At 45.4% G+C, this 144,179-nt stretch overlaps 2 protein-coding genes and 2 non-coding genes across 5 annotated transcripts; 3 read left to right on the plus strand and 1 right to left on the minus strand.

The window, feature by feature from the left end:
• Nucleotides 1-10,968: 10,968 nt before the first annotated feature.
• Usp12 (ubiquitin specific peptidase 12) lies at nt 10,969-61,521 on the minus strand. Of its 2 annotated transcripts, XM_041677960.1 has the most exons (9): nt 61,163-61,517; nt 37,907-37,987; nt 32,150-32,363; nt 23,662-23,891; nt 21,129-21,205; nt 20,949-21,032; nt 16,910-17,107; nt 15,489-15,567; nt 10,969-13,837 (listed from the first exon to the last, which is right to left on the minus strand). In XM_041677960.1, exons 1-9 carry the CDS (start codon nt 61,208-61,210, stop codon nt 13,736-13,738), a joined length of 1,113 nt encoding a protein of 370 aa, XP_041533894.1. In that variant the 5' UTR covers nt 61,211-61,517; the 3' UTR covers nt 10,969-13,735. The 2 variants fall into 2 exon arrangements, with proteins under 2 accessions (XP_041533894.1, XP_041533895.1); XM_041677961.1 differs by lacking the exon at nt 15,489-15,567 and having other exon boundaries at nt 61,163-61,521.
• Nucleotides 61,522-101,773: 40,252 nt separating this feature from the next.
• LOC121465214 lies at nt 101,774-101,844 on the plus strand. Its single transcript, XR_005976639.1, has one exon. It is a non-coding gene; the product is annotated as a small nucleolar RNA SNORD102 (small nucleolar RNA).
• A 246-nt stretch (nt 101,845-102,090) lies between these two features.
• LOC121465217 lies at nt 102,091-102,219 on the plus strand. The gene has a single exon (XR_005976642.1). It is a non-coding gene; the product is annotated as a small nucleolar RNA SNORA27 (small nucleolar RNA).
• A 9,858-nt stretch (nt 102,220-112,077) lies between these two features.
• Nucleotides 112,078-114,799, plus strand: Rasl11a (RAS like family 11 member A). The gene is made up of 4 exons (XM_041678215.1): nt 112,078-112,309; nt 112,580-112,636; nt 112,756-112,835; nt 114,091-114,799. The coding sequence occupies exons 1-4, from the start codon at nt 112,186-112,188 to the stop codon at nt 114,556-114,558; spliced, it is 729 nt and encodes a 242-aa protein (XP_041534149.1). The 5' UTR covers nt 112,078-112,185; the 3' UTR covers nt 114,559-114,799.
• Nucleotides 114,800-144,179: the final 29,380 nt, after the last annotated feature.

Below are 144,179 nucleotides of genomic sequence, written 5' to 3' on the forward strand. Positions count from 1 at the left end.
AACTGAGGGATGCTGGGAGAACCTGGCTACCAGGTCCCCTTTGTGATGTTAAATAGGCATCTCAGCCATTTATCCCAGGATTTGAGACTTACCAATTCTCTCTCTCTTTCTCTCTCTCTCTCTCTCTCTCTCTCTCTCTCTCTCTCACACACACACACACACACACACACACACACACACACACACACGTCTTTCTCTCCCCCTTACAAACTTACACACACTGCATCACCATGGGAGCTGGGTCACAATGGAAGATTGCAGATTCCTCCCCAGGCCACAGAACCTCCCCTGCCTTCCCTCTGTCCTGCAGATCTTTTCTTTCTGGTCCTTCACATCACGCCTCTTGTCTGCCCATGGTCCATGCCCCAGCCTCCACTTCACCACTAAGTGACTACTTCCTAAAAGTGTGCCGAGTGTGGATAGACACTTCAGGAAGAAACAGTCTTAGCTGTCTTGAGGTAAAATGTAGGTGGCTCCCACTTTGATGTGGGTAAAGTCGGATAAAGATTTTCTTTTCTTTTCTTCTTTCTTTGACTATGTAGCCCAGGCTAGAACCCAGGCTGAAATGTCACTAGCTAAGTGGTCCATGTTAAGAGCTGGGAGTGCGGGTGCGCATCACCACATCCGGCTAAAGTAAGAACATTAGGAGAAGAAGTTGGACCGGGGTGTTAATATTATTCCTTCCCATTGGGCCTGGTGGCGCACGCCTTTAACCCCAGCACTCGGGAGGCAGAGGCAGGTGGATCTTTGAGTCTAAGGCCAGACTGATCTACAGAGTTCCAGGACAGCCAGGGCTACAAAGAGATACCCTGTCTCAAACAAACAAGCAAACGAAAATGCCTAAAAGGCAGCTTGTAAAACTAACACAGGAAAATAAGTAACCCTGGAGCCCACCAGCACTGTTATAAGAGAAAACAAAACAGAAAAAATTATACCACACACACAAAAAGCTTTTTAATAGCAATGTAAAAAAAAAAAAAGGAATAGCAATACTCACTAAGAGAATGCAGTCAACTATCAGCAAGATGGAACAATGGAAAACATCTACACACCAACAAAGCCCCAAATACTCAGTAAAAACTGATAAAATGTCCTTAAGGGGGAAAGCCAAACCAGCTATAAATTGGAAAATTCAATTCTCCTTTCTTAGCAACTGATAGAACAGAGAGACAGACTATCAGCAAAGATATAAAGACCCTTGAAAACAAACAACTACTTCCCAAGACAATAGAATCACAGTCAAGTGCACACATTCTCCAGGTTAGACCATATTTTAGTCCAGAAAAAAAAACACTCAAAACTTAAAGGAGATAGCGTGGACTCTGCACCCATTCCCTGTCAATCACAGGGAATTATATTAAAGACCAGCAATGGGAAGAAGACTGGGCAATAACCAACCATTTGAAAGTTCCCATACATTTTGTATTTGTTAGGGTTTCTACTGCTGTGATAAAACATCATGACCAGAAACAACCCGGGGAGAAAAAGGTTTCTTCCAAAATCTTACAGTTTTCAGTCTCTCGTGAGGCAAGTCAAGGTCAAGCAGGATCCTGGAGGCAGGAACTGGAGTGGACACCATGGAGGAACACTGCTCACTGGCTTGCTCCCCATGGCTTGCTCCCCATGGCTTGCTCCCCATGGCTTGCTCCCCATGGCTTGCTCAGGCTGAGAAAAAGCAATGTAATCAAAGTTGATTCTAGGAACGAATCAACTAGAGAAACTTCCGTTACACTGCTGGAGAGGAGAGAGGCTGGAAGTTACGTTATGAATGAGAGCAGAAGCTGGATACGCTGGGTCCAACCTAAGAGCCTCCCATCACACAGACAGACATGGTGTTGTGTACACATGGTGGAAGGCATTCAGCCCAAGACAAACAGGACATCCTGTCATTTTCGACAACATGGATAAATGTGGAGGACAGTCTATCGGTGAAGCAAAGAAAAGGCAGAAAGCATAAGTGTGTGATTCACGGAAGCCCATGTTTCCATTTGTCTTAAAAAGAAGGCGTCGCCGACACTTGGGGTCACACTCCAGGGAGACTATGCTGTCGCGAGCGTGGGTACCGTTCTCCAGACCTTCTCACGCACCTTGTTTCTGGAGAAGCACGGGATCCATGAAGTCACAGCTGCTTCTACAGCCCTGGGAAAAGCCGCACAGGGATGAGAAGAAACGCTCTGTTTCATTGGCCTATGAACTCTCGCAACCTGGTTTTTGTTTTTGTTTTTTTTTTTGTTTGTTTTTTTTTTTGTTTTTTGGGTTTTTTTTTTTTTTTTGGCTCTTTTTTGTTTAACAAGCATCTGGGAAAGCCATCACCCTCAGGCCTGGACATGTCTTATAGCTCTGTCATTTTTACAAGTCCCTATGGATGGCTCTCCGGTTCATCTCATCGTAAAAGGTGAAAATGGGTCGCTAGTCACTTGATGGTATCAACAGAGACAGGATGCTAACTGCCAAGTAAACGCTGGTGTAGAGGACTGTGGGGTCCCCCTTCAAGTGTCCCTCACTGACAGGAACGGGAAGGAGGCTAGGAGAATGACAGGAGACAACCTGAAGGAGAATGAAGGTTCTCGAACAGAGACGCAGCTTTGATGCAAGCTCAGGAGGACACCTAGGCTCTCTCTCCCAAAACACAGATATCTGGACACGAAAGTTTTATTGACGGCATCAGACTTGAGACCAAAGCATAGAAGTCCTGGAAGAGAAAGCGGGCTCTGTGTTCAACTTTCACATGGTGACCTAAAGCTGCCAGTACCAGTGACCGCGTCAGCTGACAGCACAGTAAATGGACTTATCACACAAAGGGGACAATGACTCAATAGCCTGTGGGTTTCTCATTTTTTTTTAAAAAAAGTGCCTGGACATGGTATCAGAACACGTTCCAGGAATGGAGCCATGAGAGAAGTCCAAGTGTTTGTGAGCACACTCTGAGAAAACAAGTCGTAGCTGGAGGTGGTAGCACACACCTTTAACCCCAGCTCTCGTGAGGCAGAGGCAGGCGGATCTCTATATTTCTTAATTATACATTACATTTTTAAATGAGCTGCACTAACACTATACCTTAATCAAGAGCAAAAATATACATATATCAAAATTGACCTTAAATTTGTATCAATAAACCAAGATCCATAGCAACACAAGTCTCCACAGCAAATAGGGACGTACGTGAACTAAACTATAGATCAACCAACCGCATCCAACTGACAGGGAGCAGCGCCTAGGGGAACAGCAGCTAATGCTTATTTTCAGCGCCATGAAACATCCAGATAGACTACACGTGGGCCATAAAAAAAAAATCACACTTAACAAAAATTTTAAAAACTGAAATTATACAAAAGGCAACGGAATTTAAACTATAAATAACAGAATAGCTGTCCGTGGGAGCAGATGGCTGGTTTTCGTAGTGGAGGACTGAAGTGGTGGCATGGGCTGGCAGGGTGTGAAGCTGAACAGAGCTGGGAGCCATCGCTCCAAAACACCCAAGTGCCGGTGACTCTTCGCCTGTGCAGCCATAAGGCAGCGGGAGGAAGGGGCGCACAGGGGTGAGTCCCAGTCCCACGAATGCTTGGAGCTCAGCATTCCACATGGAACGACATGACAGCAGGCTGTGCCAGCCCCACCCCAGCCTTGCAGAAAATCCTCACTCCGTTTTCTCCTCCTTTCTGCCCTGACTACAAGCAGGCATCTCACTGAAGGGCTCCCAGTCTCTGTCCACTTCACAGTCCAGCCTGGGTCCCTCTGCCATCCACACACTCTGTAGTGTGTCTTTTGTGATCTTGTGCCCATCCCTAAGATACCAAACACGGAGAGGCATAGCCAATGAGCCAATCCAGGTCCATAAAGACCTCCTCTCTTTGTTTTTTCCTGTACGTTTTATTTTTATTTTATGTGTGTAGGTGTTTTCCTATATCACATGCATGCAGTTCTCTCAGAGGCCAGAAGAGGACATTGAAACTTCTGGAACTTGAGTTTATAGGTGGTTGTAAGTTACCATGTGGGTGCTGGGAACCGAACCCAGGTCCTATGGAAAAGCAGCCCATTGCTCTTTTTGCTTCTTAAATTATGTGTATGGGGGGGGGGCATGCTCCACCATCGTCCAGCTTGACCTTCCCATTTCAATGTCTGCACCACAGCATGGGAGTAGACTGAAGATCTGACCTCTAGGCTTGGGCATGCTCCCTTAGATCACATTTTAGCAGAACATCTGCAAAGCTCGATAGGTTCTTGACCTTGGAGGAAACGATCTGTACAGAGAGGCCCCCACAGCACGGAATTGCTTCTTCCTCTTGCAGATCTTTGCAGGACAGGACCCCTCACGGTCAGTTTTGCTACTTTTTACCAGAAGTTAGTGTAACTGTTCAGCATTCTCTGCCCTTAAGGACCAGGGTGGCTTTAGAAAGTGTCCCGAGACCAATGACTCTTGGGGTGCCCTGCAGGGTGCTTTTGGAGAAAGGCAGGTGGTTGGGACACACTCCCACCAGGATGAGGGCTGGGCTGTAACAGGAAGTGGTGGTGAACCTGGCTTTTCATTACAAAGGTTTCTGAAACATTCTGATATATTCTGGGGTGCTCTATGTGTCCCTCTTTACCCAAGACAGCCTGGCTTACAGCTGATCTTCCAGCAGACAGCTCACCAATACATCTATGACTCTCAAAAGCACCCCACTGTGGCACTGAGATTCCATGATGGCAGCCATCCCAGGTCTTTGTCCCTGTGAACACATATCTAGTGTTCACATCCCTCTGTGACTCCAGCACCGGAGGCTCTGACCTCTGCAGGGACTGCATTCACGTGCACACTCCCCACACATACATGGGATTTTGTTTATTTATTTTTACTTTTATATTTTATTTATTTATTGAGGTAGGGTTTCTCTGCGTTAACAGTCCTAGCTGTCCTGGAACTCACTTTGTTTTTGACCTCAAACTCCCAGAGGTCCACCTGCCTCTGCCTCCCGAGTGCTGGGATTAAAGGCGTGCGCCACCACCGCCCAGCATCACATACACTAAAATTAAGAAACAAACAGAGCTAAGTAGTCAAGAGCTCTGGCTGCTCTTGCAGAAGACCCAGGTTCAGTTCCCAGCACCCACATTGGAGCTCACAACCATCCACGTGTAACGAGACCTTGGCGAGGCAACATCTCCTTGAGGACCACTCAGACATTGGCCGGTAAGCACCTGCTGAGGGACCGGTGCAGTCCTCTTCAGCCCCTGCCCCCTGCATTGAATACCATCAGTGACTTAAGACAAGGATACCCATCCTCAAAGCAGGTGAGCTAAAGTCAGAGCTTGCAAGCAGGTAGGGATACTGGCTTTTTCTAAAGCCCCCCCAAAAGATTCTCTCAAGTCGGGCGGTGGTGGCGCATGCCTTTAATCCCAGCACTTAGGAGGCAGAGGCAGGCAGATCTCTGTGAGTTTGAGGCCAGCCTGGTCTACAAGAGCTAGTTTCAGCACAGGAACCAAAAAGCTACGGAGAAACCCTGTCTCGAAAATAAAAAAATAAAATAATAATAATAATAAAAAGATTCTCTCACGTGTTTGGGATTGAGAACCACTGACTCTACGTGCTTCCCTTCCCAGGGTGCAGAAGTGACCTCCTACTCTGGAATGAGTCCCGACTGTCTCCTGACCTGTGTTACACCAAGTGCTTCCACTGTCGGCTACCCATATACGGAGGCTGAAGATGTGTTCAGCATGTATGAATGTCTCAGTGTTTCATTCTGAGACAGGGGCTCACTTTGTAGCCCAGCCTGGCCTCGTACTCAAGGCAATGCTCCTGCCTCAGTCACTCAAGCACTGGGATTACAGGCATTGGTCACCACACCTTTTATGCACAGTGTCTCAACAATCTAAAATCGACCTGGCCGAGCAGCTACCGTTATGTCTCGTTCAGGTTTATTTGAAACACACTTGACAAGGTTAAGTAATTTGGTCAACTTTACACAGCTGTTTAGACAGAGAAGTCAGCATCTGATTCCAAAACTCCAGGCTTTGTGCTCATGCCGTATTGCCTTCAGACGACCTTCAGTGGGCATAGGAGCTACGACTCAGCCTTAGAATTATCAGTACTTTCCCCTAATATTTCACGAACACACAGTCCTTGTCAGACGTGCACTCGCCCAGGGACCCGCGGTGTCACGGTAGCTGCTTGTGTTCTGAAGGCTTTGCTCCCTTGTTACTGTAATCCCATTTTGGAGAACAGCAAACCAGAGGATAATTCCGGGCTAAATCGCATTTGTGTTTTTAATCAAGTAGCCGATGTAATTGATTATGTAATAATTCCATTCTCTGCTTAGTTTAATCCTCGGGAAAATAGTAGCTCCCCCTATTAAACTCTTTCTGACCATGATTTTGAAGACTCGTTGCAATGCCCACAGCTGACAAGACTCGCATCCAAGACATGGAAATTAGGCGCATAAAGTATCAAATGAGCAGACCCCCTTTAACTGCGGAGGTGACTTCATCCCCAGAGGGCTTCTGGGGAGACTTTCTCTATCTTATTTTCAGACTGAGACACTTGTCAGTAACAGCCAAACTGTTTCAATTCTGTAACTTCTGCTGGAAAACCGAAGAGCTTGGCTGAGTTAGCTAATCGTGGCACTACCCAGTACTCTGAGTCACACGGTTTATGAGGTTAAATACCTGTGATGGCTCTCCTTGCTTGTCAACTTGATGACATCTGGAAGCAACGAACCCAAGTGGCTGGACACACCTGTGGAGGATTTTGTTTTGTTTTAATTAAATCATTTGAAGTGGGAAAACTCACTTCTAATCCGGATCTTTGAGGTGGGAAGATCCACCTTTAACTGGGCCACACCTTCTACTGGCAGCCTAAAGGACATGGAAGAAAGAAGCCAGCTCTCGCGTTGCCTGCCTGTTCTTGCTTTCACTAGCACACGCATTCCTTCTCTGGCATTAGAGCCTACTTCTTTGGGATTCGAGTGTATACTGAAGACCAGCAAAGACATCCAGCCCTTGTAGACTGAACTTCTGGATTCTTGGGACCTTCTACTGGTAGACGGCCATTATTAGATAAGCTGGGCCAAAGCCTGCATGTCATTCTAATAAATATGATTCATTAGAACACACACACATACACACACACACACACACACACGAATGTGTGTGTATATGTATGTGTATGCATGCACTGTAGGTACTCCAACCCCTAAAAACACATAACTAAAAAAATAAGTAGGGTTCAACAGTGCTCCTACAGAGGACCCAGGTTCAATGAATACATATATTCATTCTTTAAATTCTGCCCCCTAGAAAACCCTGAATAACACAGTATCTTTCTGCAAACCGAAGAATTATAGCCTTCAGTAGTCAAGGCTGATGATCAGCAGTGCAGGGGACGTGGTCATCCACAGGACAGGTCAATCCAAGTCTGAGACAGTCTGCTGTTTTCAGGCAGTTCTGGAGGGACAGCAACAATGAGCGTGACAACTCTGCGCTTTGGTCTTCGTAGGAGGCTCATAAATATTTGGTGAGAAAATGACGGGGATGGAGAAAGTGTGATACATGTCCAAAATGGAGGCGGAGCTTTTATACATTTACTGAAATCTTACAATGTCCACACAGACAGGCTGGGCTATAAAGAGCCCATAGGTAATGTGGCCAGTTTTTTTTTTGGGGGGGGGTAGGGTGGGAAGTTGTTTTGTTAAGATTTTACTTATTTGCATTGGTGTTTTTCCTGCATGTATGTCTTTGAGACGGTGCCAGATCCCTTGGAACTGGAGATAGCTATAAGCTGCCACGTGGGAGCTGGGAATTGAACCTGGGTCCTCTGGAAGAGGAGCCAGTGCTTTTACCCTCTGAACCATGTCTCCGGCTCCCATGAATCCATAGGAAACAGGCCAGTTTTCAAACCAGTTTAACCGCCAACTTTTTCAACTGTAGTGTTTATCAAGAGTATTGGAAAGCCAGAGTGTGCTCGTTAGGTTTTTGTCAACTCGACACAAACCAGAATCAGTAGTCTTCGTGACACCCTGCAAGGGAGGACACCAAACCGTCTTCTTATGGAGCATACCAGCCCATTTCAACTCTACCGCACCTCAAGTCCCAACGGGACAGCTCTGCTCTTGTGACATGGGGGAGGGGTGCAGCACAGGCTCCGTGGGTCTAGCTGACGACAAGCCATCACGAACTCCAGGCTGCTGGAAATGCCAGGCAAGGGCAGTTTCTTAGAAGCAAATACTTGTAACCTCTCCCTGCGTTCAGCCTTTCCCATCACCCCATTGGGAACCTGGAGAAATAGGAACTGTCCCTGGCACTCCTGTCCCTGTCCTTCAGCCCAGTCTCATCTCGGGAGTCCCAGCACAGCCGCTCCATGCCGTCTCCTGACTGCAGCCCAAGAGTGGCTTTCCACCCATCCACTTTGGCACAGGTCATAAACCATCTCACCCTGCATAATGTCAAGTTAAACGAATGTAATATGCAATTAGCTCTGATAGTTTAGCATGGAGAATACAAAGTCTATCGTGCATACAAATCAACACCACAATGTTCATACTGCATTTAAAACGGGCCTTTCTCTTTGGTGGGTATAGTGGTTTGAAAGAGAATGGTCCCCATAGACTCCTATGTTTGACTACTTGGTCCCCAGTTGGTAAAACTGTTTGGGAAGGGTTAGAGAGTACATCACTGGTTGGTAGGCTTTGAGTTTCCTCAAGTTCAGTGTGCTGTCTCCACCACCATGCCTTTACTCCACCCTCCAGGACACCAACCCTCTAGAAACCAATTTCTAAGTTCAATTCAGTATTTTCTTTCTTAAGTTGCCTTGGTCATGGTGTTTTCACAGTAATAGAATAGGAACTAACACAACAAGAGTAGTGTAAGTTTTTAGGAACATAGTAAGATGGTTTTATTTTTCTTCAACACTGTTTACAAGTGACCCAATATGCTTTCAGGACTTTATGGGGAGTATTACAAATAACACTATCACATAGCAGGGCATGCTTCTGATCCTTCATTTTGGAGAGAGGGTCTCATGTGGCTCAGAATGGCCTCAAATTTCAAATTACCTGTGTAGCTGATGATGGCTTTGAACCCTCCACCCTCTGGCATCCACTTCCAGAGTGCTGGGATTGCAGGTGTTTTAAATGGAAGTCTTTCATCACAGAGGCTGTAACGTTTCTTCAACCCTCCAAACCTAAACATCCTTTGAGTGAAGTGTTCTGTGGATGTGGAGTGGATGTGCCCAATGCCACTGATTTGATTTTGAGACCAGCCTGCCTGCTCAAACAGAAAATCTCGTTGGAATTTCAGCCCTGGTGTATTCAGCTCACCCTCCTCTCTTCTTAGGAAGAGGAAGAAGCAGAGGCAATTTTCCAATGGTAAACTTCAGCAACCTACCCTCATCTAGTGTGAAGAGCAAAGAACAGAATAAGGAAATGTGGACACGGGAACAGAAAGTATGGGGCCAATTACCTACAACCTTCAGTGTGCTTCTAGTGGGCTGCCACATCTGGGAAGGCGCGTGAGACTCTAGCACAGCACTGTAGCTGGCTCTAAGAATCCCACTTAAAAAGCTTCTAATGGAAGGAGGCAGAGACGGGTGGATCTCTGTGAGTTCGAGGCCAGTCTGGTTACAGAGTGAGTTCCAGGACAGCCAGGCTACATAGAGAAACCCTGTCTCAAAAGTTCCAATGGTGTTGGCTTGACATTTCATTTCCCACTGTCGGCTCCTCCCACTGCAGAAACAGCAGTGCCAGAAATGCAGGCCCATGCTCTCTCCGCTTCCCAGTGTGGTCCCAGTTCAACTCCGGCACAACCCATTGGCAACTTTGAGGTGTTATGTATGTTCCACTCTGTAAGCTTCCTCTGTCCAGGCTGAGAAAGTAGTGGAAAACTCTCACATCAGGTCAACGCTGGACTGGCAGTGGCTCACAGACACGAGATGCAGAGCCCCACATATGCTCAAGTCAGGAAGCCCAGCATCTGCTTAGCTCCACTGGGGGTGGGGTTCTTTACCTCTGTGAAGGAAAATCTCTCAGAACTTATTTCTGAAACCAGAACATTCTACAATTACTCAGATTTAGGAATGGCTCGTCTGGTCAGAGTGGATTCTTTTCTTAACATTAAGACAATTCTTTTGTTGTTTTTTGAGACAAGGTTTCTCTGTGTAGCCCTGGCTGTCCTGGAACTCACTTTATAGAAGAGACCCGCCTGCCTCTGCCTCCCGAGTGCGAGGATTAAAACCGTGCACGGTCACCGGCTGGCTCCTCAGTGAGTGCTTTAATGACAAGACTGTGTATGCCTCCAACTCCTCAAGGATGACTTACAAGTATTAGTTACTGGTTAAAAGCCAACAAACAGAAAATCACTTTTGCTATTTGGAACTCAACCAAACAGTCTAATGGGGACAACTTCCTGACCTGTTCTGAGGACAGCATCACTCTAGCATGGTCAGAGAGCATGAGCAGATGTTACAGAAGCTAAGTCTGTGCTGCCAAAAGAGACAGACAGACAGAGACCTCTGCAACGTCCCTCTAACAGCCTGATTCTGAGTAAAAACTAGGGATTTCTCTTAAAAGGCACATCTTTGCACAAGGGCAGCTCTGGACCCAGAGTTCCCTGAGGTTCATGGGGAAGGCTTGGTGGGGCTGTTCAGAGACAGGGCCAACAGTGGGGAGTGAGGGCCGGATATGGCTTTCAGGTGCGGCCCCAGCTCTGTGGGCCAGGTAGTCCGTCTGCCACAGCTCCAACTCATGGAGCCAACTGACCATGAACCGAGTCCCCGGAACCACAAGTCTTAGTACGTCGTAAGGTGCTGGAAAACACAGCAGACGGCTGTTCAGAACTGAGAGCCCACAAACCACTGTTCATACACATGTGGGCTTCTAGGAACTTTGAGTAACAAAAGCTCTAAATGACACAAAAGGACTAACACAAGTCCTAAAGTGTATGCTTCTAATTCCAAATACATTTTGGGCAAAAAGAAAAAAATATATACGTAAAAGCCAACAATCACAAATAAGCCAATTTTAATAGATATTATTTTGTATTTATATAGCGCCTTCTTCAAGAACCTTAAATGCTTTACAGACATTATCTCTAATTAATCCCCACAACAACCCTGTGAGGTAGGTATTACTCCCATTTACAGGAGGGAGACTGAAGCACAGAGAGGTTAGTGACTTGCCCACGGTCACACAGTTAAGTTCACTGGAGAGCCAGGACTCCAGCACCTTGCCTCCCAGCTCCCAGCCACATCCCTCACGAAGAGAATTTTTAATGAAAAGAATCTTTACAGAAAGTATCAGGCGTATATGAAAGTGAGGTCTTCCTACGGCCATCAAGGAAAGAAAAACCCTACACTGATGGCTGAGGCCGTGAGGCCACTACAGCACATTTCCTTGCCTCCTTCCTAAGCCGTGTGGCTCCTGTCGTAAGTGACCTTCTAAAGGTAAAATTCCTATGGCAGAAGTCACATGACTCAGAAGTGGGGCTTAACTTAGAATATTTACTTTTAGTTACGATAATTCATAGAAACTTTTGTTCTAATATACAAAATTTGGGACAGCTGCCCCAGCAAACATGTACATAATTACACAGCAACTAGGCTTGTTCGCAACTTGCACCTGGCCTCATCAGAATCACAGGCAAAGAACAATCACCTGGAAACACGTGCTGGCCGGGTCACCTTTTCCACCTACTACACCTAATATTCCCAGTCCCCAACCCAAACCCTGGATTTTTTTTTTTTAAGTTTATTGAGTATCTGATAAAATCAAAATGTTTTACTTAGCTCCATCTCACTAAGAATGAAAAGGAGCAGAGGCAACAGTCAGCAGTCCTTCCCCTGCAGACTGTCCAGAGCGGACCTGAGCGGGAAGTGGCTGACTGCCAGCTCAGCACCCTTGCTAGGACTTGCTGCCATGCGGAACTAGGCTTTCTTCTGCGTACGTTTTAAATTCAAGAAAACTGTGTACAACCAACAGCACAGTACTTCAGTGCTGCAAGGGGCAGCCTTGGGGACCCAGCCATACTTTATGCCTTTTCTTTGAACACGAAGCTGCAAAAAACGCAGTTCTGAATTCCCACACAATTTGTTCGAAGCCCTCGATGTGCACCTGCTCTCACGGCTCTGACTCCCCCACGCTCCTGGCTGTGCTCTCTGTGCGGTGCTGGCAGATCACAAACCTCAGCCAGGTAAGGCTTCAGAAACTATAAAATGAGTTTGTCAAAAGATCATCTTTTTCTCCCAACACATCTGTCTATGAAGCCCAATTAGCTAAGTGACCCTGTTATACATCGGCGTATGGGATGACTAGATGAGGTCATTTCCTGAGCTAAAAGGTACAGAAAATAAATGTTAATAGCAGCACAAAAACATTTCTTTTTGCTGTTTGCTTCTCAGTCAACAGTTTTAGTAAAATAACTTTAGAAAATTAGGGGCTTATCAACGGGCCACCAGCACGGCATGCAGAGTGCAGTGTGATGGACCACCCAGTGCTGGGCTGCTGGGACTTGGACCATAATCTTCCACTGCTTTCTGCAAGTTACACTGAGCCCTGCCATACCACTTGATGCTCAGCCGTCCACGGAGACTCCCTGCACTGTGTCACAAGCTCCTGAACACCATTCTAATGGCTGCGGCAGGTCAGGAGGGGGAGGAGCTTCTCCTCTAGATTACTGGTCTGTCACCAAAGTGTAATCTTCCAAAGGGCTCTAGCTGCTCCCTGGCTGCTGAGGTTCTAATGGGCCCATCAGTCCTTCCCAAGGCTAAAGAGACTAACAGCTGCTAGCATTTTGGGGGTTCTGGCCGACAGTGTGCTGACATCACACTAGGGTTTCCTTTATCACTCTAGCAACAGGGTTTCTACTTCACTGAAAAAAAAAAACATTAAAAAAGCAAGTGACAACTATGACAAAGAGAAACTATTCAGCCAGGGAGAGCCCTCCTGACAGTATCTACCCACCACTGCGATCATGTCATGATTATCTTAGTGATTACTAGACTCTTCAGTTCACCTTACAGAGACAGACAACAGAACTACCTCCTCACACACTGGGAAAATGTGCTAGGATTTGCTGACAGAATCACCGGCACTTCATATAATGCTCGGACTCCACCAGTTTAATAAAATAAATAAGGAAAATGATCATTACAAAGCCAGTCTTTCCCCTGGGGGAACCAAGAAGCCACTTCTGACCCACTGTCCCTCTGTGTACACACACTGTACATTATCACACGCTTCTCCAGAGAAGCAGAGTATCCTTGACTTCCTGACACTGGGCTCCATGTTGCTAGTTCTGGGTGTCAGGAAGGCAACTGCGAGTGTTGGGCCCAAAGGTACTTTCCAAAAGGTACGTCTGAAAAGACCACTCAGCTGCTCCCATCCACAGTGTAAGCATCCCGTGCGCACACAGTGAGGCGCGCTCCAGCAACCGAGCACATTCTAATTCTTCCACTGCCCTCCCGAGGAACTCAATCATCATTGGTGCGGTTACAGAGAAAATGTGTGTCGGCAGCTGGCAGCTGCTTTACAAGAGGAGCTGGTATCTCTGATTTCACTTGCTTGTGTGGAACTGCACAGACAGCATGATTCCTGAGCAAAAAATTCAACTACTGTGATCGGAAGGGCATGTTAATCCACAGTCTTTGCTTTATTGTATGCAAAGTGTGCTACTGCCCTGAGCGTCCTGCATCTCTCTCTTCTTGAACATCAGCTTGATCCTTTCCGAAACCACCAGAGAAGCATGCAGCTGCTTCTCTCCACCTTGGCTCCCTTCAGTCTCGAGACTGATAGAAAAGGATGTACCCAGACTCCGAGTTCTTGGAGATATCAGACGTCAACCCGTAGAATTCTTCAATAGCTTGTGCATCTATTTTCTGTGAGGCAGAACAAAAACATTAGCACATTCAGTTATGACGACCATGCTTTAAACTACAACAACAGTATCCAAGGTCGCTAAGGACAGGGGAAACAGTGTTCAGCCACATGCTGAGAAGTGTTACAGTCATGCTGGAAACACCTTTCGCAATAGCTCCAACTCCAATGCTGAGTACAACAGCTACCCTTGAGCCAGCACCTCACCTTCCCAGTGTCAGTTGAACCATATGAAGCACATTAATTGTCAACTATTTTGGATGTGTACAAATGGCACGCTCCAGCAGTCTAGCCTAACATAGAGTCAAGAGCAATGAGAGTGTCTGTCAATAAAGGACCAGGACAAGGATGATCTAAGCACTTCTGCTCATAACAGTCCATAACCTACAAAAGGCCATGTCTCGGCTACTATACCCACCAGCAGAAAATCACAAAGCAGTGAACAGGCGCCACGTGGCGCAGTGGGCACTGTGCACTGTGGGGATGAATCTCACACTAGAGTAAGGACAAAGGCCAGGCCTAGAGTCACTGTGAAGCAGAACAAAAATTAATCATCACAGCAAAAGTCTAACAAGTGCCAAGGGATGGAAAACAGAAAGATGGAGTGCTGTTGAGCCTGCCGGGGTACTGAAAACCCACCACACTGTACCCGGCTGGTGTGCAAGCACACATCTGAGTGTGTACACCTTCACAAAGAAAAGCTTATAATGGGTGTGGTGGGTTGAATGAGAAGGGCCCCCATGAACTCGCATGCACGTTTGAATGCTTGGTCTCTGGTGGAACAGTCTGGGAAGGATTAGGAGGCGTGTCCTTGTTGGAGGAGGTGTGTCACTGGGGGGTGGGCTTTGCAATTTTATTTATCTGTTTGTTTGTTTTGTTTTGTAAGACAGGATTTCTCTGTAGCTTTGGAGCCTGTCCTGGAACTAGCTCTTGTAGACCAGGCTGGCCTGGAACTCAAGAGATCTGCCTGCCTCTGCCTCTTGAGGCATGTGGCACCACCGCCCGACAGGGCTTTGCCATTTTAAAAGACTCTCCTCATTCCCATTGTACTCTCTCTGCATGCAGATCAAGATGTGAACTCTTACTGCCTCCATCATGGACTCTAACCATCTGAAACCATGAGCTCAATTAAACTCTTTCTTTTGCTAAGTGGTGGCAGCACACGCCCTTAATCCCAGCACTCAAAAGAGGGAGAGGCAAGCAGCACACTGTGAGATCAAGGGCAGCCTGGTCTACAGAGTGAGTTTCAGGACAGTCAAGGCTACAAATAAAAACCCTGTCTCAAGAAACCAATACCCGCCGGGTGGTGGTGGCGCACGCCTTTAATCCCAGCACTTGGGAGGCAGAGGCAGGCAGAAACCAATACCCAAACCAAACCTCTTTCTTCTATAAAATGCCTTGGTCTTGGTGTTTTATCATAGTAACAAAATCTAATACAAGTGTTAACTTCTGCACTCAATATCTTTTAAGAAAAAGAAACATTTTTACAAAACTACACAACTGTTAAATCTTCCTTTGTTATTCTGGGCCTTATAAGGCTGGTTGGTAATCTAAAGCCCTGAACAACTGTCTAATACCTACCATCCGTCACACAAGAGCGAGCAGCTGTGAAGGAAAAATGTACAACTCCAAAGAAGCAAAGAAGCTACTTACTTCTACAATGTCGTCATCAAACAACAACCAAAAATCATGACTCTTAACTATTGCAATATAATGGCCTCGATTGGGACCACTAAAACAAAAGAAAAAAGAAGAAAAGTTAACTTTTTAAAAATGTTATATTCATATTACCATCTTGTCCTAAATTTCAAAGTTAAAAAAAATGTGTGTGCACGTGTGTGTTGGTGCACGTGAGTACAGATGCCCTCAATAGGCCTGAAGAGTGCTTCAGTCCCTGGAGCTGGTTAGAGGCCCTTGTGAGCCTCTGGAGATGGGTGCTGGGGATTAACTCCCGTACTCTGGAGAGGAATGCTATGCACATTTAAAGATCTGGGCATGTAGCTCAGGGTACAGCATATACTCGGCATATGTAAGACTCTGGGTCCAGTCCCCAAATCACAACACTGTCCCGTGACCCGCAAGAAAGGGTCCAAGCATGTATCCACACAGAGTGCAGGAAAAGAGGACCAGAGTGGGACTGGGTGTGATCTGGCTGGTTGGAAATGATAAGTGTGCCCGGAGGTAAAATCAGAACTTCTGAAGGCAATTCCCAAAGCCGCAGACGCGAAACACACCTAAGCACAGGCAGGGACAGTTTATATTAAAAATCTCCTCAGGCATCATTTCAAGACCCAAACCAAACAGGTAAAGGAAGCCAACAGACTGTCAAGCTCTAGAGGCTGTGGCATAGGGCCCTTAGACTAATAGGTAAACAAGAATAAAAACGAGCCGGACAGTGGTAGCGCACGCCTTTAATCCCAACACTCAGGAGGCAGAGACAGGCGGATCTTTGTGAGTTCGAGGCCAGCCTGGTCTACAGAGCTAGTTCCAGGACAGGCTCCAAAGCCACAGAGAAACCCTGTCTCGAAAAACCAAAAAAAGAAAAAAAAAAAGAATAAAAATGAAGGCATAAATTTAAAATACATAAAGGTTCTAAAGAAGAGTGATAAAATACCTATGTCAGAAACTGATTTTTAAAGCAAACTGATCTTAAAAAAGATGAAGGATGCTAGCGTCCAGCCAGGTGTGGTAGCAGAGAGTGTAATTCCAGAGTCGGGAGACTGAGGCAGAAGGATGGAAATTTCAGGCCATCCTGGGCTGTGCAGCAGACTCTGTCTAAAAGAGTCAGGCAGGGCTGGGACACTGCTCGTGGTAAAGAGCACTGGCTGGTCTTGCAGAGGACCGGGGTTCAGTTCCCAGCACCCAGATATAACTCTACGTCTAGTGGATCTGACGTCTTCAGGCCTCCAAGAGCACCAGGCACACACACGGTACACAAATGGACATGCAGGGAAAACACTGACATAAAATTAATAAAAAAAAAAGTCTCAAGTGTCATCCTCAGCCCTGCCCAGTCATTGTCAACACTCTGAGCATGCTCTGTTCTACTAGGACTGTGCCCTAGTCACAATTACCTTCCGCAGTGAACCACAACAGCAACAAGGTCGTACATTCTGTCAGGGTTGGTTGCATCTCCTGAAGTGTTAAATAGACGAAGTTCTAAAGGAAAAACTACCCGGTAAGAAAGCTTTGTATATCGATGAAGCTGGTCCATATACTTAAATCTTTTCAGGTGTAGAGCCAGAATCATGGGTAGTTTCTTAACTTTCATCCTAAAAAATAAATATGAAGACAGGATTTCAGAAAACACTCACTGTGAATTAAAAGAATTAAGTTGGTGCAAAAGGAATTACAGTTTTAGCCCTGTTGAAATATGACGTTGATACTGAAATAAATACATTTTTAATAAATATGCTTCCGCACACAACATTTCAAGCACACTTCTCACTTCATGCTTTTTTGCTAATAGATTACTTTACTTTACACTTATTTTCTACTATAGAACTGCTGTTAAACAAAGGCAAATGTGAGGTTTTCTTATTTGGGTACAAACCAGGAAATAAGGCAGCAGAGACCACTGACAACATGAGCAGCTCATCTGCCCAGGAACTGCTAAGGAATGCACAGTGCAGTGCTGGGTGAAGAGCTTCACAGGGGGTGGAGGGCCTTGAAGGTGACCAGCTGACAGTGCCTGGTCCTCTTACAGCTACAGGACAGGCACTGTCCTCTCTCCTTCTATGCAACAATGCCCACTTCTTGTTCTGACTGTGGCCTGAGTGGAGTGTGGCCACTGGCAACTTCAGAGCAAAGCCCAAGGTCAACTGTCCAAGGTCTGTCACTGATGGTCTGTGGCGCCGCGAGCCACTGCAACTTTCTGGATCCAGCAAAACCACTGTGACTGAGGCAATGCTCCGCAAAGGGCACTGCTGCAGCTGGCAATCAACAGACAGGGCTCAGTTCTCTTCCACCACAAAGCAGAACAACACACCACACTTTTCCAGTCATCTTGACAACACTGTGCAGGGAAGACATTTCCACAAGGAGCAGGGTACAGAAATAGATGTCAAACACAGATTTTTACACTATAGGAATAAACAAACCTATTTGTCATTGGCAAAAATGTGTTGTTTTGAGTCCTACTCTGAGTGGCAAATATGGTCTACAGTGCTATGCCCACTTAGCTGAGTGGTAAGGGTAGGATTTTCCTAGGCCATGGCCTAGACTGAGGTTCTTGGGCTCACTGACAGTGTCAGATATAGCGTCCAACAAGCAGTAAACCTTAAATCTAATCAAATCTCTTACCATTAATCCCACTGGTACCTTCCCCTGAGAACTGTAATTATACAGGCAAAGAGAAGACTCTTCATGGGGGCTGCCTGCATGCTGAGCAGGGGGATTGGGGACTTAGTTTTCCTATATTGTCAGACACGCCCCACAGAGTCACCCCAACAAACTCAGGGCTACACCAAGTTAGATGGTGAAATTTCTTTGGTATGTCTTCAGGACCTGAGTTGGATACGAATGTTATCTCCCTATGGAAACTCCCACAACAGTATTAAAGACTAATTCAGGGTGTTTGCACTGTATAAAAAAAAAAATCACCAGGTTTAACAATGACATATTCTAGAAGGGGATAAAATAATCTGGGATTAAGGAGTTTGGCTTTTAATTGTGAAACATTATAATATTTGTTTTCTTATTCAATGCTATTTCTCCCAAGGTTGCCTCAATCCTTGTTCATTAATCAATTCTTATAAAAGCAAAGTTCACACTTATTCTCTTCAATCATTACATGTTGGCTTTGACTCCTAGTACTGCTCCATGCCCCAATCTTGGCTTATTTTTCTTCTTTTTATGAGCAATCAGCTGGACTATTATATAGGGTCAAAAAAAAAAAAAGCAGTGTGTGTAAGCACAGGAGGAGGGAAGGCACTGTAGACTGAGGGCATCAGCATGAGGATGGGAAAGAGACTGGTTACTTACAGGGCTGCCAATCAAAAAAAAAAAAAAAATGACCGAGCCAATCTTCACTATCAGGGAGAATTACAAATGTTAACAAAGAGACACAGCAATGAAGCCCATGCTGCCAGCTGCAATGGAAGCCACCAGCAGATTCAGTTTTCAGTATGGACAGGCGCAGGTGCAGACTTCTGCATGTCCACACATCCTCTGCTCAGTTCAGGAAGGGCTCAGGAATAGTGACATCTCAACAGCAAGGCACACGTCCACAGAGCCCCTCAACAGGAACACAGCCCTTCACAGAAATGCCTAGTTTCCAGGTAAGTGCAAGAAGTTCAGTCGAACTCAGAATGTAATGAAGCAATGGGCACAGGAGCCACCAAGGAACCGCTTGCCACCGGCTGAGCTACAAATAACAGGAACAAGAAAGCAGAACAGTGGTAGACTATAACCCACTCAAACAGGGAGGTCTGAGTGCACCTGGAGCTTTTCAAATGGCAGGTTAATGAAGAATGAAGTATTTGCAATCTTACATAGCTCTACACTAAGTACTTAAAAATTACAACAGGAAAATGTAGCTTCCATGGAGAATTCTAGGAACCATCTTAACGGAGAGTTCGGGGGCAGGGGCAACGGCAGTGTTGTGTGCAGAGCCCCAGCATGGCCAGCCCACCCTCAGGAAGCCTGGCTCTAGGAGCAGTACAGTGAGCAGCACTTGGGAATTTAGGTCTAAGGAACACCTCCAATCCCACACATGTCAGTTACCCCTGCGCCCAACTGCTTGCTCAGGATCATTTATTCTGAACACCTGCTTCCCTTCTGAGAGCCTGGAATCTGGAGCAGGCAGCAGAGAATGCCTATGTGACAAGCACACAACAGGAATCCTGGGCATGGAGCCCACAAAGAGCTTCCCATGATGTCATCAGACGGGAAATTCAGTGTCCTGTGTCACTGGAACAGGGCCTCTTGGAAGCCTGCCTGGCTTTGCCCTTTGCTCTATATCTTTTCCATGATAATCTTAGCTGTGAGCGTGACTATATACCAAGTACCAAGCCCTAGGAAATCACCGAGCACAGGAACACTCAAACACCTAGGACACAGGACAGTTGTGTAACCCTTAACAAGACACATAACTGCAGGACTCTTTTCCAAGACATCTAAGCCAAAAACCTGGAGACATGAATCATAGAAGTAATATATGGTTGCAGACTGAGCACCGCTCAGCTAGCAATTCTCACTGAGCCTTAATTGCTAACACTAACACTAAGAATATGGGACCAGAGAGACGACTCAGCAGATAAAAATGCTTGCTATGCAAGCATGAGAACCTGGGTTTGGATTCCCAGTACCCACATGTTTAAAAAACATGTTAACAAAACCCAAAGCCAGGTATGGTGGTGCACGCCTTTAATCCCAGCACTCAGGAGGCAGAGACAGGCGGATCTCTGAGTTTCAGACAAGCATGATCTACACAGGGAGTTTAACACAGCCAAGCCTACACAGTGAGACCCTGCAACACACATGGGGTGGGGGTGGGGGTGTGAGCACAGAGATGTGAGTATCACCTGGGCTTGCTAGCTGGATGGCTAGTCACAAAACAGTAAACTCAACCTGAACTCAGGTTCAGTAGCAGACCCAGCCAGAGGGAAAATAAGGCAGAGAGCTGTTGAGGGAATTTATTTAGCCTATAGACTATTACGGCATGGTCTGAGGTACAAAGCAACACATATACAGAAGGACATCCCACATCGAAACATTGGAGCAGAAAATCCAATGTCCAGTGTCCTCCTCTGCCTCTGCATACACACATATCCATACATGCTAAGAGCACACAAACACAACTAAGAATGAGCAGTCAATGGACACTTCTACAGGTCATTTCAGAGAGAAAAGGCTACCCCCAACATCTATGGCCAAAGAATCACTAAAATAATTTCAAAAGAGGCTGGCAAATAGTTCAGTGGGTAAAAGTGCTTGCTATGCAAGCCTGAAACCTAAGTTCAGTCCCTAGATGGTGGACAATCCCTGAACACACTCTTCTGATGTCCATGCTTGGTGCCATTGCACACATATGGACACACATGCACACGCACTCTAATAACAATACCATCTAATGCTTTGGTTTCTGTTTTAACTCAGAAGACACAACATTACCGTTTGTGTGCTTCCTGCTTGCTCCGGCACTCTTCACAGTAGTATTTATATTCACTGCACAGAGTCTCTGTGTTACTAAAACCTCTGCGAAAAGTGCAAAATGAACTTACGTTAGGGATGCTTGAAAAAATTCACTTCATAGTAAATAGTAAACTGCCAAAGAAATAATTCTACACAAACCTTAAGCAGTGAGTAATTGATGTGTTTTGTTCCACGTCAACAGAAAGGTCTAAAAAATCTTCATCTTTGCTGCTTATCTGTAAATATAGGAGTTATTTCAATTGCCAAGAACCAGGGTTTTCAGCTGCCAGCTTAAACTTATCTACCAACAGACTAAGCAATTCTTCCTCCTTACGCTCAACAGACAACACTTGAAGAGGAGTACTTAAAAGGCACTGAACCAATGACCACCTGTTACATCTCCTGTATGGAAAGACATCAAAGGCCCCTGAGGAGCTCACTGGCTGAGGCCAGGAAGAAGAGAATTTCACAGCTTCCCAGAGCGGTGATGTGGGTATACTGTATCACACATTCTGAGAAGCACAGGCTGTCTCCCAGTGAGGCGGAATTTCACTTCTGAACATGCCCAGCTGCATTATATAGATGCTCCAGTCAGGCGATACATCCAGAGGGGACTCACTGGGACATGTGATAATGAAAACGGAACACAATGTCCCTGATGCACAATGACAACCAACATGCAATGAAACTCAGGAAACATCCACATCTAAGGAGAAAAACGGAAAAAGACAAGGCAAGGAATACGACCAAGAGTAACCTTCAGAGAACAGAGGTAAAGCTCCTGTGTCTGCTGACTCCCCTCCGACACCTGCCACTGGATCCACTGCATACGTACTCATGATAGGACCCGTGGAAGCCATCCTTGCCTCCACTCTAACACTGTCTGGATATTACTGGGCAGGCTTTGTTCCTGCTAGGCATCTGAGGGTCAGACTTCCAGCTTCGTCTACCACCCTCTACTCACCTTTTCTCTGGCAGAGCAGGTTCTTAATGTGTGTGATACCAAAAGAAACAATGGATATTTACACACTCTGGAAGGAACCCAGATTTCACCCCACTAGATTATTTTGACAAAGGCAGGAACATGATTACTTGCTGTGAATATGCATACTGATGGTTTAGGCTTAAGGAAATTCTCTGCAATACATACTTCAGGCCACAGAAGAACTTATTGGTGGAAAAAGAGTTACATGAATAACAGTCAAACACTGAACAGGATGGCTGTTACTACTTTCTCCTTAAACTGTTTTTTCTCTATCCTCCCTCTTCTGATAGAAACCTGGCTTCAAAGACCTGGCAGAGCACTACACAAGTCTCCCAGGATGAATCTCACCTCTTACTACATTTCTCAACAAGTAACTATTTTGTTTCATTGAAGACTGAAATGTGTGTGTATATACATATATGTGCCACATACATATGCATATATATGTTGATGTCTAACAAATCAAAGTCTATTATAATAAATATAAAAAATCTGTCCAATTCCCTGACCATATCGACTATTCCAATGGAAATGCTGCTGTAATACCTGGAATCAAACACTGTCCTACAAGGAACTGCTGCTTCAGGCAATGAAGAGGCTCTCACCACGGCGGCCTTTCTCTAGGCGGCCTTTCTCTAGGTGCAAAGCATCTGAACAGACTGCTGTCCCAGAAACTCTTTCGTGACCCAGGAAGATCCACCACTAAGAGTTACTCATGAAAAGAATTTATTTATTTCCTAATGTAGATCTATTTGATTCTTGGCAGCCAACTGAAGCTTCATCTTTACCAAGTGTCCACCCAAAGGTACGCCTCTCCTTGAGGGTACACAGTACTGTTCTATTCCAACAACACTGTGTACGACTGTAGAAAAGGGGAAATAAATTAACTCAGTCACGTGCCACACTGCTGTAGTTAACAGCCCATGAGGAAGACAGTGGCCCTGTAAGATTATTAGGTGACTGAAAAGTAAGTCCCCATCACCCAGCGAGCCTGTAGCCATCTCACCGTGTGAGCAATGCATTAACTCAGGCACTGGAGACAATGGCATCAGCAAGCTTACTGTGCTGCTAGTCACACAGAAGCACGGCACATCACCGCTAAACAGCTGTCAGCTTTCCATGTTCACTCACTCCACTGGACGTTCTGGGTTGTGATTTCCTTTTACATTCCTTTAGTGCTCTTCAGCAAGTATTCCCTAGAGAAGACCACTGTTATGTGCAGCACCTCGCACTCTCGTGTTGAGCATGTCTTCTGATGCTATTCAGACTCAACACGGAGGGTCCCACAGACCGACTAGACTATGTAAGGTTTGTGTGAGTATACCCTGGAATGTTCCACGGCGATGAAATTATCTAACCAAGCTTGACTCAGAGCAGGTCCCTGTGGTTGAGACTCATCACTATGTGTCCATGACCCGTACGTCCCCTATGATCTTACTTAACGGAAAGTTTCAATAACATGATTCTAAAAACAAAATCAAGATATTCGAACTACAGTGAGCACCCTTGCACTATGAAAGCACCCACCACCGGACACAGCAACATAAAGTATAGGTGGATGCCTTTAGATTGACAGGTGCCTGGAACATGCATTTCTCGCCTCAGATTTCCAATTTCAAGTTCATCTCCCACACCCTTGTTCTCAAAGAAAAACTTGAATGTAACAAATCACACCATTTTCCATTCCAAGCATTCTGATGGACTTACAGTTTCACAAGTAAGACACCTGGTTTCATTAGTTAATGTTCCCTGAAAAATCTCATGGACCCATGTCGGGTCTGGTGTGCTGTTGTTATCCTCAGTGTCCACATCACCGTTGCGTATGCGGCCATTTTGCTTTTCCTGTTTTCTCTCTTCTTGTAGAATATCAGCAATTGTATTGAGTAGGTAATTTAGGAATTCATGGGCATCTTGTTGCATGTAGTTATCAAACAGCTCTGAAAATAAAGTAAGAAATGAGTGCATCTGACATTTTATCAGAACTAGAAGTACACACTAATTATTTATACTTTACAAGAAAATATGCAACTTCCACATCTAAAACGTATGACTGAATTAGAGGAAAATAAAGATGAAGGCTTTTTAAAAGCAGCACTAACAGATCCATGAGAGCAGAAGACGAGAAGCAGCTGAGCGTCATCATCTCTGTTCCCCACAAACACTTCACCAAAGGCAAGCTTGTCCTCAGGAGCGCTGCACACTTACTACCAGGCTGAACCTACGCTGACAGCCCAGTTTATTAAAGGGAATTACCAGGCCCTGAGAGTCTAATTCAGTAGAAGAGGGTTGAGGCTTTTCAAAACTCCTGCAGGGAAGTGACTACACGGATGTGGCATGAGGAATTACCCACCTAGGCCACATGATCACTAAAGTCCACTCTGAGAGATGCTAGAGCTCCATGAATGCAGTCACAAACACTGACAGTGTTAACATCAGGGCTGGGCTTGGCGCCTGCTCCTTGAATCCTCTGAGCACACAAGAGTTCTTTGCGGTCAACAGCCTCAGGCCTTGCTTTGCATATTGCTGGGGGCCTTATTTTACAAGGACTGGAGAAGGTAAAGTCTTCCTGCCAGGAAAAAAAGAGTCCCCCCCCCCCCCATCAAACTAAACACATACCCCCAGGCAATATACAAAGTAGGCCCTACTAATGGAAAAGAACTCTACTTAGGGGACTTTTATTTTTACATCCTCAATGCTCTTTAAGAAAGACCACAATTGGGCAGTGGTGGCACACATCCTTAATCCCAGCACTCCTGAGGCAGAGGCAGGCGGATCACTGTGAGATCAAGTCCAGCCTGGTCTATAGAGCTAGTTCCAGGACAAGATCCATAGCTACAGAGAAACCCTGTCTTGAAAAAGCCAAAATAAGAACAAAAAGACCACAAATGTTTCTTTTAAAGCTAACAGGGCTGAGAATATAGTTCAATGGTACAGAACTTGTCATGAGACCCTCGGCTGCTTCCTAGCAGCTCAATACACATACATACACATGCTCGCACACACACACAAACCCACAAGTACACACACATACAAGCACACACAAAGGAAAAACAATAATACATATTTGGGGAAAAACGTAGGGAATGTCTAAGAACCCATCTAAATGATGTTTTTGAAGAGCCACTGATGATCGCAGTCATGCATTAGGATCATTCCCAAAGCCCAGGTCTTACAAAGCACCAGTGGCAAGTACAGCTGTTGGAGTGAGACTCTCTGACAGCACCACGGCACCACCCCAAATACGTGATGGTCGAAGGCACCCGTCCTGTAACTCTGTGCAACGGCCCTCACTTAACTCCAGGGTTGGTTTGAACGGAAAGAGGCATTCTCTGGCAATGATGCCGGGGCTGTGGAATGGCACAGCGTGTTCTGAAGAGCAGTTTGGGTGGTGGTCATAACAGAACACAGTCCAGCTCTCGCAACCATGCGAATCCACACCATACAGTGGAGCAAGGCCAGAGACATGGCTGCTCATTTATAACAGCAGAAGTCTAAAAATATGCTAAATGTTTATGAAAAGAATTGGTGGCTTATTTAAATCATGGTATGGCTTTGCTATGGTCATGGGGAAACAGGTCCTCGTCAACGAGCATGGCTACATTTCTGAGACACTCAGTAAGAAAGAAGCTAGACGTATAATGAATCCCATTTAGGTGCCATCAAACCCAATCTGATCTTTCTATTTGGACATGATTAAGCGCACACAGAAAGCTCTGCTATGACCTAATTGTTTCTAGATGGGTGTGGAGGCACTCAGGAGGCAGAGGCAGGTGAGTCTCTGAGTTCAAGGCTAGCGCCTGGTCTACAAAGCGAGTTCTAGGACAGCCAAAGTTACACCGAGAAACCATGTTTCAAAAACAAAACAAAAACAAAAACAAAAAAAAAAAAACCTGCCCAAGTCCCAATGTGCCACATGCCTGAGCCCAAACTGACCACACTTGATCCTTAGCTATACTTGCAAGCTGGAATTTGCCCATCGGGGACAGGAGATCCAAAGCACTGTGGTCCATGTCCCACTCCTACCCAGCAGGGCACTGCAGCCTGCCCCTACAGAGTGCAGCTGCCATTCACACTACAACCCCACTAGAGCTCAGGACAACTCCATCCCGGCAAGCTCAAAAGTGAAGCTGAGATAGTGAAAGTCAATCATCTTTAACCTTTCCTCCCAGTGCAGGTCAATCCTCCATCCCAGAAAGCACCAATGGCTTCGCCCTCTCTCTCCGAGTCCCCTATCTCTACTGATGCACTACATCCTAATGCCAGAGCTCCCTTCACTGTCCACCCTCCCTGCCGCTTAAAGGAGCTGCATCTCATCTACCCGTGACACTTGCCAGCCTGCAGCTGCCATATCTAACTTACTACTCTTGCTTGAATATCAGAATCCACCAACAAAGGAAAAGCATCAAGATCTAGTCAGTCATACGGAGACCCCTGACCCTTTTACTGACACTATATTCCAACTTCTCCCAGCCCAAGGATGGTCTGATTCATGGACCACCCCAACATCCACAGGAACTTAATATCTCATTGTCTATGGGTGAAACTGGTTTTCTTTTTAAAAAAATGGCAAAACAAAACAAGAAACTTTTCACTTACTCACTAGTTTAGGAACCAGAGAACTGAAAAGAATGTAGGAAAGTCAGAAAGGACTGTGAGGGCCATGTACTCAAGAGGCTGAAGCACAGCAAGTCTGACGCCAACAGGAGCTACAGAGTTCAAGGCCAGTCTAGGCGTCAAAGGAGACACCACAGAGAGGAGTAACAAAGCAGGGGCTGAGGGGAAAGGAAGAGAGTTGGGAAGGTTTTCTAAGAATAGCGGGGAACCTAGTTACGAGCTAGGGATGATTAATTCACTGCAGTGGGCAGCACATGCTGGATCAATGCCACCTCTATAACGGTAATTTCCCCCCATATATACATGTTCTTTCAAAATAACTGCTATTTATTGTAAAAAAGGCAAATGAGTTTTTAATTAAAATCTTTTGGGGGAGGAGGAAAGGGGTAATCCACATAACAGTGACTTCAGATCCACTGAAATACCGTAAATATCTTTAACCTTTAAGAATGACACGCATCAACCTCTCTAGACTCTGCTGTAATGTGTTTTTAGTAATGCTACGTGCAGTATGCCAGAATCTGGCAAAGCCTGAAAGACAACTACTTACAGTGCTAAAGGTACCCGTAGAATTACACAATAACAGCACATGAGCAGGCAGGGAGGGCTGGGGAGGGCTGCAGGGCTAGACTATGTTTCATATTGAAACACGGGGTTTTTTGTTTTTGTTTTCCGAGACAGGGTTTCTCTGTAGTTTTGGTGCCTGTCCTAGAACTAGCACTTGTAGACCAGGCTGGCCTCAAACTCACGGAGATCCGCCTGCCTCTGCCTCCCGAGTTCTGGAATTAAAGGTGTGCGCCACCAACACCCGGCTGAAACACTGGTTTTCTTACGGGTGGTGTTCCACTCTACTAATCTCACAATGACAAAAATGGACTTCAAAATTGCCTCAGTAAGTTAAACAAGTTTATTCATTCATTTGCTCATTCAACAAGTATTTAGTAAGCACCTACTATGTGCCAGGAACTGGATTATGTGCTGGGAGGACAATGGTGAGGAAAAACAAATGGGTCCCCTCCATCATGGAACTGACAGTCTAGGGGGAGAGACAGACAATTTCAGTATTAAATAATGTATGAAAAGAAGCTACTCCAGTCCCCAGGGAGCTGCAACATTAACTCAGGCTGTCTTCTTCTGAATACTGAAGCAGCTAGAGCGTTCATAAACACTCTGTGGTGGTCTTGGTGTGAACAAACTGGATGAAGTAAATATTGGGAAACTTCCTCAGTCTTTCTAACCGGTGTCATTTGTACACAACTGCCATCTGCTCCTTCAAGCACACCCAGGCTTGAATCCATGGATTTATGCTTTTATAGTCTCACACCACTTGAGATCAGCCCACAGCACCTGAGAAAGAGCCCTTCACATGCAGTTCCCTAAGAACAAGACCCTCAGCTCCGTCACAGCTGCATTGCTAGCACACTGGGCTGCAGCATCCTAGATGCGCTTAACATTTTTTGAATGAATGAATGAATGAACAATGAACAAAAAGTAGGTGCTCCATCAGATACGAGGATATGTAAAAAGGAGATACGGCTCATAACAACTTGAAATACATTTTACATACACACATACATAAACATGTTATTCACAGCATATATTGCTAAAGTTCATGAAACTACTGCTAAAGCCTCAATGCCCACAAATTGTTCAGCTGACAGTAAGCACCAGCTAACCCAGTCCTATCACTACAGACCTGTGCTGCACTTCCTCCACAGAAATAATGGTGAGCCTACAGGAAGTAGCAACGGCCAGGGGAGCTCATCTTCCTCGAGGAATGTAGCAGCCTCCGACTCCTCCCAACCCTCACCCTGTCTTTCATATGCTGCCCATGCCAGCCCATGCCCACCCATAGGGATTTTCCCTAATAAAAATCATAGCTTCTGATAGCTTCCCAAGCTCTGGGTCCTGTCCTGTATCTAATAGTCATCATGGTACCATATACTCTTGCCAAGTGAACTTTCCGGCCATCCTCTAGTGTATCTGTAACTTGTGTGGCTTTCTGCTTGTTTGTCTTCTTCTTCTATCACATTTACCCTAGGCTTCTACAAGTTAAGTCTCTAATTGCCCTTGCTCAGGGGTCTTCCCAACACCTACAGCTATACCGACAAGGCCACTCAGGCTTCCTTTCTCCTCTTAGCAAAGACACAATGCATAAACAGTTGCTGGTACCTGTCCTCCCCTGTGAATGGTCAAACCCCCAGAGGCTCATTTCTAGATTCCCAGGACCTCCACAGACTAGTGAACACCAGGAAATCAGTATGTAATAATAACCAATGCCAACAATGACCTAGTGTCCAATCTGTCATCAAAGGCAGCACAACTGTGGTGCTGAAGTCGTCACACTACATTTGGGGAGCCCTTATGCTTGTGTAGGTATCAGGAGTTAAAATTTTTTTTTTTTTTTTTTTTTTTTTGGTTTTTCGAGACAGGGTTTCTCTGTGGCTTTGGAGCCTGTCCTGGAACTAGCTCTGTAGACCAGGCTGGTCTCGAACTCGCAGAGATCCGCCTGCCTCTGCCTCCCGAGTGCTGGGATTAAAGGCATGCGCCACCATCGCCGGCTCAGGAGTTAAAATTTTAAAAACCAGACTTACTAATGAATAGAAGTAACGTATGCTCTCTCCCCAAATACCAAACCAATTAGCAATGTAAAGCAGTAGGTGTGGACAGATCTGAATGAGTGCATACTGAAAATGCAGATGCTGCTAACAGAGCATGAGGAGGCTGAGTCAGGTAGGATGGCCCAGAGCGTTGCCAGTTGCCAGCAATATTGAGATGAGCAACATGTTTTCCAAAGATTTCCATAAACCATCAGAAGGAACACATGCAATGGATAGTGCAGTCAACTCGCTTTGATCTGTGTGCTCCCACATGCAAATCTCAAGGAGAAACACAAGCCTGAGGCAAACACTAATGGATTCTAAAACATATTTACAGATGTCACCAATATCAAGCAATGAGAACTCTTTTCTACTAAATTTATCTCTAAAGTTGAAAAACAAAGAAACTTAGAAGAAATCACATTTATTGTAAATATTTATTCTGTGCCCCTCTCGTTGAAACAAGCACTTTGTGGGTCTGCTGCTTTATGAATTTACTCTGCCTAAATACAAAAAACTTTAGAAAATGTCCAACTATTAAAAAAACACTATAAACATGCCGCAGGTTTTGGCAAATAAACATTAAGAAAGCCTTCAAGTATATAACTGCATAGGATGTTCGAAACACTAACTTCAGCACCTGGGCCACAGCTGAGTGGCTGGATAAACTCTGCAGAAGGAAAGAGTGTGTGTGCACTGAGCTTGACCTGTGTCAATCAACATTTAAGAAAAACAAGTCATCATGCACTTAAAAAGTGTAGGCAATCAACTTTAAATGCCAATAAAAGCATAGTACTCTATACATGGAAAATAACATGGGCTCTGTGTAAACACAGAAGCATGGTAGGCATCTCTAAAACAGTTACCAAGAAAACATGGTTCATTACCATGCACAAAAGCTTCCCACCAGCCGGGCGATGGTGGCGCACGCCTTTAATCCCAGCACTCGGGAGGCAGAGGCAGGTGGATCTCTGTGAGTTCGAGACCAGCCTGGTCTACAGAGCTAGTTCCAGGACAGGCTCCAAAGCCATAGAGAAACCCTGTCTCGAAAAAGCAAAAAAAAAAAAAAAAAAAAAAAAAAAAAAAGCTTCCCACCAGATACACTTCCAAAGGTGACCATCAATACAGACACAAGGACTAAAAATTTTTAAAATCCCACTAACTTAATCCATATTCCAAAAGATTGATGGGAGTCTTCTGGGTTTTTTTTTTTTCTTTTCCTTTTCTTTTTTTGGAGACAAGGTTTGACTGTGTAGCCCTATTGTCCTGGAACTCACTCTGTAGACCAGGCTGGCCTCAAGCTCACAGAGATCCACCTGTATCTGCCTCCCAAGTGCTGGGATTAAAAGTGCACCAGCACCGCCTGGCCTGAGTTTCTTAAAAACAGAAAACTCCAAGCACATCTGGAATCTAAACAAGTAAACAGCTCTCACGACAGGAAAATGTGGTCTGTGCCCAGGACTCAAATGTTTGTATTTGTGAGGAAAATGTATACTTCTTCAGAATGCCTACCAGCTTTATGAAGCAGCTTCAGCTGTGCCACTCAGCGTGGGGGTCCCCTCATGACAGAGGATGGCTTTTACTAGGCTCACTTCAGCTCACTCAATCAACAGTGTAAAGGTTCGATTACACATTAGTATGTTCAACCATCAATCTCAAAGACCTCTTCAATCATACTTCTGAGAGTATCGATTTGATAGATCAAACTCAACAACAATTCAATCACTTCTATACGGATTGAAATATCCACAGTGAACAGAAGCCTGAACCCCACAGGTTTTCCAACTGTCACTTATGCCTCTGAGGCAGCAGCACCTCGAGACAGAGCTTGCTTATGGGTCAAGGAAGCCAAATACACCAGCTCAGCACCTCCCAGGAACTCTGTAACCTCAGGCGAACTGCAGCACGTCTCGTGGCAATGTCTTGTAAAATTAAATAAAAAGTATCTCAAATAAGAAAGAGGTGGGGCTTCCCAGTAGTTATTTTTAGAAATGAGACTAAATTAACATTTGCCAATTCTAAAGCCAAATGGTCTCAACTTCTGTGATTTCTGTTTTATGGCCAAAGTAAGAAAAGTGATAGAATCAATCTTTTTTAAAAAATGGTGTGGGTTATACAAACAGAATCTTTCCCCAAAGAGCAATGTACTCTCTAAGATGTTTTTAAAAGATAAATGAATTAAGATTGGAAAGTTATGTGCAACCAAAGAATCACATTCCATGGAAAATATGTGTTTTCTTTTGCTTTGTTTTGGGAGGGGTGAGAGTGGGGAACAGGATCTTATGCTGTTCAGGCTGGCCACAGACTAGCTGTGTCTATGGCTCAGCCTCCTGAGTGCTGGGATTCCAGGCATATACTACCACACAAGGCAAAAAACAAAAACAAAAAACAAACACCTGAGGGTACAAGAAAGGGTTTCTCACTCCATGGCACATGGATTTTACCTGAGTAGCCTACTCTAAAAATGATCTTACCCCCATCCATCACTAGAGCTGGAGCCACACCCCCTTGAACACAGGAGCCCACATCTCTGCCTCCCCACAGGCTCATGTGTTTGAATACTTAGGTATCACTGCTGAATCTACACAGAAGGTTATGGAACCTTCAGGAAGTGGAGCCTTCCTATAGGAAGTAGACACTGGGGAAGATGTAAACTTTTACAACCTGGCCCCACTTCCTGTGCTCTCTCTGCTTCCTGTGTAGGGCTGAACTAGGATCTCCCTGCTGGGCAGCCCCTCCTGCTCCTGCTGCCATGCTTTCCCAAAGGCATGGACTACACTGCCCTCTGGGACTACATGTAAATCCTAACAAGTCCTTTCTCTCCTAGCTTGTGCCCATCACAGTCACTAACAAAACAGCTAACCCGGTGCGAGGCACGAAGTGACCATGTTCAAAAACACCTGAGTTACAGCATGCTGTACTTTACCTACTCTCCCTTCCGAGGACACAGGAGCAATAGCACAGGGAAACAGAAGAATTACCATTTTCCTTTCGCAACCGTGTGATGAATTTCTTGGGCGGGATCACGCCAACCTTCTTCTTCTGGGTGGCTATGCTGTGGAAGAGGTCTGCCAGGCACGTGAGAAGATTCTCCTTTTTTCTGGGCTGGCTCTTGTATGCCAGGACTTTTTCCCGAAACGGACGACAGAAATAAAGTGCTTGCAGGACTGAGTTGCAGTAGCAGGTATTCCCAAACTACAAGAGGAAAAAGCGGCACTGTTAAATGAAGAGTGCAGCTGCGGGGAGTGCCTGGTGAGGCGAAGGACTACATAATCTTCTCTTCCAAATTCCCACCATTACTAACAAGAGTTGTTACACAGCACGCTTTTAAGTAATTCACAAGCTGGGAATGGTGCCACACACCTTTAATCCCAGCATTCCGAAAGGAAGAAGCTGGAGAATTTCTGTGAATTCAAGGACAGCCTGGTCTACAGAGCCAAGTCCCAGGACAACCAGGGCTACATAGAGAAACTCTGTCTCAAATCCAACAACAACAACAACAGCAAAAACCTTCACCAAAATATGCTAAGGTAAGATTTTTCTATCAAGATCTCTCAAGTGCTATGTACTAAGCACAAACGCTGAACAAAAGCGAAAAATCAGCCGGGCAGTGGTGGCGCACGCCTTTAATCCCAGCACTCGGGAGGCAGAGGCAGGCGGATCTCTGTGAATTCGAGACCAGCCTGGTCTACAAGAGCTAGTTCCAGGACAGGCTCCAAAGCCACAGAGAAACCCTGTCTAGAAAAACCAAAAAAAAAAAAAAAAAAAAAAAAAAAAAGGCGAAAAATCAAGCTGCTGGGAATGTTGGTTTGGAGAGATTGTCGAACAACCAAGGCTGAGTGCCCACAGAGAAGGCTGAAGTCGGTCCTCAGCAGTGGACTCATGGGCATATGCTGCTGTGTGTTACTCAACTTCTATTTCCTCCCGTCAAAGAGCACCCAGAAGACACTATCTTACAGAGTGAATAGGTGGTCTGATAATCCTCCCTCTCTCTTCTCTGAGGTAAATGGGATCATCCCGTGTCAAACTGAAAGCAAATACAGAATCTGTGTAGAGTAATGGCCGTGAGGCAGAACCAGGCAAAGCCTGCAGTTCCAGAATTAGAAAGCTTAAGCCTGGCCACAGGAAACCTCCTGTTTGCATGCTCTTCTTCCAAGAAACTAAGCAAACAGAAACCTGAAGATCCACTAAGATACACAGCACAATTAGAATCTTTTTTGAAGAAATCTGAGAAAAAGATATGAAGGCCTTTGAGAACATGTGGCTGCCCATCTTCATGCCTGCTTGGCACTGTTTCAAAAAGGTGCTGTGAATGAAGACTTCCCAGGATGGCTGCTGGCGTCTAGGCTGTGGTCACTCAACAGCCCGCCTATCCAGAGAAAGAGCACCTGCAGAACGCACAACACTAAGATCCATTATTAATCATCCAGCATCACCTCATCTGGAAAGCGGAATCTATACCACAACTATAGAAATCTAGCCATCAGCACAGTCTGGTGCTGGCAACTAAAGACACAACATCCATGATTTGGACAATACCCAGCATTTGGACGTCCTTCTCAAAGGACATGCAGCAGGAATTTAACAACTTCCACAGAAATGCGAGAAAAGCAAAACACAGTTCCATCAGAAAAGTGAAGACAAAGAGGACTTACTGCCTGTAAAACTCAAAGCCGCAAACAGCACAGGCTGAGAAACCAGAGGGTATCTGTAACATGTACATGAAAACTGTGAGATAGCTCTTAGTCAGGGTTACTGTTACTTAATGAAACACCACGACCAAAAACAACTTGGGGAGGAAAGGCTTTATTTGTCTTATGCTTCCCTATCGTAGTTCATCACTGATGGAAGTTGGGGCAGGAACCCAAACAAGGCAGGAACCTGGAGGCAGGAGCTGATGCAGAAGCCATGTAGGAATTCTGGTTACTGGCTGCTTGCTCCTCATGGCTTGTTCAGCCTGCTTTCTATAGAACCCAGAACCACCAGCCCAGGACCCCACCCATAATGGGCTGAGCCCTCCCCCATTAATCACTAATTAAAAAATATCCTACAGACTTGCTTACAGCCCAATCTTACAACAATTCCTTAACTAAGGCTCCTTCCTCTCAGATGACTTTAGCTGGTGTCAAACATAAAACTATCTAGTGCAGATTCCCACTGGGACCAAGGCAGTCTGGCCCTCTTCTGAGAACACAGCAGCAGGTAACATGCACCCAGTCCTAAGTCCGGCCACTGGATGGCTTTCTTCTGTTTAACTTTAATCAGTTCCATTAAAGAAAACTCAAGAGTCAGAATTCTTTCCCAATAATCAGTTAATAGTCAATCTTCATAATTAATAACCCCCCTGCTTGGGGGGCAGGGGAGAGAGTCTCGCTATGCAGCTCTGGCTGTCCTGGAACTCTTTCTGTAGACCAGGTCGGCCTGAAATTCAGAGAGATCCGCCTGCCTCTGCCTCCCAAGTGCTGGGATTAAAGGTGTGTGACACCACTCCTGGCTTAGAAGTTTTTTTTTTTTAAGAAGAAATACAAGTTTTTGAAAAGTTTTATTTTTATGTCTGTGTGATATCTATTAGAACAGGAAGTCAGATCCTTTGAAACTGGAGCTACAGGCGGCTGAGAGTCAACTGACATGGGTGTCAAAAGCCAAACTCTCCAGCCCCAAAAATACTTTTTAAAATTTATAATATGGCCAGGCAGTTGTGGCATATGCCTTTAATCCCAGCACTCAGGAGGCAGAGGTAGGTGGATCTCTGTGAGTTCGAGGCCAGCCTGGTCTACAAGAGCTCCAAAGCTACAGAGAAACCCTGTCTTGAAAAACTAAAAACTAAAATAAAATTTATAATACTGTTTATGTGTGTGCAGGCCTGTGCATGTATGGCAAGCTAGCATTATCCCTGGCCACTAAGGAAATTACTTTCTTTAACCAGCCAGCTCTGGTTAAACTCCCCCAAGGGGTCCCAAGGCTGTTACTGAATCTTGTGAACCTGTTGCTCACTCCCACTCTTACGCTACTGGCCCATGCTTCCTTCCTTGTGCAAGCCAACACCCCTTATCCACACACTGTCCAGTGCTGAGCACACCAGTCTCTTCGCATCTGTGGGTAGACAGGACACCTCACCAATCCAGCCAGGGTCTCTGGGCCATGTTTCTTTGACCAGAAAACCTCTAGCATCTCTGAAGTATAACCTTCAAGTAGGCTGTTGCTGCCAGGTGGAGAGAAGCAGGACAAGAATGAAATCAAATCAATCCCAGGCAGATCTAAGTGAGTTTGAGGCCAGTCTGGTCTACAGAGTGAGGCCCAGGATAACCAAAGATACACAGAAAAACCCTGTCTCAAAAAACTACAAAACAAACAAACAAACAAAAAAACAGACAGGACACACCTTCACCTAATCAAGTTCATTTTATTCTCTCTTCTTCACACCAGGCCTTGTTCCAAACAACTCAGTTTAAAGAGCCTGATATAAGATCTAGGAAGAAAATAATAATCTTTAAAAACATTTTGAGATTTTATTTATTTTTATTTTACATGTATGGATGCTTTGCCTGCACCTGACTAGGCATCACATCCATGCAGTACCCAGGGAGGCCAGAAGAGGAAGTACAATCTCCTGGGACTGGAGTTACACGTGGTTGTGAGCAACCATGTGAATGCTGGGAACCAAACCCAGCTCCTCTGCAAGAGCAGCCAGTGCTCTTAACCTCATAGCTGTCTCTCCAGCCCCAGCAAGCACAATTTTGCTAATAATGATTCACAGGAGCTTCCCAATGGAGTCCTTGTGCCTACTTGTGTGTACTGAAGAGTGATGTGAGAACTACACGGCCAAGCATTCAAAGGTGGGCGGGCTCACGCAAAGCAGTGAAGAAACAGCCCTCTACGGTCAGCTCTACTCAGCGCATCCTTCACCACGAAGACACTCTCCTGCAAATTCCTCACCTGCCAACACCACTGATGCACCTATACAACCTCACGATCAAAGCCCAAAACAAGGTTTTAAAAGAATTTAGTTAGGAAAAATTTTAAAACAGATTAAAAGAAAAACAAAACCTGTAACCAGGTGATCATTAACAACGCTAGGCTAATTAAACTGTGGTTATCTCATTGATTTGTAAACAAAGTGCTTAACTCCCACAGACAAGTGCTTGTTGGTGACCTTAACGTTCATAGCCCAAAAGGGACCCCCCCATAAGGCAGGTCTGGTAGCAATTCTTCTAGTATATACTCTTTGTAAAAGCAATTAAGCCTGGAAATGCAGCTACTTAAAGGCTGACGGAAAAAATACACATGCCTCTTCTTTAAACAAAACCCTGAAGTGTCCTCCTCCCCGCCCCCTACCCCCTTGCAATTCGGGAGCATAGAATTTAGGGTCTTGAGCTGCACAGTGCTCTGCCACCCAGCTACATCCCACCCCATTCCTAAAGTTCTAAAACAGCTCCAAGAATGCAGTATTGTTTACAGTACTACCTACTTGACACATAGTTACAGGGACAGGGGAAATAACTTAAAATACTGACCTCTGAGTTAACCAAGCCATCCTCCACATCACCACCCCCAAGGTCAATGCTGGTTTGTTTTGCTGTTTTTAAGCAAAGTTGGAGTTTTCATACAGACTTAATCACATACATTAAGACAGAACAGACAGAAATTCATGCTTTAGGAAAGGGTGTACATCTCAAGAGAGTTGAGCCAATCTTGATATTTAAGGGACACCCATGAGTAAGTAGTGTGATGATTCTAAAAATGAAACAGCGGCAAGCTAACAAGACAGAAGCAGAGCGAGCTGCAAACTAAGAGCTGGGAGTGTGTGGAAGTGTAAACCACAGGGAAGAGCCACGACTCTGCGATTCCGAGACCACGGCACCACAACCCTTGGGTCCCAACGCCCCTCAGAAGTGGCACGGTTTGTAAAAATGAGGCATGAATATCACAAGCTCTATTTCCATCCATCCAATTAATTCAATGGGCTCTCCTTAGCTTATTCTCTGTTCACCCTGACCTGACTGTCAAGGAGCTTCAAGAGAAGCATAAACACTGTTGGAAATTACACTGGTCCGCAGGTTCCAGATATCCTTTGAAAAAGGGGTGAAGTCACAACTCAAATCAACCAGACCTGAAGACAATACAACCCCATGAACTTCTCGAGACAGAGCAGCCGGCTATTCCAGGCGGGGCTGTGGAGCGCCACGGTGGATTTCACGCTTCTCCTAGCAAATGTATTTTTATGCACTTATCCACCACCATGACTGAAATATCCATGACAGTTAGAACTAGGAAAATAGTAGCATGTTTTTTTTTTTAATTTTATTTTGTTGAGTTTTAGTTGTATAAAAAAAAAAAACAAACCACATTTGGTTAAACTCCAAAGCTCTTGCTGGGATTTAAGGATGGATGCACAACGGCAGCCCGACAGAGGGATGCATATGCATGACTGTACTGATGCAGGCACATGCGGGCTATGACTCGCACGGGATCAAGCAATCACGTCTAGTTTAAGTCAAACTTTCACTATGAAAAATTTTTGACAGAATTGGGAAAATGAAGCCGACAATTTTGAAATGACCCTGAGAATCTTCAGATCTCAGGCAGCTACAGAGAAATTTAAATTCCTAAATACAGTCTCAGCATGGCATTCTAATGGCACAAACGAATGGGTTTTCTTTAATGAATGAAGAAGAGCACGCAACCAGTGTCTCAAAGTGTCACGTGACTCTCTAAGGCTGGGTGTCTTTGATACTTACATTGACTAATCCAAAATAGTGCTCATTGACCGGAAACTGTTCTGGACCAATCTCTTTCTCTAATGCCGAGGCATTGGCGCCCTGTAAAATGAAAACCACAAATCTCAGGATTTACAATATTTCTACAACGTCCAATCACATAAGCAGAGACATGCTTTAAAAGATCAAACTCATATCACAGCAATAAAGAACAAAGAATGATATTTGAAGATGAACAGCTTTTACTCACGTAACTAAATCCCAGTTTACAGAAACCAGTTAGGAAGCATGCCCCTTCCTCCTAAGCAACCAAAGAGAACTGCTGACTTCTCACAGGGCAGAATCTGATGGCAATCACCCTGGAGCTGAAATCGTATGGAAGGCAGGCTCTCACAGTACAGGGCCAGCCCGCATGTGCAAAGGGACTCCTAAAGGATGGGGGAACCATCTGTGAAAGGCTGCCCAGGACTGGACGGGTATCTATAACCCATTGTCTCAGAGGAAGACCCAGAAGTAACAGCCAGATATGCAAGGAGTAAGCAGCAGTGACCCTGCAGGCAAAGGAACTCCAACAGGAGACACTTCCAGGATCAGAATACTAAACAGAGCCAGACTCCAACAGAGCATCCACTGCCTCCCATTCTCATCTTTCTCCCTTTGCTCAACACCCAATGTCACATGGTGTGCAGCTGCCCTGCTCTGTCCTTGTCCTGCCCACCACCTCACTCACCAACACTGTGTTTACTGCTACTCTTTCATTTTCTTCTTCAGAGAACACAGGCCAGCCTGATTGCTGGGCCCCAGTGTTCCAGCCTCCTGAGAGCTAGGACTTATCTGATGATATTTATTACTTTCTTAAAAATTTCTTTTTACTACTTTTAAGTGTGTGTGTGTGTGTGTGTGTGTGTGTGTGTGTGTGTGTGTTGAGTTTGGGTATTTATGCACGTGAAGCCAGATCCCCAGGAGCTGGAGTTACAGGTGTGTGTGAGCTGTCCGATATGCTGAAGTAGCCTCAGGTCCTCTACAAGAACAGCATGCACCCTGAACTGCTGAGCAAACTCCCAGTCCCTGATCCTCTTCCTTTTCAGTCTACTTTTGGCCAAGACATAATCCAGTTCTACAGGAAGACAACAAGGGAATGTACACGACTTGTGCTTGCCATTGGCATAACAGGAAGAAGAAACAAATCCCTTCCAACAATTCATAACCGCAAGCTAACCCTCATGAAAACCCATGGCTCTGTGTGTCTGTGCAATGTAACAGCAGCAGCAGCAAACCCACACAGGACATGAAGTTCAATGACGCCCTAAATGAGCAGTGCTCCCGTACCCCACAAACAGCAAATCTGCCAACACACTCATGGAAAGTGAATTCAATTCACCACAAAGAAGTTCAAACAAACAAAATGCTAAGAAATTGAAGTTCAGGGTCAAAAATTACCAACACAGGCTAGAAAGTATAAAGAGTAAGAAAGGCAACAAAGCCCCAAGCTCAAGAGATCACAAAGCTGCAAGGGGCAGAAGTGCCCGGAGTGGCACAGAGAGAAAGCCGCCAACAATGCGCAGCCCCTTGGCATGAGCCCAAGACCCTAAATGTCAACCGGGTTCTTAGAAAGGACTCTGGGAACACTCCTAGCAGTTACAGTAACACCCGTGATGCCTAAGAACTAAGCAAGGTTGGTACTGTGTCACAGCTTTAATCCATTTCCTGTCGCCATGCGACCAACTAAAACAAGTTTCATTAAAATTAGAAATGTTTTACAAAAAAGATCCCGTGAAAGGATGACTCCACTGTGTAAGGGCTATAGAGACCAGGCTTCCTAGGTACCACCGAGCTCTGTAAAGCTATGGGCCAGAGTCTGGCCTGGGCCACAACATCAAGTGATGAAGGGATACTTCTCCACCTGGGAGATGTATCAAATACATATACCTCCACAGGGAGGTATATCAGATTGTGACACTTCGTTAACACATGGATGGTACAATGTAAGACAGTCCACCGTCAACCAAAGTCCAGAACAAAAGACAGGGAGGAGCCAGCATCACAAGCTGATGTAGTTATTTTAAATATTAAGGTACTAAAGTATATTAGATATAAATAATTAAGATACATAGACATTAAGAATTTGTAGGCCACAAGTGCCAGGTATGCCTCTCGACTAACCAGGATAAATTCTTGCAAAGGTGAGGACTTTCCCATATGGACAGATCACCAAAGGATAACAGTAAAACTGCAGAGACACCTGGGGCCTGTCACTCTGACAATAAGAAATTAGTAATAGGTTAAACATTGCTGGCAAAGCAGGGATACCATTTTACGGTTTCCCTCACTGACATAGGGAAGGAAACACACAGTCAATAAGCCTTCCTCTACTTTTATGAGAAATACAAAATCACACGAAAACAGGCTGATACACTGAAATGTTTTCATAAAAATAATTAACTTACTTTAGTATAAATATTATATTCTTTGAAATTAAAATCTTAGCTGGGCAGTGGTGGTGCACACCTTTAATCCCAGCACTTGGCTGGCAGAGGCAGGCCGATCTATGTGATTTTTGAGGCCAGCCTGGTCTACAGAGCGAGTTCCAGGACAGGCTCCAAAGCCACACACACAAAAAACCCTGTCTCAAAAAACAAAAACCAAAAGTGCTGCATGTAGTGGCACACACCTTTAATCTCAGCACTCAGGAGGCAGAGGTGGGGAGATCTCCATGAATCTGGCCTACGTAATGAGATACATGTCAGCCACAGCTAAATACTGAGACCCTGTCTCAGGGAAAAATAAATAAAATAAAGAGAAAAAGAAAACAAAACAGGGGGCCGGAAAGATGACTTAGTGGTTAAGAGCACTGGTTGCTCATTCCAGAAGACCTAAGTTCAATTCCCAACACCCACAAGGCCTCTTAAAACTGTCTGTAATTCCAGCTCCAGGGGATTCAACACCCTCACACAGATATACATACAGGCGAAACAGTAATGCACATATGATTAAAAACAATTATGAAAAAAGGGAGGGAGGGAGGGAGGGAGGGAGGGAGGGAAAGAAAAGCCTGTGCTCTAACACTGACTATTCCAGTCTGTGAAGACAGTAGACTGCGCTCTGGTGCATCTGGGGAGTACATAAGCCAGGCCAGGGTCTTCCCTTTGGGGAACTTTACTACAGCTTCTTGGTTGGAAAATGAAGGCTCTGCCATATAGCCCTCAGGCAGGCTGGCAGTGGACTGGCAGAACGACAGCTGCCCATCCTGAGGCTGCACTCCTGACCTAGTTCTCACATGAACCACAGCATCGCCGGGAACAGCCATGTGGTCTCTGTTTCCTCCCCGGTAAGAAAGAGACTAGATCTATGAATGCACTACAAGCCCACAGCACACCACACACAAATGGTGTTGTAGCATAGACACAGCTCAAGTAGGAACGTTGAGCTCCATATTTACAGAGCCACAAAGCAGAGTAAAGAACTCTAATCATCACTTCTCTGGAAACATGGAAAGGAAGAAGAGAGCACGTGCCCAGTGTCCCAGTAGGCATCGTGGAGAATATAAACAATCCCAGGATGAAGACTCACTTAGCACAAAGCAATCCTGGGTAAAGCATACACATGGAGCAAAGCCTACATCGGCAAACGTGCTGTCTCTGGGGGAGATCAAACACTATACAAGCCATCACCGAGCTCTATCATGACAATCACTGCATCTGCTGCTACCTAGGCCTTCTGAATAGTGGTTGCATGCAGGAAGAAGCCACCTAATTGTTTCCCATAGGGTGTATACACATTTATCGCACCTTCCTGCCTACTGTCCATCACACCCCAAAACCTCCAACCCCATAGGGAAGCTTTCCTGCAAGTCTTCCAAGTTTTTAAGAATGGCTATCTTGTGGGCTGGAGAGATGGCTCAGTGGTTAAGAACATTGCCTGCTCTTCCAAAGGTCCTGAGTTCAATTCCCAGCAACCACATGGTGGCTCACAACCATCTGTAGTGAAGTCTGATACCCTCTTCTGGCCTGCAGGCATACATACACAGATAGAATATTGTATGCATAATAAATAAATAAATATTTTTAAGAAAAGAATGGCTATCTTCTCAAAGGACACTTGAAGTGGTTTGCTTTCTCTTCTATCACATCAGAGCAGTACATGGGAATACTGAGCATGTAAATCCCATCAGTAAACTCAGAAAACCTTAATCTGTGACTAAATTCATGGTTAAATGATTGTAAATTTAAATTCCTAGCTCTCCATGTTTTCATTCTCATCCAACAGTAGAATACATACCACCACATGGTGTGACAAAGAAGCAACAAGTGACATTTGGGTCCTTTTATAGTTCATTAATGAAATGAACAACAAAACAATAGGTATACAATATTAACTCCCAAACCTAAAGAGCTACTACAAATTCAAAGTTCCCATCAAATGCATACTGAAGGTGCATCCTTCCAACTAATGACTCAGAAGCTCAGATCAAAGTCTGCCTATACAACTCACTGCTAGGAGAACTAAGATTCACCTTCAACCTTCTATGACAGCAAAAAATGGAATCATGAGGGGCTGACCACATGCTACCTAACCCTGCCCCCTCCTGCTCTCTCAAACTCATGGCCACACATATGCATAAATACATAAATATAACTCACTTAGTCCATACAATGTTACTTGTGTGTATACCATTCCAGGGCTGATCAACTGGTACTGGATAACCAATTAGGGGCTCATCCCCGAGAAGACAACTTCTCCTCTCAGTAGTCATTAGTTTTCTGTCCCTTTACCTAGGGGTGAACCCCGTGAGATGTGTCATTCCATGTTGGAAAATCTTTTGATTAGTGCTGTGCTTGTTTTGGTATTGTTTAGGCAGCTGTAATGTTGAAGCTTCCATGTCATTTCGGAGACACAACCTCAAGAATTCCTGGTCCTCTGGCTCTTACGGTCTTTCCACACCTGCTTTAGTGATGATCCTTAAGCTTTAGTGGCAAGAATTGTGTTGCAGATGGGGCTTATCCCTTGATAAGTTTTCTCTGCATTTTGATCAGTTGTGGGTTTTGTAATGTAAAGATTATCTGATGAGGTGTAAGAGCTACATGTATCTGTGGTTTAGTAAGGTAGAGGTGGGTTCACTATGTCACTAGCCACAAGGAGTTGGCTACATTTAGTAAGGTAGAGGTGGGTTCACTATGTCACTAGCCACAAGGAGTTGGCTACATTTAGTAAGGTAGAGGTGGGTTCACTATGTCACTAGCCACAGGGAGTTGGCTACATTTAGTTCCCCCAAGATGTGCATTCCACTGTTGCACCCTGCCGTGCTGGACGTTGTTGTGGTTCCCAGGCATTACACTGGGTAGCACTACTGGACGGTGTTGTGGTTCACAGGCATTACAGTTGGGTAGCACTACTGGACGGTGTTGTGGTTCACAGGCATTACAGTTGGGTAGCACTACTGGCTGCTTCCTTCCCTTGGAAGCCCACAGAGCGCTTCCAGTACTAAGAAAGCTTGTCCTCAAGGAGGAGGAGTCTTTCAGGTCAGACCCAGATCACATCCTCCAAGTCCTATGTCTGAAGTGAGGAGACTTAGTCACACAGGTCTATTTAGTCTCAAACTCACTGAGGTATATGTTTATGTGAAGTTTTCATTGTCAAGTAGTATGATTATTAGGTTTTAGACTATGAGATCTTAAATCTACATATCACTGTCTTAGTTTGGGTTTCTATTGCTGTGAAGAGACACCATGACCTCAGCAACTCTTATAAATGAAACATTTAATTGGGGTGGCTCACTTACATCTTCAGAGGTTCAGCCCATTATCATCATGACAAGGAGCATGGTGGTACACAGGCAGGCAGACATCTTGATCTGAAGACCACTGAGACACTGGGCAGTATCCTAAGCATAAGAAACCTCAAACCCTGACCCTATATGACACATTTTTTCCAAAAAGGCCATACCCACTTCAACAAAGTCACACCTAATAGTGTCACTTCCTATGAGATTATGGGGTCCAATTACATTCAAACTATCATAATCACCAAGTACATTACACGTGTATTTTATGCTTATTATGCCTATAAGCATAATAATCATCTATAATGGAAAAACTATCATATATTAGAAATATAAGGGGGATGGTGCAGATATGACAGAATGCTTACTGCTCTGTTGGGAGGTGGTGGCACACGCCTTTAATCCCAACACTCAGGAGGCAGAGGCAGGCGGATCTCAGTGAGTTCGATGCCAGTCTAGTCTACAGCGCGAGTTCCAGGACAGCTAGGACTGTTAAACAGAGGAAATCCTGTCTCAGAAGAAAACAAAAAACAAAGCAAACAACAACAACAAAGAGGGCTTACTGCTCTGGCAGAGTACCCAGGTTCAGTTCCCAGAACTCAGGTGGCTACTGCCTAAAACTGCACCTCCAGGGATGTGAGGTCCTCTTTTGTTCTCACGAGCACTGCACAAGCCCACATGAAAGCCAGCTGGCAGGCAGACAGACACACATTTGAAACACAAACAAACTTTATATACATCACCTTAAAATTTTGAAAATGAATCCTCAAAACAACTTCTTTAAAGATCCTAATTTTATATATAACAAAATCAGTATTCTATGTTAGTTAAGTTCTAACAAATTTTTATTACATTCTTTTTTTCACTTTGTAATAAAAATTATTTTGATATAATGAATCCTGACATTTTTACTTGAAACACAGCTTTTCAAATTTCAAAATGTTCATCTGCTCTAAGAAAGGAGGCGGTGACTATCCAGCCAAAACAACAGGGTATTGCTGACTTTCAGAAGACCACAGCAAGTCTTCTAAAACAGTCACTAACGCTAATGTGACTTGAAATTATGAAGAACTCACAGGGACGGAGGGAGGGAGGGAGGGAGGGAAAGAAGGAGGAGGGAGGAGCACACCCCCAGGAAGCATCTCAGTTTCTAAGCACTTAACGGGGCTGCAGAGTGCAAGGCCTGGGGTGGGGGGTGGGCAGTTACAAGAGAAATACAGAACAGGACGATGGCAAAGCGCCCTTTGAGGCCTGCTGCCTATAAGGGACAATCTGAGCCTTTATCATCAATGCTGACATGGATCACAGTCTGTACAGGCAAAGTCCGAACTGCTTTGAATGAATGAATGAATGAATGAATGAATGGAATGAATCCTATTTCCTAAAATGAACTGCTAACTAAACACGGAAAGCCCTAAATCTAGTAAGTAAAATTTGATGAGGAACAATATATTTACCTTCATCTCAAAAGTATCTCCCTAGAAATTAATTACAAAGTAAAACACAGTAATAACTTTGCAGTGGAAAAACCTGACGAACCAGTATTCCTACTTGGAAAAAGAGTATAATCCAAATCTAATCATGACAAAACATCAGCCAAAGCCAACTGAGGAACAACACACAGAATGGCTGGCTTGTTCTGCTCATAATGTCAAGGTCAACTGAGACCAAAACTGCTGGGAATGGCTATGAAAAAGACATTACCAAATGGTCCAAGAAACTGGGTATATGCACAAACATAATATTTGCAAAACAGATTTAGCAAAATGTAAAAACAGTAACCTAAGTAGAGGATGTCCAGGAAGTTCTCATACAACACTTGCAACATTCCTGAAACCTTAGATTAGATTAACACAGCTGCCACCTTGAAGGAGGCTCCATTCCCAACCTGGAAGAAACTGCATGAAAAATCAATGTGACTAGCATGCATAAGACCCTGCATTGCTTCTTAGCACATGGCCAGGGCAGATTCAGTCTTTCACTGATTTTGTGGAATGGCCCAGGCCCAATTCCACTCTCCTCCTTCCATACTGACTGGTGGACATCTTCCATGAGGAGCTTCGCCGCAAGTCCCCAGTTTCCAGTCTTACTGTGGGCAACTGGTGGGCACTTCCGGCTCACAGATACTGTGGCTAAGTTCCCTTTACCAGTCTGCCTATTCATTTTTTAATATCATGCTGGAGCACTTATTCAGGTTCGTAGCTGGCTGCTGACTCAATAACCAATTACTGTGTTTCTTCTTTCTGTGCCCTGTGGAACAAAGCCAAGGGGCAAGTCCCTTGACGGCTGGCTATCTGAAAGAGAAGACGCTTATGGTTTCCACCTGGTTGGCAGTAGTGACACTCACATTCTGTCCCACAATGAGTCACCAAGCATTCTTCCCAGAATGTGCTGAACCTCTGCACCTACTTCCACTTTACAGTAAATCAAAGAGCAGAGAAGAAAATTAAAAGACCACAGGAAACACTCAAACCCAGAGAGTCCCCAGTCTGACCACCAGTCCAACTTCTTAACAGCCATGTTAAACATGGAAAAAGAAGAGGTCGCACTAGGTTACAGGAGGTAAGAAGTGGAGATGTGGGCTGTGGAGATAGCTCAGTCAGTGGTTACTAAACAATCGTGAGGACCAGAGCTAAAAGTTACAGAGAGCATGTGTAAAAATAAAATTAAAGTCTGGCATGGTGGTGTGGTGTAAACCTTTAACACAGCAAGGGGGAGGGGAAGGCAGGGGGTCTGCAGAGGCAGATGAATCTGTAAGCTTGAGGCCAGTCTCAACATAGCAAGTTCCAGGACAGTCAGGACTAGAAAGAGACTGTCTCAAAAAAGACAAATAAATAAAATAAAGACGCAGCGTGGTAGAATGTGCTGTGTGTTTATGCCAGATTGGGTAATGGGGAGGTGGACACCGAGAGCCTACTTCTTGTAGTTCCAAATCAGTAAAGCCCCCCCCCCCCAAAAAAAAAGAAACAGTGGATGGTGCCTGATGAATTACCATAGAGGCTGTCCTCTGGCCTCCACACAAGAAGCACTTGCATACCAGCCCTCACGTGCGCGAGGGAGCTCCCTTCCTTCCCTCCCTCCCTCCCTCCCTCCCTCCCTCCCTCCCTCCCTCCCTCCGTGTGTGTGTGTGTGTGTGTGTGTGTGTGTGTGTGTGTGTGTCACACACAATGGAGTTATTAAGCAGGAGATGGGGGAACTCGGACAGTTGAGCACTGGCCCCTGGCAGGCCCTGACCATGGGTCAAAGTCCCTCTGCTTGAGGACTTCTATATGTAACTGCACTAGTTTATGGTGTAGGTGGCGTGGAGACGGTCCAGCCATCTTGTGTACCAGAAAACAACTCACCCTAGAATCCAACGGTTGTGTACATTGCTCTGTAGCCGTTTAAAAGCACATAGTCCCTGCTGCCTGCAGCTTCACCTCTCTGGCCTCCCTGTTTTGGCTTCATGCCTTACTCTCTGCCGGACCAATCCCGGAGTCCATGGTAATTATAGTAAATAGATCCTGCAACTTCCCTCCCTTCGTTCGGAGTGGCTGTCAAAGCTCCCAGGGAGTTTCCTTCGAGACAACAGCAGGTTAGCTGCCGCACTGCCCCCTTCTGACAGAGGTAGCCCTCAATGGATCTTTCCATCAAACTCAAGCAACAACGCAGATAAAAGCCTCTGGGCCAAGGAACTGAATTTACACACTTTCTACAGAAAAGAATCTTTGGTAATCAACTGGTTAGCTGATGGCCTCCTGCATGCCCATTTTCTTCCAGTCTGCTGTTCCTGATGGGTAGCTTTTCAGAAGGAAAGGCAAATTAATAACCTAGCACAGACCAGCTCCCACAGAACTTACTCTAAATTACGAGGCTGGGTTCTCTTAGAAACTGCTCATCACTGTGAAGCATGATCAATACTTATTTGTCACAAAGGGCTAGCTGCCCCAAAGTCCTTTCTAACAACTGTTTTATAACACTAGATGTTTGTTATAATAGACAGAGAAGCAATAAAAGAGGTTGTCAGAGGACTACAAAAAAAAGTGACCTGTACTCTCCAAACTCTCAAAGTTACTCAAAGCAATGAAAGACTTTTGAGGGGAACAGCAGAAAACTACCCCACTTACTGCCTGGAAGACCCTGTTAAAATGACAGTACTCTACAAACTAACAGATTCCATATAATTCTTACCAGAATTCCAGCTCTTTAGACACTAATGAGCTGGTTCTAAAACTCATGCAGAATTATGAGACCCAGAATAGTTAAAATGATCATGGAAAGAACCAAGTTTGAGAACTCTTACTTCCTGATTTCAAACTCACTACTAAGCACCCATAATCCAAACAGTGTGGTACTAGAGGAAGGTCAGGACAGTTCAACGCATGAGAGCCGAGATTTCGGCTGGAGTGGAGGTGCATACCTGGCACCCAGCATTTGTAAGGTCATCCTCTGCATAACAAGTTTGAGGACAGCCTTGACACTGCCTCAAAAACACAAATCAAGCACTAGGAAGGCAGAGGCAGGCAGATCTCTATGAGTTCGAGGCCAGCCTGGTCTACAAGCGCTAGTTCCAGGACAGCCAGGGTTACACAGAGAAACCCTGTCTCGAAAAACAAAAACAAAAAAACACCCTAAACAAAAGCCAAGGTCCCAGAAATAAACCCACATATTCATACATCTCTGGTTAACTTGTTTTCAGCAAGAGTGCTAAAGCTATTAGGTAGGAAATAGCTTGCCTTCTCCATCCCACTGTGTGTGTGTGTGTGTGTGTGTGTGTGTGTGTACGTGCGTGCACGTGTGCTGAACCTTCTCATGATCCCTGACCCAGCAATTTTAAGCAGAAGCCCAAGAGAAGGGAAAATGCTTAGCCACACAAAAACTTGCTGTCCTGACTTCATAGCAGCATTTATCCACCAAAAGGCACAAACAACTCAAACCCATCAATGTCCATCAATGAGCAACAGATAAGAGACAAAACTGGGGTTGCAGAAATGGCTTGGCGGTTAAGAACATTGGCTGTTCTCTCAGAGGACCTGGGTTCAATTCCCAGCACTCCCATCGCAGCTTATAATTGTTCATCTTTCTTGCTTCAGGGGATCTAACACCCTCATACCCTCATATGCATGCCAAACACTAATGCACATAAAAATAAATAAATTTATATTAATGGTTGTGAGCCTAGCCGTTAACGGCTGAGCCATTGGCGCACGCCTTTAATCCCAGCACTTGGGAGGCAGAGGCAGGCGGATCTCTGAGAGTTCGAGACCAGTCTGGTCTACAAGAGCTAGTGCCAGGACAGGCTCCAAAACCACAGAGAAACCCTGTCTCAAAAAAAGCAAAATAAATAAATAAATAAATAAATTAACTAATTAATTTTAAAAAGTGATAAAATATTGGTACACTTTATAACATAGATGAATCCTGAAAATTATATAAGTGCAAAGAGCCAGTCACAGCATACAATAAAAAAATATGCAAAGGATAATTGCCTGAGGCTGGAAGGGAAGAGAGTGGGGAAGGGCGGTGTGGAAGGACTGCTGCTCAAGGGTAGGAAATGTCTTCTGAGATGAAGAAATGCTTTACAGCTGACAATAACTGCATGACTGTCACTATGCTAAGTCCTTGGACTGTATCTCATAAGACAACTACATGGTGTGTAAATGTACTTGAATGTTTTCAAGGTTGAGCCTGGTGACACAGGCTTGTAACCACAGCTAGTGGAGGCTGAGGGAGAAGAATGGCAAATTCAAGGCCAGCCTTGCCAACTCAGTCAGACCCTTCTCAAAATAAACCAGGGGGAAGAGGGCTGGAGCGGGCCTTGGCATCTATGCTCATGATCCTAACTTGAGAGGCGACACAGAAGTATCAGGAGTTCAAGGCCCCTCCTCAGCAGCATATACACTTCTACGCCAACATGGGCTACATACAAGATCCTGTCCTTAATATTAAATAAATAAATCCCTGCCCCAAAAGAAGGTAGGAGGTGTAACGCGGTGGGAGAGCACCTGTACGGTGAAGGAGGAAGGTCCTGGGTTTATAGGGTTCAACACCCCATTAGCAGAGAGGAGCTGTTTTAAGAAAGAATATGGTCACCAACTATCCAATGTTCCCCAAGGTCCTACATCCAATGTGTTTAAAGCTTATTGTGTACAAACTCAAATCCAGTTTTAGTCTTCAATATATATTAATTGTACACACAACAAGTACAGATGCACACAAGCACACAATTATAAATAAAGAAAAGTTCCATAGATTCTAAAAGTGGGGCTGACAAGAGTGGACACCCTGCTTGGAACAGTGAAAGGCGCCTACCGCCCACTAGTTTGTCCAGCTACAGATCTTATAACTTGTCCCCTCCCAACTCTCAAAAAGCAGCCGCTCGGTGACACTGTTTTCTGCTGGACGAGAATCCACTGCCTCTCATCTCGCAGCATGCTTGTCCTCATCCACTTCAGACACAGCCATTTACTAGTTTTTCTCTCGCCCCTTAATAGTTTTTCCTTAGTCTCTCCTACTTTGTTGAATTTCTTCTAGACTTACAAGGAAAATGAGAAAAATTAAGTTGCTAATTGTTCATATTTTTGCCTCATGCTGTAGAAAAAATTCTCTACAATATGAATATGTATTACTCTCATTGGATAATAAAAAGCTGACAGGCCTGTAGCTGGGCAGGAAGTTAGGCAGGAAAGCCAAACAGACTGATGGGAAAGAGGGCGGAATCAGGAGACATGCCAGTCAACCAGCCAGTCACAGGTAAAGACAGGAGTCAAGTAGCAATACACAGATAATGGGTTAATTTAAATGTAAGTGTTAGCTAGTAACAAGCCAGAGCTATTGGCTGGGCATTTACAATTAATATAAGCCTCTGTTGGTAATTAGGGAAGCAACTGCTGGGTATGGTCCGGACAGGAAAACTCCGCCTACAGCTTCATCCTAGCCTAGGAGCTTTACTGAGATTCCAAATCTAATCCTGACAGTCCTAACAGCTGACAACTATTGGAACTCACCTCCTTCCCCATGGCAATCTTGGAACCTTTCACCCTGAGACCTCAAGCACCTCTTCCTGCCCTGCTGTCCACACAGGAACGGTTTTTGTTCAGTCTTCCCACTAATCTCAGGGTAGGTTTTAATGAAACCCACCCATCATTTGATCAATATGAAGTTTTAAAACTGGCCAGAAAAATGAAGAAAATTAGGAGGCATGAGAAGGAGCACCTTACTCCCACTGGCTGAAGGTATCACAAGATTGAGAGCCATGCTTACAGTAAGGACTCTCTTGACCTTTCTGACCTGCATCAGTCTTACTAACTTCTGGTCTACAATCTCAAAACCTTTCAAGATGAACCTCCAGCCACCTTACAGTCCCATTCACTAAAGAAGCGTTCCTTGGGTCAAAAACAAGCATATCAAAACACTGTTCTAGATTTACTTTTAGTTTTTGTATGAGTGTTTTGTGGCATGCACCATGTGCGCACCTAGTGCCCATGGAGGCCACACTGGATCCTCTGGAAATGGAGTTATGGGCAGTTACGAAATGCCATGGGAGTGCTAGGAACCAAATCCAGTCCTCTGCAAGGGCAGCCAGTGCTCTCAACTACTGAGCCATCTCTCCAGTTCTGATGAATCTTTCAAATCTTTTGGGTAGTGTAACTTCAAAAGCCGCCAACTTCATATATACACCAATGGCTAAAACATTTAAATGCGATTTTCTCTTCCCTTAACACATGTGTTCGGTCTGTATCGAAACATTTTCTTAATAATTTCCAACTCTCTGTTCACACTGATTTGTCCTATAATTCTTTTATTCAGTGTAAATCAATAATCCCAGCTTCAGGGCTAGAAGATGGCTCAGTGGTTCATCACCCACACAGGATACCTCCAATCCCAGGGAACGTAACACCCTCTTCGGCTCTCTGTGGGTATCTGCACACATTCAAATACATACACACAAATAAAAATAAAATCTTTAATTAAAAAAAAACAAATCCCAACTTCAGCTGGGCGGTGCTGACACACACCTTTAATTCCTGGACTCAGGAGGCAGAGATAGGTGATCTCTGAGTTCCAGGACAGCCAGGGCTGCAGAGGGAAAACCCTATTTCAAAGAAGAAGAAGGAAAAAAGAAAATCCGAGCTTCTGATTTCCTGACGGCTCCCCTCAGTAAAGACTGCTCTGCTGTGACTAAGTGTGTTATCAGAACTCAAGTAATCTCCTCTGCTCTGCTTGTAAAGGAGAGCAGGCGCTAGGCCGTTCTACAGTCCTCAGTACACAGACTATGGTAGCAGAAAAGACTCCCCCACCCGTGTTCATGCTCTAATCCCCTCTAACATGCAAACAAGATACGTTACAGGGCAAGGGGAAATTAAGGTTACATAAGGGCTTAAGGTTGCTAAAATCAAATGGCCTTAGTTTGGAGATTATCCTGGATAGTCCAGATGAACACCATCCCCAGTGCTCCCCCCCCCCCCAAAGTGTAGTACAGGGCCTCGTAAAGTCTAAGTGAGTGACACGAAGTTGGTATCTGAGGGATGTAAAAGCAACCAAACACTGCTGACCTTGAGACACAGAGGAGGCTGAGGCCAAGGAACAAGGGCAGCCTATGAGAACAGAAGGCAGAGAAAACATGCAATCCCCAGACCCTCACAAAGAACCTGGATACTGACCCACTTGAAACGTGTGGTCTCCACATCAGAGGCAGAAATGGGCTGCAGTGAGCACACGGGTGAACATACTATTCCTGGGCTGGAGATGCAGTTCAATTAATAAAATGCTTGCCTCACAGTCACGAAGTCTTGGGTTCAATTCCTAGTACCACATAAAGCCAGCAAGCAAGGTGTCCGATCCTATAGTTCTGGCACTCAAGATATATTAAGAGGACCAGAAGTTCAGAAAAACACCAGCAACATGACTCAATGAGTTAAGACACTCGCCACCGAGCCTGACAACCTAACTTCAACCCCCAGATCCGATGAGAACCAAATCTGAAAGGCTGTCCTCGGACCTGCACTGAGACATGTGTGTGTCTATGCACACAAAAGCACAAACTTTTTTAATTAAAAAAGAAGAAGTCCAAAGACCATCCTCAGCTACCATACTAAATTCTAGGTCAGCCAGGAACATTTGAGAAAAAAAAAAAGAGGTTGCTAGGCAGTGATGGCACATGCCTTTAATCCCAGCATTCGGGAGGCAGGCAGAGGCTAGTGGATCTCTGTTGAGTTCAAGGCCAGCCTGGTATACAGAGTGAGTTCCAGGAAAGGCTCCAAAGAAAAGGGGGGGGGGGGGGGTTAACTGCTTGTTGTATCAACCAAAGAACCAAGTCAAAGTGCCAACTCCACATTTAAAATAAAAGTGTTTTGCACCTCCTCAGACACACGGCTCTCTGTGTCACACTGCACCATTGAGACCAGGGTCTCAAAACATGACCCAAGTTGGCCTCCTGGTAAAGCTCGTGATCCTCCTGCCTCAGTCTCAGGCCTAAGGCACCACATCCCATTTCGTTCTTCTCGACAGGGTTCTATGGGAAGCCACGCCTTGATGATTTTCTTTCAAAACAAACACTTTACATCACTCCTACCTCCATTTACACAAATTCTATATATGTTAAGGGCTGGAGAGATGGCTCAGCAATTAAGAGCACTGCTTACTCTTTCAAAGATCCTGAGTTCAATTCCCAGCAACCATATGGTGACTCACAACCATCTGTAATGAGATCTGGTGCCCTCTCGAGGTCAGTCATTCTCATCAACTTAGACCATGAAACCCAATACAGACAAGTTCAACAGAACACACACACACATACACACACACACACACACACGGGCTGATGATGCTTCAGCATGGCCAAGGCATAAATTTCATTTTCATTTCTATGCATATTAAACAATCAGATCTTTCAAGGATTTCCCACAACACTGATTCTGAGTGCTCAAATGAGTGGCCCATATTCATATCTAGTACTTAACTATGTTTCTCCCAATACCAAGGTAACATATAGGTATTTAAATACTCTTCAACCCAAGACGTGCCTAAAAACAGGTGCAACACAAACTAGCAGAACAGGGCTCGAGGAAGACAAGGATGGGCAATGAGGCAGCTCAGTATAAGCCATGGCCTGCGTCTAGTAACAGAACACGCCGGAGGAAGTCCAAGGATGACTGCAGCACTCAGGCCTCTTCTGATAATGACAAGGGTGGTGTTCAGTAAGTAGGGCTGGCTGTTGCTGGGAGGCAGAGCATATGCTTAGCATGAGCTTAGCATATACAAAACACTGGGTTCAACCCTCAACATGGTGAGAAGCAAGCATCGGTCTGTCTCCTCACAAATTGGATAGTCACCGCTGTGGCCAGATGAGACAGAGTAGTTGCTATAAACTATTCAAAGCAGAAGATGATCAATTTCATTCTTAGCTTTAATGTTACGATTTAATTTAGATATAAGTAAGTGCTTCCTCAAAGGCACCTGCTGCTAATAAACAAATGATGGACTGATTAATTCCGACTCTGGCCGAGTGCTCGCTGGGCTACAGGGCTCACCAGGGCAACGGAAGAAAGTGGCAGGAGACAGTATAAGCAGCGCACCAGGTACTGTGCAGAGCCCTCTCAGCGGCAGCTTGTCTTAGTCCAAGAAGTCACTGTCTAAAGACACGTTCACAATTAGGAAATAGATGCAGACCCTCAACTAAGGGAACCAATTCAAATGCAAGCTTTTCTTTCCAATAGTACAGGCAAAGGGTGTCCAAATTGAGTGAACCAAGTGTGAGGGTACACAACTGTGCACCCCTACTTCCAGCTCTCAGGAGCCGACACAGTGATCACAAGCTAGAAGCCACCCTGGGCTACACACCAAGACCCTATCTCAAACCAAAACCAGAACAAAGCAACAAGAATGTAATTTAGTGGTAGAGTGCATGCCTATCACATACAAGGAAGGTCCTGAGTTCAAATCCTATGATGGGGGGGCAGTAAGCAGCTATGTGGGTTTGTCTGTGGGTGACTGAAGTACTGTGATCACCAACCTACAGTGAAGACTTTGAAAGGAAGAAAAAAACATGTTTATTTTGGACTGCGATTTTGCATAAATTTTGCAACACTAGGAAGTAAAAAAAATAAATAAATAAAAATGGTTATGAGCTTCCAAAGTGAGCATCACCAGCCTTTTACAAATTCCCAAGGGACCAGAGCCCTCAATTTCAGATCTAAAAGGAACAATGAAACACTTACCAAAAATTGTCTAATCTGGGTAGCAAGATGGCCCCCTAAGTAAAGGTGCCTGTCACCGGGCCTGACAATCTTAACTTCAATCTCCAGAGCCCATCTATGTATGGGAGGGAGAATCAACTCCACAATGCTGTCCTTTGACACCCACGTGCTCACCAGGGCACACATGCTTACACACTCATCATGTACACACACTAACAGTCATTTTCTTTAATTAAAAGAAATGTCTGAGTTGGGTGGTGGTGGCGCACGCCTTTAATCCCAACACTAAGAAGGCAGAGGCAGGCAGATCTCAGTGAGTTCGAGGCCAGCTTGGTCTACAGAGTGAGTTCCAGGACAGCCCGGACACAGAGAAACCCTGTCTCAAAAAACAAAACCTAAATAAACAAACAAATAATAAACAAATAAATAAATAAATAAATAAATGTCTGACTCAATCCTTACATCCACAGATGACAAATACAAAAACAAACAACCAAAAAAAAAAAAAAGCAGCTCAGAGTTGTAAGAACACTCTCTCACAAACATCTAAATGTCAAAATCTAGAATTTACCTTCTGGCTCAACAGGTCTCTTTTACTAGAGCATGCTGCAGAATACATAATAAAACAGTCTATTAAGTTTCTGGAAGTGGCCTGGGTGGTGGCACACACCATTAATCCCAGCCCTCCAGAGGCAGAGGCAGACAGATCTCTATGAGTCCGAGAACAGCCTGGTCTACAGGGTGAGTTTAGGACGGTCAGTGGTACACAGAGAAACCCTGCCTGGAAAAACAAAAAAGAAGTTTCTGAAGTGACTACTGAAAGACACTCCCCACCCTCAAAACAAGTGTTTAAATCTGGGTGGGGGGGGGGAGTCAAGGTTTCTGGAATTACATGACGTGCAGTCTTTCCTGAGGCGGTAAGGTGCAGAAGAGGGAGGTTAACATGACTTTACAGGAAGGGAAAAAGGAATGTGGTCAGGGACCAGGATCTGCAGTAGCTTGGTTGAAAGCCTAGAAGAAAGAAAGAAAGAAAGAAAGAAAGAAAGAAAGAAAGAAAGAAGGAAGGAAGGAAGGAGGGAGGGAGAAGCCTAGAGTAAAAGTTGACATGCAGAGTAAAAGTTGACATGCAGTGATTGAGTAGCAGAAGGAAGGAAGGAAGGAAGGAAGGAAGGGAGGGAGGGAGGGAAGCCTAGAGTAAAAGTTGACATGCCGTGATTGAGTAGCAGAAGTTAGCCCGTGGATCAGGACAGGGCAGTGATCAACCAACTCAGGATCTCCTACAAAAGTGTTAGCGAGAGGTGGGTGAAAGGAGCCCACCAGAAGGCCACAGGGTGTGTGGCCGGGCCACCTTATGTACCCCACACTGCACTGTTGTACTGCACGTTCACATGGAACCTCTATCTACGTAAGTGTGCAAGATTAACAAAAAAGCTGGTATCTTATACTCAACTTCATGTCTAGTAACTGTATCACTTTACCCTCTAATACAGCAGTTCTCAACCTGAGTGGTGACCACACAGGGCTGACTATCAGATACTTACATTAGGATTCATAACAGCAGCAAAATTACAGTTATGAAGTAGCAACGAGATCATTTTATGGTTGGGGTCATCACACGAGGAACTGTATTAAAGGGTCACAGCCTTAGGAAGGCTGAGAACCACGGCTCTATCATAAACACATAGTTATCTGCCACCTAATTATCTGCCCCCATAGCTCAGTTGACCTCGCCGAATTATTATATCAGAGCATTTAACTCTCCATGCTTATTGAGCGAATTCTGAAACCAACATGATGGCCACTGATGGGACAACCTGAACTGCTACCTAGAGCCTGGCTTGGGGAAGAGGGCAGACAACCGGTTTACTGAGACTACAGCAAGGGGCAGCAGGCTCGGCTTCTTCACCTGGGTCTCCAGGCTACAGTCTTACAACTGAATCTGGGACAGCTGTGACAAACTGGGCAAGAGTCAAGGGTTTATGAATAAACAATCACCCAAAATTAATTCCAAAATCAAACACCTACTTCATTAGAAAGCTCCCGGCTAATGAAGACACACTCTCAAAAACAAGTAGATGTAGCACCCAAGTTCTATCCTCTGCTCCACATGCCAAGACACACACAGACACACCATTAAAGTGAATTTTGACTTGGGATCAGGGCAGAGCGTCTAAGAGTTTCTTACATGGCCCTAAACATACTTCTGCGATTTCACACTACATGTTTATGTGATCCACTTCTCACTATACTTATAAAATCAAAGCATCAATCCTGCTGACCTCAAGCAGGAATTAAAGCCGAGAATGGCGGTGCACCCCTATAATCTCAGCGATGGGGGTGGAGAGGCAGAAAAACAGAGTTCAAGGTTACCCTCTGCTGTGTAGCAAACAAGAGGTTGGTCGGAGCCATGTGAAAATCTGTCTCCAAACACAAAAGGGAGGGGAGACTGAGGGAGAGGGAAAGCAGAGGATGGGAAGGCAAAGGAAGGATCCCTTTCTCTCTCCACACTCCTTTAAAAAAAAAAAAAAACATAGGCTTTGAGCTCCATGCCTCCTCCTTTTCTGAAAGGGTGGTAAGGTGCAGACCCACACACTCACACACTTACCTGGCAGTCCAAAGGCAGCAAATTAGTAAGCTTTACCTGAGACTGCGTCAGGAAGGGGCTTAAAGTTTTCACTTCAGAATTTAGTTCTAGGCACGAGTATTTTCAGAAGCACAACCTAACAGACTGACCTAGCACCTACCTTGTGGCTTTGACTTCCTTCACACCATGTTCTAATGGTCTAACACACAGACACACAGAGACACACACACAGACACACACACACACACCTCCCTGGTGACTGAGCTAGGCAAGCAGCCAAACCAGTGCCATCTCATGAGAAACCATTCACCTCCTCACTTCTGCTATAACCAATTCCCCTCCCCAGTCTTTCCCAACTGGGACTCACAACCAGACTGTGGCCAGCGGCAGCGTGCTCTCTATCAACTCCCGGTAGGCAGCACGAGTCTCCAGCAGACATGCCCAAACAACAGGATTAGCCACAAGATGCTGCTGACTTCCACCCAGAGCCCCTCTGCGTATGTCCAGCCACTTTCCCTGTTGTTTGCCAATTAGTAAGTATAGAACTAAAGCCATCTCGTGAGCTACACCAGGCAGTGAAAACAGAAATTGCATTAAGAGCACCACATGCACCTGCAGGAGCACTAACAGTGGACAGATAAGCGGGTCTCTCCAGAGCACCTTCAGTGTGTCTAAAGACACTCTCTGAGCCAGGCTACAGCACCAAGAGAAACCCATTTTCACATGAAGGCAGAAATGCAGGGATCTAAACTGTGACATAGCTGAAGAGACTTATTTTTAATTTACTTCACCCAATTAAGCTACTGCAGTTTTATTCTGCACCTTATTTTGACAAGTGAATAAATTATGTAAACTTCCATATTTACAGAATAAAATTTCAATTCACCCTAAGTGTTTCTCTAAATGTTTTCGCAGTTGCTGACTCTCTGCGGCATCCAATCCTAAATCCAGGCCCCTTCTCTCCACTGTTCCTCACCCAGCCTTACCTCTATTTCAAACTCTTCCTGTGACTAAATGAAGGACGCTTTCCATTATACGCAGAAGCTAATGCTCCTGATCAAAATGGCAGGTAAGGTCTTAACTTTCAAGCCCTCACAGTCTAAACCTGGTGTGGTGGTGTACACCTGAAATCCCAGGGGCTGGGATGTAGAGGAAGGAGAATCGGGAGTTCAAGGCCAGATATCACTAAGCACCAAATTCAAACACAGTATGACCTATGGAAGACCCTGTTTCAAAACACCAGCAAAGGAAGGAAAAAAATAAACAAACAAATTCATAATCTAATAAAAGATTGAGGTGTGGGGGACATATAAAGCACAGTACTTCCGAGATCACAAAAACGCTGTGCAACTGTATGAAGCAATTGGGCAGAGTGGTGCTCAGGTCAGACAAACTCCGTAAGAGACAGTTAACATACTCGATGGATTGACAGACAGTTCTCACTCCAAGCAAAACAGAACCTACAGGGCCTTTGCCATTCCTGAATTTCACTTTCATAATTGTCAGAAGATGGACAGCAACCCCCCCCCCCACACACACACTCAAGAGTGCAAATCACTCTGACACACCCAGGACCTACTCTCGGGGAGAGAAGTAGAATTGGTTCAAATACGAACAAGACACGCCCTATCTTAATAGCACCTTCGGAACAATCTCACTCAGGCTAGAAATGGATGTCTATATATTTGCCAAAACACATACACACACCACGTGCAATTAGTGCCCCTGGGCAGCAGCCCTAAGTGAGCTTGGAGTGGACATCCTTGACATCGATGTCTCACTCGCTACAGAACCCTGGCAGGTCTGTCCTTTGTTGCTCTTATTTGATTACACTATGTTTATTTATTTACTTATTTATTGGGTTTTTTTTTTTCAAGACAAGATTTCTTTGGCTGTCCTGGAACTCCCTCTGTAGACCAGGCTGGCCTTGAACTCATCACCTGCCTCTGCCTCCCCAGTGCTGGGATTAAAGGTGTGTGCCACCACTGCCCAGCTACACTATATTATTATATAAACGAGAATTGTCTCCCTCAAATAGAATGTAAACACCGTGAAACTAGGGGCTGTCTTGTGTTGTGTTTTCTTTCGAGACCGGGTCTCGCTGTGTATAACTCCACCTGCCTGGAACCTGTGATCTTTCTGCATCCAGAGTCCTGGACGTAGAAGCATGTCTATGAAGTCCTGCCGGGGACTGTCAGGATTGTATCTATACCACAGTGCTAGTCAGCAGAGGCTAGATGTATACCTGACACAACTAAGTGAATGAGCAGTCTACCGGAATCACACCACTCCTGAAGCCCTAGACTCTGACAATGAACTATGACCCCAAAAGGTGTGTCGTAGCTCAGCAATCTGGTAAAATTATCACTGTAAAGATTCGATCATCCCATGTGGCAGGTCGAAAAGTAATTAGTACAACCAATCCCAGAAACTGTTGATATAGTCCCCTTCTGAAGACCAGGAAAGAACAATTACCCATGTGGGAAAATGGATTCTTCAATGAGTCCATCTTGCTATGACTTATTTGATGCTGTGGATTTTTAAGCCCACGGATTCCATCCATTTTTTAATACTCTTCCACAAAATACAGTAGAGAATCCACTTTTCCTATCTGATTCTCCACTCCTTAAAGAAAAACACAGATCACTTTCAAGTGGAAAGTCTGGGGATCTCCTAGATGAAATCCAGGACATAAAAACGGAACTGAATGGTTCAAATCTTTGGTAATGTAACTCCGGGTCCACATTACAAATAACTTTTTCGGTGATTAATATATAAACCGCAACTTCTACGTAGAAGTTCAGAAAGAAGCTAATGAATTTGTCACGTCATGTGGGAAACCGTGGTGCTTTTGGCAATGCACAAAAACGTTTGGACCCCACCCACGTTTCGTTTTATTCGGGGGGGTCTGTATACTTCAACCCCACACAGCGGCGTCTGCTCTATTAAAGTAAACAAATAACAGGAAAGTTAATGCAGCTTTTCAAGATGAACGCGGAATCTCAGCGACAAGGCTGCCATCTGGACGGACACAGGTTGGAAACCGCAAGAGTTCGTTTTTCCCCGACGAGTAGAAAATAGAGAACATTTCAACAGCACTCTTTAAAAGTTTCCACCGTCACACGCCCCCTTCCCGAGCCGAGGCCCCGGGGCTCCTCCTAGCCGGAGGAGTAACTCTGCCAGGACTTCCGTCCTCCCGCAGGACCGAGACCCTTCCTTCCTGCCGCAGACCCCCGCCCTACCCCGCGCTCGGCCCCACGGAAACGCAGCGGCTGCAGCGTCCCGTCTCCTGGCCAAGTCCCCTGGCTTCCCGGTACCAGATCCCAGTACTCAGTTCCCGACCCTATCCACAGTTTGCAGTCCTCCGACCCAGTACCCAGCCCTCGGTCCCCATCTCCAGTCCCCAGTTTAAAATCCCCGGTTTCAGCCCCCATCCCCAGTCCCCACCCCTAATCCCCAAATCCCTAGAGCCAGTCCGCAGCCCTTATCCCAACCCCCGTCCCTAAGTCCCCAGGCCCTAGCACCCAGCCACAGTTCCCAAATCCCCGGTACCCAGACCCCGAGTTCCCCGTCCCCAGCTCCGAGTCCCGGTCAGTCCCGGCCCCGCCTGCTGCGTCCAGCTCGCCTTTCCCGCGGCCGCTCGGCCCCGCGGCCCTCGGCTCGCTCAGGAGCAGGCCCGCGGGCGGCGCCTCGAAGGCGGGGACCCGCCGCCCGGGCCGCGCTGCCGCCGCACCTACCATGGTACAGATGGAGGCGAATTTGGAGACTGTCATTAGGATTTCCATCCGCCCGGCGCCATCTTCCAGACAGTAGCGGCGGGCGGGGGACGCGGGGAGCCGGGCCACCCGCTCGCTCCGCAGCCCGCGGCCGCACCCGGAGCCGCCGTGGACCCACGCTTCTAGCCTGCTGGGCCGCCGCTGCCGTCGTCGCCGCGGGCGCTCGGGCTTCCTCCGGCCCAGCCCCCGCCCGCCGGCCCGCCCGCCCCCGGCTCCGCCCCGGCGCACGGCGCAGCCGCCGCCTCGGGGCCCCGCCTGCCCGGGAAGCCGCTCGCCGCACACCCCGCCCAGTGCGCTAGGGAGCTAGCACCGCGCAAGGCCCTTCCGCCCGGCCGACCTGCCGGCGTCGTGCAGCCCCGCCCACTCCGGCGCCGTCACGCCCCCCGCCGCTTGCCACGCCCATGCTGCCCCGCCCTCCCTCGAGGGACCGGGCTTCGAGGCCGACGGCTCCACCCAGTGCGCGTCGGGGGCGGGGCGAGACGGGCGCCGCGTCCCGCCTGCTGCTGGGTCCTAGCGCGGGCACGCAGCCACTGCCCTAGCTGAGCGTGTCTTGAGTGAAAAGCGCGATGCTTTTGCCCTGCGGCGTCAGTGACCTCAAGCATCCTTCCGAGCGACTGACCCACAGCTCTAAAGGACAACCAGCCCCACTGCTGAAACAGAAAACGGAGCCTACGTCTGGGAAACTCTGCATGGATGGGTTGGAAGGCAAACCGCCAAAGCGTCCCAAGCAACTTGATGGTTTTATGGGGTGAAATCTTCTGGGCCAAACTCCCTAAGAAAAGACTAGATAAAAAGATACGAATTTCTTAACTCTTTGAATTAATAGTAGTTGGGGGGGGGGGTTCGATGAGAGGAAGGAAGGGGAGCCAATCCTGCTTGACAGTGGGATAGCAACAGTGGGAAGTTTTAAAAGGGGTGGGTGGGTGATGTCCGAAGAGAAGCAGCACCAGCATGTGAGGAGCACATGCGTAGTGTTAGCAGTGGACGACCCCTTCCTGTTTTCTACCGGCAGAAAATTCATAACTTTAAAAACTGCTGCATTAGAAAGCCTGTAATTTGTTTTGATTGGCGGTCTAAGGCTAGGAACCTTCTCTGTCTCCCGCCCCACCCCACCCCACCCCCACCCCATCTGTGGAACTTCGGGCAAAGCTCTAAAATCGGGTAAGCCTTACTTCATACAAAGCATTCAAGAACCAAAGAATTCGAACAAAATTTAGTCAAGAAACAGATTCCTGGTACGTGAATGCTGTTTCCATAGCAATTCCATTGTAAGTGTCGGGGGAGGGAGAACACCACTGAGTACAGCTAAATTTCTCTGGCTGCTGCCTCTTCTCCAGGTGCCTACCTGTATAGAGCCCGGGTCTCCCTCTTTACTGTAGATACCATGCCAGGATCTTGGACTCCGGTTTACGCCAGTCAAGTCTATGCAGTGTTTGTCTGCTTACTTGGCTCTCTGGTCTCCCTGGAGTATAGAGCACAGGCCTACACCGTCTATGTTTTAAAGGTCAGGGTGGGGGCTGGACATATGGCTTAGTTGGCAATGAGTTTGTGTAGTGTGTAGGCGGTCCTGGGTTCCATCCCAGCGCTTCATAAACCCTGATATGGTAAGGTCATCCTCAGCTATGTAGTGAGTTCAAGCAAGGCCTTCCTGGACCACTTGAGTCCTTGTCTCAAAAAATAAATGATCAGTTGCTGATAGTGGCACACACCTGTAATAGCCGCCCCCACCCCCACCCCCAGCGCGAAAGACAGAGAAAAGTGGATCTCTGTGAGTTCAAGGCCAGCCTGGTCTACATAGCAAGTCTACAGACCAACCAGAACTACATAGGGAGACCCAGCGTCAAAAATATAAAGAAGAATAAATAATACACGTATGAAATTGTCAAAAACGAATTAGTAAAACATCAACAATTAATTAAAAGGGTAAGCAAATGAAATCCTCAAGCTTAGTTTGCCACTTCAGAATCCCCGGCATATGCCAGGTGGTCTGTTGGATGCATTTTCTTTTTTTAAGACTTAATTTATTTCTATTTGATATGTATGAGCGGCTTGTGTGCCCATATGCATGCAATACCCATGGAGGCTAGAAGAAGGCGTCAGATCCCATAGAACTGGAGTTACAGGTGGTTGTGAGTCACCACGTGGGTGCTGGGTACAGAAACTGCTCTTACACAGGCTCGGTCTCTGCAGCCTGTGGTCCCCCCATCTCTACCTCTAGACAGTCGAATGAATCAACCTCCTTAGTTGCATTTATTAATATGGTCTGAGTGTACAGCTGCTAGTAGGTATCAATCAAAATAGTGGTAGTCTTAAATCAGTGTGGGGAATGGGACCCAAGACCTTCTTTAAGGCTAGACAGACGTTATACCACTGAGTTACACCTCCGGTGCAACTCAAGTGCCTTTTCAAGGCTTCCTTCTAATCCAGCAAATAACGTTATCTATACTATGGGCGTAGGTCTTACATAGGCTCAAAATGACATAAAACCTGTAGGTCTGAAATCATGTCAGTATTTAAATTCAGATTTAAAGAAAGGGGCAGGGAGAGTAAGGTGTGGGTCAGTGGTAGAGCATATACTTAGCAAGGTCAAGACTGACACAGGTCAGTCCCCAGTGTCAAAATTAGAGATTAACTTAACTAAAAGAAGAGGGTTATCAGCCTCTACTTAAAACTGAAACATGGTTTTGTTCATTGTATATATATTAAGATTATATCAGGTGTCTGTCACAGACACTAGGGTAATGGCACCTTGGCTGAGTTCCGGTGTTTGGCAGGCATTGCTTTCTCATCCCTGAAGGTCCTTCCCTGCCCTCAGAAACAATCCACACCCCACACCCCACCACCCTCACCACACGCACATCTCACCCCGCACCCCTCCTTACACCTCACTTCCACTCCAGTCATGCTGAGCAAAATACAGAAGCATCTGGCTGCAAAGTGCTATCCGGATGAGAGCAGTGACTTCACAACAGGGTCCAGGATGCATCGTCTAGATACTTCCATGGGTGACACTACATCTTAGGCCAGATGTTTCTGATGGCTGAGTTCACCACCACGGTGAGTAGTGAAGATGTCCCAGTCAACAAGGTGGTGCTAGAGCTGTGTGCCTGTATCATGGTGGTCACCCTGGGAGCTTGCCTGCTTCTGCTGTTCCCCGCTTCTCCATCCACAGCAATCTGCTGTGGCCACCCCGCTGCGGAGTTGTCACATCCAGCGGCTGCCTGACGGGGAATTCTAGAACCGTGTTTCCCTATTCTCCAACCTGTCCCTCATCTTCCTCATGCCCTCTGGATATTTCTCCATGGAGTCTGAGGGCTTTGCTGGCTCCAGAAAGATGTCCCGGGCCAGGTCTGATGGCAGTGGTGTTGGTGCTCCTCGTTGCTCTTTATCAACCACAGTGGACAACAACAAGGCCAGCAGCAAATCACCCCGTGACTTCTGGGGGGACACGTCCTCCGCTACCTCTACTCCCACATCTCCTTCCTTGAGGTCCTGCTGCTCATGGTGTATACCCCATAGGTCTCACCTGCACACTCAGGAGCACTGGGAAAGTGCTGGTCAGGCCTCAGCTGTTAGGACAGCTGCACTGCTCTGCCTTTAAAAAGGCGGTTCTGACCCTGAAGATCTACAGTCCTTCCTGCTGCCAACTGCCTTCAACACAGGGCTGCTGCCTCACAGACAGGCCATGGTTCTGCAGACGTAGAGGGTCCTGCTGGAGACCCAGCAGAAGGCCCAGCAACAGAACCTGAGCTACCCCTCCAGTCATGCTATGCTTGCTGGCACTCTCTGCGGCTGTGGTCATCCATACCAGGAGCTGCTCATCAGTGAGTGTATGTAGGTGCCTCCTCAGGTGAGGTATCTTCCGGTTGGTCTCCCCCCCCACACACACACACACCAGGTTTCTCCTACAGATCTCCACTCTTGTGGAGCCAGATAGCATGATTCAGACCATTAGGAAGTGAGTCTATTTCCTGATCCGAGGAACTCAGCCATTCTGTCCTCTCTGGAACCGAACAGGAGGCCTCTGCTTAGTTTAATCTGCTGGATGACCTGGAAGTTGTGTAAGTTGTGTGTGTGTGTGTGTGTGTGTGTGTGTGTATGTATGTATGTGTGCGCACATGCGCAATAGTTTCTTCTTTTTCTACCATATGGATTCGGGGTCGGGGGTTGAACTCTAAACTCCAGTCATTAATCTTGGAAGTAAGTGTCCTTACCTGCTAAAGCCATCTCACTGCCCCTGCCAGGTGGCTTAGGATGTTTCAACTAGGTAGGTTTCTCTAACTGGGCAGCCTTCCATGACCTCACCACACAGACTGGTGAAGACCCTCATGATTGTCAGGAAGACAGAGCTGATCCAAGCCTTTGGACTGGACAGACTGCTACAGTCTACCTGCATACCTCCAAGCATGTGTTCATGCATACACACACACACACACACACACACACACACACACACACCTCCATTCATCTCCCAACCCTAGCAGCTAGAAAGAACTAGTAAACAGTGAGCTCCATCAGAGGAGTCTGGAGAGAGGACTGGACCCTGCCATTTGCCACGTAGGCCTAACTGTGAGCCAAGGGTGGCTGGAGCTCAGGATCTGGAATTTTTGATAACGTGTGGCAAAGGTCAGCCCATTTTGCTTATCAGACTTACCTAAGCTTGGGAAGGAGCTGGGTGATTGGATCTGGCTCCTGATTTGCAGGTCTGTCACTGCTGTCCTGGGCCATGCCTGAAGCCATATTTACTGATTTGGTGTGCAAGAAGGTAGAGCGTGAATGAGAGAGATTGGCTAGCAGCAAGCTCAAGAGTCAGGTTGTGTCCCTGCCTCTGGGCCAGCAGATCCTCAGCACTGGAGGGGCTTTGGGCCACTGAAGACACTTGATGCATGGAGAAAGAGAAGGTAAGGGAGGAACCAGGTTTTACCTATTAGTAATAAAGTGGTTCCGAGTTATGCTTTGGGGTGTGTGTGTGTGTGTGTGTGTGTGTATACACACACACATATATAACATATATATGATTATGTATATAATTGATACATACACATACATATATTAATAAGAAGAAAAATCGTCATCCCACAGAAAGGTCAGGCTTTGTTGAAAGAGACATTGGTTTATGAAAAATGAACTCAGAGGATGAAGAACAATGCTGTCAGCTCCACGTGGGTATGTGTAGCTCTTCCGCAGGAGGCACGAGCTGAGGCGGCTTCTCCATCTGGAACATGGAATGGTGAGGGGAAGCTTGAGGTGTCCCAGCAAAGGGGAAACTGCATGCTGGGATGCTGGACGAAGTCATGGGGACTGTCGGCTGTTGCGGGAGGTCCTCCCACTCCTCCAGCCTATCACCGCTGAGGTACCAGCCCACTGGGGCGTGGTTTCTCTCCCTTTAAAAAAGCGGCCACTTCCCTCTCCGCTGGGGGCAGGGTTCTGTTCTTATCTCCACAGGAAAACACTCATCTTTGAGAAATTCAAGGGACCCTGGATGTTTGGATACTGACAGATGGAAAAATACCTGCCCAATAGGAAATATCAAGACAACTGAATGGATTGTGTAAGTAATATTAAGATCCTTATGGAGTTGGATAGCCATTTGGGCAAGAAACTGCTCTTGCCTGGACTGTTGCATAAAATGGACACAGAGAACCCGCAGAGAGAGGACTGCTGAACTTGCCTAAAGGTGAGATGGTCTTTCGGGGTTCATGACTCATGAAAGAATCTGCGAGACATTCTACAGGACACAGCAGATAGTGACTGAACTGTCTTTGGAATTTCCTGCTTCATGGAAATGTCTGCTGGATACTATGGGCCTGAAGGCTGAAGATGGATGCCCCAACCATACAAAAGAACTTTGGGTGACTGTCCAGGCAGCAAGATGTCTCTGTCATTTCTAGAGTTTTCTTATTTCTTTTACTTAGGTAGTATTATATCCTTCTGGAGTCTTTGATGGAGTTGAAGAATGAATAGATAGTTATAGTTTTCCTTAGTTATGATAAAAGATAAAATAGATATAAATATTGTAACTGTAATTCTTGCTTGATAACTGTTTTGCTATATGTAATTTTACTATGTTAAAGTTAAAGCCTTTCTTTTTTGTTTAAACAGAAAAAGGGGAAATGATGTGGGAGTGATTTCTTATTAATAAAGAAACTGCCTAGACCCATTTGATAGGCTAACCCTTAGGTAGGCGGAGTAAACAGAACGGAATGCTGGGAGAAAGAAGCTGAGTCAGGGAGTCGCCATGGTTCTCCCACTCCAGACAGTTGCAGGTTAAGATCTTTCCTGGTAAGCCAGCTCGTGGGCTACACAGATTAATAGAAATGGGTTAGATCAATATGTAAAAGCTAGCCAATAAGAAACTGAAACTAATGTGTCAGACAGTGTTTAAAAGATACAGTTTCCGTGTAATTATTTCGGGTAAAGCTAGCCGGGTGGCGGGACACAGCCCGCTGCTCCGTATTTCAACAGTCGGCAGCTGTCACAGGGTATGCTGCCGAGTAACTTGCGGACGATACAAATATCAAAGGGACAGTCTGGCCCTCGGTGATGCCAGCTCAAACAACAGTTTCTGGGACCGCCACTGTCATTATCCACCAGGGGTAAGTGGAGGCACTTGCCTATGCTAAAACCTGCAGCAAGTTCCAGGCCAACCATGCTACCTAGTGAGGTGATGTCTTAAAAAAAAAAAAAAGCCGGGCGGTGGTGGCGCACGCCTTTAATCCCAGCACTTGGGAGGCAGAGGCAGGCGGATCTCTGTGAGTTAGAGACCAGCCTGGTCTACAAGAGCTAGTTCCAGGACAGGCTCCAAAACCACAGAGAAACCCTGTCTCAAAAAACAAAATACAAAAAACAAACAAAACAAACAAACAAACAAAACAAATTGCTCTTTGTTTTTCATGATATCATTGGAATCTTAGTGTTGCAGTTCATCAAACATGGCAAAGAATTTAGAGAAGAAATCAAACTAACAGGCCTGTCACAGCACAGAAAATGGTGTCAAAAGCCAAGCAGGCAGCTACAGCATCAATTGTTGGGGTGATCTGGGGGCAGCAGTGCTTGGATTTCTCTCATCTACAGCCTCTCCCAACCCCCCTGAGAAATATCTGTGACCTGGGCAATATCAGTATATAAAACAGCCTCCACACATTAGCCAGAGTGGGCGGGGTTTAAAAAACTGCACAGCTGTGGGAGCCATTGGGAGGCAGAAGCAGGAAGGTCTGTGAGTTTGGCAACATAGTAAGGACCTATCTCAAAAAGAAACAAAAAATCATTCAGCCAGGAGGTGATGGCACTTGCCTTTACTCCCAGCACTCAGGAGGAGAGGCAGGTGGATGTCTATGAGTTCAAGATGAGTCTAGTCTACAGAGTGCAGAGAGAGAGAGAGAGAGAGAGAGAGAGAGAGAGAGAGAGAAAGAGAGAGAATATATGACTTCTTCAAAACTGTGCCATCCAGTTGAAGAGACATGTTTCAGGGGCAGTATAGAATGCTGAGAGTTTTCTGAAAAATTCAGGCAACATCCTCATTTGAGACAGATTAGACAAGTGCCAATCGTGGTTTCTAGCATGATGGGGCTCACTGAAAACATAACTCTCCTTTGTAAGTCATCCACTGAGCACACATAGGCAGCAGCATCCCCCTTGCTTTTTTCTTCCCCCCATTCTTTTGCTTTGTTTTACAATAATTTATTTGTATTTTATGTACACTGGTGTTTTGCCTGTATATCTGTCTGTCAGATCACCTGGAACAGGAGTTACAGACGCTTGTGAGCTGCCATGTAGGCCCTGGGAATTGAACCTGGGTCCTCCGGAAGAGCAGTCAGTGCTCTAACCACTGAGTCATCTCTCCAATGCTCCCCCTTCTTCTTCAATGTCTTTCCACTTCCCCCACTGTGATCCTTCCCTTTCCTATCTTCCCACCCTTTCCTCATAGGGCCCTTGTCTCACCCACTGGTCTCACCATTTTTTTCCCCTTAGATCCCAACAAGTTTCAGAGAGCCTCTGAGTGTCTGCACTCACCATTCCTCCTCTCTAGAACTCTCCGCCTCCCCTGCTTTGTAGCATGGGAGACTTTCCTCATCAGATCTCAACCTACATGTCAAATTTGTCGATTGGTATTTTTATTCGCAGCAACTAAGAGAGAATAGTACATGTTCAGTAAATAGTTGTTACCGAGTGAATCAAAACTGATATAAATGCATGTCCAACTCCACAGCAGATCAAGATTAAATTCTGAGGCCGGGCAGTGATGGTGCACGCCTCTAATCCCAGCACTCAGGAGGCAGAGGCAGGCGAATCTCTCTGAGTTCAAGACCAGCTGGTCTACAGAGCCAGTTCCAGGACGGCCAGAACTGTTATACAGAGAAACCCTAAACTCTGGACTCAAGATGTTGCCTAATGTATCCCAGTTGCCTAGCATGAAGGAGGCCCTGGGTTCAATCCCCACTACTGAGGGGGAATAAGATAATTTGGATATATAAAGGCATTTGCTTCTCCAGCCAGCACAATAAACGTGAAACTTCCTCTGGCCCTGGTGATATCCTGCTGACCTCTCTGTGTTCTTCGGGCTTCTGTTTCTCCATTTCTTCCTCATTTTGCTCAACTCAAATAACTCTGGAAATACAAAATCCCCCGAGTGGGAGGAAGCCTCAAGCACAGCTGTTTAGCTTCCGGAACCCAAACTCTCCCTCGGTGCAGCTCACCTCTCCTCCTCCACAGGCTGATTTTCTTCTATCTGCTGAGACGCAGTTGAACTGCATCTTAGGATGCCATGCAGACTTTGGGCTCTGACTTGTCACGTTGCTACTGTCCCATCCACATCCAGATTTTTACATCGACACCCACCAGCCTTCCTTCCCCCTGACCTTCAGCAGCCCATGCAAGATGCCTGCTGAGTGGCAGTGTTCCCCTGGGAGAATTCCAAAAATGTTCAAGCAGGGTCCTCAGGGGTAACGGACAGCTGTCCCTTCCACTTCTTTCTATGAAAAAAAAAGAGTCCATGATTATAATAGCAAGACACAGCAATGTCAAAAAAAAAAGCCAGAAATATTTTTAGAATAAAGAAATTTCTGGTGCTCCAATGATATAGATGTGAATAATTTGCATTGATATGAATCTTGGTTTACTGATATTAATTTAAGGTCAATTTTGTTATATGTATATGTATTTCTGATATTGATTAAGGTATTGTGATTGTGTAGTTCATGTAAAAATGTAATGTATATAGGTTGTTAATGGATAATCAATAATAGTCAAGTTTGCAGTCATGTTAGTTAAGATTTTCTAGATGTACATAGATATATTTTAGATAGGCATTCTTCATATCTTTCAAAGATTATAGAATATGGCATTTTAAATGTTTTAATAACTTAGGGCTTTTCATGACAATGAGACATGTCTGCTCCTGGCAGTACCAATCTACTTCAAGAGGAATATGGGCATCGAAGAGGATCCTTATGGAGTTTGATAGCCATTTGGGCAAGAAACTCCTCTTGCCTGGACTGTTGCATAAACTGGACACAGAGAACCCACAGAGAGAGGACTACTGAACTTACCTAAAGGTGAGATGATCTTTCGGGGTTCCTGATTCATGAAAGAGTCTGCGAGACATTCTGCAGGACGCAGCAGATAGTGACTGAACTGCCTTTGAAATTTCCTGCTTCATTGAAATGTCTGCTGGAAACTATGGGCCTGTAGGCTGAAGATGGATGCCCCAACGGTACAGAGGAACTTTGGGTGACTGTCCAGGCAGCAAAATGTCTCTGTCATTTCTAGAGTTTTGAAAGTTGCTTATTTCTTGTTTACTTAGGTAATATTATATCCTTCTGGAGTCTTTGATGGAGTTGAAGAATAGATAGATAGTTATAGTTGTTTTCCTTTGTTATGATAAAAGATAAAATAGATGTAAATATTGTAACTGTAATTCTTGCTTGATAACTGTTTTGTTATATGTAATTTTGCTATGTTAAAGTGAAAGCCTTTCCTTTTTGTTTAAACAGAAAAAGGGGAAATGATGTGGGAAGGTCTTTGGTTAATCAATAAAGTGCTTAGCCTCATAGGTTAGAACATAGGTGGGTGGAGTAAACAGAATAGAATACTGGGAGGAAGAGGAATTGAGGTAAGGCGCCATTTCCTCTCCTCTCTGGGGCAGATGCGATGAAACTCCGACCCAGGATGGACATAGGCTAGAATCTTCCTGGTAAGCGCACCTCAGTGCTACACACATTAATAGAAATAGGCCAGGCAGTGTTTAAATGAATACAGTTTGTGTGTTGTTATTTTGGGGTATAAGCTAGCCAGGCAGCCGGAAGCTGGGCGGCAGGAACGCAGCCCGCAGCTCCCTCAACACTCCAAAGATGGCCAAATTGATAAAGGTATTTGCTGTGCAAGCACAAGGACCTGAGTTCGATCCTAGCGCTTGCACAAGAGCAAGGCACAAGCATGTATAACTGCAACCCCAGAAGTGAGAAGGTGGGAACAGGAAGGTCCCTGGGGCTTGCTTGTCATCCAAACCAGTGAGCTCCAAGCTCAGTGAGAGACCCTACCTCAAAAGATAAGGTGTAGCGCTGTGTCCAGCAGAGCTCCCGGGATGGACCTAACAGGGGCGGTGAGGGAATGAAGAAAAGACAGACACACACGCAAACAGAAAACGGGGATTGGGAGGCCCAGACTCGGCTAGAGAAACCTTGGCCTCCAGGAAGCTCAGTTTAGAGTTGAACACAGAGGCGGGATTATGCATTCAGCTGAAAAAGGAGGCAGCTTGTTACATGCAGGTAACAAGGAGGCAGGTTTACAGGTTACAGGTGGGTCAAGTGGACAAGTTTAGCTAGTCTAGATAGGAGCAGTCTCTAGAGGAAAGCGGTCTCTAGAGAGGAGCAGTCTTCAGGCTGTAAACTTCTGTGACGTAGAAAGTAACTATGGACTTTTCTTCTTTCTTCCTTCCTTTCTTTCTTTCTTTCTTTCTTTTCTTTTTGAGCACACTGTCAATATCTCAGGACAAGAGGGAAGACTTTGCCAGTGTTTCTCTGGGTCTCCTGGATAGGACTGTACCCATCTCAACAACACCCGTTTACTCAGGACCTCACACTCAGGGCCTCCTCAGCTGCCCGCAGTGTAGACTGATGGAGATAGCAGACATCAGCCTCTGGCCTACACATGCACACACGCACACGCACACACACACACACACACACACACACACATTGTATTCTCACACAAAAGTGTCTAGGGGAGAGAGAGAGAGAGAGAGAGAGAGAGAGAGAGGGAGGGAGGGAGGGAGAGAGAGCACTGTTAGATAGTCAGTTGTGCAATGATTTTCTGAATGGAGGAACTGGAAGTGAGAGAACTGGAAGACAATACTGAAATCATTTTTACCACATACTTTTCTAAACTTTCTTAAAAAAATGTGTATTAGTGTTTTGCTATGGGTTTCGTAGCTAACCCTCTTTAGAGAGGCAAATGAATGCTTGCTCTTTAATTCATGTGTAGACGGTGTGATATTTCTCTTATAGAGCAGTCGGAGCCCATAAAAGGGGAGGTGGAACCCTTAAAGAGTCCTAAAAAGGCAATGTCAGAGTTCAAGTGTACCCAGGCAGAGGCAACAGGTTCTCACTGCCTGCCATAAGGAAGACATTATCATGGAAATGAACCCAGAAATTTCTCTGTGATTATGTTTTGTTTTGTTTGTTTTGGGTTTTTGCTTTTTGGTTTGGTTTGTTTTGGTTTTTTTTTGTTGTTGTTGTTTTTTTTTTTTTTTTGAGATAGGGTTTCCTTGGGTAGCCCTAGCTGTCCTGGAACTCAGTCTATAGACCAGGCTGGCTCTGAACTCGTAGATCTGCCTGCTTCCTACCTCACAAGTGCTGGGATTAAAGGTGTGCTCCACCACCACCCAGCTGCAGTTGTTTTTAGTGTCCTAGCCTCAAGGCACAGACAGAAATGAGACATACTGGATCAGTCCACCATATGACTTCAGTCACATGAGCACATCCCGGAGGAAGAGCAAGTGACCTCTGAAGCACTTAGACTTTTCCAGGTTTTGTTTTGTAATTTTCAAGGAATTGACTTTAGTCTTCTCCAATTCCTTGGAAATTTCTACTCTGTTCTGCTTTGGACACCCACGTTTACTTGTTTTTAACCAGAATTACATACAGGGGCAACTTGTATGTATCTGCTTTATGATACAAGTCTGAATAGTACAAGTGGAATATTAAACTGTATTTGTTTTTAAAAGTCTTGTTTATTTTTATTTACCTATGTGTGTTGTGCATATATGTGTGTTTATGTGCACCATGTGCATGCAGTTCCTGAAGAGGCCAGAAGATGGCATCAGAGACCCTAGTATTGGAGTTACAGACAGTTGTGAGGTACCTGATATGAATGGGTGCTAGGAACGAAACCCAGGCCCTCTGCAAGAGCATCAAGTATTCCTAACTTCTAAGACATCTCCTTGGCCTCTATACCAGACATTCTAAAATTGATCTTTCAGGTCAACCCTCCACAGCTCAAGTCTAGTGCTGTGTCTCCAGCCTGCATACTACCTGGTGCAAACTGTCCCCGAAGACACTTCTAGCTTCTACAACGTTCATCATAGCATTGACGGTAAAAGATGCAAACTTGGATCTAGATAGAATGTTGAACTGTATGGAGTCAGATGTGAACGATTGGCTGTCTGGGGAGCAGAGTAAAGGAAGTTTTCCTTTAGCACTTCATATTGAAAATGTATTCATTTAGCTAGTCATAAAGCGCTTAAAGGTTACGACTTGTGCGAGTGTTCCTTCACTATGACATAAATACATGAGCTAGTTCTCTTATAAAGAAGAAAGGTTTCTTTTGCGTCACAGTTCCAGAGATTTCATCAGCTGATCCCTCATTGCTTTGGACCTGTGGTGGCACATGGTAGACCATGGCAACATGTGGCAGAGGAGATCAAGACACTTCATTGCTGTGGAGAATCAAAGAGAAACATCCAATACTCCCTTGAAGGACCCGGCCCCAGAAAGATAACTCTATTTCACTGTCACTTCTTCAAGTTTCCATCACCTCCCAAGAGCGCCAAAGGATGGGGACCCAGCCTTCAGCATCTGCCCTGGGGGAGGCATTCTAAATGAAAACATTCCAAGTGACTACCGAGGTGACAGTTACAAAACACAGTGGATACGTGTAAAACCACTGAATCATAAATATTTTCTCTTGCTTTGTTTGTTTGTTGTTGTTGTTTTGAGACAGGTTTTCTCTGCATAGCCCTGCCTAACTGTCCTGGAACTCACTCTGTAGATCAGTCTGGTCTCCGGCCCACAGAGATCCGCCTGCCACTGCCTCCCAAATGCTGGGATTAAAGGCATGGGTGACCATACCCAGGCAAAACCAATGAGGAATCATGTATCTGCAAATAGCCAAAATGGTAACTATTACATGATGTATATGTGCTTCCACAACAAAAAGCAACAGTCAGAAAACGGTAGAGAACACCCTCCCCCTTATGGATAAGACAGAATGCCAAGTAGTGGATTTGAGTTTGCTCATCCTCTGCACACCCAAAGAACCCATCACTGTCACTGCTTTGGCTTTCTTACAGAATCTCCTGTTCTGCTCCTGTCTTTCACGTCCTTCCCGTTTTTTCCCAGATCACCTGTTGCCCTCAGGGTCGTGACTCAAAGCTACAGAAGAAGCAATGCATGAGGTTGCCTGTGTGTAGCATAAACCAGGCTCTGGGAGCCTGATGCCCAACCTTTCTGCCTCCTTACTTCATGATACTGGACCTTCCGGCTTCCAGAGAGGTACCTTCACCCCTTCTTCACCAATAGCTCCTTGGGTTTTGTGGTTCAGCCGCTGAGCTGGCCACTTGCTACTTTTAAGAGTCTTCCTCACTGTGGACTCTCTAAGTCAGCCGAGCGGCTGAGGTCATTCTTTACTTAGAGCACCTTGGGGGGAAGTTAGGCAGAAGCCACCAGGCACCCAAGCTGGAAATAGGCACCATCTGTTTCTCCTTTGACCTCCCAGCCCTGTCTCCCCTGGCTGTCCGTGATTCCCGATTCCCATCTCTGGAGTCTCTCATGATGGAGACGTTGCCTTCGGAACCCCCACCTTCACACTGCTTGAGATCAGGACCTCGTGGCTCTCCAGCACCTCACTGCACCAGCCTCTGCCCCACTTCTCCTCCAGGCTGCGCTCCTCTTGTCCTTTCTCTACATGCTTGCCCCGCCATTGTCCCCCGATGCAGATCTGGTCATGGCGTTCCCTGCAGAAGAAACACAGTTCTCATTGCAGCCCCACCCCCCACTCCTGCACCATCTCTCTCCCCGTTCACTCCAGTCCTGAAGTTGATTGCCTTCCAGGGTGCTTCCATTAGCTTCCACCTCTGCCCACAGTTGCTCTTTCGGCCAGGAGAGATCACGTGACTTTGTAGTGCCTTGAATGGTCTGTTTACAACTGTTGTTCCTGTCCTTACAGCAGCTCCTGTTATCATTCAGGGGAGCCCTAGTTTTGGCAAGGGATTAGGAGTCAGGCTACAGTTGCTCTTCATTCTTCTCCTGGCATGTCTTTCTCCCTCCCTCACGATCTGCAGGAGTGTTAGATGTCCTGAGAAAGACATATCTTGCAAGGAAAATGAGTTGTACCTTCTATGTCGCCTCTGCCTTTTATGTGTCACTATATATCTGTATGTACCAGAGTGAATCGTCATTCCTTTTATACTGTGCATTTATTTAATTTTTATGTGTACATGTGTGCACCTTAGCGTATATATGTGTATCACGTGCATGCAGGAACCCATGGGCACAAGAGGCATCAGGTGCCCTAAAATTGGAGATACAGTTACAAGCCGGCCACGTGGGTTCAGGGAATTAAACCTGGTTCCTCTGCAAGAGCAGCGAGCGCTCCTAACTACTGAGCATCATGCTTCCAGGTTCTCCTGTCTGTGTTCTCAGTTAGAATTTTTTTCCAATCATTTATTTATTTACTTTTTGTGTGTGCATATGTGGAGACACACATGTGGAGGTCAGAAGATGACCTAAGTCCTGGGGATTGAACTCAGGGCATCAGAAGATGACCTAAGTCCTGGGGATTGAACTCAGGGCATCAGAAGATGACCTAAGTCCTGGGGATTGAACTCAGGGCATCAGAAGATGACCTAAGTCCTGGGGATTGAACTCAGGGCATCAGAAGATAACCTAAGTCCTGGGGATTGAACTCAGGGCATCAGGCTTGGCAGCAAGCACCTTTACCCACTGAGCCAGTCTCTCATGAGTGTAACATATCTTCGTAACATGTTCAGAAGCGTCCTTGGCATATGGCAAGTTGATGCTTAATTCTTTCTGAATTTTCTGTCATAGGGGACAAAGTCATAAATGGGTGCAGAGTAACATACCTCCATTCAGGTCAGAGCTGCCTCAGGAAGGGTTTTCTTTCTTTCTAATTTATTTATTTAGGTCAGGATCTTCTATAACCTGAGAGGGGCTCAAACTTGTTACATAATCAAGGGTTACTTTGAACTCTTTTTTGATGTTGTTTTGTTGTGTTAGAACAGGTTCTCTCTACATATCTACATAGCCCTGGCTGTCCTGGACCTCACTATGAAGAGCAGGGCATTGAGTTCACAGAAATCCTCCTGCTTCTGCCTCCCAAGGGCTGGTATTAAAAACATATACCATCACAATTCTGAAAGTTCAAGGCAACCTGGTCTACACATTAAGTTCCAGAGCAGTCAGGCTACACAGTAAAGATCCTGGCTCAAAACAAACAACTTTAATGTCAACTCTAGCCTTCCAACCATTGCCTCACGCTCGTGATGACAGTCCGAACGTGTCCCCTCTCTTCAGTAGAAGGCAAGGGCTCATAGCATCTGGAAAAAACCTGGACATTCTCCCCCAGACAGGAGCAGAGGTCCTCTTCTTCCCTCACTTCTCTTTAACAGGGTATTGTTGTCAAATATTTGTTAGCAGGAGACTTTTAAAACCATCTCCCGTTTCACCTTGTTTTTCTTTGTTTGCTCAGGATAGCAACTTTACATATTCCTTAACAATTCTGCACTTTCTGGTTTTGTAATTTACATGTCTGTAATTTTGCTGGCTCCCCTACTGTCCTTGAACATTAGCTTCCTAATGTTCTTTTTGAAAGTTTTCTATTTTTAGCTTAAATTTTTCTATAAATTTATAGTTTGCCTTTTCTTTTTTATCTAACATGTGTTGGCCATAGCAAAGTTCATTTTTATGCTTGTAATAAAAATATAAAATTTGTCTCTTTTTAGTTCATCATGGTCTATTAGTTGGGTAACTGATTTTTCTTAATTTCTTTTGGTTTTCCAAGGCAGGCTTTCTCTGTGTAACCTTGGCTATCCTAGAACTCACTCTGTAGACCAGGCTGGCCTCAAACTCACAGTAATCTGCCTGCCTCTTCCAGGATTAAAGGCATGTGCCACAAATGAATAGCCGGTTTTTCTACTGAAAAAAAAATAGTTCTTATATGGTCATAACTGGTGTTATGGTCATAAGGTATCAATAAAACATGACTCAGAATTTGCAAAGGTGACTGGAGGTCATGATATGTAGGATTTTCACTGGGCACTGGCCAATAGTGCCCTCTGCAAGATTCAGTTGAAAGGATAGTAGGGTTGCCCTCTGAGTATCTCACAGAGGCAGGAGGCTTGCGTGGTCTGATTGGGGCTTATTGCCACCATACCAGCTTCTTGAAATGGGCATGGATGTTGCTGTCTCCTGCTTAGAAATAACAGAATAATAAAAAGGACTAATAAGAGTTGTTTATGGGGCTGGAGAGATGGCTCAGCAGTTAAGAGCATTGCCTGCTCTTCCAAAGGTCCTGAGTTCAATTCCCAGCAACCACATGATGGCTCACAACCATCTGTAATACAGTCTGGTGCCCTCTTCTGACCTTCAGGCATACACGCAGAAAGAATATTGTATACATAATAAATAAATAGATAAATAAATAAAAAAAAGAGTTGTTTATGCCAGGTGTTTATAGCACATGCCTGGAATCCCAGGACTCAGTAGCTGAGGCAGGGAGATCATGAGTCAAGGCCAGCGTAGGCTAGGTGGTCAGACCTAAGGTGAGAGAGAGAGGTTTCATAATCAACGCGTCCAACTTTTGGCCAAGTGATAGTGCATGTCTTTGATCCCAGTACTCAGGAGACACAGTCAGGCGGATCTCTGTGAGTTCCAGAACAGCCAGGGCTACATAGAGAAACACTGTCTTGAAAAAACAACAACAAAAAAAATGTTCAATTTTCTAAAATGACATTTTATTTATTTATTTTTAGGATTTTCAAGCTGGGGGTCTCAAATATCCCAGGTTGTGTTTAAATCTCTGTTCCTCTTACTTCTTCCTCCCAAGCACTGTGATTGCATGTGTGCTCAACCATGCCTGACAAGGATTTTGTTTTAATGCTCATCTTTTAGTTTATAAAAAGGAACTTTTGCCGGGTGGTGGTGGCGCACGCCTTTAATCCCAGCACTTGGGAGGCAGAGGCAGGCAGATCTCTGTGAGTTCGAGACCAGCCTGGTCTACAAGAGCTAGTTCCAGGACAGGCTCCAAAACCACAGAGAAACCCTGTATCGAAAAACAACAACAACAAAAAAAAGGAACTTTTAAAAAAAGAACTTTCATTCAACCTCATTTGTAACTTAATTCATACATAACATTCCCCAAGTATTACATTGAAGTTGATGAATTCCTCTCATTTTATATCTCCTTCTCTTCCATCCCGAGTCCAGATGTGAGTCGCTGCATAACTACTTTCCAGAATTCATATACGTCTACGAAGAAAACATTTTTATGATTCCAAAAATGCTTGGCATGAAATAGGAAAGCTCACTGTGGCAACTTGAGAGAATAATTTTGACAGAGTACAGAAGAGAGTACTGGATTATGGAATTTCAAAAAGAATTCGATTATCAGTCAGTTGCAAACACATCAATGGAAAGAGAGAACATCGCACTGGCCAGCACCGAGAGGAGCATGAACACAGAAAGGCCTACACCCACCCCGCCACCTGTGGCTCTTGTCATCAGCCCAGCCCACCCTTTCCTGAATTTGCCTTCTTCCCTCCTGCATACACGGGGAGCATGGTGGACACTCAGCATTCAAAAGGGATTCCACAAGGCCAGGTGTGGCCATATAGAACTAAAAATATTGGCATTTGGGAGTCAAGGAATAACAAGTTAGAGGCCAGCTTGGGTCACATAGTCAGTTCAAGACCAGCCTAGGCTACTTAGTGAGGTTGTATCAGAAAACAAAACCAGGGCTGCTGGGCTTGCAGCTCAGAGGCAGCCTGGTTGTCTAACGTGGTAGGCCTCCCGGGACTGGACCAGTGGCTTCCATTTCCCTGCCTCTGTGTCCTTCCAGTCCTTTGTATAAGGAATCCTTGTTCAGTCACCCTCTAGACATCTTTTGTCCCGGCTGACTCATTCCTGTTCCCTGAAGGTGACTGTTTTGAGCTATTAGTCACCTTAGTGGCTTTCTCTGAATTCATCCCCAGGCACCTTAAGTCACGCTTAAGTCACGGAGGCTAGGGCCTGGAGGGATGGCTCAGCTGTTAAAGGCTAGGCTCACAACCAAAAATTTAAGTCACAGAGGTTAGGGCTGGGAGCGTGTGCCAGCACAGGGTCCAGAAGAGCGGTGGACATACTCTTGTCTCTGAAACAAAGTAAGAAAAACTGTTAGGAGTTGTTCCCCACAAGGGGTAATTAAACAAGTCAGTGGTTCTGGTGGCACCTTAAGTCTATACATACATACATACACACACACACACACACACACAATGCATATATATATATACAGTGTGTGTGTGTATAGTGGGTTATTTAGTTTTATATTTATATTGGAATTTTGTATACAAAATGTTTTCCACACAATTTCAAATTTCTTTTAGCTAGGTGCTGGTGTCACACACCTTTAATCCTAGCATTCAAGGAGGCAGAGGCAGGCAGATCTCTGTGAGTTCGAGGCCAGCCTGGGCTACAAGAGCTAGTTCCAGGGCAGGCTCCAAAGCTACAGAGAAACCCTCTCTCAGAAAAAAAAAAGAGGGCTTTCCCTTCCTGTTTTAATTTGATCTTACAGTTTTTTAAGCCTGTGACATATTAATGCCTGTGATTTCCCTTTTAGTTCCTAACTTAATTCCCTGTTTCTTGAATTCCATGTCTCCCTTCTGCTTTGGGCTCCAATTCATTTCAGAAGGCAGACAACCTCGGCTAAGTGTTGGGAGAGAAGCTTATTTAGAAATAAACTTTGTGAATGCTCAAGATTTGAAAAAATATTTTATTTTTTAATTATGGGAGTGGAGTGACCATGAGTGTAGGTGCACACAGAGGCCAGAAAGGGGTCGACAGATGCCTGGGAGCTGCAGCTACACGTGGGTTGTTGGTTGCCAGGTGGCTGCTGAGAATCCAACCAGAGTTCCTTGGAAGAGCAGCCAATGCTCTTAACCACTGAGCCACCCTTCCAGTCCTGAATTACCAACTTTAGAATCACATAGCCTATTAGTTGTACAACAGAGGGCGCTTCTGACATATGCACGCTGATGGTGACCATTGTCTAAGTTGTCTCTCGGGAACTTAAAGGTCACTCACACCTATGGAAACCACCAAACCTTGACTTAGGTCTGTGAGTGTCTGATCGGTGAGTGAGCTTTTGACATCAGTGAACACTATTGCAAGTTCAGCTCACTGCTTGACATACCCACAACAGGCAAATGTAGATGCAATTCTTTAGGGTTTGTCTTTGAACAGTTTACTTACTTCTTTGAGTCCATAAAAATCATCCATGGGTGCTAATTTTGTTTTGTTTTGTTTGTTCCTGACAGAGTCTCCTTACATAGCCCAGACTGGCCTAGAATTGCAGCCCCTCTCAATTCTCAGTGCTGACGGACAAACATGCTTCCCCATTCCAAGCATCCATATTGTCTCAATAACCAATTCCTTCTGCTAAATTCCAAAAGGAAGAATGTACTTGGGCCTGACTCAAAAGCAGAATCATCTTTTGTGGTCTAAGTTCTAACCACTAACAAGATTGTTGAAATGATGGTGAATCAAAAGAGGACACTAGAGTCTCCCAGAATCTCACATCCTAGGCGGCTCCTACATGTGACCCCTGCTCCAGAGCATGTGAACCTGTGCATCCTGTGACCCCTGCTCCAGGGCATGTGAACCTATGCATCCTGTGACCCCTGCTCCAGGGCATGTGAACCTATGCATCCTGTGACCCCTGCTCCAGGGCATGTGAACCTGTGCATCCTGTGACCCCTGCTCCAGAGCATGTGAACCCATGTATCCTGTGACTCCTGCTCCAGGGCATGTGTACTTGTGCATGCTATGACCCCAGCTCCAGGGCATGTGAACCCATGTTTCCTGTGGCCCCTGCTCCAGGGCATGTGAACCCGTGCATGCTATGACCCCAGCTCCAGGGCATGTGTGTCTGTGCATGCTATGACCCCAGCTCCTGGGCATGTGAACCCATGTATCCTGTGGCTCCAGCTCCAGGGCATGTGAACCTATGCATGCTATGACCCCAGCTTCAGGGCATCTGAACCTATGCATGCTATGACCCCAGTTCCAGGGCACGAGTACCCTGCATCCTGGGACCCCCTGCTCCAGAGCATGTGAACCCGTGCATCCTGGGACCCAGAGAGCTTCCCCCAACCAGGTGCCATGACTCACCCATACATCTGAGAAAGGAGCCCTTAACATCAGAGCAGGGTGTGTGCGTGTTGTTTCCTTTATCAGTTGGTTGCGATAGACTGTGCCAGCACTGTGGGTGGCTTCTGCTTGCAACCTCCCCCACAATCCCGCTCCTCTCCTGAGTCCCACAGGCTGACCTATAGGATCTGCTTTCCCTGGATATGGCTATCTGGAAATCCCAGTAGGACAATGGAAGTGGTGGTCAAATGAGGCTGCATATTTATCACTGTGGGTTTCTCTCAGTGTGGTTGCTATGGGTGGAATGCTCAAGGAGACACCCTAGCACCCAGTTTGTGGCTAATGATCTAGAAATGCTTTTATTACCCTTTTCTCTCAGTGAAAGAAGCAGAATGCACTTTGCCTTCACAATCAAGGCAGACATGGCCCCTGACTTGTCTCAGGCAGAATCAACCCCCTGTTAGCATTCAGTCCCTCTGGGACCTCACTGGGTAGTTCACAGCCACATTGATCCATGCCACCAACAGCAAGAATGCCTAGAACTGGACCTAGTGAGCAGACAAGAGTTAGGATATCGGTAACACACGAATGTCAAGGAGAAGCAGAAACCTAAGTCCTTGAAGTCCTACGCTGGGGAAGTTCCAAGGGTCTCCTGGGGACATTTTTAAAAAGTGGATTGTAGAGGCAACTGAAACCATGTTTTGACTTTGGCACTAATCTAATTCCTGGATACCATGAAACTACCCATTCTGAGTGGGAACAGAGTATGAAGCCCTCTCAGGTCCAGGACACAGTACACAAAGTACAGGAAGCCATCAGACTCCACAGGGGATGTGAATCTAGCAAGCAGAGGTGCCAAAACACCAAACCTATCACCTATTTTACTGATGACTTTTTTTTTCCACTTAAAAAGCAGCTTGGGAGGCTGGAAAGATGATTGCTTAGTGGCTAAGAGCACTGGCTCCTTTTATAGAGGACCTGGGTTCAATTCCCAGCACCCATATGGCACCTCACAACCATCTGCACCTCCAGTCCCAGGGGATTCGACATCCTCACATAGACATGCATACAGACAAAACACCAATGCATATAAAATTAACTAATTTGCAAAAAAAAAAGCAGCTTGGGGCTATTAAAATGTTAGGCCCTGAGCCACAAATGCCTACATAATGTCAATAGCCCACTGTGAAAACCATTCATTGTAAAATTTAAATGGTATCTCAGAGGGAAGAGGGAAGAGGTCTCTACCTCACCCATCACAGCCAAGACCCTAGAACAGGATAGAGCAGCAACGGAAGAGTACACAGTAATGTTTTGAATGTAGATTTTATGCAACACAGGGGCCAGAGAGATGTCTCAGCAGGCAACGACACTTGAGTCCAACACAAGGGTGGAAGGAAAGAACCAACCCCACAAGGCTGTCCTTTGGCCTCCACACAGCCCCCTGACATGGCCCCATACTCACATCATGCATGTACACGCACAGTAAAAGTAGTGCTGGAACCAACTCAGGGTCTTCCGCAGAAGCAGCAGATACTCTTAACCACTGAGCCATCTCTCCAGCCCTAGAAATTTTTTTTGTTTGTTTTTTTGTTTTTGTTTTGTTTTGCTTGAGATAGGGTTTCTCTGTGTAGCCCTAGCTGTCCTGGAACTCATCCTGTAGACCAGGCTGGCCTAGAACTCAAAGAGATCTGCCTGCCTCTGCCTCTCGAGTGCTGGGACTAAAGGCGTGCACCACCACCACCTGGCGGAAACTGTATTTTCATGGACAGTTGTGCAGAGAACTATCACTGAAAGAACACAAGTCTGATCCAACGGTAACAATCTGGGGGACTTAGCAGAGCCTGTCTACTCAGATTCAATGCCTGGGCTTCATTCCTTCACCCAGAGCAGGGCGGGGCTCCTCTGAAATGAAGCTCTTATGATACAGGTTCCGGAGGGCAGCCAGCTGACTTTTATGGCTGCCTTGGGAGGGAAGGGCAAGGGGAATTCTCTCTAGTTTCTAGATCTCTCCACAGAAACCTATGGCCTTTCAGGGACTTTCTAGAAGCTACTTAACACAGGAAGAGAAGAGTGGGCCAGATTTATTAACAGATCTGTGTACTAGGATGGAACTATCCAGAAAGGACCTGTTGTACCACAGCCTTCTCAGGAAAGGCCTGAAAGCAGGAACTATCCAGAAAGGACCTGTTGTACCACAGCTTTCTCAGGAAAGGCCTTGAAAGCGGGAACTTCAGGTCCTACAGCTTCACCATAGTCACTCTGCATCAGAGGCTCAGAGAAGTAAGGCAAAGAGCAGGCAGAACCCGTGCCATTTCCGCACCGCCCTGACCCATGCCAACAACCTCAGCCTCCAACCGGGGTCCTGGTTTAGCTAGAACTGAGTAACTTAACACACGTGACCCCTTCATGAACCCAGCACCGCCCTCACTCCAACCCATGGGGTGTTGTTAGAACTTGACAGGTTTGATTTTTTTGTCCTTATCAGGTTGAATAATATGCAGAAAATAGGAGGAAAGCAAACGTTACTATAACACCCTGGAGCACAGTGAACAAAATCCAAACCGTAGGTATGCCACAATCACAACTGATTTACTCCACAAATAAATCCCAAGGGCAACAAAGGTTTCCGAGAAACACATAAATTAAGAAAAGTCTAGAAAACAGAAAGAATAATCCTAAGTGGCCTTTATTTGAACCCTTGTTCTTAGCATACAAATTTTAAATGTCATTTCAAAATTGTAAAAAAAAAATTGCAATGTGATCATTACTTGAAGATATCAAGGAATTACTGGTCACTTTGGAAAGTGTGGTAGTGGAATTTGGTTATTTAAAAGTGGTATATAGAAAAGTTTCTTGATAAAATGAGCTGGTAGCTGGGGCTTGCTTCAGAATAATTTAAAAGAAGAGGAAATGGCTGCGAGCATGACTTACACAGTGGGTACCTTTTGTATTATACTAGCCTAGCTTGTTTGGAATTTTCTGGAAAAGAGCAGATAGACAGACAGACAGACAGACCAACAGATAGATAGATATAGACAGATATAAATATAGATTTATAGATATATCTTTAGGCTGGCCTCAAACTCACAGAGATCCACCTGCCTCTGCCTCCCCAGTGCTGGGATCAAAGGTGTGCGCCACCACCGCCCTGCCTGGTGCTTTTCAAATTTCATGTACCAGCTGTGTCACTTGAGACTGTCCTCAGCTACAGACTGACTCAGTAGGCCGGGGTAGGGCCTAAGTTTCAGAGAGCCCCAGCACTGTGCTCATGGTCTGTCTCTCAACAGACGGCCACAGGGTGTGCTTTCCAGGTATATCAGCATTTACAGTCCAACGGGCTGTAAAGAACAGTGACCAAACTCCTACCCTGCCAAACCGGGGATAAGATATCACTTTTAGAAGTATTCCAGACAATGCTACTGATTCCTTAGAAACATATGGCAAGGTCAGTTGTTTCCACTTCATCAAAATCACATTTGAATCAACAACTCATTTATGTCATCCACTTGCTTAATCAGTTTTCTTTTTCTTTCTTTTTAATTAATTAATCTATTTATTTATTTATTTATTTATTTATTGAGCAAGGGTGTCTTTGTAGCTCTGGCTGTCCTGGAACTAGCTCTGTAGACCAGGCTGGCCTCGAACTCACAGAGATCCACCTGCCTCTGGGACTAAAGGCATGTGCTACCATGCCCAGCCTCAATTTTTAACCTCAATGGTCAAATACTCTAGTTTAGAGAAATTGTGTGCGACCTGTCCATTTTTCAAAAAGTTCTTAGTATCCTCTAGAAAGCTCTGCTTTCTGCTGGATTTTTTCCTAGGTTACTTTGCAATAAAATGAAACTTTGGATAGCATCCTTCCCACAAATTTCACACTCAGTTGCTTCTCTGGGGAGTAGACAATGACAGGAGAGAATAAAATTAAATAGTCTAGACAAAAAAAAAAGAAATAAAATCTATTTCCAGTTCTATTTTATTAAAGGTGACTTGTTAGTCAGATGGTATGTTAAAATTATCCAGAGTAAAAAAAAAAGAACAAGTCATTTTAAGAAACCCTTCCTTCTTTGTCCTTTAGCCTTCATGAAGGAATTACACCTGCAACTAAGTTCTAGGTGCTCAGCTAAGGAGGCAGACCTTTGCCTCTAGCGCTCTGGGAAAGGTAGACACACAGTTTCCATCTTGTTAGGAACATCTTTATGGGTGTCTCCTCATCATGTACGAAAGCTTTTATAGTTTACATTCTGGTGGAACTGCTAGCTTACAGGAACATGAGTACCCAGCCTTGCTAGACTCACAACCAAATAGGACAGACTAGGAATTAGGAACCGATGTCCTTGCCGTGGGCGATTGACAGCAAGCGAATCTCTCTAGTCTCTCCTTTGGACAGCTGCCAGAGGAATTAGCCAAGGAAAGAACCATGAGGGCTGGAGAGATGGCTCAGAGGTTAAGAGCATTGCCTGCTCTTCCAAAGGTCCTGAGTTCAATTCCCAGCAACCACATGGTGGCTCACAACCATCTATAATGGGGTCTGGTGCCTTCTTCTGGCCTGCAGGCATACACACAGAATATTGTATATATAATAAATAAATAAATATTAAAAAAAAAAGAAAAGAACCATGAAACTGAACCTTGCTGGGTGGTTGTGGTCCATGCCTATAATCCCAGCACTTGGGAGGTAGAGGTGGGAGGATCTCTGTGGGTTCCAGGCTAGCCTGGTCTACAGAGAGACTTCCAGGACAGCCAGAGCTACACACAGAGAAACCCTGTCTCAAAAAACAAAATAAACAAACAAAAAACTTAAACCTTCATAAAGCAAATGAATGGGCTTTCAAAACTGATCACTTTCCCAAATGCAAAAGCATATAGCTAGCAGGGCAGGGCTTCCTTCCCCTAAGAGTTCTGTGGCCATTTGCATTCTTCTGGTAACTACTCTGTTCTCCCAGCCTGGCGAATTGGCTGCAGTCTTGAGAGTGGAAGCTTGCATTAGACTGCTGGTGCCAAATAAGGAGCTTCTTCTCAGGAATTGACAGTCCTCTGCCTGGATCCAGCAAGCTGTCTAGAGGATGTGCTCACCAGCTTGTCTTTGTGGCACCTGCCTCGGAACTTCCAGGGAGCAAGACCACTTCCTGTTGGAGTTGCTAGAAAATACTTGAAGGAGATGCTAATAAACTTTTATCGGCATGGGCAGGGATACTACAGGGAGGATTAGTTGACTAAAAGGCCTAGAAATGAAGAAGTCAGAGAAAACACACCTCAAGGAAGATGCTTTCTGTTTCAGGGGACTCAGAACGCCTGGGGCAAGCTCAGAAAGCCCTGGGAAGCCCTCCCCACCCCCTCCCTGCACTCCCCGACCTTCAAGCCAAGCCTAGCTAAGCACTGAAGCATTGCCAGGCCACAGAGCCATTCTGAAAGGAACTTTGTGCTGTGTTTTGTTTGTTTTGCTCCACATATTTAAGGAAATTTCTGGCAAATCCGGTCTACAAATCTAATGAAATAGGTTCTTTTAAAATGAGTTCAATTGCTGGATTCTGAATGTTGTAGTTTCAGCCCTAGAAGCTGTGGCTGCGGCAGGAGGATTGCAAAGGAGTTTGAAGCCAGTCTGGGAGGCATAGAATCCTATGTGAACAGGGAGCTCAGAAGATTCACTTAGATACAAGCAGCAATGATTTGGAGGAGAAATCCAGAGATGGCACATGACACTACTCAAAATGTCCCAGTTCTTAAAAAAAAAAAAAAAAGACGTGCAAAGAATGTAAAATGAATGTCCATTCATAATGGAAAAGCAATATTTGACACTTGCTTTGAGGAACATTTACTAGCCAAAAACTTTAAACCAACTACCTTAACATATTTTCAAACAATCAAATCATTTAAAAGATCCAAAGGAAGTAAAGCGGAAATGATGAAATAAATAAAACAGAAAATTTAGAATTTAAAAGTATAATAACAACAGCAAATTTTGACCAGCAGCTTTGCAAAGGACATTTGACCAGGGAAGGAAGAGAAGGGGAGGAGGAGAGGAAAGAGAATAGAAGGGGAGGGAGGAAAGGGGAGAAGAAAAGAAGGGGAGTAGGAGAGGAGGACAAGAAGAGGACAGGAAGATGGAAGGAGGAAGAGGGGAGGGAGAGGAGGAAAAGGAGGATCAGAAAGTCAAGATCATTCTTAGCTGTAATACAGAGAGAACTGGAAGTCAAGGACTCTAAACCTTGTCTCAAAAGGAAGAGAGAAGAGGAAAGAGAGGAAACAGTAAAGCTCTCTAAACGCTTTACTGAGCTTATTAGAGACTGGGAAAGGAAAGTGAGGGAGGGCGGGTGGTGGACGGAGTCAGTTATGTTCTTCAGAGCAACAGCCTTGCTCACAAAGAGCTAGGAGAGGGAAAGACTGAAGGATGGGAACACAATGTTGTTGAGGAAGTGGGGACATGGGTTCACAGAATACATACATTAAAACATCATAACATGCTGGGCAGTGGTGGCACAGGCCTTTAATCTGGGGGGCAGAGGCAGGTGGATCTCTGTGAGTTCGAGGCCAGCCTAGTCTACAGAGAGAGTTCCAAGACAGCCAGAGCTGTTACAGAGAGAAACTCCATCTTGGAAAAAAGGAAAAGAAAAAGAAAGAAAAGACAAGACACAAACAAACAAACAAATCACAACATATGTATGCAAACTGACAACAACCAGTTTAAAAACACAATACCAAGCTATAGTAATCAAGACTGTATGGTTGTGGTATGATGAAAATTAAAACACACACACAAAAAAACACATCACACCAGCTGAGATTTAAAAAGTGAGCTGAAAAGATGGCTCAACAATTAGGACCACCAGTTTCTCTTCAAAGGACTCGTTTGAGTGCCAGCACCTACACTGTGGCACACAACCACCCGTAACTCTGGTTCTGGTGGATCTGAAGCCCTCTCCCCACCCCACCCCTGCCTCCAGATGCCCATACATACATGTATATATCAATTTAAAAATTCTAGGCCAGGTATCATTGGATTCCTTTCTTAATTCTTTTATTTTTTAAAAGTTTCTTTTTAGGGGCTGGAGAGATGGCTTGGTAATTAAGAGCATTTGTTGCTCTTGCCGACGGCATGGCTTCTTTTCCCAGCACACATATGGCAGCTTACAGCCATCTGTAAGTGCAGGTCCAGCTCTGATGTCCTCTTCTGACCTTTGTGAGTACCGGGCAAACACGAGGTGCACAAACATGCATGCAGGCAAAATACACACATAAAACAAATAAATCCAAAATTTATTAAAATTAAAGTATCTTGAGCCGGGCGATGGTGGCGCATGCCTTTAATCCCAGCACTCGGGAGGCAGAGGCAGGCGGATCTCTGTGAGTTCGAGACCAGCCTGGTCTACAGAGCTAGTTCCAGGACAGGCTCCAAAGCCACAGAGAAACCCTGTCTCGAAAAACCAAAAAAAAAAAAATTAAAGTATCTTTGTTGGGTTATTTTATGCTGATCACCAACATCCATCTTCCTGTTTCCTGACTATGGATACGATATGACCAGCAGTCTCAAGTCCTCCCCTAAGGCTGAGAGCTACCTTTTCCCACCATGCCAGACTGAACCCTCACACTGTGAGCTGAGGTCAACTCTGCCTCCCTCCATTTCTTCTTGGCACATATTCACTGCAGCAATAGTAACTAATATGTTTTCTTTCCACAGTATCCATCCCAACTCCCAACACTGTGCATCGAAACAGCCCACACTTGTTCTTGGTCCTAGCCCTGCCCTCCTTCTGATATGCTTCTGTGCCTCCCTCCCTTCCTTCCTCAGATCTTTGCGGAAAAATCCTTGCCTGTGAAGTCTTCTCTGACCAGAGTATAATCCATGATGCCTCGTTTCTGCTTTCTTTTAGTGCCTGCCTCCACCCCAGCACATATATATATATATATATATATATATATATATATATATATATAATCATATATATAACATCACATTGTGTATCACCCGCTTTCCTTGCTGGAAGGTAAACTTCAAGAGCACAGGGATTTTTCTGTCATCTGAACCTACAGCAGCATCTCACTCCTGTTATCTAATAAACATGTGCTCCATTAAATAGTGAAAGCCCTGAATGTTGGTGGGAACCAATCAGCTGAGCAGAGTCACACCTCACACACCAGCTGACCGTCCTATCTAGACAGCAACTAGTGAATGAAAATCCCCTGACAAGATCAAGGTCACAGTTAATAACTCCCTTACTAGGAATGGAGAGATAGCTCAGTGGTTAAGAGCACTGTCTGCTAGTCCAGATGACCCAGCTTCAATTCCCAGCATCCCCATGGCAGCTCACAATTGTCAGTAACTCCAGATCCAGGGAAGTTGACACTCTCACAAGATGAATGTATAGGCAAAATACCAATGAACATAAAAATAAATAAATCATTTTTAAAGTAATGACTCCATACTAACACAATCCAGGTGGGAGAGCTCATTTCCTGTTTGTTTTTATAGTTCCTGTAAGGATCTGTTCTGTCTCTTTAAGAGACAAGCCACACCCACTCCCTCCCCCATCTGCTGATCTTCAGCTTCCAGCCAGGGTTCTCTCTTTTCTATCTCCCTCTCAAAGAGGCAGCTTCTGCCTCTCCCCACTTCTCCTCCTCCCCTATTCTGTCTTTCTCTTCTCTCTCTTTCTCTCTCTCTGCTCTCTTCCCCCCTTCTCCCTTCCCCCTCCATAGCCCCCTGAATAAATATCCAATCTCATTCTGCATGGTGTGCCTATCCGTGTCTCTGTCTCTTCCCTGCCACTGCATGTCTCCCTGCCCTGGACCAGCCACTGCTCAGGGACTGGCTGCTCTCAGGGCTTGCTGCCTGCTGCCACATGGCCCGTTGCCATGGCTTGGGGACCTGCAGCGATTCTGCTGCTTGCCCCCAGCGAGGATTTTTAATTTTTCCATTACAGTTCCCTCTCTTTCCAGATACAATTTGTATGGACATTATATGTTTAGCCCTGGGTACATAATGGTAATCCTATAGAGACAGAACCTCCATGTTTATGGTATGGTTTTCTCAAGTCTACTTTGAGTAATCAGAGCACTGTCAAAAATCTAAGATCTTTTCTTTTCTTTTTTTTCCCCTCGTTTTTGTTTGTTTGTTTGTTTGTTTGTTTGTTTTTGAAACTAGGTTTCTTTGTAGCTTTGGTGCCTGTCCAGGAACTAGCACTGGTAGACCAGGTTGGCCTTGAACTCACAGAGATCCCCCTGCCTCTGCTGGGATTAAAGGTGTGTGCCACCACCGCCCACCTGGCTCCAGTTACTTTTCTTATCTCTGTGACAAAATACCTAACGAGAAGCAGATTCTGGAAGGGCAGGCTTATTTGGGTTCCCAGTTTGAGAGGAACCCATCAGAGTGGGGAAGATTTGATGAATGGGAAGTACTCCTTTCTCACCAGGACCAACCAAGTAGTTGTGTTTTGTGTGTGTATGGTATGTGTGGGTTTTTTGTGTGTGGTATATGTGTGTTGTGGGCATGTGTGCCACGGTGCACATGTGGAGGTCAGAGGCAGGCACTTTTCCCACTGAGACATCTCACCAGACCCTTTGTCCCTTTTTCTTCAGCCTGGGTTCCAGCGATCCAGATGGGTCTTCTCTCCTCAGTAAGAAAGAGCTTTACAGAATCACACAGACACCAGAGCTGTGCCTCCTAGGTGACTCCAAAGCCAGTTGATCTGATAAAAAAGAGCAACCATTAAAAGGGCACTACAGAAAGCAGAATTAAGCATCATAAACATTCTGAAGCTGGTTTGGAGGAAATTTTCAGCAGTGCAGTTCCATCCTCAGAACTTGAAAGCACGGCACAAATTAGCAGCATTAATATCTGACGAATGCTTTCACGCTACGTTTCATGCTTCAGCTACAAATCCCAGGGCTAAAACTTTAAAGGGCCTTGGTATCAATTATATTACAGAAATATTTTGATGTCATTGTGGTTCATGCTGATGACTATTGTCTGTTTCCAAAAGGAGCCTATTTCAGAATTTCCTGGCATCGCAGCAGATCTTAGCCAGAGGGATTTCTCTAATGGATAGAAAAGTTTTAGTTTTTGCTCAGTGAGTATGACAGTCAAGATAATTCCCACCACATTCTTCTTATTGTGAAAATACAGCCCCACGCTCGAGGTAGAGATAGAGAGGGGATGCTGAACCCCATCTGCAGGCATCTTCTAGTGTCTGTCATGACAATCCCAGCTACTCACCATTTCAACTGACAAATGGAAATACAACTTTGAGATTTTTTGGGGTTTTTTTTGAGACAGGGTTTCTCTGTGTAGCTTTGGAACTGTCGTGGAACTCGAACTATAGGCCAGGCTGTCTCTGCCTCCCGTGTGTTGGAATTAAAGGCTTTTGCCACCACCACCTGATTTACCTTGAGAAAAATTTTAAGGATCTCTCATAAAAAATATCCCTCAAATAAAGTTTAAACAAGCATATCTTACCACTGACTTATTTCCTCATGGAGAGCAGGTTGAATTATGAGCATGTTTTTTAAATGTCTAAAGCCACGACAGAATCAGCAAGATCAAGCCTTACATTTCTAATCCCAACCCTCAGAAAGCAGAAGCAGTGCACCTCAAGTTCAGGCCAGCCTGGGATACAGAATGATACTCTCTCAAAAGAACTGCTGCTTTAAAAAAAATCAGAGCCGGGCAGTGGTGGCTCACACCTTTAATCTCAGTACTTGAGGGCAGAGGTGGATCTCTGAGTTCAAGGCCAGCTTGGTCTACAAGAACTAGTTCCAGGGCAGGCTCCAACCAAAGCTACACAGAGAAATCTCGTCTTAAAAAAATCAGCACATAGCCGGGCGGTGGTGGCGCACGCCTTTAATCCCAGCACTCGGGAGGCAGAGGCAGGCGGATCTCTGTGAGTTCGAGACCAGCCTGGTCTACAAGAGCTAGTGCCAGGACAGGCTCCAAAGCCACAGAGAAACCCTGTCTCAAAAAACCAAAAAAAAAAAAAAAAAATCAGCACATTTACAGAACAAATCTAAGGGTTTTTTTTTTTGACAATAAACAAAAACAAAAAACAAACAAACAAAAAAACCAAAAAAACAAAAACTCCAACCTCCAGCTTGGAGCGTTCAAAAAGACTGTACTAAAACTGTGTAGAATTCACAAAGAGAAATGAAAATTAGTTTATAAACCCATATCCCTGTAAAATCTTGCAGATCTAAAATCATTAAAGAAGCTGGGTGGTGGTGGCACACACCTTTTATCTCAGCACTTGGGAGGCAGAGGTAGGCAGATCTCTGTGAGTTCAAGGATAGCCTTGGTCTACAGAGTGAGCTCCAGGACAGCCAGGACTATTACACAGAGAAACCCTGTCTCGACAAAACAAAAATAAACACATACATACATACATACGTACGTACATACATACATACATACATATTCCTGGCTGTCTCCTGAGTGAAATACAGATCATGCATGTATGTGTGGTTGGTGGAGGTACTTTTCTTCCCAGTGAATTCGTGTCAGATATTTATAGTCTTTGACACTTTTCCTGGGGAGACACAACACAAAAGTCTATTCACCCCAGAGAGGGAACTGACAACAGATCAAAGGAACAATACCACAGAAGTCCAATTTAGTGACTGAGTTTATTGGGGTTAGTTACAGGAGTGTAGGTGAGGGGTGACTTAAAGGAGCAGGAAGGACTCAAAGACAGCTTCATCTCTGAGCCGGTCCCGGTGTGTGTGACAGCTCATGAAAGCTGGAACCCTGACTCTCTGTACGACCTGCAGGCAGCTCCACAGGTTAGTAAATCTCTTCCAGGCAGATCAGTTGCTGTGAGCCTCCTGAATAGTCCTTTGCTGATCACACACTGTTGTGGAGGAAGGGGCCTTATCCATTTCATCAGGTTCAGGGACTTCTTGGCATTTTTTCGTTGTTTACTTTCAGAGTTTTAACAAGCCAACCATCAGAAATGTCCTGAGTCTTTAGGATGTACTGAATCTTTTTTTTCAGGGGTAGGGGGAGTATGAAACATGGTTTCTCTGTGTAGCCCTGGCTATTCTGGAACTAGCTCGTGGACCAGGCTGGCCTCAAACTCACAGAGATCGCCTGCCTCTGCCTCCTGAATGCTGGGATTAAAGCCATATACCACCATGCCTGGCATGCAAACATATTTTTTAGAAAACTCTTCTGAGGTTAGACAGAAGGCTCAGTGGTTAAGAACACTGACTGCTTTTGCAGAAGGCTCTGGTTCAATTCCCAGCACCCATATGGTGGCTCACAATCATCTATATTCCAGTTCTAGAAGATTTGACACACTATTCTGGCTTCTGTGGGCACTGCATGCACATGGTGCACCTACATACACTCAGGCACACACACACACACACACACACACACACAATTCTTTAAAAATCCTTCATAAGAAAAAACACAAAAATATGCTGTACAGAGATGCAAATGTCCCTTCGTGACTTAAACTGTTTATTTTTTCATGCAGGAACTAACGGTGTCCTCCATCCCTAGCCAAAAGCTGTGTTTTGGTCAGTGTTTTACCCTAGTCTGGTAATATGTGCTCTTCATTGTAAACAGCCACCTTCTTGCTGCTCCCCTTCTTCCCCATAGCCACTGGATGATTTTTTAAAAAATTTTTTAAGTCAGTGCGCTTAACCTCTAAGCCATTTTTCTAGCACCCACTGGAAGATTGTTATTTCTCCAAGTTCAGCTGAGACCCACCACTCTGCCTGCTCACAAGCTTTTCTTCCTGCCTGAGGAGCTCTGCTTGCACTGTCTTGACTACTGTCAGTCTTTCACTGAGACTCACTGTGTGAAGCTTCCTGTTTGGCTCACTTCCTCCAATCCAGGAACATTGTGCTTCCTTTGCACAACTCCCACAGTGTTGTGTCTCCTATTCTGTTACTTGGCATAATGTGTGGGCTCACCTCTCTCTCCTACCTGGTTCCCTGAGGGTCCTTGAGGGCAAGGACCATGTTTCATGATTATAGTTTCGTCACTCGGTGCAGTGCCTGACTAGATGCTCATAAATGGTGAATGAAATATGAATGCTCCCACTTTCTACAGTTATTTCACTTTTTTTGCTTGTATTTTTGTTTTGTGTAGTCCTGGCTGTCCTGGAGCTTGCTCTTTAGCTGGCCTGCTTCTGACTCAGGAGTGCTAGGATTAAAGGTAGGTTACCACCACTGACTGGCTATTCTTTAACTGTTTCAATATTTTTCTCATTCTCTTTGTATTAATGACCTCAAACTAGAGATAAATTGATGGCGAGGAAATCAGGAAACGACTTTGGCTTTAAAATCTGTACAACGGAGTTAGTGACACGGCTGTGTTTAAAACTGGCAAGGCTGGGGACAAGACGAAGTGCTAGAGCAGAGCACATGTCTAGCAAACATGAGGGCTTGGGTTTGAGCACTAGTACTTCAGAAACAGCCAACAAGATAGTCAGGTGTGGTGGAACATGCCTTAAATCTCAGCACTGGGGAGGTGGAGGCAGGAAGAGCTCAACGAGTCTGAAACCAGGCTAGCCTGGTCTACAGAGTGAGGTCTAGAACACACAGGGCTATGCAGTGAGACACTGTCTCAAATAAATAACTAAATAAGATACGTGTTGTAAAAAAAAAAAAAGATGGGGAGCTAGCTCATTTAATGGCCCAACGGCTAGGGAGGCTGAGGCCGAGGGATCACTTCAAGAGGTCAAAACTAGCCTGAGCAATGTAATTAGACCCCTTCATATAAGGTACGTGCAAGCTTTACTCCTGCAGAGGAGAATGCTGGATAAACAAAACCATGGCTTCCTTTGGGAATTACTTTGCAGTGCTTTATAAAGTGAGGTACAGACCTAAGATATGACCAGAAATATAACTCCTACATATTCATCCCAAAAGAAAACAAGTTCACAAAAACTTATGCAGTGTTATTAAATGAGATAAAAGAATATTTAACATTTCCATCAAGAGAAAAGTAAATTGTAGTGTATCTCACTTAATCTTACTCAAAAGACCAAGAGGTCACATTTCAGTCTAACCATATTGTGGAATACTACTTAGCAGCAGATCATGTTCAACTATTGACACACACAACATAACTGAATCTCAAAAACCACTATGCAAAATAAAAATCCAGGGGGTAAAAAAAGCACATAAATTGTATAGTACTGCTTATCTATACTGGACAACGTTTTTATAGAAATCAGGCTATTAAAAACAGGGGGTGGAGGGTGAGGGAGGGTATTGCACTTTTCTATCATACACCACTCCTTGGTCTCAATTCCCTAGCACTCTTGTTTGTTTAAAGAAAGAAACGGGGCTGGAGAGATGGCTCGGCAGTTATAAGCACTGACTGCTCTTCCAAAGGACCCAGGTTCAATTCCCAGCAACCACATGGCAGCTCATAAGTGTGTGTAAATCCAGTCCTTTGGTAATCTGACACCTTCACACCATTGCACATAAAATAAAATTAAAATTAAATTAGAAAAGAAAAAAAGAAATAAGAATATTTATGATTCTGGAGGGAGAGTGGATTGAGTAGAAGGGAAGTTCCAGGGATCTTGAGGGGGGCGACATTCTGTATCTTGTCTGCAGGGATTGATGATGAAGCATAGTGTTGGTGCACGTAGGGTCTGCACATTAGCATAAGGATTTTTGCTAATCTTATGCTAATCACAAAGGAATGCTAACATGCACACACACACTGAATTCAACTATCTACAGTAGACAAAAAAGACAATGGGTAAAGTCTAAAACAATGGACCAGTGCAAGAACATGTTTAATTCTGGTATTCATTTTGGTATACTATTTTTATTTATTTTTTTGGTTTTTCGAGACAGGGTTTCTCTGTGTAGCTTTAGAGCCTGTTCTGGAACTAGCTCTTGTAGACCAGGCTGGCCTTGAACTCACAGAGATCCGCCTGCCTCTGCCTCCAAGGGCTGGGATTAAAGGCAAGTGCCACCACCACCTGTTTATTTTTATTTTTTTTAACTCTTAGGCTAATACTAGTACATTTTGATTACACTCAACACAAATCAACTAAGGTAAGTAATATGTTAAAAAACAGAAAAATTGCTGGGTAGTGGTGGCACACACCTGTATTTCTGGCACATGGGAGGCAGAGGCAGGCAGATCTCTGAGTTCGAGGCCAGCCTAGTCTACAAAGCGAGTTCCAGGACAGCCAGGGCTGTTACACAGAGAAACCCTGTCTTGAAAAACTAAACAAACAACAACAGAAGAATTGGGCCAGATGTGGTGATGCCCAACTTTAACCTTAGCACCCAGGAAGTAGAAGCAGTAAGATCTCTGTGAATTCCAGGCCAGTCATAACAACATAATGAGACTCTATCTCAAAATCAAACAAAAATTGCTTTGGGAATAAAACTTTGCTCCGAGTAATATAAAAATTAATTAAAAGTAACTGAACATAATTTGGTCACAGATATTAAAATCTGTTCAAATATTTGAAGCCTCTTTTTAAAGTCCTGGCTAATTAGATCATTCACGTTTTTCTTTCTTTCTTTCTTTCTTTCTTTTTTTACCAGGAAAGCCTGAGAAAAATGTAGTACCAGGCATGCATTTAATTAGGCCTCTGGAATCTCATCCATTTAGCTGAAATGTTTCACAGGATAATTATCTTTCTGCCTTTTTAAAATACATTTTTATTGATATTTATTGAGCTCTACATTTTTCTCTGCTCCCCTCCCTGCCTCTGCCCTCCCCCCCTTCAGTCCTCCCCAAAGGACCCCATGCTCCCAATTTACTCAGGAGATCTTGTCTTTTTCTACTTCCCATGTAGATTAGATCTATGTAAGTCTCTCTTAGTGTCCTCATTGTTGTCTAAGTTCTCTGAGATTGTGGTTTGTAGGCTGGCTTTCTTTGCTTTATGTTTAAAAACCATCTATGAGTGAGTACATGTGATAATTGTCTTTCTGTGTCTGGGTTACCTCACTCAAAATAATGTTTTCTAGCTCCACCCATTTGCCTGCAAAATTCAAGCTGTTGTTAGTTTTTTCTGCTGTGTAGTACTCCATTGTGTAAATGTACCACATTTTCCTTATCCATTCTTCGGTCGAAGGGCATTGGGGTTGTTTCCAGGTTCTGGCTATGACAAACAAAGCTGCTGTGAACATAGTTGAGCACATGTCCTTGTGGCACGGTCAGGTTTTTCATACAATCTGAGACTGGGCTTCAATGTCACTACAGAATCTTCATGGTAGATGTGTTTATCTTCTAGCATGAATTAATGCGATTTCAAACAACTGGACCTAACCATGCTGGACACATCATTCAATGGATTTTACCTAGTTTATTACTGGGGTTTATTAGTAGGATTTGATGGTTTTCAGAATTCATAAATATTCAAGGATGAGACTTGGAATCAAGCAGAAGCTGAGGGAAGCGAGACAGCTCAGTCAGGTCATCTCATTGTCAACTCTGTCTCAACAGTACTCAATTCAGAGAAAAGATCAGAGACATACACTCTAGCTTTCTGGTTGTCTTAGCATACTCAAAAGAGTCTCTGGCTTCTTGTTTTGCTGACAGTGGGGTTACCTTCCCACGAATGCATAGTAGGGACAGGATTAATATCTCCAAAATTAAATGGGGGACCATTGCATAAGAGGAATGGACCCGAATACCGATTATAAAAACGATATCCATCTCTCAAAGTCCTCGTTTGTTATTGGAATGTTTTCAACATCCAATGCGGCCATGACAGTAAATTGACTGATCTAATGACTAGGAATGCTGCTTCCAGTATAACGACTGATTAAATATCCTCGTCTACAATCAGGGAGGGGAGGAAAAGAGAGGAAGGTAATGGGAATGAAAATGATCAAACTGTGTTATCTCACACACGCCTGTCTGAAAATGTCAAAATCAAACCTAGTACAATAAATGAACTCTAAACAAAACGTGAGTGTCTTCACAGGCTCAAACTACAGGTATGAGAGGAAAGAAAGTAAAAAACGAAGTTTTTGGTGAGACAGTGTCTCACTATATTGCTCTTGCCTCTGCCTTCCAAATACTGGGATTGTGAGCATGCGCACCACGCCCGGCTTGCCAAAGTTTTAACCCACCAATAGATGCGTTGTTTAATACATCAGGGGAAAAACTTGAAAAACACACAAACGGTTTTTGTTCACACGTAATTATTTGCCTACGCGACTTAACAGACCCTACAATCACTAAAACTCACTGCGCCGCAGAACGTAAATAACTTCTGGCCAAGAGTTAAAACGACAGATTCCTACGTCACATGACGCACCGGCTTGCGTCGGCACGCTCCGGAAGTAGCATCCCGCTGGATGTCCGCGAGGGCCCCATTCCGGGCTGTCTAACATAATGCCTGTGTGAGTTTGGGTTAGCCGGCTGCCTTTAGTCTGCTCAGGGGAGAGCGTCCTCACAGCGTCTCCAGGTTATCATGGTGACGCGGTTCTCTCGAAGAGCCTTACAGGCCCGGCGTTTCTCTTCAGGCGGTGCCGCGGGCAGCCCGCGGTCCTTGTAAGAGCGCGCGGCCCCGCCCCCTTCCTTTCGGCCGCGGTAGCCATCTTTCAGGTTGGTGGGTGCGCGTGGCTCTCGCGGCTTTCGCTCCTCACAAGCTGCACGAGGGGCTCAGCCCGCGGAGGCTGCATGTTAGGGTCGTGGGGAGACTGTCTGGAGGCCATTGGCTTGGGTGATGGGTGGTGGGGGCTTTTATCCGGAGAAGCCGGGCCTGGCTCAGTCGTGGTATCCGGGCGTCCGCCTAACCCTAGACATGAGCATGTGGTGTCGGGTTAAGGCTTAAAAGTCGCAGTGGGTCTTAACGAGAGTTGGGTGTGTGCAAGCCTGGACTTCACTCTGGCGAGGAAGGTTCCCGCCGAGTGAGCCCGGGCAATGATATGAAGGAGACTCCCTTCTCGGGATGCGTGAGACAGTCCGCACTTGTCACGTTTGGCCCTAAGAGCGTAGGAAGGGACGGTAACCTTACGGCTGTTACACCGATGCTTCTAACTCATCATGCTTTGGGGGTTCCCTTGTGGCTCGGAATAATGACCAGGAGTAGCAGGCAGTTAAGCTCTGAATAACTGGAGTTGGAGTTACTAAACCTATTGGCTTCTTGGAAAACAAGATCTGGTTCTAAATATCTGTAGTAGGTAAGATGGTGCTAAACTAGCTGCCGATTGAGTACTCTCCTTGTGCCCAGAGCCGCTTGGGGCTCTTTACAGATGTTATTTAGTATGAATGTTTGTAAAAATGGAAAATCATTTATAGTTAGGAATGTCAACTTAAGTAGGTCTTTATAGCAGGAATCGTCGAGGCTTGCCTTAGATTTGTCAGGGATCTGATTCTGTACATCTAATTCATTAGCAAATGGAAGTGTAGAATTAGAGATTTTTTTAATGGGAAATTAAGTTAATAAGAATTAACTTATTAACAAAGTGCTGGCTTGAATTCTGTAGTCTCCAACCACAAAATTATCCTGGAATTGGGGGTTGCAGTGTCCTTGGCCTTTTAGACTGTTCTACTTGTAGATGCGTTGTGGTATTCATTGGTGTGTACCTTATTCTAGTAGGAAGGTGTTTTGGCTTGAATTTTAACATCCAGTCCTGGTTTTAGTGACAGAATTTTATAAAAAAAAAAAAGACAACATTCTATTTAATCCGTGAGGAATCATGAACACCCATTTACAATCCTAGTGCTTGGGAGGCCTAGACGGGGAGATGCTGAGTTTGAGGGAGCCTGGTGTGTGTGTCAAGATTGGGGGGTGTATGATGGTCCAGCTTTTTATATTGTTGATTGATGAATTTTAAGGGGATAGTTGAACATTAAATTTAAATTGTTTTTGACTGCTAACTTTTCTGGTTTCAGTAACTCGCCAAAATGACAAACACAAAGGGAAAGAGGAGGGGCACTCGCTATATGTTCTCTAGGCCCTTTAGGAAACATGGTAAGTGATATTTGTGTTTTTGTTTACCTCTGGTTAACAGCATGCACCTGTATTCTGTCCTGAGTGAAAGGATGGATCTCATAGTCTGATAACTTCCGTGATGTGTAGGCTTAACCCTGGAAGGAAGTATTTGACTGGCAGTGCTTATAATGAGAAATTGTCCATTATACTTAATGGAACTGCCAAAGATTTGTGCTTTGTGTTTATAACTAGTACAGTTATGGAAGTGCTCCTTGTAGCTCTAGACATTATCTTGATTTTTTTTTTTTGTAGGAGTTGTTCCTTTGGCCACGTACATGCGAATCTACAAGAAGGGCGATATTGTAGACATCAAGGTAAATTAGAGTGGAGGAAAAGTCAATATTAGAAGTGAGGGACTAGGCCAGGCGGTGGTGGCGCACGCCTTTAATCACAGCATTAGAAAGGCAGAGGCAGGCGGATCTCTTGATTTAAAGGCCAGTCTGGTGTACAAAGCGAGTTCCAGGACAGCTGGGGCTATACAGAGAAACCCTGTGGGTAGGGGGAGAAGTTAGGAACTAGCTGGGCAGTGGTCATACACGTCTTTAATCCCAGGACTAAGAAGGCAGAGGCAGATGAATTTGACTCTTCAAAGCAAGTCCCAGGACAGCCAATGCAGTTAAACAGAAACTTTGTTTTGAAAAAAAAGGTTGTTGATTTAATGATTTGAATTTAATAATACAAATGGGGAGGGGGTAAAAGATGAACTTTAAAATTAGTTGAGAATGCAGGCAGCCTTTGGTGGCACATGCCTTTAATCCCAGCACTCAAATGGGTTTGAGGTCAGCCAGAGCAACATAGAAACATTGTCTCAAAAAAACAAAACAAAAAAGTGCTGAATCATGATTTTAGTCTCAAGATGCAGAGGCAGGCAGATTTCTTGAGTTAAAACAGCTGGGGCTATACAGTTAGACCATATCTCAAAAAGATAATAAAATTTGCTGTTATAGTTACTTTTTATGAAAATCCCAGTGAAGGCTACACTCTGAATAGTTGGGTATGTTCTGGCACTCTGGAACTTAATGATGATTGTCAATTTGATTGCTTGATGCAATGTGAAAACCACATTTCACCGGCTCTGAGAGTTCTTGAGTTGCCATTTAAAGGGAGCATTGCTTACTTAAAAGGATTTGAAAAGAGGAATTGCTGTGAAAAAAAAAAAATACTTTGTCTCTTGACTAGGGAATGGGCACTGTTCAAAAAGGAATGCCCCATAAATGTTACCATGGCAAAACCGGAAGAGTCTACAATGTCACCCAGCATGCTGTGGGCATCATTGTAAACAAGCAAGTTAAGTAAGTAGAATGCTGTTTGTGACTAAGTAGTCTGTTACACACCCCCTTTCACTTTGCCAATTGGACTTAATGTCTTCATTGGCCATTCAAGTGGGGCAAAGGAAATAACCTTTTAAAACTCAGGCAAACTTAAGTGTTTGTCTTGTAACCTGTCAGGGGATACATTGACATTCACTGAGAAGTCTGTAGTGGTTGGTGCTGGTGTGTCGGTAGTATTAAAAGTTCATCACAAGCTTCATTAGCCTGGTTTGGTTTCAGACCATGCTCATCAGAAAAGTAGCTTTAAAATGTGCTCTCGGCCTCTTCCTTTGGGTGAGAGCGATTGACAAGCGTGAGTGCGGTGCTAACTTACTGTCGGAACAGTGTACGTTTCTGTTGGGTTTTGAATGAAGTACTTAGAAACTTACTGGTCTTTTAAGGGGCAAGATTCTTGCCAAGAGAATTAATGTGCGGATTGAACACATCAAGCACTCGAAGAGCAGAGACAGCTTCCTGAAGCGGGTGAAGGAGAACGACCAGAAGAAAAAGGAAGCCAAAGAGAAGGGCACCTGGGTTCAGCTGAAGCGCCAGGTGAGAGTCCTACCAGGCAGTGTTTATTGCTATTAATATTGAGGAATCTTTAAAACTCTGCTCCCTTTATTTTGTTAATAAGTGTAAGAATTGGGCTGGAGAGATGGCTCAGAGGTTAAGAGCACTGACTGCTCTTCCAGAGGTCCTGAGTTCAATTCCCAGCAACCACATGGTGGCTTACAGCCATCTATAATGAGACCTGGCGCCCCTTTCTGGCTTGCAGGCACATGTGGAAGGAATGATATACACATAATATAATAAATAAATAAATATTTAAAAAAAGCTGCGAGTCTGTATGTGCTTTAAAAAAAAAAAAAAAAAAAAAAAAAAAAAAAAATAAGTGTAAGAATTGGTTCTAAAGAGCACTTTAAAATTTCCCATAATCCTTTTCTTTCTTTACCAGCCTGCTCCACCCAGAGAAGCACACTTCGTGAGGACTAACGGGAAGGAGCCTGAACTGCTGGAGCCCATTCCCTACGAATTCATGGCCTGATGTACAAAAAGAAATAAAAGACCTGGACTATAAAGGTTTTTTTTCTTAAGTTGAAGTGTGGTATCTTCTCCCTGAAAGAAAATGCTGGTTCACTGTGTCTTTCCTATTCAGATTTTACTAATTTTTTTCTGCTAATTGATACAACTTAGTGTGCTGGAAACACATTCTTGATTAGAAAAATACGAAGATAGTTGTTGTAAATCACTGGGTGGGGTGGGGGACGACATAGAAAAACTAGTGAGTCAGGCATGCCGGTGCAATGCTAATCCTTGCACTTGGAGGCTGAGGCAGGAGGGTCTTCAAGATTATCTTGAAGCAAAGAGATGACACTGTCCAAAGTGAGGGGCTATCAGCATTCTGTGTATGTAGATCAGGTTTGGTTCCCTCATGGTGAAAATGGGGTCTTAAAGCTATATCTTCCAAAGGGCCAGAAGGAGAGGGGTGGAAGTATGGCCTGGACAGTTTGCACTGGTTGGTGAGAAAAGCCCTGGTCCTTTCCTAACCTTCCCCCAAAGCCTCACTTCTTTACAGTGGGTACTGCGAGTCCAGCACAGATTTTGAAGGGTCACATTTAAAGCCACGGCAGTCACCTTATGAATAGTAAAGTCATATGTCTTTGACCCCATTTTAAATATTTGAAGTGGCCCAGTCTCCCATCTTTGGAACAAAATCTTGCCTTTGCCAGGTCTAGTCAGTTTCATGTTCTTTGTTCTTGGGTCTATCCAGGTTCACCCTTCTGGTGCTCTTCATGTTGTATTCTAAAGTCCATTTAGGTGATACTCCTAGTCCAGACTCTTAAGTGCCAGTCAGCTATGGACTTAGTTTTCTTTTGAGTGCAGAATAGCTTCCCAGCATCCAAATCTAAAATACTTTAAAATGTAGCTGCCAGCTGGCTGCTGTGTGACCTCATACCTTACTGGGTATGCATGGGGCCAAATGTTAGGGTGCATGTGTAGTGCTAGTTGGTTGAAGAAAGAAGGTATTAGATGAAATTTAAGGTCTTTGTGGCATCGGGAAGGTGCAGACTCGGATGGACAGAAGCCCAAACAGCCATACAAAGGCATATTTATTGTTAGAAAATATTTCCTCATGTCAAGGTCCCTAAATATAATTTACATGTCACATGCCCCTCTGACTAGTCCTTATGTATCATTTGCAATACACAGTAATAGAAGTCTCAGGTGTGCCTGAGGTGTCTTGTGACCTATGCTCCTTACGTAAAAAATTCTGTGGATCACGGAAAACAATCTTTTCCACAAAGATTCTTCAAGGTCAAAGCACTTATAAAAAAAATAGCTGTTCTAATATCTACCTAGGATACAGTGACTGCTAAAGTCCTGTAACAAGCAAGCAGCTATATAGTCAGAATTAGTATGTAATCCCAGCACTTGGGAGGCAGAGACAGGCGGATCTCTGTGAGTTCGAGGCCAGCCTGGTCTACCAAAGGAGTTCCAGGACAGGCTCCAAAGAATTAGTACGTAATGATACTCTGATCCAAAACAAAACCCACAGTTCTGAGATGTTTCTCTCACAACCAGGGCTTTGATTTCCTGCAGCATGAACACAAAAGATAAGGGTTTTGCCGGAGCTCCATAAGAGTTCTTGGCTGCTGTGTTTGCTATTAAGGTAAGGTGGGTGAGTGTACCAGCTAGGTGGTGGCCATCCACCTGCTTGCAAGCAACATTGGTTGACAGCTCTGGGCAAGGCAAGGAGGGTCTTGACCATCTGTTCTACCGCTTATATCAGAGGCCACCATCCTCTGAATAACTTACAGTCCTCTGCCTTTTTTATTGATAATAGTACCAAGGTCTTTTTTTCCCCCCTTTGAGACAGTATCTCTAGTTTTGGAGCCTGTCCTGGAGCTTGCTCTTTAGACCAGTCTGGCCCTAAACTCAGAGATATTCACCTGCCTCTGCTTCCCAAGTGCTGGGATTAAAGGCATGCACCACCACAGCCTGGCTAGTACCAAGGTTTCTGACGATCTGTTAGGGTATACTATGTCATCCTCATGACAGCTTGTGATATGTAAGGACTGCTGTGTTTTATGCATAAGTTAACTGCAAGAATCTGGCAGAGCTGAGCTTTGACACCAGTATGCACCCAAATTTCTTCAACACAGCTTGACTCCAGTAGCCAATGTGTCTGAGTGGCCTTTAAAAAAATATGGTGCACGCCTTTAATCTCAGCACTAGGGAGGCAGAGGCAGGTGGATCATTTGAGTTCGAGGCCAGTCTGGTCTACAGAGTGAGTTCCATGACAGCCAGGACTATTAACACAGAAATCCTGTCTCAAAGAACAAAACAAAAAAAGATAGGGGACTTTTGGGTTTTTGAGAGGGTTTCTCTGTGTAGTGCTGATGGTTTTAGAAATCACTTTGTAGGCCAAGCTGGCCTTGAATTTACAGAGATCTACCTCCTGTATCACCGCCGCCAGGCCAAACTGGTCTTATTTTCTGCCATGCTTTAAAAGACTTTCTGAAGTCTGGTTACCATTTTGCTCATGAATACTTGGGATTGTTTGATCCTCCTGTGATGTGGGAAAAACTGGAGATCTAAGACAGTGCTTTGTTCTTTCCCAGAAAGTCTTGTAGTCTTCACTATCTGTTGCCTTTTCAATTAACATGGCACAGGGGCCAGAATGAATGATTCCTGAAGGTCCTTGTGCCCTAACAGTCTATGATTTATGATTTACCCTGACCCGAAGAGAAACCTCCATTCAGAAGGGGTAATGAAGTTGACAATGAGGGAAGGAACAACCACCAGCAGAAGTGATTACAGTGGTTCTTAACCTTCCTAATGCTGTAACCCTTCAGTACAGTCCAACCATAAAATTATTTCTTTACTATTGGTATGGGTCACAAATATCTGATGTGCAACCCCCCGTTGCAGCCCAAAGGTTGAGAACCCTTGGATTAGGGGCACTGTTATTTTAAGGACACCTATTCAGAAAATTCTTTCCATTTGGTGTACAGCACAACAATTTCCTAAAACAAATGGCCACACTATGAATATGCATAATTAAAGATTGGCTTCTTCACAGTTCTGGGTAAAAGAATGTGTTTTGCTGATGCTTGAGTTATTTTGGCAAGTGATTAACAAGGGGACTGGAGAGTTGGCTTTATGGTTAAGAGTACTGGCTGCTCTGGCAGAGGACCAGGTTTAGTTCTCAGCACCCACTCACATGGTGACACAGGACCATCTGTAGGTCTAGTCTCAGGGGATCCAATACCCTATTCTGGCCACTGAGTGTTCTGCGCAAAAGTGGTGCACATCTATAACATGGAGAAAAAAATACAAGTTAGAGATGGCTTAGGTGCTGTTCTGCCAGAGCACCTAAGTTCAGTTCCTAGCACCTGCATAGGCAACTTGCAACTGCCTCTAACTCCAGCGCCAAGGGGATCTGACCTGAGCATATACATAAATTAAAAAAGAATGTATCTTTAAAAACTGAAAAAAAAACGCTGGGCTTTCCTGGCTGATGCCTTTAATACAATATACAGTACCATCACTGAAGGGCTAGATCAGGCAGATCTCTGAATTCGAAGACCACCCTGGTCTACAGAACCAGTTCCAGAACAGCCAGGGACACAGAGAAACCCTGTTCTGAGCAAACAAAAATAGCTTTCTCTAAGGGCTTTTACCAGCATCAGTTATTAAGACTTTGTAAATTTGGCAGGAGAAAATGTAAATGAGTTTGGATTTTGTTTACTTTCATCTTTGCAATTTGTTGGGGGTGGGGCTGACTTTCTGACCATTATTGAAGTGCCTTAATTCTTCAGATGATTTTTGGTTTTATGGTTTTGAATATCATTTATATCCAGACAGTGACCCTGACCTACAAAGCCCTCCACCCGAGCTGTGGCTTTCTGACATTTTCCTTGTGTGATTTCTAGCCCAGAGCTTGGATTTGGTTACTTTTCTCTTCCTTGCTGTGCCTTTGATATGCCAGGCACACCCTTCTTCAAAGCTTTTGTGCTTGGTGTTTCCTTTGCTGGAAAGCTTGTCCTACATACACGCCTGTGGTCTGTCCCCTTTCCATATTCAACCTCTGCCCAGATTTTTGTCAAGACTGTCTCTTAATGGCCTATAAAAATAGCGAGCTCCTTTATCATTTTTTGTTCCTTTATAGTATTTATGACCCAATATATCTTTTTTGGGGGGAGTCTGAGTTTTTAATCAACTTATCATTTGCAGCTTCCTATGAAGGTCAGAAATACTTACTGCAGTCAACAGAGGGCAAAGAAGACCCAGCCACACAACCCTGCAGTAAGCTGTGACAACATGGAAGGTAGAGAAGACAAGCCAAAGGGCACTAGGAACGGAAAGGAGGACACAAAGGACGGTTGGTGGCAGGACTCTTGTTCCTGGCCACCCCACCCCCATAGTTTATTGAGGATGCATGGTCACAGATTCTTCTGATCCTGGCATCTTGTCCCTTTCTACTTGCCACTTCCTTGACTTAAGACAAGCAGCAGCCTTTCCTGTGCCTTCCCGGTCCCTTTTGTAGCTAAATCTGGTTGCTCACTACAAATCTGGCTTCCACCTCCACCATTCTGGTGCAACTATCCACAGAGGCTGCCAAAATCCTGCTAGTTAGCACATTTCTCCTTAATACTTGGCAGACCAACCAGTTTTCTTTTCCAGGGGCTCCTTGCAGCCCCACCACGGGTTGCTTTCTTTGGTTCTCTAGCTATCATACCAGTCACCTATGAACCTGCTGAAAATGCAGACCACACAGGGCACAGCACACGCCTTTAGTCCCAGGTCTCGGGAGGCAGAGACAGGTGGATCTTCTGAGATTGAGGCCAGCCTGGTCTACAGAGTGAATTCCAGGACATCTAGGGTTACACAGTTGAGACCCTGTCTCAAAAATAAAAATCCTACCAAAAACAAAACCAAAACAACAAGGAATAATGCTTGAGACTGAATTGTGGCCTACACACACACACACACACACACACACACACAGGAAATAATATTTGAAAATTTTTTTGTAAATGCAAGTATTTTATAGTTGATGAATTAAGTTGATTCACTACAGGGTGTCTGAAGACATGCAGGAGTGTCTGATACTCAGTTCTGGTACCACAGAGTAACTGTTCTCTTGTGGTTTGTACCAGCATCCATCACAGAGCCTTGCAAGGACGGGGTCTTCAGTTATTCTGATGGATAAGTTGAGATAATGGAGGGAATTGGTAGAGGGCAGAAGCCTGATTCCTGTCCTGGGGAGAAGCTCACAGGTACAGTCTCCGAAGCACCCTTAAGCTCAGTAGTCAGGGACTTTAGACACAATGCAAAGCATTGGTTGACTGTACATATGAATGGTAGGTGGAAATGGTCATGAACTGGAGTGGGCCCCTGGGCAAATCTCACTGAAGAGCTTGAGTTCACGGCTAGGAAAGAGTTAATAACTTGCCCAGCCGGTATTATTTGCTATTTGCAGTTTCTGCCCTTCACACTCATTCTAGCCATCCACAGATTTGTGTAGTGTTTATGCCCACGCATTCCTATTATCTCTATAAAAACCATTCAGCCTGTCTGTGTCACATTGGCTTAAAGCTTTTACCATAGCTTTACATAACTTTGGACACAAGAATGAAACAAAATAGAACCCAGGCAGCATCGATTCAGGAGAGCCTATTTATAATTCCCCAGCGTGGTGGCTTATTGTCTTCGTTGAAGGTTCAGCTTGTTTTGTGTATCTGTAAATGTGAAGAGCTTTCCCAAGGAGAATAGAGACGCACTTCAAGCTCTTCCAAGCAAGGTGCACTGTAAATGCAACCTGGAGCATAATCACCACCGGACAGACCAGGCTGTAGAATCTTCCTTATTGAGTGTTTAAGGCAGGGGGTTGCCACCCCCCTGAGGGTCGAGAGGCCCCTTCACAAGGCTCGCATGTCAGATATCCTGCATACAGACATTTACATTACATCTACAATTCATAACAGTAGTAAAATTAATAGTTATGAAGTAGCAACAAAATAGTTTTATGGCTGATCACCTCAACATGAGGTAGCACTGGAAGGCTGAGAACACTGCCTTAAACTGAGGGACAGGGAATGCAGTAAATGGAGTGAAGTGATAGCCTCAAGTTTAGAACAAGGCTTCCTCTGCTTTGTTTTGTTGTTGTTTTTTCTCTTGGACATTCTGCTAAGGGAGTTTGTGACAGATTGAATTATCCCCTGCTCAACCCCCATTTTCTGTGTTTCATTTTTCATGATGCTAATAGTGTCTCTATCCAGGAGGAATCATGATCACCCACGCCAGTCATGGCCGGCATGGCCGTCCCAACCTCCTTTGCCAGCGTTTGGATCGTCTCTCTCCTTTGTTTTAACTTTCCTGCTCTTGCTATTAAGATAAGATTTTTCTTTTAGGGCTGGAGAGATGGCTCACCGGTTAAGAGCATTGCCTGCTCTTCCAAAGGTCCTGAGTTCAATTCCCGGCAACCACATGGTGGCTCACAACATCTGTAATGAGGTCTGGTGCCCTCTTCTGGCCTGCAGGCATACACACAGACAGAATATTGTATACATAATGAATAAATAAATATTTTTTTTAAAAAAGCTTTTTCTTTTAGGCGGTGTCTCATGTAACCCAGGATGGCTTCTAACTTACTATCAGTCAAGGATAGCCTTGAATTTATGATCCTCTTGCCTTTATTTCCTGAATGCTATTTGCTGAGCTAAGGGTAGAACCCAAGTCCTAGGGTGTACTAGGCAAAGGCTCTGCCACTGAGCTATGTCCCCACCCCCAAGAACCGTTTAATTTCATAGTTAAAGAGGGAAAGCAAGGCAGGCCTCCCCTCCCTCTCTATTTCTGGACTTGATGCTCCAGAAATCATCTTGTGTCCATCAGGGAGAGGCCAAGAAACTCCAAGAAACAATAGTCCAGCCTCCACAGAGCTTCACAGCCCTGGAAAGCAGCAGTGCTTCAGTGGCTCCTTAAAGGGGTCTTGTATTCTTGGTGCCCAGGTTTTTCCTTCAGTTAGGGAGGAAAGCCCCGCTTCATGTCTCTGTGATTAACCTTGTGACAAGATTAAAATCAGTACCACTTAGCTATGGCAGTTCATCCCAGGCATTTCTTGGAGCATCTTTTTCCAAGAGCATCATAACAATAGATGTAAACAGGACTTTTGACTGTTCCATTTCATACAGTGGAGTCAACATCCAGTCACTCAGAAGGTCAGCCAGATGGTGTGTGCAAGTACATGCCTGTGTTTCTTTGTGTGTGTGTGGGGGGGATTCTTGCCCCTTTAAATATCCCCACTTGCTGGGGAAAAGGGTAGGTAGGAATCCTCCCTGTGGAAACAGCAAACAAATATTCCAACTGTAATGACAGTTGAGACTGAGACTTCCAAGGGATCCTGAGAGGCTAAGATGGAGGTAGCAATGCTGGCAGGGATCCCACTGTGTCTTCAAGAGGGGGGGCAAGTAAGCAGGACCTGATTCGGGCGACTTGCTGAATGGAAGCACATCCGCTAGCATTTTCAACAGCAAAACTAGACTCCATTCTGTCCCTTGCTACATGCTGGCCCTTCCCACTATGGCTTGCTGCTCTGTCCTTAAAGGGGTGATGCGTGATAACCCCATCTTTTGAACGTATGCTGGCCTCGTGCTTTGCTTCGGTTGACAGAACGCATCAGAGGGGATGGGGTCTGCTGTAGAGTCGTCCAGCCTCCAAGGGCCCTGTCTACTTCCACTCACTGTCTTGGAGCTCTGCTCAACCACTCTGAGGACAAGCCTTGCCAACGGCCTGGATGAGCCAGCAGTTAGCTGCCAGACCGGAGTGGGTCTGGTGGAGCAAGCCAGCCTCTCATTTCCCTAGGGTTCCTAAGTTCTCTGCTACCGCCTCAGAGAGCTTAATCAAGCTTGTCAAACTGCCCTAGATTAAGAACAGAAGTAAATGCTGCACTGAGCCATTCAGTTCTGTGTGGTTTGTCATGCCATGCAAGCTGATAAGCCCGGAATAGAGAAAGGGAATGACTAAGGGTAGGGCTGTCTCGGAGGCAGTCGGGCACATGAGAGGGAACCACAGGAGACTGCAAGGCTTCTGTCTCGTTATGGTGGGATCCAAGAACCAGCCATATTTATCTCCTGTGCCCTCTTCCTCCTACTCACACCCTCTATCCTAAATTCCACCAGTACCTTCCAGGAAACGCTTGAACAGTAAAGTAGATCCAGGAGCCAAGAGCGCAGGGTGGTATTTACCGGGGTCAATCAGGCCAGAATCAAGCTCCCTGAGTCTGAGTCAGTTCACCCTAGAACTGCAGAAAAGGGACTGCCTGGGTTTGGATGCTGAGCTGCAGGCAACGACTGCCCCCTAAGGGAGGTCACAGGTAAGTGACTGCAATTACCTTGATTGATACTGAATGAGTAAATTTATTTATTTTTATTATTTACTTATTTATTTATAGATGTACGTTTGAGACAGGGTCTTATGTAGTCCATGCTGACCTCGAATTCAAACCTTATTGTAGCCAAGGAGGACCTTGAACTTCTGACCCTACTGTCTCCACCACCTAGAGTAGCAGGTGTGTATGCCAGCACACCCGGTTTACAGGGTGCTTAAGATCAAATCTAGAGTTCCTGTCAGCACTCTGACAATCAAAGGCACACAAAAAAATGGATCTCTTCTTCCCATTGTCCCACAAACATCCAGTCAGTTGCCGCTTTTGCTCTTGCTGGGGGTTCAGCTCCACTCTCAGGTTCATGCTCCAGGCTAGGGGTCCAGGCTGACCGGCGCGGCAGCGGGTGCCATCAGGACCCGGCAGGCACAGTTTGAGCAGAGACTCCCTTGGGCTCCATCGCCTGGGACCCGCGCAACTGGGTGAGCTGAGCGCGTCAGGCAGCCAGGTGGTGCACACGCCCGCGGGTGACGGTCCCCTGCGCGCGCGACTCCCACCCCTCCAGGAAGGGGCGGGGAGTAGGAGGCGCTAAAGGCGGCCACCACACTCCCCGAGCTCTTTAAAAACCGAGAGCCGGGGACAACTCTGCTGGCCGCGCCGCATCCTGGCGCCCTGAGTTGCCGCGTGTCCAGTCGGCTATCCTGCAGCGCGGTCCCGGGACGCGCCCATGCGTCCACCAACCATGTCTGGGCACTTTCTGCTGGCTCCCATTCCCGAATCCTCCTCCGACTACCTCCTGCCCAAGGACATCAAATTGGCGGTGCTAGGCGCGGGTCGTGTAGGCAAAAGCGGTGAGTGGGGCAAGGGAGTGCGCTGCCCAACGACAGCAGGGGTCGGTCCCCACCCCCGGGGATGCGGGAAGACCACCGCCTGTCTTCTCTGACAATCCACTCCTGAGCTCTGGACGGGGTTGGCGGTTGTTGAGGGTCACTCCAGTCTCATCCTTCGTGTCCCGCGGGGAAGTCAATTTCCCCCCGGGAACCTGGGGAAACGTGCGCTGTTCCGGTGAGGGTAACCAACTTGACCCACTTCTTAAGTCGATTTTTTTTTTCATTTTTCAGCAATGATTGTGCGCTTCTTAACAAAGAGATTCATCGGCGACTACGAACCCAACACAGGTTAGATGGCTTCATGCTCCTTGATTTTTGTGCTTAAGTCAGTCTGTCCTCCCTCTCTGCTCTTTCTTTCGCTGATCAGAGCGTGGGAACTCAAATGCAAACTCCTCTTCGTTGTACAGGCAAACTGTATTCAAGACTCGTCTATGTGGAGGGGGACCAGCTATCTCTGCAGATCCAGGACACTCCTGGGGGTATCCAGGTAAGGATTGTCAGTAGGGTGTGTACTGTGTGTTGTGCAGCTGCGGCTAACATTGAGGCGATTGCCTCCGGGTCCCAGTGAGATGTTTCAGCATGTCAAATGTGCATTTAAATGTAGGCGGTGTGTGTGTGTGTGTGTGTTTGTGTGTGTGTGTGTGTGTAGACTGTCTGTCACAGGTGAGCTGAGGGTTGGGATGTTGGATGCCCTCCAAGGGGGAAGGGAATAGTTGATCAGAACTAGTTTGCTTTTAAACACAACTTTTAATTACCTAGTTATTTTAAAGATTGTGTTTTTCTATGTAGCCCTGGCTGACCTATCACTTGCTTTGTAGATCAGGCCTGACTTGGATTTACTATAATCTTTGATGCCTCAGCCTCCCAAGTGTGGGGATTACAGGTTAAGGCACATTCCTCCCCGTCAACGGTCCCCCTCAGCAATAGCTTCTTTTGCAGCTCTGGCTGATCATAATTGCCTGGGCTTAGGCAGGTATGAACACTTTCAGAGAACATTCAGGAGCAATTTAAATACAACAGCTCGGGGGTGGGGGTGGGGGAGTGTAGGGATGTGTGGTGGTGACAGTGGTGGCTATAGCTGGGGATGTAGCCCAGTAGTAAGGACTTGCTCACAGGTCCAGGGTTCAAATCCTAGCCCCACATTAAAGGAGCAAGCAGTAGGTGGGATTCTGGAGGGAAAGCGCCTGCTTCCTGGCCAGGGCTGCCAAAAAGGTTAGGGGCTGTTTCTCCAAGCCAGTAATTGCAATCAGATAACCTCTTGGCCATCAGTCAGGAATGCAACTTAATTAATTGCTCAGCCCTTCTGGGGAGGAAAGGTCGCGTGGAAGAGTGTAGAGAAAGGAATTTGTTTCTGTAACATTCTCAAGAAGTTGACTGCTAAAAATATTTTTTTATGGGCTTGGGAATAGATATTTATGTTGGATTGTTTCCAGAGTTTTGTTTGTTATGAATTAGTTCCCTGAAAACTAAGCCATTCTGGTCTGTAATTATTCCTAAGTCAGAGTTCATTGGAAACTGTGTGTTGAGCAGGGGTGGGGGGGTTAGATGTGTACATCCACACCAACTCAGAAAAGAATCCAGGGCAAGCCTTGATCTGAGGCTTTCTCTGTAAAAGCCTCTTGCAGAAATGAGGCCTGACAACTGCATTTAGCCATGACTCCACCCGGTCAGTGTTCCCTCGAGAGTTACTCCAGTGTCATGTTTGAGCATCTTTGACCAGGTTACATTTTGTTCTTCCTCAGGCCCAAGACAACCTCAGTCAAACGGTGGATTCCCTGTCCAAGTGTGTGCAGTGGGCCGAGGGCTTTCTGCTGGTCTATTCCATCACAGACTATGAGAGCTACCAGTCCATTCGGCCCCTTTACCAGAATATCCGGAAGGTCCACCCTGATGGGAAAGCCCCTGTCATCATCGTGGGCAACAAAGCAGACCTTTTGCATGCCCGGCAGGTGCAGACACAGGACGGTCTTCAGCTAGCCAATGAGCTAAGCAGTCTCTTCCTTGAAATTTCCACTAGTGAAAACTACGAAGACGTCTGTGACGTGTTTCAACATCTCTGCAAAGAAGTGAGCAAGCTGCACAGCCTCAGTGGGGAGCGGAGGAGGGCCTCCATCATCCCCCGGCCTCGCTCCCCCAACATGCAGGACCTGAAGAGGCGCTTCAGGCAGGCCCTGTCCTCCAAAGTAAAAGCCCCCTCTGCTCTGGGTTGAGCCATCTCAGATAGACTGGTGACTTTTATTATTATTATTATTAAGCATTTGTGCAGCCACAAAGACTGGGCCTTTCCCCTTTAAAACATATTGAGAGTTTATTTTTATAATTATTTTATTGGCTTTCAAGTGTATGTGTATTTCTGAAAATTCAAACAATGATTGACTAGAAGTTGGATTTTTTTTTTTTTTTACTGTAACTGTTAGCCACTTTTCCATTAAAGGCAAAATGGCAGTATGATTCCTTGTTTTCTGAATGTCTTTTTATAGAAATCTTGCTTGCACCAGAGCCCAGAAGTGCTCAGTGTTTGGCCTTGAGTCTGAACTCTGATTGGTGTCTTGCAGTAGGGAGGGGGTCATGCGGAGGGAGTCAGCTGTGGGAGAGAGAGGTATGCAGAGGAGGGAAGGGGGTTTGAATAGCTACAGGATGTCCTTAATTGAGGCAGTTCTTCACAGTCAGGAAGTTAACGCTGGTTTTACAGCACAGGGATACATTGGGAACTGATGGCCGAATGCTACAAACTCCCATTATTACTTACTTATCTGTACAAATGACAGTGTAGCCTCTGCACAGAATATTTTAGAAAACAAAAGCCCAGCTAGATGCTGGCACATGCCTGGGACTCTAGCGCCCAGAAGTCTGGGGCAGAAGCGCAAGTGTCAGACCCTGCCTGAACCATGTATGGAAATTCTGTCCTAACACCAGCATCTTGGGATGGAGCTCAGTGGTAAAATGCAGGTTTAGCGGGCTCAAGTTCCTTTGGTTTGATTCCCCAGTACTGTCCAGAGAGGAAAGAAAATCCCCTTTTCCAGGACTATGTCAGTAAGTGAGCCTTATCCTCCGAGAGTGGCCTCCATTCTCCTCCCTTCCTACATCCCAGACCCTCTGCTGTACATGGAAATAAAATGGCCAAAGACGACTTCCTTGGGCTCACAACACCAGAGTGGGAAAGCGGTGCGACATGATTTCCCAGTGAAGACACTCCATGGCTGAGGGACACTGACTGCCTGGTGAGCACGGTCCAAAGCGGTTGGCGTCTCCTTCAGCATCAGGGGGGAAGCCTCAAGGAGAAAGAGAGTATAATTGACGTTTGAGATGTATCTTGTTTGGGGAGGTCTTGGGAGTTGAACCCAGGGTCTTACACTCCAGCTGAGCTTCACCCCAGCCTTTAGGAAGAAGCTGACTTGATGGCATTATGGACACTGAGTGAAACAAGGAGGGGAGTGCAGGGGTTGAAGGGTGAGCCTGAGCTTTCGTGCCTCAGGACCCTGTTAGGGAGAACCTGGCCGAAGCTTCAGCTTTCAAAGCACTGGGAAACTCAAGTGTATACAGGTCTTGAAATCCAGAGTTTAGATCAGTAAGTGGAATACTAACTTACAGATGGAGTCTCATAAGGCTCACGGGACACTGCTGGAGGGTGAGACTCTCCTCTCAAGGCACCAGCACTGTCAGTACTGTGAGATCCACCTGCCTCTGCTTCTGCCTCTGCCTCCCAAGTGCTGGGATTAAAGGCAGGTGCCACCACCACCCAGCCATCTTTTTTGTTATGATTTATTTATTTATATTTGTTATGTATACAATATTCTGTCTGTGTGTATGAGTGTAGGCCAGAAGAGGGCACCAGATCTCATTACAGATGGTTGTGAGTCACCATGTGGTTGCTGGGAATAGAAACTCAGGACCTTTGAAAGAGCAGGCAATGCTCTTAACTGCTGAGCCATCTCTCCAGCCTCCTTTTATGATTTATTTTATTTATTATATATACAGTATTCTGTCTGCAAGTTTGCCTGAATGCCAGAAGAGGGCATCAGATATCACTTTAGAAGATTGTGAACCATCATGTGGTTGCTGGGAACTGAACTCATAACCTCTGGAAGAGCAGTCACTGCTCTTAACCTCTGGGTCCCTGTGTAACATCTTTCTAATTTTTCATACCAGAACAACCTCACCAACAGCAGTTCTTGGTCGATTTTCATGACTGAACACACTTAACTGGGTCCAAGTTACCTATGGCAGACAATATAAATGAGCAATACCATGAAGATTATGTATCATCTCTCCAGTTTCATTATCTTCTCTCTCCAACACACAGACATGCACATATATACACATACACACACATGTATATACACACACACTCCACCTGACAATTGACACAATAGGACTGTGTGCCATTCTCAGTATACCCCAGGCTCTTCCGATAGGACTGTGTGCATTCTCAGTATACCCCAGGCTCTTCCCATCGGACTGTGTGCATTCTCAGTATACCCCAGGCTCTTCTGATAGGACTATGTGCATTCTCAGTATACCCCAGGCTCTTCCCATAGGACTGTGTGCCATCCTCAGTATACCCCAGGCTCTTCCGATAGGACTGTGTGCATTCTCAGTATACCCTAGGCTCTTCCCATCGGACTGTGTGCATTCTCAGTATACCCCAGGCTCTTCCGATAGGACTGTGTGCATTCTCAGTATACCCCAGGCTCTTCCGATAGGACTGTGTGCCATCCTCAGTATACCCCAGGCTCTTCCGATAGGACTGTGTGCCATTCTCAGTATACCCCAGGCTCTTCCGATAGGACTGTGTGCCATCCTCAGTATATCCCAGGCTCTTCCGATAGGACTATGTGCATTCTCGGTATACCCCAGGCTCTTCCAATAGGACTGTGTGCCATTCTCAGTATACCCCAGGCTCTTCCTATAGGACTATGTGCATTCTCGGTATACCCCAGGCTCTTCCCATCGGACTGTGTGCATTCTCAGTATACCCCAGGCTCTTCCTATAGGACTATGTGCATTCTCGGTATACCCCAGGCTCTTCCTATAGGACTATGTGCATTCTCGGTATACCCCAGGCTCTTCCAATAGGACTGTGTGCATTCTCAGTATACCCCAGGCTCTTCCCGTAGGACTGTGTGCCATCCTCAGTATACCCCAGGCTCTTCCCATAGGACTGTGTGCCATCCTTAGTATACCCCAGGCTCTTCTGATAGGACTATGTGCATTCTCAGTATACCCCAGGCTTCCAATAGGACTGTGTGCCATCCTCAGTATACCCCAGGCTCTTCCATGCTCCCCACCTTGGCACAAACTCTCCCTAGACCTCACATACTTTCACCTAGTCCTTACCTATGTAAGCACTAACTAACTTTTCTTCCAGGACTCATGTCACATGCTGTATGTTAGAGTCAGTTCTGGGATGCGTTTTTTTGGGTCCTTATCCAAGTTCTATCACCCAGTGGCACCAGAAACATTCATGTTAGAAAGAATGCCCCCAGCCGGGCGGTGGTGGCTCACGTCTTTAATCCCAGCACTCGGGAGGCAGAGGCAGGTGAATCTCTGTGAGTTCGAGGCCAGCCTGGTCTAGAAGAGCTAGTTCCAGGAACCAAAAAGCTACAGAGAAACCCTGTCTCGAAAATCCAAAAAAAAGAAAGAATGCCCCCAAGGGCAGTAACCGTATTTTATGACTTAGTATACTGGCTTCATTCTGCTAATACCCACAGCCTAGGAGGTATTTTGTTTTCATTTGTCTTGTCTTGTTTCGACATGGTCTCTTGTAACCCAAGCGAGTCTTGAATTCCATGTGTACCTTGCTTTATCCTTCTGCCCCCACCTCTAGAGTACTGGGATGTTGTGGAATAGAATATTTGTCTAACTATGTAAAGATGTTTTACCTTGCCTGCCTAAGGCACCTGATCCATCTAATGAAAAGCTGAACGGCCAATAGCTAGGCAGAGGAGGGAGAGGCAGGGTTGGTGGGCAGAGAGAAAAGGGGAGCCAGCCAGCCAGCCAGCCGGGTACCAGCCAGCCAGCTGGGCACCAGCCAGCCAGATGTGGAAGAAGCAGGAAAGGAGGATGGATAGTACGTGGATGAGGTAAACAAGCCTCAGGCAGCACACAGATGAATAGCTATGAGTTTATTTAAGCTAAAGAAAGAAAAAAAATGTTAGCTAGAGACAAGCTAAGGTTGAGCATTTGTAATTAGTCTCTGTGTCATGAACCGGGGGCTGGCGGTCTAAGAAAGCCATGTACGCTGGGGTTACAGGCATGCACCAACACACCCAGTTTTATGCAGGGCTGGAGACTAAACCCAGGGCTCACTGTAAGAGAGCACTCTACCAGCTGAGGTATGTCCCCAGCCGGGAATAATCATTTTTCAATAAACATACAACTGAATGAATGTTCTATTCTCTTATTTGTGCCAAAGGAAAATCATAGGAAATTATAAGGAAGCGAATGAGGACACCTGCAAAATAAGGATGGAAGGTGTTTTAAATGACTTTTACTAAGCAAAGAGCGGACAGTTCAGCTGCTGCAGACGGCAGCCCGCGACATCACTGTGCCAAGATGCTGGGGAAAATCATCTTCAAAGGAAGAAAGGTTGGCTTCACTCACCAGTTCAGGGCTTCAGTGCATGGCCACTTGGTCCGTTTTCTTGGGCCTGCGTGGAGACAGAATGTAATAGCAGAAACCTATGGGACCGAAGAGCTTCGGGGTGTGTCGTTGCTGGGAAGCAGTGAGGGAGAAGAAAGGGGGCTGGAGTCCCATGATCCCTTTCATGGACACAGCCCCAGTATTCTAACTTTCCCCTATTAGACTCCAGTTTCTAAAGTTTCCATGATGGTCTGCAGCCAAGGTTTTGATACGAGACTTTGTGAGAACATTCTAGATCCAGTCTATAACACAGGCCATTACCCTTCCACTCAAGCACGCCTCTACCCAGACCTGCAATATCAAAGAAAGTCAAGAAAATTAAACAGTTCGTGTCTAAGAGAGTATGCAAGCAGGATCTGGTGGTACAGGCCTACAATATCAGCTCCCGGGGAGGCCAAGGCAGGAGAACTGTCAGTTCAAGGTCAGCCTGGCCAACTTACTCTCAAAATAAAAAGTAAAAGGAGAGCTGGGGATACAGCTGGGTTGTAGAGTGTTTGCCCAGCATGTGTCATAGTGGGAGGGGACAGGTTCTAAACACTGAAAAATGTTACTTAGAATCCTTTCATCTTTGGAAACCGTAGTTTAATACCTCCGTTGGGTTTCACCACCTCTGAACAAGAAGGTGACTGTTCCCATTGTTACATGGTTCAGCTTCTTCTTATGTGTCTTAGCTTGTGCATGTAGACTCGGGAACAGCTGAATCTCTGATCATCACCATGACTATAGCCAGTTCAGATCACTGCCTGGTGTCAGGGCCCCTTCTGCTAGCAACGATCTAAGATCAGACACCCGATTAGGATATTTTCAATAAGAAAGCCAAGCAACAGGTTTTGCTCACAGGGCTCAAAAGATGATTCCCAGGGCAGTTTCAAACAGAGTCCTGGGCTCCGTGCGCTCAGGCAGGCTGATGGGCTAAGGGGAGGGTGTAACGCCGTATATTTCTGCCCACAGCATCACAAGTAGCAGATTCCCTAGGACCCCAAGGCTTCGACTAGTGGATTAGGTTCCCCAGAAATGACTCAACAGGAAAACAGATTGACCACTCTTACAGAGCTTAATGGCCAGTCGTCCCTGTCCCAGCCTCATGCTGATTGGTGGCCTGGTCCCCTGGGGCTCATAATGTTTAGAGAGTATCTAGGAAGCTCCTGGGATGGTTGTCTTGGAGATGGAGGATATAAGCACGGCATTCATGAGGAAGTGGGGAGCTGTTGGATCTGTGTGTTAGGAAGAAAATCTGAGGATTTGGACTCAGTTGGGCCATCAAGAGGAAGCTTGCTCACTCTAAGCCAACCCCCACAAAAATGAAGGGAGAAGAAGCACAAAAAATCCAAATGCCATCATCTGTGTTCCAGGATAGAAGTCCCAGAACTCGGGACAGAAACACGGAAGGATGTTGACAATGTGGGTTGGAGTGCAGAGGACAGTATCCACAGACTTATATCCTGTGAGGTGTCATATACCTCCATCCCTGTGATGGGGTAAGACCATGGCTGCCCGTGGGCCCCGCTGCAGCTTCGATCTGGCATGTATTGCCTAGGCCCATGTGCTGAAGGCTGGGTCACCCAGTCGTCTTGTTGCTATGGGAGAGAGGAGGTGGAACCTTTATAAGTAGGGGATCTCTAGGTTATTGGAGGCATGCCCTCCAAAGGGGATTGTGGGAGTCAGATCATCTGATTCTCTTTTGCTCCCTGTGATAGAGTGAATGGTCCTCCCAACCCTTTTTAATATTTTATCTTATGTGTATCCATCCCTGTTCTGCCTGCGTGTATGTCTGTGCACCACATACATGCCTCATGTTTTCAGAAGAGGGTATTAGATCTTCTGGAACTGAAGTTAAGGATTTGCTCTGTGGGGGCAGGGAATCAAACCCAGGTCATTTGCAAAAGCAGCCAGTGTCCTTAACCACTGACCCTTCTCTCTGCTTCCAAAATGAATGGTTTGCCCGTACCACACGCTTCTTCTCTCATGCCATGTCTCACCACAGGCCAGAAGCAATGGGGCAGAAAGACCATGGACTGCAACCTCTAAAGCTATGAGCCTAAGGTCTCTATTCTCTCTAGATGCTGCTGTTGCTTCTTCTTCTTTTTTTGTTTGACTTTTTTGTTTTGTTTTGTTTTATTTATTTATTTTTTCAGGACATGGTTTCTCTGTGTAGCCCTGGCTGTCCTGGAACTCACTTGCTCTGTAGAGCAGGTTGGCTTCGAACTCACAGAGATCCACCTGCCTCTGCCTCCCAAGTGCTGGGACTAAAGTCATGCACTTTATCAGGTTGTGATTTGCACGTCTTCTTACGCAGCTATTTCTGACTTGCAGTGCAAAGACTTTTGGTGCGATGAAGAAACCAACCATTCTTCTATTTTATGCTCTCTAAGTCAAGGGCTCCTTTGAAAGACTGCTCAAATTAGTTTTAAGCTATATGGAAAGACATAATAATGAGAAAAAATAGATTTTTTTCTTCCTAAATGTGATAAATTTGATCTATGTGATGGTTTGGTTGGAAGAACAGAGCAGTTCTCAATATAACAAAGTAGAAATTTACCTGTCGTTGATAGACATCCTTGTTGGGCCTGAACTTCATCCCTACCCATCCCCCCCCCACCTCTGCCCAGGTTCTGCAGTGTGTCAGTTCTGTTAGAGTTAGGATGGACTGTCTTTGATGTTTGGTGCCACTGACCTGCTGTCACACCAAATGCACAACAGGACATTGAAAACATTTACTAAAGTGGAACACTAGAAAAATTAAAAGGTGTAGTGATGGCTTGTCCTGGTTGTCAACTTGATATCTGGATTCAACCAAACCCCAAGCCACGAGGCACTCCTGTGAGAGAGTTTCTTATTTGCATCATTTGAAGCTGGAAGAGCCACCCACCATAAATGTTGGCAGCAAAAAAGGACATAGGAAAAGAAAGTGTTTGCTTGCTCTCACTCTTTTTTTTTAAATGTATATTTGTTTGTTTGTTTGTTTGTTTTTGTGATAGGTTTTCTCTGTGGAGCCTTGACCGTCCTGGACCAGCCTGGCCTTGAACTCACAAAACTCCACTTGCCTCTGCCACCCAAGTGCAGAGTGGGATTAAAGCCATGAGCCACCCACCACCAAGCTGCTTGCTCTCGCTCTTGCTGACAAGATCATCTACTCTGTGGTTTTGGTAGGTATTCAACCCAACCTTTTCAGGATTCTAACATAGCCTGAAGACAGCAGCTGTCTAGGATCCTCCAGGACTCCAGCACCAGACTGGGACTGCAGAGACATCCAGCCTCACAGACGGAACCCTGCGGGGTTCTCAGCTTTTCTAGTATGAGACAGCAACTGTTGGAGTTACTCAGACCACATTCTGTAAACTATCTAATAAATTCCCTTTGAATATATAATTAACTTTATCATCTCCGTTCCTTTAGAGGAGCCTGAAACAGCTACCTAGGGTTATTTCTGGCTTGTTCATGAGCCCAGGTGTGTGTGTGTGTGTGTTCTATTTTTTCCATCATACTTTCCCAGTTACTCTCTTCCTTTCCTTTCCTTTTTCTTTATTTATTTTGAGACAGGGTCTCTCTGTGTAGCTCCGACTGTCCTGGAACTCTCTATGTAGACCAGGATGGCCTTGAACTCATGGAGTTTGGCCTGCCTCTGCCTCCCAAGTGCTGGAATTAAAGGTGTGTACCACCATGCTAGGTTTCTTCCTTTTCTTCTTCTGCTCTTCCTCCTCTCCCTTTAAAAAAATTTACAAAAAAATTTACATTTATTATCTTTAATTGGGTGTGCATGTATGTGTGCACACATGTGTGCGTGTGTGCATGAGCATGAGTGCAGGTGCCTGCAAATCTAGAGCAATTGGATCTCCATGGAGCAAGAGTTGCTGACAACAGGTGGCTTGTCAATTGCCTGAATGGTGGCTGGGAACAGAACTCTGGTCCCCTGGAAGAGCGGTACACGCTCTTATCGCGGAGCCATCTCTCCAGCCCCTCCTTCTCTAATTGGAAGTAAGCATTCTCAGAGAAGGGCTCCTTGAACAAAAAGGATGTTTCAATTTCCTCTTCACCTTTAAAAAGGTCATGTGTGGTGATGTGGAGGCTCACACCTTTAAGCCCAGCACTTGGGAGGGAAAGGTAAGTGGATCTCTAGTGGATCTCTGTGAGTTCGAGGCCAGCCTGTGGGTCAACATGGTGCGTTCCAAGAGAGTCAGAGCTACGTAGAACCTGTCTTTAAAAAAAAAAAAAAAAGATCTGCAGGATTCCAGCCATAGCCACACTCCCGGAGCTCTGCTCTGCTTCGTGCAAAACCTGGACTGCTGTGGCTGGGGTTGATAGTCCTGTCCCAGGAACTCTGAGCAGTGGAGTTCTGGCAGGCATAGCACGCTGTGGGAGAGACACAATGAGGGTTCTGACCTCATCTGAGGGTGTTGACAAGGTCTGTGGGGAAGGAGAGGTATCTCACAGAGAACGAGAGAGCACCTTTGTTTTTTACTTTGCAAACTGTTAAGTGTGAGGAGCCAGCTAGATGGCTTCATGAATAAAGGCTCTTGCCTGTTATGCCCAACAGCCTGAGAGTTACACTCGAACCTGCAAGGTGGAAGAAGGGAACTGATTCCCCCAAGATACTCTCCAACCCTCCTCACACTAAATAAATAAATAAACAAACGTGACTTTAAAATTTTAATTAAGGAAAGTTCCTTTTCAAATTTTTTAAAACTTTATTATAAGAAAAAAAAAACCCTTGCAAATAAATAAAAACTTCACACATAAAAATTAACTGGACCTGAAATCTATACAATTCAGTAAACTTCTATATAATGAGAATAGAACAAAAACTTGAGATTTATTCAGTCATTTTAATTTATATGTACATATGTGAACCTGTGTGATTGTATGTGCACCTCATGCATGCAGTGCCCAAGGCAGCCAGAAGAGGGCATCAGATTCTCTGGAACTGAGAGACAGACAGTTGTGAATCACCATATGGGTGCTCGGAACTGAATCTGGATCCTCTGCAAGAGCAGCAAATGCCCTTAGTAGCGAGACATATCCACAAACCTTAACATAAAATTTAATTTTAAATTGTAGTAAGACACGGTCTCCTAGGGACTTGTTGCTCAGTGAAGATTAATGCATCAAAGCATATACTAACATTTCCTCCTAATAATTGCAGAAGAATTTGTTGACTGTGTGACTGACATCTACAGCCAGATTTTGCCTATAAATACTGACATGGATCTCTAACTGGAAAAGCAGGAGCCCCTGCTGCTGAACAGATGTCCTAGCATTGTGGAAGAGGGACAGCATGGGGTGCCACCATGAGATCCGAGTTCAAATCCCAGCTTTGCCATCGATGGGCCAGTGACCTTGGCAAGGTACATTCAAATTTTCTTACCTTAAAATGAGAATAATATTGACCACGGGAGGAATGGTTGGTAGGACCAGACATGCCAGGTACTTAGTAAACTCCCCTCCTGCCCTTACACATGGGCATATGACAAAGCCATGTGGAGAAACAGTGCTCTGGAGGCCTGCCTGTGCATTCTAAAAGACACAGTCCCCACATAGAAAGATGTGCCCCCTCTTTCGCGCCTTCTGTATCTGAAGGAAAGCTTGGTGGGGAGCGTTTCTTCACTGACAATCCTGACAGCCGCTGACCCTTTTCTGTGTGCTGGCATCTTCGCCCATTTTCTGTTGCTGCGACCGAATGCCACAGGCCGAGTAACTTATAGAGAAAACAATCTTCTTTCACACCTGGATGGAAGGTTGGGAAGTTTAGGATCAGGCAGCTCCATTTGGAGAGGGGTTCCCTGCTAGTGGGGACTCTAAAGAGCCTGGGGTGATGCTGGGTGTTACGGTGCCAATCCTTCCCTGTCTCATAAGTCTCCCGTGTCAGGGACCCACCCGAAGTGGCTCATCTCACGCCCTTATAATAACTCGAATACCTGAGGAAGCTCCACCTCTTGGAGGCCGCCAGCTCAGTTTCTGTTCTCTATGACCTTCCAGTTGGGGATTTGGGCTTAACACACATTTTGAGGACCTCTGTAGGGACTTTGAAACCTGTTGCTTTAGCAACTTGATCACTCCCATGTTTCAGATGAGGGAGCTGAGGCCATAGAGGCCCAGCAATGACCTGAAGTCAAGAGCCTAGAAACACGTTTTCCCTTAAGTAGGGCTATTACCTCTGTATGTGCCTGTGTCCAGGACACCCTCTTTGGGAAGTTTGTCATAAGGGGGGCACTGGATTCCTATTCCAGGGGTCACTGTTCCAGCTGTGTGGAGGAAGCTGTTTATCAGGCCCCTGGCTTATACTGACATCGTGGGTTTGTAGTTCAGCAGCAGGACCCCAGCCTGACTCTCAGGCTTCCTGCTCATCCGGGTCCGAGCTAGCTGCAAAGGACATGACAGCCTTGCTGAGTATGTTGGGGATCACCTGGAGGGCTGCTATGAGGCTAGGGCTGGTGTGGCGCCCTGGAGGGACTGCATCTGGATCTTCTCAGCACCATGACCTGTTAACCCTTGAGCCATTTTTTTGAGAGCCACTCTGGGATGGGTGGGAAGTGAGAGACGACAGGTGGTCGTGAAAGCTTCCTGATCTTGGGGGACCCCACTGGACACATTCTCTACTCAGATTTCCTCTGACTAGCGCCCTGGGAAGCATTCCCCAGTGACTCAGCCTCCTTTCCCTCAGGACACAGCCCTGCAGATCCGAGGGAGGAGGAGCGTGACTGAATGTAACCTCAGAGTCTCAGGGGCCCTGGGACCTAGAGGCTTACCACCAAGAGTAGAGAGGCCAGAGGCAGAAACCACAAGGCACATTCAGGAGCTAAAGGCCTGAATATGGTCTGCCTCCTACCAGTAGGTCCAGAACTGCCTCAAGAACATGTGTATGTATGTGTGTATGTATGTGTGTGTATATGTTATGTGTGCATCCCTAGGTTTCTCTGAGTGTGTGTGAGAGTATGCAAGGGTCTGTTTGTACGTGTGCAAGTGTATGTGTGAGTTTCTGTATGTACAGTGCATGTATACATATGTACATTTGTGTATGCATAAATACATGTATGTGTGAGTCTGTGTATATATGTGTGCATGTGAGTCTGCCCATGTGCACGTGTTCATGCTCATGTGTGCATGTGTGAATCTATGTGTGTCTGCAGAATCTCTATGTATATATGTACATGTGTATATGTGTGTGCACGTGTTCATATGAATGTGTATAGGCGTGGGACTATATGTGTATGTTTATGTGCATGTGTGCGTGTGTGGATTTGTTTGTGTGAATATATATAGATGTGGGTCTTCATGCATATACATATGTGTGCGTGAGTATGTGCATGTTGTATGTATGGGTATTGTACATGTGTTTGAGTATGTATATGTCCATGTGTGTATGTATGCTGTATGTGGGCTCAGAGTTTTTTTAAAAAGCCTAATGAGCTAGGTGATGGTGGTGCACGCCTTTAATCCCAGCACTCAGGAGGCAGAGGCAGGCGCATCTCTGTGAGTTCATGGCCAGCCTGGTCTACAAGAGCTAGTTCCAGGACAGGCTCCAAAGCTTCAGAGAAACCCTGTCTTGAAAAATAAAACAAAGGGGCTGGAGAGATGGCTCAGCGGTTAAGAGCACTGCCTGCTCTTCCAAAGGTCCTGAGTTCAATTCCCAGTAACCACATAGTCACTGATAACCATCTGTAATGAGGTCTGGTGCTCTCTTCTAGCCTTCAGGCATACACACAGACAGAATATTGTATACATAATAAATAAATAAATATAAAAAAAAAGAAAAATAAAACAAAAACCAAAAAAAAAAAAAGCCTAAGTGTCTCGAGATATGGAGCCAAGGACAGGTTGGTCACGTGTATAGTGCAGTGATAAAGATAGTAACCATGGAAGCTGAAAGTGCCCATTGAGTGTGAGCTATTAGTTCATGCATTAGGGCACATTAGGCTGTCTTCTCCAGGAAACCAGAATAGACAGGAGGGATCCACACCTTCAAAAATCACCAGACCAACATCAGTGTCCACCTAGGACATGAAGTCATGGATGCAGACCGGCTCTGTGTTCCACAAGCTGGAGCCCCAGGAAAGCTGAGGTTATAGGGCCCAAAGGCTGCGGCAGAACTCTCTCCTGCTTCTCGCCTTTTCATCTGGGCCTTCACCTGATTGGAGAAATCCTCCCACCCTGGAGAGGGCAATCTGCTCACTCCACCCCTATCCAAAGTGTTCACGCTGTCCACTCTACAGCCACATCACAGACACACCCAGGTTGATGTGTGACTGATATAGGAGTGCTGGTGGCCGTGCAATGTGGATGAACAGCTGAGCTGTTACACAGCAATCATCTGGCTCCCCCACGCTTAGTGCCTCCCTCACCATTGCCTTTTGGTTGAAGAGGAAACAGAGGCTCAGAGAGTTTGAATAACTATCTCATGGTCTGTCAGTGAGTGGCACAGTTAATACTGAAATCTGAACCTTTGTGGTTTGAGGCCTCTGTGCTATGTAACATCTAATGTGCTATGTCACGTACGAATCATCTCGTCATCTGTGTGCCAGTGAGTGCTCTAGGACCTGCTCCTCTCTCCTAACCAGTCCCTGACTATTGCACAGATAGAATGACCAGATGACTTGCGAAAGTGTGTCTTGAGAGGCAACTGAGTCACAGACCGAGGAGAGCTAGAGGGCTAAGGTGGGGACACCGAGACAGGGTTGCCATGTCCAGCTGCTTGGCAGAAGTGGGTCCGGGGGCTCACCCACAGCGTCTACGTACAAACTCACTGCAGGGGCAGTTTGCAGACTGAGAGTGACAGGAAAATGGCAAAGGCAGCCGTACCTGTTAGTGATGACAGGTCAATAAGCCCATGACAATGGCAACAGCCAGGCCCAGGGGAGGCAAGCTTACTGCTGCCCTTTGAGAAACACGGATGTGCAGCAGAGTTGGGGAGGGGCGTGGTCTGTTCTGTGAAGGGTGCCTGAGGAGCAGCTGAGGGAGCTGTTGCGGCTTCATAATGCAGTGTGCAAGGGAATGACCAAGATGGGAGAAGCATCTCCTGTGTCCTCTAGACAGCACAGCAGCAGAAGGAGCAGAGCTCAGAAGATGCAGTAGAGACAGTTTGAAAGTCGAGTGTCCTGGGAAAGTGCCTGGCACGGAAGGGACTAGAGGTGTCAAAGGTGACCTGGCGTCTGCAGCATGGGAGAGTTGGAGAATCCCAGCAGAAGAATGGGTGGAGAAAGGTCCCGCATTCAGAGGCATGAAGATGCTTTCACTCAGGTTAGAAGGAAGAGGCAGAGATCTGGAGAGTGTGGGGCCATGCGGAGTACAGATTTTTGAAGCCCCTTGAGAGTAGAGGCAGTGGCTTTAGAAAGTGTGGCACCGTTTGTGTCGAAGGGCGGACGGTGTGATTCAGAGGGCTCAGAGTTAGAACCAACCCCTTTTCCCTGTAAGGATGTTTGATTTCATAATAATCTTTACGAAAAGATAGTCTATGCTGTTAAGACTCCATTTGTTCCAACTGACGGTTTAGATCCGTACCCTAAGAAGTGGTGTTTTGTTTTTAGAATATGTGGTGGTTTATTCATGTGAGTATGTGTGCGGTCTATGCGGGTCTACATGGCTGTGTATGTAGTATATGTTGATATGCGTTTGTGTGGTGTGTGTGGGTGTGCATGTGTGGTGTATGCATGTGGGTGTGGTTTATGTGGGTGCGTATGTGTGTGTGTGGTGTTTGTGTGAATATGTGTACATGTGTTGCATGTGTGTATATGGTGTATGTGGATATGCAAATGTGTGGTGTATGTGTTGCATGTTTAAGTATGTGCGTGTGTGCTGTATGTATGTATGGTGTATGTGGGTATGCATGCATGTATGGTGTATGTGTGTGCGTATGTGTATGCAGGCACACTGGTCTGCGCATGGCCAGGGGCAGAGAGCATTGTTAAGTGTCTCCCTATACCACTTTCCATCTTATTGCTTTTCTTTATTAAAAAATATAGTATTTTAAAATATATTCTTTGAGAATTTCATTCCACCTTATTACTGTTCTATTTATTTTATTTGTATATGTGTGTGCTTACATGAATCGTGTGCACATGTGTGTGCTGGGTACCTGTGGCACTGAGAAGATCGGATCCCCAGAATTGGAAGTACATGTAGCTACGGGTTCCCTGACGTGGGTGCTGGGAACCCAGGTCCTCTGCAAGAGCAAGCAGCGCCCTCACACTCTGCATCATCTCTCCGGGCCACACCTTATTGTTTCTGAGACAGGATCTCTCCCTGGATCCGGAGCGCCACACCTCAGCTGAACCTGTAAACAACCAGGACTGTCTGGCTCCTGGAGCTGAGTGGTTACAGGCAGGTACCGCCCTGCCTGGCTTTCACGTGGGCGCTGGTGATCTGAACTCAGGTCCTTGTGCTTAGGCAGCATACACGTCACCCACTGAACTAGCTTCCCAGCCCCTGTTTTTAGTTTTATAACAATTCTGCCTTGCTGGGTGCCACTTCACCAAGGCGGTGCAGCGAGTTTATGTCCTGCGTGCTCCACAGACACATTTTCGTCTTTGTGCCCTTCCACTTCCGAATCTATAGGCGACTACCATTCCTCTCTCTAGAGGGACTAGCGGACTTTAGAAGAGGCTGTCCCTTTAATTTGTTGACAGTTTTGTTTTGAGTCTGGGTCTCATTGTGTAGCCCAGGTTGGACTGGGACTCATGACCTTCCCGCCTCTGCTTCCTGAGTGAGGGGTTAAAGGTATGCTCCACCACCGCCGCTGCCTTCACCACCACTACCCAGCTTTCTTTTTTTGAGACGGCATTTCACACTGTAGCCCAGAAGCCCACATTAACCTAAAAATCACTATGTAGCCCAGCCTGGCCTTAACTCATGACAATTCTCCTGCTTCAGCCTCCAAGTGCTGGAATGACAGACTTGTGCCAACATGCCTAGCCTTGCATGGTTTTCTAAGGCTGCTAGGATAAATTATCAAAGACTTGCTAATTCCATCAACACAGACGTTGTTACCTCCTATTATGGAATCTGGGCTCCTTGGTCTTCCACTGGGATTTGAGCAGAGGGCCCTGGTAGTAACATAGTAGCACTGTGCTGGCCTAGTCATCTGGAGGCCCAGGGCTCCACCCTGCACCACAAAGAAAAAAAAAGACACCTTAACTATCGAAGCCCATATGACAATAGGGGTGACTCTTAGGTGCTAATAGGTGTTGACCCACACCCACCTTGATACCTGCCCTACAGAACAATCCTGCCCCCCTAAAGTTCCCCTTGGCACCACCTGTTCACCCCCACTCCCTCTTAGTTTTGCTCTATTCACTGTGTTCATCATTTTGCCTCCTCTAGAATGTCACATGGCTAATGACACATGCATCTAAGAGTCATCTTTGTCTTTATTGTGGGTTTGGAGCTCCAGTCTCACGCTATAGCCCTGGCTGGCCGTGGGTAGATAGCCTGCCTCAGCCTCTCAAGAGCTAGAGCTGTGGGTAGGTGCCAGCACGCTTGGCCCTCTGTGACTTTGGATGGCTTGTTTCCTGGGCTGAACCATGTCCCACGTCTGGCAGGAGCACATTCGCTTATCAGCCTGTCCGGTGATGGACGCTTGTACGACCGCTACTGCTGTCAGGGACACCATCACACATGGGAATTCTCGTCTGGATCTGTTTCCATACCTGGGAACGGGATTGCTAGATCGTGGGGTAACTTCAGCCTTTTGAGGAACCACTCTCCAAGGTGGCTGTGCCAGTTTATGTTGGCATCAGCAATGTGTGAGGGTTCCAGTTTCCCACATCCTTCCCACTTGCTGTGATCTGTCTTTGGACAGTCAAGCGGCTGTGTTAAGGGTCCATTGCCCAATGGTTTCTTTTCCTTTTCTTTCTTTGTCTTTAGAGCATTTTCACATGTTCATGTGGTGTGCATATGGTATGCACGTATGTATGTGCACAACATGTGTGTGGGGGTGGGTGCATGTGGGGAGGCCCAATATTGATTTTGAGAACTGGCACTAATTGCTCATTCACCAGGTTTTGTTGAGGCAGGGTCTCTCAGAAGAGCCCAGAGCCAGTATGGTGAGTCTGGCTAGCCAGCTTGTCCAGAGAATCCCCTGCCTCTGCCTCCCACTGTTGGAATTCTAGGTAGGCTGACTCTCCCCCTGGCATGGGTTCCAGGGATCTGAACTCTGGTCCTCACGTTTGCACAGCAAGCGCTTTAACCACCGAGCCCTCTCCCCATCCCAGTCATACTGAGTACAGTATCTTTTCTCCTCCAGCGAGTGAGCTAAGCTTGTATTTGTCACGTCTTTAAGGCTTCGTTGATCTAGCTGACTATTACAGGCACACGCAGTCTTAGAAAAGAACAGTTCAAGGAGCGTTTTGAGCCTTGTGTGCAGTCTGTCTGAATGGCACCTCTCTTCTGGAGAGGCAGCCTCTTTTATCCTTTGGCACATCGCAGAGTATTCCTGACTTTTTCTTTGTGTTCCAGAAGGGAAACGGCATTTTACAGCTTCCTTTTGCTGTTTCCTCGATGCTCAGAAGACTGAATCTCACACATGTCAGTGTCTGACTGACAAGACAGGGCGGGAGTCCCCGTGATGGCCGCAGTGATCAGCTGTTAGGAGACAGTCTGTCCTTGACATGGAGATGGTGGTCACAGACCCTCTCCTTGTTCTTGGGAAGGCTATGGTGTACGTATGATTGTGTCTTAGGGATCTTGCAATAGGTGCTAACTCCAATCCTGCGGGGCCATCACAAACTGTGGTGTGTATCCTTCTGTCGGCTCCTCTACCCCCATTTGAACGGAAGTGTTTGCCTAAGCGCTGAGACTTAGCCTGTGAACAGCATACATACAAAATCACTCATCGGGTGACTGATTTAGATGCTCAGAAACAGGCCTCAGGCAAGTCACTTTTCCCACACTGACATGCAAATCCAACCGCCCACGACACCAGCTGAATCAAGAGCTCCAGCGACTCTTCCCACAGTGTGCTTGTTCAGCAAAGCAGCCCTAATCATCACAGCTTTCTCTCTCTCTCTGTCTGCATCCTTTCACCGGAAGGAATATCTCTCTACCGCCCCCTCCCCCCCCCCCCCCGTTTAATTCTTCCGCCCCTTCTTTTTTACCTCAAGCAGAAGCAAAGGACGGGGGTGGTGGCATTCTCCCTTCCCAACGGAATGATTCTAACCGACACGTGGAGATGGCAGCCCCCCTAGTATGACACAAACCTTTCTCTGACTCCGTGAAGCGGTAGCTCATTGTAGACCCTAGGATGGCTTGTCTTCCCATTTCCTGGCCTTTGTTCATGCCCTTCCTGCCGGAACTCCTTTGGCCATCGAAACCTTACCCTATCTGAAAGGGTCATCTAAAGCCCCCCTCCTCCACACAGTATCCTCTGATCTTCTCCCCTCCCCTGAGCACACGGCAGGCACTTAGAAAGATGTGTTAGTTGGATGAGAGATGGAAAGAGGGAAGGAGTGGAACATTCACAGCCTCCACGGTTCTTCCTAGCTCTTATGAGAGGAAAATATTAGAATCTTAGCAGACCTGGGGTCCATCCAGTTCCCTGGGAAAGAGCTAATGTTTGTTGGAGGGCAAATGAAATCATTAATTGCAAGTTTTCCGTTCCCTAGTCTGTCTGTGCTGGGAAGCTGGCGGAAAAGCGATACTTCACAGGGCTACTCAGTTATGACTCTTGTCACGTGCCCATGAGGACAGGTTCTTCCTGATGTGTCTGGTATTAAAAAACACTGCTTTAAAGGGACCAGTGGGGGTCAAAGTTGCATATGTTTCTTTCTGAGTGTGTTGTGAACCCGATGGCAAAATCAAGCTTCTCAGGCCAGGAAGTCAAGGCCTTGCATGGCCAGGGTCCCTGGCAGCTATGTCTCTGGTCCCCAGAGCAGGGTACTAGATTGGGGCACAGAGAAGCTTCTAGGGGCTTTATTGTGACTACCTTTCTTTTCTGCAGCCTTGGATGACCCCCTTGGGTGTCTACAGTTTCACGTGGCTCTGTTCTCCTGAAATGATGTCCTTCTGTTGTGGGTTGAGTGTGTCCCCTGGGATCCTAAACTGCAACCTTAATCCACAGTACCTGAGAATGTGACATTTGGAGTCTGGGTCTTTAACAAGGTAATGAAATTAAAACAAGTTCATAGCATAGACCTGGTGTAACTAGCATCCTTACAGGAAAGGATAGTGGCCGGGCAGTGGTGGCAACAGTACACACTTTTAATCCTAGCACTCTGAAGCAGAGCCAGATGGATCGCTGAGTTCAAGGCCAGCCTGGTCTACAGAGTTCTAGGACAGCCAGGACTACTCAGAGATCCCCACCACCACCACCAAATAAAAGTGATGAGAAGACAACCTTTTTTCTTTTCTCCACCCTTTCTATTTTCAATTTTTTTAAAAAAAATTGTTATTGATTCTTTGTGGGTTTTACATCATGCATCGGAATCCCATTCACCTTCTGGTCCCTTCACAACTGCCCTCTGCCCTTGCAACCTTCCCCCTCAAAATCAAATCAAATAAAACAAAACAAAACAAAAACTAACTAAACTAACTAACATACAAAGCAAAAATAATTAAGTAAACAAAAGTCTCACTGCTGTAAACAGAAACCTGAATATTTACACAGAAAACTATATCAATTGCAACACTGTTTAGCTGATGGCTTGGGCATATTCCTAGCTAGCTTTTACATCTTTAATTAACTCAATTATTTCTATTAGTCTGTGTATTGCCATGTGGTCGTGGCATTACCTCATTTTCTACATGTCTTATTTCCTCGGCGGGCTGGCTGGCTCGTGTCTCTTCTCTGTCGTTCCTCTTTCCAGAATTCTCTTAGTCTGATTTCCCTGCCTATATTTCCTGCCTGGCTACTGACCAATCCATGTTTTATTAAACGAAGACAAGTGACGAAATTTACAGTGCACAAAAGCATTGTTCCACAGCACACTGTGGAAGTCACAGTGGAACACAGTGAGTCACACAGTGTACCTTTAGTCTATGCATCCTTACTTGTTAAAGTATTCATTGTCATGAGTCCTTGGTTTCTGCTATGCTGTCAGTGCTGGGCCCTCACAGGGGATTCCTCTTGGATATCCTGTTGCTGACCTGTGTTGTGGAGATCCTGCAGTTTTGGATCTGCAGGTCTAGATGTCCACCCGTCCCTCACTGTCCCCCCAATAAACATCTTGCACTAATTCTGTTGCAAATAATGTATTCTCTTAGTGGTACACCTTGGCAGGGTCTGCAGAAAGGTAACCATTTCGCTTTTTTATCTTTTCATTGGTGCCAAAGACTCACTAGGTTCTCCTGGCATTTGGTCTGGCCACACTGGGATCCTACATGCCCCCTCCCCTGTAATAGATCTGCTCTCTCTGTTTCTGTCGGTTCTCCCACCCTAAACTGTGTAAATGCCCTGTCCATACATTGTTGCAATGTGGGAGCCAGAGGGCAGCTGCAGCGCTCCCAGCATCCCTCCTCCCGGGTTCTCCCATGCAGTGTCTGCTGATCTAACCCTCAATACGGTATGCAGGGATCATTTGTCTATGAATATGATTCCAAATTCTAGAGTCTGTTGCTTCATTTTCGGCTTCCCTCTGCCTGCGCTACCCTCCACATAGGCATGCCCACGTGGTCACGTATGTGCTTGCCTGGCTCTGCTACACATGCACGGACCCCTCTTTCCTCTTCTGCTCCCCACTGGTTTTCTCTCGCCCTGCAGCCCCCTGCAGATCCACTACACCATCTCTCCGTTCTCACCTGCAGTCCTGCAGCCTGCTTCACCCGCAGGGCTCCACTTTGCTGCCCCGTCTCTTTCTTCTTCCATGAACTCAGATTTTATTTTCATCCCTTGACCTCAATACAATCCAAACCAAAGGACTTGATTTCCAAATTCTCACAAATTGTTGACAGCTGTTACTGCCACAGACAAACGGTCCCCAAATTTCTTATACCTAAACTTGCTCTGCTACATTCCCAAAGTCTCCTACCTCTAAGGTTCTACTTCCCCACCCTTAAAAATCTGCTCTGCATTGTAAGATTATGTTCTTCAACTCTTAGCTCAGGATTTGTAAATTGTTCACCTGACATGATTTAAAAATCTATATAATTTGTAACTAAGTGTGTTTCCCACGGAAAGTTTTGTTCCTCTGTTTCTCGAGAAAGTTGTATCTGCCTGTATCTTTAGTAAGTCTGTCTGTGCATTCTGGTGTGTCCATAAGGATTGCTTAAATATGGCACAGGGACAAAAATAGGTCAGATATTTTTGTTGTCTCCGCTGCCACCAGCCACCAGTCACCACATGGTTGCTTTTACGGCTGGACCTCAGAGTATATCTCTGAGCCCCTGGTCCCTGGATTTTGGTTAGCAGGAGTTTAGATGCCTTTTGGTGTGGATCGCATTAGTTGTCTTATGCTGTTCTATTTCCTTGGAAAGCCGGCTCTAGAGTTGGGTTCTGGCTCCCTCTTCTCTAGACTCAAGCATGTTTAAAGGCTTCCTGTAGGCCCCAAGTCAGGTTGAGTCACTAGGCACTGAGAGCAAAGCAGAACAGCCCCCCAAAAATTAGACTTTGTTTATGTGACCATTCTAAGCCTCAAGATTTATACACTCATTTTATTGGATAAGGTTTAAAAAAAATTTATAAAATCTACGGAGAAGGTTAACTAAAGACATGTGGTTGGCAGTTAAAAATCTGTGCACAGGTAATCTTAAAGAAACCATGTGGCATGATTCCATTCTGAGACAAAAGCATCATGGGGCTTGCTGCCCTCATTCGGCAGCCACGTGGCTAGTCACCATCTCTGCTAATGTTGGAGAAGATGGTGTCATGTGACTTCACAGACATCTTAATTAAAGGTGACCACATGGAGTGGGGCTACCAAGGAGGAAACAATAGGTCTCCAAGATATTTTATATCAGAATGGATTTTTGTGTGATAATTCCTATCTTATCCTAAACACAGCTTATGACTAAATCCCAGACATTAAATATTAAATAGTTTGCCCTATTAGGCCTTGTTTTTGCCTTGTGTGAATTATAGTTGTGCTTGCTTTTTTCCCTCTTGAAGTAAAAAAGGGTACTTTCTTTTTGAGAGATTTTAAACCTTTTAAGAGAAAAATTTGGAATTTTATAAAACATTTAAATTACAAAAAATACTGGATATATTTTAAGAAACAGCTTTAAAAATATTTAAATATACAATGCTATTAATCATTTTGAGTTTATAAAATATTTTATTATAATATACAGTCTTGATAAATAGGCAGTTTTAAAAAATATTTATTTATTTAGTATGTATACAGTGCTCTGTCTGCATAATTTTCTGCACACCAGAAGAAGACATCAAATCTCACTATAGATGGTTGTGAGCCCCCATGTGGTTTTTGGAAATTGAACTCAGGACTTCTGGAAGAACCTCTGAGCCATCTCTCCAGCCCTAAATAGGCAGATTTAACAACAGCAAGCACCCAGCTCCTCTCCCAAGACTTCAGCTGTCTTCTTAGTTCTCTTCATGTATAAAATTCAGAACACAGGCCTTGTTTTCCTAAGAGCTACTCCTAGATCTAAACACAGTTTACCTTACTACCAGACTCTAAAAAAGCAGGCAAATGATGTGGGATTCCCTTCTGTATGCTATGAATATGTTTTATTACTATTGATTAATAAAGAAACTACTTTGACCTATGGCAGGGCAGAATATAGGTAGGCAGGAAAACTAAACCAAATGCAGGGAGAAAGAAGGTGGAGTCAGAGAGACACCATTTAGCTGCTGAAGGAGAAGGGCTCCAGAAACTTACCTGTCAGTCATGGCCTTGTGGCAACACACAGATTAATAGAAATGGATTAGTTTAAGATGTAAGAGCTAGTTAGAAATATGCCTGAGCCATTGGCTAAACAATGTTGTAATTAATATAGTTTCTGTGTGATTATTCAGGCCGGGCAGTCTGGAAACCAATGCACAGTCTCTGTTTATAGGTAAACTCACAAAACAGATTTCAATGTAACTTTTTACTATTCCTTTATTTAAAGGAAAAATTTTTCCAATGTCTGCTTTCAGCAATCAACCACCTGTTTCTTATGATGAATGAGCAAATAAAAAAAAGGTGGAAAGTTTATATAAGTTCCCAGGATACGAAAGCTTAAGTTATGAGGACTGAAGAAAATATTTTAGAGTCTAAGAAGGTGTTTTAGGGTATGTATGAATGTCTGAGGACATGAATAAAGTACCTTAAGGCGTGTAGATGCAAGTTATAGAGTTCTAAGGACAGAAGATTGGGTTGCAAGGATGTGAGAAAATATTTTCCTTTTGTTTTGTCTTGTTTTCTGGTTTTCTGAGACAGGGTTTCTCTGTAGCATTGGTGGCTGTGCTAGAGCTCACTCTGTAGATCAGGCTGGCCTCAAACTCACAGAGATTGACCTGGCTCTGCCTCCTGGGTGCTGAGATTAAAGGCTTGCACCACCACCGCTTGGCTGAGAAAGTGTTTTGGGGTATGTGGATGGATACAATTTATTAAGGTATAAAAAGTTTGCTTAAGGTATATAAAAAAAGGTTTTTCTTTCCCTCACTATGCTATTGTTATCCCAAGACTTCAAAAGTTCAGAGTTTTACCATTCACCAACGGAATTCTGTTAAGCTATTAATCTAGCTCTGGTAAAACACTGACGACTGTTGTTATAGTCACAGACTCACGATTTTAAATTCCCTTTGGCTGTCCTCTAAATATAGACTTAAAGGTGTATCTCATCGGACTGAAGCCATCTCTGTCCAACCCATATCTGACTCTCTGGACAGAGGAAAAAATGCTCACGGATTTTAACCCAACAGTATAGCTTTTGCTAGGACTCAAAGGCATGAGTCCACTTCAGCTGTTTCACAGATGCCAGTTAACTGACTTTTCTACAATGTGGACTTCAAAACAATGGTTATGCTCCTATATCTAAAACTTTTCTCTCCTTTAGTCAACTAAAATTCATATAACCTTCAGGAAATCAAAAAAGGTCATAAGGCTTAGGTCCACTTATCAACAGGCCAAATGGAACGGTTCCAAATGTAAGGTTTTTCTTAAGTTCATGAATTTTAACTCCTGTCCCTTATCTATATCTCAGCAAATTTCCACTTGGCTAACGGACACGTAATCCAGGGAGCTCCTGCAAGATGCAGGCTGCTGCACTCTGGACTTGCTGGAAGTTGATAGGAATCAGTCCCACTGAGGTCATTCTCTCCATCCCTTCACCTGCGTCAGCTAACCAGATGCTTTCTGATAAATGCCCCATTGCCAGTCTTTGAGTAGCCTTTCACGGGCCCTGACAACTGACGCCCATTTCACCTGGGAGCAGCTACAGAACAAAGTACATTGCCCTTGCCCCATAATAGGCTGGAAAAGGCTTAAGTCAAAAGAAAACTCTCTGACATCAGAGACAAAATGGCTACCAATAATGCCAATTAATATACCAGGAAAAATGGACTCAGATTTCTCAAAAAGTAGCTTCATTAGCTAAAATGGTTCTACAGTATGATCGGACACTTGGCCAGCTTTTTGCAAAACAAAGAGATATTATCCATCATAGGGCCTTTGGCCTTTCTTCTTTCTACTCATTTCTGTTGGCTTATTGATGCAGTAACCGAACGATATTTCCTATTTGGGTACCATTCATCTGATGGTTATTAGATCCAAATATAAACTGGTATTCATCATAGAGTCAATGATTTGATCCAGAATACAACTTCAGGGAGATTGTTAGACCCTAAATTAACCTGTAAGCCCCACCTGCCCAAGAACCAGATAACTTCCTGGAATTCTGGGAGTTGTAGTTCTTGAAAAATAGCAACAAAGCCTCCTGGAAAAATACAGTGTCCTATGGGTTTTGTCCCTATAAGCTCCAACAACATTTATCTCCAGGCCACTCAGCTGGAAAGTTTCCAGATGATGGTCCTGATTAAATTTCATCTTGGTCAATACTTAAAAATTTAATAAAATCTTGCTTAAATTAAAAAAATCACTTTACCTTCTGTCATATATATATATATATATATATATATATATATATATATATATGGGACAAAAGGCTGAAGTACCTATTTAACATATCAAAACTGGACCAGGTTCTCCCAGCATCCCTCAGTCCCTACTTGTTATGGGGTATGGCTCATATACTCCACCCTAAATTTTGAAGATTGACAATGGTCCCACCTTTCCTAGCTCTCAGTTCAAGGCCTTCTGCTCACGATGGGAGATTATCCACCACAAGGGAATTCCTTACAATCCTCAGGGCCAAAGGATCATAGAAAAAAACACATCAAACTCTAAAGGTTCAACTTAAAAACAAAAATGAGCATCTACACCTTTAGCATACAATTGGCAATGGGCCTGGTCGCCCTAAATATATTGGACATCTACAAGACTCCAAACACCCTTCCATTTTTCCTTCACTGACACAAACCAGGAGCAGACCCTTGCATCTTGGTACAATGTAGTGACACCCTGGATGGAATATGAACGGGACATAACTCCCCCCCCCCCCCGCCTCACAACAGGAAGGGGTATTTGCTTGTGTTTTTCCACAGGCCCAACTGAGGCCTATTTGGGTCCCAGCCAGAAATGTCTGACAATCACCCCACTGATCAGAAAGATGACCCTTTTCTCACTCTCGACTGATTAAGGATGGAGAAGAGGAAACCCCACCCCTTGCAGAAGAACAACAAGGTCTCCTGGAAGGACATTCACCACCTGGTCGCCACTGCCCACGTCGTGTTCCCTGACCCCACCCCAAGCCTCTTTCTCTGCTAGTTCAATGACAGTCTTTGTTGTATTACAGCCTGTCTCGCCACCTCCTAATTCTTATTCTTTACCTAGTACCTACCACTGGTGTTTTTCCCTTTGGGGAAATCTATGACAGCAAAAACCAGGAGACCAGGTCTGTGGACTGCCCCAGTGAAGAATGCCAAAGCTCTATTTCTATTTCCATCTACCCTAACTCCACCCCGGTGACCCCCAACCCGTTTCTCTGCTTCCCCTATTGGCAAAAGGATTACAAAGGAGAAGCAGGCTGATGCTGCGGCATATTCCTTTACACTGTGTGAATATAAGTCACTGTGATTGGTTTAATACAGAAGCTGACTGGCCAATAGCTGAACAGAATAAGGTTAGGCAGGAAAGCCCAGACTAAGAGGATGCTGGGAGGGAGAAGAGCAGAGTCAGGAGTTGCCAGCCAGAGGGAGCAGGAGATTAACATGCCATGTTAATAAAGGTACTGCCACCTGACAAAGGGTAGATAAGGAAGATGGGTTAACTTAAAACATAAGAGCTAGTTAGTAATAAGCCAGAGCTATTGACTGAGATTTGTAATTAACATAAACCTCAATGTTTATTTGGGAGCTGCTGGCAGGACAGAAACTTCTGCCTACAGGCCGCCTCATAAATCAGGACCATTACAGTGGCTGGTGTTTCTAGTCCTGCACAACTGAACTCAGTTCCCACAGAAATAGCCTGTTTAAAAACTCAAGTAACGGTCTAACCATTACTTTAGAGATGGAGAGTGGGAGTCCTGGGAAAGCCACACCCCACTGGCTATGCTTCACATCCCTCTGCGGATACTCATAGTTCTCCATAGTTGGTGCAGACTTCCCATTCCATGCTAACCCACAGAATTATTCTGAAGCAGGAGACACAACTAGGAAGAAATGCTCAGTCCGGCTTGGCTGCAGACTGTGCAATATGCTGCCGCCCTGCTGCCCCTCGCATCCCACCCTCACGCTGCTCCATGTTTCCTTTGTGCTTCACTTTCTCAGCTGTAGCTTATAGCTGTTCCCATTGAAGTCTCCTTTCAAAGTTAATTCTTCAATACCCCCTCTTCTGCGAAAGATCTGCGACCTCTCCTTTATTAACCCCTACCTCTTCCTCTGCCTTGCGGGGCCCTTGTTTAAATTCTATCCCGGGTGCTTTTTCCAACATCATACTCTGTGCTAATTCCCCGGCCTTTCTCTGGTGTCAACGAACCGTTAGCCCTTGCGTTAACTCCTCCTTTCCAGGTTTTTGTAACCCTGTAATAATTATCCCACAGGTTTTTATTTAAAGATTTATTTATTATGTATACAGAGTTCTGTCTGCATGTATGCCTGCAGGCCAGAAGAGGGCGCCAGGTCCCATTAAAGATGGTTGTGATCTACCATGTGGTTGCTGGGAATTGAACTCAGAACCTCTGGAAGAAGAGCCATTGAACCAGTGCGCTTAACTGCTGAACCGTCCCTCCAACCCCTCTTCCTCAGTCTTACCTATATGAACTTGAGGAACAAACAGCCCCGAGTCTCTTCAATGACAGATAACTTCCCTAGCGGGAGTTGTACTACAAAACAGAGGGGCCCTAGATTTAATAACTGCTGAACATGGGGGGATGTGCATAGTATTGGGAGAAGAATGTTACTTTTATGTAAATGAATCAAATGTTATTGAGAACAATTCCTATCTACTGAACAATTAGGCAGGTTCAATAATCCCTTGTTTTCTTGGCTCCTATCCTTTGGTAGTCCCCTAATTATGCTATGTTTTATTCTGATATTTATCTCCTGCATTACCACCACTGCTAGTGTTGCCACCAATCATGGCATAGTCCACTATCAGACTCTGGGCCCCTCTGATAGGGTCTCAAAGTTTATCATGCCACCTCTCCATTATAAAATCAAATGGGGAGACCTTGGAGAACCCTCATTTAAGGTTGCAGTCCATCATGTCTGGATAACTTTGAGATTGGTGCAAAATGGTGGACTCCCTTTCTCGGGGAGGCTTCTTCTTCTCCTCTAACCTTATTTGGAGGGTGTCTCTAACTCAGATGCCTGAACTTATTTGGAAAATGACCCTTCACAGAGCTCCCTGAAAATGTTGTGTGATTTAATACATTAAGTCCTGCTCTTTCCTCCCACCTGTATGATAATTAGGTGTTATGTCATGACCAATCAGCCCTTCCTGCCTGTAACCCTAGGAGCCCTTATATTCCTTACCCCTGGACCAATAAAACGAGCTGTGACTTTCTGAAGCTGACTCTCCAAAGTCCTTTCTGTCATGCTCATGGTCATTCGGACCCTGCTGGCCGCTCTACTCCCTTAGCTCTAACAGACCAGTAGCCAACAACCCTGATGAAGAGAAGATCCACAGTAGATGTCAGGGTGGGCTAACTCATAGCCCTGGTTCTGGGCCTGGGTGGTTGTTGGATTGAAGCCTGCCAGGTTTCCCTCATCAACACCACTTGGGTGAGTTCTCCAGCATTGCCCTGGCTAGCTCACCCAATGCAGTGGGCAGCAAGGAGCAGAGCCAGTTCTCCTGCTCTCATGCCCTTGTGTTGGGCTCACTTGCTCCCACACCACCAGGGCCAGCTCTACTGTTGCCCAGGTGAGGTGCAGGGCCTGCTCTCCCAAGCGCTACAGTTCCACTCCTTCTCTTTACGACAGGGTCTCATTGCATAGGCCAGGCTCTTCTAAGCTTGAGAGTCTCCTGTCTCAGCTTTGCAAGTGCCGGGGTGACAGGTGTGTGCCACCACAACTCATGAGAAGACAGCTATCTAACAAGCCAAGAAAAGAAACCTCAGAAGGAGCTCTGTAATTGTCTTCCAGCCTCTAGGACTGAGGCAATGGGTTTCTGGTGTTTAGAAGACTAATCCTTCATTCAGGATTACTATGGAGAGTCTGTGTTCATGTTACCCCTTTGTAGGATACAAATAACCATTCCCAAAGGATAGTCCTGCCTTGGGTGCTAACAGAGCAGCCATAGAAGTTTGCCATCAAGCAGTAACTGCACTTCTTCATCCATTTTTATATTTGTGTATTCCATAGAAAATCTCAGACTCATGACCCCCTAGCTCCACCCACTCAGCTCCTACTGTCTCTTCCAGTGTCCTAGCTGGCTCGTTCTCTCAATGTGGGATGAATATTCATATATACTCATGTGTACTTTTGAGGAAATGAAAAGACATAAGGGACAAGATTTAACAGTCCCAGAAACATTGGCTTGGCCTGGTATAGGCTATCCCCCCCATGCCAAAGGAGCTTGACTCATTCTGGCATAGGCTACCCCTCCATGCAGAAGGAACTTCACATTGGTACTCACCCTTTGCATTGTGGAGCATTCCCTCACCTGGACCAGGTGTGGTTGCAGGATGTTTGACCACACTGTGAACCCCGAGATTGCATTATTTCCTGGGAAAACATGTTTCTAGTTGTGGTGTGGCTCAGCCCTAGCACACACCTTAAATCCAAGAGTTTTCTGCTAATTGTAAATGGGATTAAATAAAGTCAAGCATAGGTCAAGAGGCAGAGCAAACAACCAGTTGGCAGGACGTGAACACAGGAAAAAGAACCATAGAGTAGGAGGGAGTCAGGAAGACAGAGAGCTGCACAGGAAGTAGAAGGGAGGGGCATTCAGTTTGAGGGGATTGTTTGAGATGGTATAAGAGAAGAGGGAGGCTTCTGGGATGTCAATGGAGGAGAAAGGTTGGCTGGGTGCTTTCTTTGCCTTTCTGACTAAGCATCTGGATCCCGGGTCTTTCTTGGTAAAATTGAGTGATGAGATTTAGTAAAAACCAACAAAGTGTAGTGGTGCACATTTGTGCACTTAGGAGGCTGAGGCAGGAGGATTGCCAGCCCAGGTTATATGTTGAGACACTGTCTCCAAAACCAAAACCAAACCAAAGCAAAACCCATTTCTCATGGCTATACCCTCAGTCAATCATCTAAGGAATTTTGAGAATTAGGCAATATTGTTGTGTTACTTTCTTTTGGATGTTGTTGGTTTTGGTTTTGGTGATGAGACAGGGTCTTACTATATAGCTCTGACTTGTCTGGAACTTGCTAGGTAGACCAGGCTGGCCTGGAACTCACAGAGATCTTCCTGCCTCTGCCTCTGCCTCTGCCTCCTGAGTGCTGGGATTAAAGCCTGGGCCACTATTGCCAGCTGCACTGCTTTCATTTTTAGGATGACTCTTAGACTCCGGAGGAGCCATGGTCAGCGTCACATAACCAGGAAGTGGCGGTAACAGAACAAGCCTTTTTCCCATTGATATTCCAGCTGTCTTCACTCTACCATGCTACCTTGTGCAAACATTAAGAACTTGGTGCTGTTGGCTGGTTTGTTTTTTAAGATTTTCTTTTATTTTGTGTGTTTGAGTATTTAATCTGAATACACATATGTGCACTCTCTGTATGCCTGGTGCCCAAGGAGGCCAGATGTTGGATCTCTTAGAC

This window comes from Microtus oregoni, unplaced genomic scaffold, assembly GCF_018167655.1.
Source record: "Microtus oregoni isolate MIOR12 unplaced genomic scaffold, Mior012 000029F_ref0000214, whole genome shotgun sequence".
NCBI lineage: Eukaryota > Metazoa > Chordata > Mammalia > Rodentia > Cricetidae > Microtus > Microtus oregoni.

Bases quoted from the DNA above. Each gene is read 5' to 3' on its own strand.
- Usp12 (XM_041677960.1), bottom strand. From the start codon at position 61,210: ATGGAAATCCTAATGACAGTCTCCAAATTCGCCTCCATCTGTACCATG. The intron at 37,988-61,162 runs GTAGGTGCGGCG...TTCATTTTACAG, and splicing joins TCGCCTCCATCTGTACCATG to GGCGCCAATGCCTCGGCATT. The intron at 17,108-20,948 runs GTAATGTTGTGT...TTTATTTTTTAG, and splicing joins AAGCAGGAAGCACACAAACG to GATGAAAGTTAAGAAACTAC.
- Rasl11a (XM_041678215.1), top strand. From the start codon at position 112,186: ATGCGTCCACCAACCATGTCTGGGCACTTTCTGCTGGCTCCCATTCCC. The intron at 112,637-112,755 runs GTTAGATGGCTT...TTCGTTGTACAG, and splicing joins CGACTACGAACCCAACACAG to GCAAACTGTATTCAAGACTC. The intron at 112,836-114,090 runs GTAAGGATTGTC...GTTCTTCCTCAG, and splicing joins ACACTCCTGGGGGTATCCAG to GCCCAAGACAACCTCAGTCA.